The 129,131-nt window shown below is 47.3% G+C and overlaps 3 protein-coding genes across 3 annotated transcripts in view; 2 read left to right on the plus strand and 1 right to left on the minus strand.

Annotated features, from left to right (window-relative positions):
* Nucleotides 1-46,019, plus strand: part of STK36 (serine/threonine kinase 36) — a 96,577-nt gene extending 50,558 nt beyond the window's left edge. The window contains exons 20-27 of the mRNA XM_075285048.1: nt 24,272-24,332; nt 25,374-25,484; nt 40,306-40,380; nt 40,477-40,636; nt 42,687-42,834; nt 42,956-43,118; nt 43,194-43,922; nt 45,832-46,019. Of these exons, the coding sequence (XP_075141149.1) occupies nt 24,272-24,332; nt 25,374-25,484; nt 40,306-40,380; nt 40,477-40,636; nt 42,687-42,834; nt 42,956-43,118; nt 43,194-43,922; nt 45,832-45,966 (1,582 nt within the window). The 3' untranslated portion in view covers nt 45,967-46,019. The remainder of the gene's footprint in view (nt 1-24,271; nt 24,333-25,373; nt 25,485-40,305; nt 40,381-40,476; nt 40,637-42,686; nt 42,835-42,955; nt 43,119-43,193; nt 43,923-45,831) is intronic.
* A 19,821-nt stretch (nt 46,020-65,840) lies between these two features.
* On the plus strand, nt 65,841-110,433 carry SLC5A2 (solute carrier family 5 member 2). The gene is made up of 14 exons (XM_075285050.1): nt 65,841-65,912; nt 73,432-73,536; nt 74,589-74,648; nt 74,914-75,018; nt 76,677-76,782; nt 79,160-79,240; nt 79,547-79,755; nt 79,912-80,047; nt 80,475-80,582; nt 105,850-106,000; nt 106,083-106,251; nt 106,475-106,690; nt 109,617-109,680; nt 110,291-110,433. The coding sequence occupies exons 1-14, from the start codon at nt 65,844-65,846 to the stop codon at nt 110,431-110,433; spliced, it is 1,722 nt and encodes a 573-aa protein (XP_075141151.1). The 5' UTR covers nt 65,841-65,843.
* Nucleotides 110,223-114,536, minus strand: RPUSD4 (RNA pseudouridine synthase D4). Its single transcript, XM_075285051.1, is given in 8 exon segments — nt 110,223-110,715; nt 110,795-110,892; nt 110,972-111,119; nt 111,200-111,293; nt 113,134-113,236; nt 113,239-113,334; nt 113,412-113,550; nt 114,397-114,536. Coding segments are annotated over 8 exon segments (963 nt in total). The 5' UTR covers nt 114,463-114,536; the 3' UTR covers nt 110,223-110,496.
* Between the last annotated feature and the right edge of the window lie 14,595 nt (nt 114,537-129,131).

Consider the following 129,131-nt stretch of genomic DNA (forward strand, 5'->3'; position numbering starts at 1 on the left):
CTTCTGGCTCAGGTGCATCCTGACATATCCGTGTCCCTGGCCTGTAGAGCTTCTGGCTCAGGTGCATCCTGACATATCCGTGTCCCTGGCCTATAGAGCTTCTGGCTCAGGTGCATCATGGCCTATCCATGTCCCTGGCCTATAGAGCTTCTGGCTCAGGTGCATCATGGCCTATCTGTGTCCCTGGCCTATAGAGCTTCTGGCTCAGGTGCATCCTGACATATCCGTGTCCCTGGCCTGTAGAGCTTCTGGCTCAGGTGCATCCTGACATATCCATGTCCCTGGCCTATAGAGCTTCTGGCTCAGGTGCATCATGGCCTATCTGTGTCCCTGACCTGTAGAGCTTTTGGCTCAGGTGCATCATGGCCTATCCGTATCCCTGGCCTGTAGAGCTTCTGGCTCAGGTGCATCCTGACATATCCGTGTCCCTGACCTGTAGAGCTTCTGGCTCAGGTGCATCATGGCCTATCCGTGTCCCTGACCTGTAGAGCTTCTGGCTCAGGTGCATCCTGACATATCCGTGTCCCTGGCCTATAGAGCTTCTGGCTCAGGTGCATCATGGCCTATCCGTGTCCCTGGCCTGTAGAGCTTCTGGCTCAGGTGCATCATGGCCTATCCGTGTCCCTGGCCTGTAGAGCTTCTGGCTCAGGTGCATCCTGACATATCTATGTCCCTGGCCTATAGAGCTTCTGGCTCAAGTGCATCCTGACATATCCGTGTCCCTGACCTGTAGAGCTTCTGGCTCAGGTGCATCATGGCCTATCCGTGTCCCTGACCTGTAGAGTTTCTGGCTCAGGTGCATCATGGCCTATCTGTGTCCCTGGCCTATAGAGCTTCTGGCTCTGGTGCATCCTGACATATCCGTGTCCCTGGCCTGTAGAGCTTCTGGCTCAGGTGCATCCTGACATATCCATGTCCCTGGCCTATAGAGCTTCTGGCTCAGGTGCATCATGGCCTATCTGTGTCCCTGACCTGTAGAGCTTTTGGCTCAGGTGCATCATGGCCTATCCGTGTCCCTGGCCTGTAGAGCTTCTGGCTCAGGTGCATCCTGACATATCCGTGTCCCTGACCTGTAGAGCTTCTGGCTCAGGTGCATCATGGCCTATCCGTGTCCCTGACCTGTAGAGCTTCTGGCTCAGGTGCATCCTGACATATCCGTGTCCCTGGCCTATAGAGCTTCTGGCTCAGGTGCATCATGGCCTATCCGTGTCCCTGGCCTGTAGAGCTTCTGGCTCAGGTGCATCATGGCCTATCCGTGTCCCTGGCCTGTAGAGCTTCTGGCTCAGGTGCATCCTGACATATCTATGTCCCTGGCCTATAGAGCTTCTGGCTCAGGTGCATCATGGCCTATCCGTGTCCCTGGCCTGTAGAGCTTCTGGCTCAGGTGCATCATGGCCTATCCGTGTCCCTGACCTGTAGAGTTTCTGGCTCAGGTGCATCATGGCCTATCTGTGTCCCTGGCCTATAGAGCTTCTGGCTCAGGTGCATCATGGCCTATCTGTGTCCCTGGCCTGTAGAGCTTCTGGCTCAGGTGCATCATGGCCTATCCATGTCCCTGGCCTATAGAGCTTCTGGCTCAGGTGCATCATGGCCTATCTGTGTCCCTGGCCTATAGAGCTTCTGGCTCAGGTGCATCATGGCCTATCCGTGTCCCTGGCCTATAGAGCTTCTGGCTCAGGTGCATCATGGCCTATCCGTGTCCCTGGCCTATAGAGCTTCTGGCTCAGGTGCATCCTGACATATCCGTGTCCCTGGCCTGTAGAGCTTCTGGCTCAGGTGCATCCTGACATATCCATGTCCCTGGCCTATAGAGCTTCTGGCTCAGGTGCATCATGGCCTATCTGTGTCCCTGACCTGTAGAGCTTTTGGCTCAGGTGCATCATGGCATATCCGTGTCCCTGGCCTGTAGAGCTTCTGGCTCAGGTGCATCCTGACATATCCGTGTCCCTGACCTGTAGAGCTTCTGGCTCAGGTGCATCATGGCCTATCCGTGTCCCTGACCTGTAGAGCTTCTGGCTCAGGTGCATCCTGACATATCCGTGTCCCTGGCCTATAGAGCTTCTGGCTCAGGTGCATCATGGCCTATCCGTGTCCCTGGCCTGTAGAGCTTCTGGCTCAGGTGCATCATGGCCTATCCGTGTCCCTGGCCTGTAGAGCTTCTGGCTCAGGTGCATCCTGACATATCTATGTCCCTGGCCTATAGAGCTTCTGGCTCAGGTGCATCCTGACATATCCGTGTCCCTGACCTGTAGAGCTTCTGGCTCAGGTGCATCATGGCCTATCCGTGTCCCTGACCTGTAGAGTTTCTGGCTCAGGTGCATCATGGCCTATCTGTGTCCCTGGCCTATAGAGCTTCTGGCTCAGGTGCATCATGGCCTATCTGTGTCCCTGACCTGTAGAGCTTCTGGCTCAGGTGCATCCTGACATATCCGTGTCCCTGGCCTATAGAGCTTCTGGCTCAGGTGCATCATGGCCTATCTGTGTCCCTGGCCTATAGAGCTTCTGGCTCAGGTGCATCCTGACATATCCGTGTCCCTGGCCTGTAGAGCTTCTGGCTCAGGTGCATCATGGCCTATCTGTGTCCCTGGCCTGTAGAGCTTCTGGCTCAGGTGCATCATGGCCTATCCGTGTCCCTGGCCTGTAGAGCTTCTGGCTCAGGTGCATCATGGCCTATCTGTGTCCCTGACCTGTAGAGCTTCTGGCTCAGGTGCATCATGGCCTATCTGTGTCCCTGACCTGTAGAGCTTCTGGCTCAGGTGCATCATGGCCTATCCGTGTCCCTGGCCTGTAGATCTTCTGGCTCAGGTGCATCCTGACATATCTGTGTCCCTGGCCTATAGAGCTTCTGGCTCAGGTGCATCCTGACATATCCTTGTCCCTGGCCTATACAGCTTCTGGCTCAGGTGCATCATGGCCTATCTGTGTCCCTGGCCTATAGAGCTTCTGGCTCAGGTGCATCATGGCCTATCTGTGTCCCTGGCCTATAGAGCTTCTGGCTCAGGTGCATCCTGACATATCCGTGTCCCTGGCCTATAGAGCTTCTGGCTCAGGTGCATCCTGACATATCCGTGTCCCTGGCCTATACAGCTTCTGGCTCAGGTGCATCCTGACATATCTGTGTCCCTGGCCTATAGAGCTTCTGGCTCAGGTGCATCCTGACATATCCTTGTCCCTGGCCTATACAGCTTCTGGCTCAGGTGCATCCTGACATATCCGTGTCCCTGGCCTGTAGAGCTTCTGGCTCAGGTGCATCCTGACATATCCGTGTCCCTGGCCTGTAGAGCTTCTGGTTCAGGTGCATCCTGACATATCCGTGTCCCTGGCCTATACAGCTTCTGGTTCAGGTGCATCCTGACATATCCGTGTCCCTGGCCTATACAGCTTCTGGCTCAGGTGCATCCTGACATATCCGTGTCCCTGGCCTATACAGCTTCTGGTTCAGGTGCATCCTGACATATCTGTGTCCCTGGCCTATAGAGCTTCTGGCTCAGGTGCATCCTGACATATCCGTGTCCCTGGCCTATACAGCTTCTGGCTCAGGTGCATCCTGACATATCCGTGTCCCTGGCCTATACAGCTTCTGGTTCAGGTGCATCCTGACATATCCGTGTCCCTGGCCTATACAGCTTCTGGCTCAGGTGCATCCTGACATATCCGTGTCCCTGGCCTATACAGCTTCTGGTTCAGGTGCATCCTGACATATCCGTGTCCCTGGCCTGTAGAGCTTCTGGTTCAGGTGCATCCTGACATATCCGTGTCCCTGGCCTATACAGCTTCTGGCTCAGGTGCATCCTGACATATCCGTGTCCCTGGCCTATACAGCTTCTGGTTCAGGTGCATCCTGACATATGTGTCCCTGGCCTATAGAGCTTCTGGCTCAGGTGCATCCTGACATATCCGTGTCCCTGGCCTATACAGCTTCTGGTTCAGGTGCATCCTGACATATGTGTCCCTGGCCTATAGAGCTTCTGGCTCAGGTGCATCCTGACATATCCGTGTCCCTGGCCTGTAGAGCTTCTGGCTCAGGTGCATCATGGCATATCCGTGTCCCTGGCCTATACAGCTTCTGGTTCAGGTGCATCCTGACATATGTGTCCCTGGCCTATAGAGCTTCTGGCTCAGGTGCATCCTGACATATCCGTGTCCCTGGCCTGTAGAGCTTCTGGCTCAGGTGCATCATGGCATATCCGTGTCCCTGGCCTATACAGCTTCTGGTTCAGGTGCATCCTGACATATGTGTCCCTAGCCTATAGAGCTTCTGGCTCAGGTGCATCCTGACATATCCGTGTCCCTGGCCTGTAGAGCTTCTGGCTCAGGTGCATCATGGCCTATCCTATCTGTGTTTTACATATACAAAGAGAAATCCAACACTCATACTTCTACTCATAATATGTGAATAAACAGCCATTTTTATTAGTCCAGAAAAGATGATGTTTTGGTTGTAGAGAGACTTCCATTAGATGTCTGTGTGTGTGTGTCTGTGTCTGTGTGTGTGTGTGTCTGTGTGTGTGTGTGTCTGTGTGTGTGTGTGTCTGTGTGTGTGTGTCTGTGTGTGTTCTAGCAGGAAGACCCGACTTTGCAAAGGTATATTTCATTTTTGTTTGCATGTGTATCTCAGTATGGATAACATTAAATAAGCTGCCATAAGTTGTTACCTGGAGTAAGGCTCTGCTACGTATCTACATATGTACAAAAACAAAAGCATGGCACTATGGAAGGTAGACTATAGGAAAATGCTCATCAAGTGAAAACGCCCATGATCGTGCCCTCCTTGAGAACGTGTTGCTATCTCCAAAACTATGAATGCACAAAAAAACTGGAAACCAGCTTTTGAGATAAGCATACCACTGAAAATGTACAAAAATATAAAATACATTTTTATTACATTAATGTTAATAAACAGACAAACAAATACAGGAAAACCACAAAAAAAACCACAGTATCCCGATGGGCCGGGACTGGCATGAAGAGTATATGGAGTGTACAGAAACTATTTCACAAATGGAAAAGCAGAGGATACAAAATAAACCCAGGGGCCCCTGACGAAGGCTAGCGCCGAAACGCGCGTCGGGTGGCCGGGTTGGCGCCTTCCCCTCATGTCTCTCCTACACTCTCATACACCATGGCTGAGTAACTTTGGATGTGCAACTTTTTCCAGTGCTTATATTGCCAATACAAACTATGGGAGTCTATCCATTTAATCTCCCTGGTGTGTTGCAGCAATTTAATATATAGGATATAATTCTTAGGTGTATACAGCCACATTACTATATAGGATATAATTCTTAGGTGTATATAGCCACATTACTATACGGGATATAATTCTTAGGTGTATATATAGCCACATTACTATACGGGATATAATTCTTAGGTGTATATAGCCACATTACTATATGGGATATAATTGTTAGGTGTATATAGCCACATTACTATACAGGATATAATTCTTAGGTGTATATAGCTACATTACTATATAGGATATAATTCTTAGGTGTATATAGCCACATTACTATATGGGATATAATTCTTAGGTGTATATAGCCACATTACTATATGGGATATAATTCTTAGGTGTATATAGCCACATTACTATACGGGATATAATTCTTAGGTGTATATAGCCACATTACTATACGGGATATAATTCTTAGGTGTATATAGCCACATTACTATACGGGATATAATTCTTAGGTGTATATAGCCACATTACTATACAGGATATAATTCTTAGGTGTATATAGCCACATTACTATATAGGATATAATTCTTAGGTGTATATAGCCACATTACTATATGGGATATAATTCTTAGGTGTATATAGCCACATTACTATACGGGATATAATTCTTAGGTGTATATAGCCACATTACTATACGGGATATAATTCTTAGGTGTATATAGCCACATTACTATACGGGATATAATTCTTAGGTGTATATAGCCACATTACTATACGGGATATAATTCTTAGGTGTATATAGCTACATTACTATATGGGATATAATTCTTAGGTGTATATAGCCACATTACTATACGGGATATAATTCTTAGGTGTATATAGCCACATTACTATATAGGATATAATTCTTAGGTGTATATAGCCACATTACTATATGGGATATAATTCTTAGGTGTATATAGCCACATTACTATATGGGATATAATACTTAGGTGTATATAGCTACATTACTATATGGGATATAATTCTTAGGTGTATATAGCCACATTACTATATGGGATATAATTCTTAGGTGTATATAGCCACATTACTATACGGGATATAATTCTTAGGTGTATATAGCTACATTACTATATGGGATATAATACTTAGGTGTATATAGCTACATTACTATATGGGATATAATTCTTAGGTGTATATAGCCACATTACTATACGGGATATAATTCTTAGGTGTATATAGCCACATTACTATATGGGATATAATTCTTAGGTGTATATATAGCCACATTACTATACGGGATATAATTCTTAGGTGTATATAGCTACATTACTATACGGGATATAATTCTTAGGTGTATATAGCTACATTACTATACGGGATATAATTCTTAGGTGTATATAGCCACATTACTATATGGGATATAATTCTTAGGTGTATATAGCCACATTACTATATGGGATATAATTCTTAGGTGTATATAGCCACATTACTATATGGGATATAATTCTTAGGTGTATATAGCTACATTACTATACGGGATATAATTCTTAGGTGTATATAGCTACATTACTATACGGGATATAATTGTTAGGTGTATATAGCTACATTACTATATGGGATATAATTCTTAGGTGTATATAGCCACATTACTATATGGGATATAATTCTTAGGTGTATATAGCTACATTACTATATAGGATATAATTCTTAGGTGTATATAGCCACATTACTAAATAGGATATAATTCTTAGGTGTATACAGCCACATTACTATATAGGATATAATTCTTAGGTGTATATAGCCACATTACTATACGGGATATAATTCTTAGGTGTATATAGCCACATTACTATACGGGATATAATTCTTAGGTGTATATAGCCACATTACTATGCGGGATATAATTCTTAGGTGTATATAGCCACATTACTATGCGGGATATAATTCTTAGGTGTATATATAGCCACATTACTATATGGGATATAATTCTTAGGTGTATATAGCTACATTACTATACGGGATATAATTCTTAGGTGTATATATAGCCACATTACTATACGGGATATAATTCTTAGGTGTATATAGCCACATTACTATGCGGGATATAATTCTTAGGTGTATATAGCCACATTACTATGCGGGATATAATTCTTAGGTGTATATAGCCACATTACTATATGGGATATAATTCTTAGGTGTATATATAGCCACATTACTATACGGGATATAATTCTTAGGTGTATATAGCCACATTACTATGCGGGATATAATTCTTAGGTGTATATAGCCACATTACTATACGGGATATAATTCTTAGGTGTATATATAGCCACATTACTATATAGGATATAATTCTTAGGTGTATATAGCTACATTACTATACGGGATATAATTCTTAGGTGTATATAGCTACATTACTATACGGGATATAATTCTTAGGTGTATATAGCTACATTACTATACGGGATATAATTCTTAGGTGTATATAGCCACATTACTATATGGGATATAATTCTTAGGTGTATATAGCCACATTACTATACGGGATATAATACTTAGGTGTATATAGCCACATTACTATACGGGATATAATTCTTAGGTGTATATATAGCTACATTACTATACGGGATATAATTCTTAGGTGTATACAGCCACATTACTATATAGGATATAATTCTTAGGTGTATATAGCCACATTACTATATAGGATATAATTCTTAGGTGTATATAGCCACATTACTATACGGGATATAATTCTTAGGTGTATACAGCCACATTACTATACGGGATATAATTCTTAGGTGTATATAGCCACATTACTATACGGGATATAATTCTTAGGTGTATATAGCCACATTACTATATGGGATATAATTCTTAGGTGTATATATAGCCACATTACTATACGGGATATAATTCTTAGGTGTATATAGCTACATTACTATAAAGGATATAATTCTTAGGTGTATATAGCTACATTACTATACAGGATATAATTCTTAGGTGTATATAGCCACATTACTATACGGGATATAATTCTTAGGTGTATATAGCTACATTACTATAAAGGATATAATTCTTAGGTGTATATAGCTACATTACTATACAGGATATAATTCTTAGGTGTATATAGCCACATTACTATACGGGATATAATTCTTAGGTGTATATAGCCACATTACTATACGGGATATAATTCTTAGGTGTATATAGCTACATTACTATATAGGATATAATTCTTAGGTGTATATAGCCACATTACTATACGGGATATAATTCTTAGGTGTATATAGCCACATTACTATATGGGATATAATTCTTAGGTGTATATATAGCCACATTACTATACGGGATATAATTCTTAGGTGTATATAGCTACATTACTATATGGGATATAATTCTTAGGTGTATATAGCTACATTACTATATGGGATATAATTCTTAGGTGTATATAGCCACATTACTATACGGGATATAATTCTTAGGTGTATATAGCCACATTACTATATGGGATATAATTCTTAGGTGTATATATAGCCACATTACTATACGGGATATAATTCTTAGGTGTATATAGCCACATTACTATATGGGATATAATTCTTAGGTGTATATAGCCACATTACTATATGGGATATAATTCTTAGGTGTATATAGCTACATTACTATACGGGATATAATTCTTAGGTGTATATAGCCACATTACTATACGGGATATAATTCTTAGGTGTATATAGCCACATTACTATATGGGATATAATTCTTAGGTGTATATAGCCACATTACTATATGGGATATAATTCTTAGGTGTATATAGCCACATTACTATACGGGATATAATTCTTAGGTGTATATATAGCCACATTACTATATAGGATATAATTCTTAGGTGTATATATAGCCACATTACTATACGGGATATAATTCTTAGGTGTATATAGCTACATTACTATACAGGATATAATTCTTAGGTGTATATAGCCACATTACTATAAAGGATATAATTCTTAGGTGTATATAGCTACATTACTATACAGGATATAATTCTTAGGTGTATATAGCCACATTACTATACGGGATATAATTCTTAGGTGTATATAGCTACATTACTATATAGGATATAATTCTTAGGTGTATATAGCCACATTACTATACGGGATATAATTCTTAGGTGTATATAGCCACATTACTATATGGGATATAATTCTTAGGTGTATATAGCCACATTACTATACGGGATATAATACTTAGGTGTATATAGCCACATTACTATACGGGATATAATTCTTAGGTGTATATATAGCTACATTACTATACGGGATATAATTCTTAGGTGTATACAGCCACATTACTATATAGGATATAATTCTTAGGTGTATATAGCCACATTACTATATAGGATATAATTCTTAGGTGTATATAGCCACATTACTATACGGGATATAATTCTTAGGTGTATACAGCCACATTACTATACGGGATATAATTCTTAGGTGTATATAGCCACATTACTATACGGGATATAATTCTTAGGTGTATATAGCCACATTACTATATGGGATATAATTCTTAGGTGTATATATAGCCACATTACTATACGGGATATAATTCTTAGGTGTATATAGCTACATTACTATAAAGGATATAATTCTTAGGTGTATATAGCTACATTACTATACAGGATATAATTCTTAGGTGTATATAGCCACATTACTATACGGGATATAATTCTTAGGTGTATATAGCTACATTACTATAAAGGATATAATTCTTAGGTGTATATAGCTACATTACTATACAGGATATAATTCTTAGGTGTATATAGCCACATTACTATACGGGATATAATTCTTAGGTGTATATAGCCACATTACTATACGGGATATAATTCTTAGGTGTATATAGCTACATTACTATATAGGATATAATTCTTAGGTGTATATAGCCACATTACTATACGGGATATAATTCTTAGGTGTATATAGCCACATTACTATATGGGATATAATTCTTAGGTGTATATATAGCCACATTACTATACGGGATATAATTCTTAGGTGTATATAGCTACATTACTATATGGGATATAATTCTTAGGTGTATATAGCTACATTACTATATGGGATATAATTCTTAGGTGTATATAGCCACATTACTATACGGGATATAATTCTTAGGTGTATATAGCCACATTACTATATGGGATATAATTCTTAGGTGTATATATAGCCACATTACTATACGGGATATAATTCTTAGGTGTATATAGCCACATTACTATATGGGATATAATTCTTAGGTGTATATAGCCACATTACTATATGGGATATAATTCTTAGGTGTATATAGCTACATTACTATACGGGATATAATTCTTAGGTGTATATAGCCACATTACTATACGGGATATAATTCTTAGGTGTATATAGCCACATTACTATATGGGATATAATTCTTAGGTGTATATAGCCACATTACTATATGGGATATAATTCTTAGGTGTATATAGCCACATTACTATACGGGATATAATTCTTAGGTGTATATATAGCCACATTACTATATAGGATATAATTCTTAGGTGTATATATAGCCACATTACTATACGGGATATAATTCTTAGGTGTATATAGCTACATTACTATACAGGATATAATTCTTAGGTGTATATAGCCACATTACTATAAAGGATATAATTCTTAGGTGTATATAGCTACATTACTATACAGGATATAATTCTTAGGTGTATATAGCCACATTACTATACGGGATATAATTCTTAGGTGTATATAGCTACATTACTATATAGGATATAATTCTTAGGTGTATATAGCCACATTACTATACGGGATATAATTCTTAGGTGTATATAGCCACATTACTATATGGGATATAATTCTTAGGTGTATATAGCTACATTACTATATGGGATATAATTCTTAGGTGTATATAGCTACATTACTATATGGGATATAATTCTTAGGTGTATATAGCCACATTACTATACGGGATATAATTCTTAGGTGTATATAGCCACATTACTATATGGGATATAATTCTTAGGTGTATATAGCTACATTACTATACGGGATATAATTCTTAGGGCTAGTTCACACGTGGGCAAAGGGGAGGTTTTTGACAGCGGAATTCGCTTCAAAAACCTCTCCTTTAACATGGTGGTCTATGTAGACCACTAGCTTTTTTTTTCCTCCTAGCGTTTTCCGCCTGAAGAAGCGACATGACCTTTCTTCAGGCGGAAAACGCCTGAAGAATTGCATAGAAGTGAATGGGAGGCGAAAACCGCGCGGTAAAAAACCGCGCGGTTTTTTGCACACAAAACCGCGCGGTTTTTTGCAAAAAAACGCGCGGTTTTCGCCTGCAGTTTCTATAGCACATATAGGAAAAAAAAACCCTAGCGAAAACCGCTAGCGAAAACCGCGTCAAAAACCTCGTCAAAAACCGCGTGGAATGCAAAAAACAGCGTCAAAAAAACTCCTCGAGGTTTTTTACCTCGCACAAATAAGCTAGGCGGTTTTCACGTGTGAACTGACCCTTAGGTGTATATAGCCACATTACTATACGGGATATAATTCTTAGGTGTATATAGCCACATTACTATATAGGATATAATTCTTAGGTGTATATAGCTACATTACTATACAGGATATAATTCTTAGGTGTATATAGCCACATTACTATACGGGATATAATTCTTAGGTGTATATAGCTACATTACTATACGGGATATAATTCTTAGGTGTATATAGCCACATTACTATACGGGATATAATTCTTAGGTGTATATAGCTACATTACTATACGGGATATAATTCTTAGGTGTATATAGCCACATTACTATATGGGATATAATTCTTAGGTGTATATAGCTACATTACTATACGGGATATAATTCTTAGGTGTATATAGCTACATTACTATACGGGATATAATTGTTAGGTGTATATAGCCACATTACTATATGGGATATAATTCTTAGGTGTATATAGCCACATTACTATATGGGATATAATTCTTAGGTGTATATAGCTACATTACTATATAGGATATAATTCTTAGGTGTATATAGCCACATTACTATATAGGATATAATTCTTAGGTGTATATAGCCACATTACTATATGGGATATAATTCTTAGGTGTATACAGCCACATTACTATATAGGATATAATTCTTAGGTGTATATAGCCACATTACTATACGGGATATAATTCTTAGGTGTATATAGCCACATTACTATGCGGGATATAATTCTTAGGTGTATATAGCCACATTACTATACGGGATATAATTCTTAGGTGTATATATAGCCACATTACTATACGGGATATAATTCTTAGGTGTATATATAGCCACATTACTATATGGGATATAATTCTTAGGTGTATATAGCTACATTACTATACAGGATATAATTCTTAGGTGTATGCAGCCACATTACTATATAGGATATAATTCTTAGGTGTATATAGACACATTACTATAAAGGATATAATTCTTAGGTGTATATAGCCACATTACTATACGGGATATAATTCTTAGGTGTATACAGCCACATTACTATATAGGATATAATTCTTAGGTGTATACAGCCACATTACTATATGGGATATAATTCTTAGGTGTATATAGCCACATTACTATACGGGATATAATTCTTAGGTGTATATAGCCACATTACTATATGGGATATAATACTTAGGTGTATATAGCTACATTACTATACAGGATATAATTCTTAGGTGTATATAGCCACATTACTATACGGGATATAATTCTTAGGTGTATATAGCCACATTACTATATGGGATATAATTCTTAGGTGTATATAGCCACATTACTATACGGGATATAATTCTTAGGTGTATATATAGCCACATTACTATATGGGATATAATTCTTAGGTGTATATAGCCACATTACTATATGGGATATAATTCTTAGGTGTATATATAGCCACATTACTATATGGGATATAATTCTTAGGTGTATATAGCCACATTACTATACGGGATATAATTCTTAGGTGTATATAGCCACATTACTATATGGGATATAATTCTTAGGTGTATATAGCCACATTACTATACGGGATATAATTCTTAGGTGTATATAGCTACATTACTATATGGGATATAATTCTTAGGTGTATATAGCCACATTACTATATGGGATATAATTCTTAGGTGTATATAGCCACATTACTATGCGGGATATAATTCTTAGGTGTATATAGCTACATTACTATACGGGATATAATTCTTAGGTGTATATATAGCCACATTACTATACGGGATATAATTCTTAGGTGTATATATAGCCACATTACTATATAGGATATAATTCTTAGGTGTATATATAGCCACATTACTATACGGGATATAATTCTTAGGTGTATATAGCCACATTACTATACGGGATATAATTCTTAGGTGTATATAGCCACATTACTATACGGGATATAATTCTTAGGTGTATATAGCCACATTACTATACGGGATATAATTCTTAGGTGTATATAGCTACATTACTATATGGGATATAATTCTTAGGTGTATATAGCTACATTACTATACGGGATATAATTCTTAGGTGTATATAGCCACATTACTATATGGGATATAATTCTTAGGTGTATATAGCCACATTACTATACGGGATATAATTCTTAGGTGTATATAGCTACATTACTATACGGGATATAATTCTTAGGTGTATATATAGCCACATTACTATATAGGATATAATTCTTAGGTGTATATAGCTACATTACTATACGGGATATAATTCTTAGGTGTATATAGCTACATTACTATATAGGATATAATTCTTAGGTGTATATAGCTACATTACTATATGGGATATAATTCTTAGGTGTATATAGCCACATTACTATACGGGATATAATTCTTAGGTGTATATAGCCACATTACTATACGGGATATAATTCTTAGGTGTATATAGCTACATTACTATACGGGATATAATTCTTAGGTGTATATATAGCCACATTACTATATAGGATATAATTCTTAGGTGTATATAGCTACATTACTATACGGGATATAATTCTTAGGTGTATATAGCTACATTACTATATAGGATATAATTCTTAGGTGTATATAGCTACATTACTATATGGGATATAATTCTTAGGTGTATATAGCCACATTACTATACGGGATATAATTCTTAGGTGTATATAGCCACATTACTATATGGGATATAATTCTTAGGTGTATATAGCCACATTACTATACGGGATATAATTCTTAGGTGTATATAGCCACATTACTATATGGGATATAATTCTTAGGTGTATATAGCTACATTACTATACGGGATATAATTCTTAGGTGTATATAGCCACATTACTATATGGGATATAATTCTTAGGTGTATATAGCCACATTACTATATAGGATATAATTCTTAGGTGTATATATAGCCACATTACTATACGGGATATAATTCTTAGGTGTATATAGCTACATTACTATACGGGATATAATTCTTAGGTGTATATAGCTACATTACTATACGGGATATAATTCTTAGGTGTATACAGCCACATTACTATACGGGATATAATTCTTAGGTGTATATAGCCACATTACTATACGGGATATAATTCTTAGGTGTATATAGCCACATTACTATATGGGATATAATTCTTAGGTGTATACAGCCACATTACTATATAGGATATAATTCTTAGGTGTATATATAGCCACATTACTATATAGGATATAATTCTTAGGTGTATATAGCCACATTACTATATAGGATATAATTCGTAGGTGTATATAGCTACATTACTATATGGGATATAATTCTTAGGTGTATATAGCCACATTACTATACGGGATATAATTCTTAGGTGTATATAGCTACATTACTATACGGGATATAATTCTTAGGTGTATATAGCTACATTACTATACGGGATATAATTCTTAGGTGTATATAGCCACATTACTATACGGGATATAATTCTTAGGTGTATATAGCCACATTACTATACGGGATATAATTCTTAGGTGTATATAGCCACATTACTATACGGGATATAATTCTTAGGTGTATATAGCCACATTACTATACGGGATATAATTCTTAGGTGTATATAGCCACATTACTATATGGGATATAATTCTTAGGTGTATATAGCCACATTACTATATGGGATATAATTCTTAGGTGTATATAGCTACATTACTATACGGGATATAATTCTTAGGTGTATATAGCCACATTACTATATGGGATATAATTCTTAGGTGTATATAGCCACATTACTATATAGGATATAATTCTTAGGTGTATATATAGCCACATTACTATACGGGATATAATTCTTAGGTGTATATAGCTACATTACTATACGGGATATAATTCTTAGGTGTATACAGCCACATTACTATACGGGATATAATTCTTAGGTGTATATAGCCACATTACTATACGGGATATAATTCTTAGGTGTATATAGCCACATTACTATACGGGATATAATTCTTAGGTGTATATAGCCACATTACTATATGGGATATAATTCTTAGGTGTATACAGCCACATTACTATATAGGATATAATTCTTAGGTGTATATATAGCCACATTACTATATAGGATATAATTCTTAGGTGTATATAGCCACATTACTATATAGGATATAATTCGTAGGTGTATATAGCTACATTACTATACGGGATATAATTCTTAGGTGTATATAGCCACATTACTATATGGGATATAATTCTTAGGTGTATATAGCCACATTACTATATAGGATATAATTCTTAGGTGTATATAGCTACATTACTATACGGGATATAATTCTTAGGTGTATATAGCCACATTACTATACGGGATATAATTCTTAGGTGTATATAGCCACATTACTATACGGGATATAATTCTTAGGTGTATATAGCCACATTACTATATAGGATATAATTCTTAGGTGTATATAGCTACATTACTATACGGGATATAATTCTTAGGTGTATATAGCCACATTACTATACGGGATATAATTCTTAGGTGTATATAGCCACATTACTATATAGGATATAATTCTTAGGTGTATATAGCTACATTACTATATGGGATATAATTCTTAGGTGTATATAGCCACATTACTATATAGGATATAATTCTTAGGTGTATATAGCTACATTACTATACGGGATATAATTCTTAGGTGTATATATAGCCACATTACTATATGGGATATAATTCTTAGGTGTATATAGCTACATTACTATACGGGATATAATTCTTAGGTGTATATAGCTACATTACTATACGGGATATAATTCTTAGGTGTATATATAGCCACATTACTATATGGGATATAATTCTTAGGTGTATATAGCCACATTACTATACGGGATATAATTCTTAGGTGTATATAGCCACATTACTATACGGGATATAATTCTTAGGTGTATATAGCCACATTACTATACGGGATATAATTCTTAGGTGTATATAGCCACATTACTATACGGGATATAATTCTTAGGTGTATATAGCTACATTACTATACGGGATATAATTCTTAGGTGTATATAGCCACATTACTATACGGGATATAATTCTTAGGTGTATATAGCTACATTACTATATGGGATATAATTCTTAGGTGTATATAGCTACATTACTATACGGGATATAATTCTTAGGTGTATATAGCCACATTACTATACGGGATATAATTCTTAGGTGTATATAGCCACATTACTATATGGGATATAATTCTTAGGTGTATATAGCTACATTACTATATGGGATATAATTCTTAGGTGTATATAGCCACATTACTATACGGGATATAATTCTTAGGTGTATATATAGCCACATTACTATACGGGATATAATTCTTAGGTGTATATAGCTACATTACTATATGGGATATAATTCTTAGGTGTATATAGCCACATTACTATATAGGATATAATTCTTAGGTGTATATAGCCACATTACTATATGGGATATAATTCTTAGGTGTATATATCCACATTACTATATGGGATATAATTCTTAGGTGTATATAGCCACATTACTATATGGGATATAATTCTTAGGTGTATATAGCCACATTACTATATGGGATATAATTCTTAGGTGTATATAGCCACATTACTATATGGGATATAATTCTTAGGTGTATATAGCCACATTACTATATGGGATATAATTCTTAGGTGTATATAGCCACATTACTATATGGGATATAATTCTTAGGTGTATATAGCCACATTACTATATGGGATATAATTCTTAGGTGTATATAGCTACATTACTATACGGGATATAATTCTTAGGTGTATATAGCTACATTACTATACGGGATATAATTCTTAGGTGTATATAGCTACATTACAAATCAAATCAAATCAAAAAATGCTTTATTGGCACGTCCGAATAGGTATTTGGCAGTGCCAAAGCTAGTAAAGTGGGTGGGTGGGGGGGGGAGTTGGGTTGGGTGGGTGGTGGGTATGGGGGGGGGGTTCGGTTATAACAGTCCATGGAGTCTCATCTTCCTCTTCGTTGGTGACTGCTATATGGGGAGGTGGGGGTGGGTGGGGGTGGGGGTGGGTTTGGGCGGGTGTTTTGGGATAAATATAACAGTCCATGGAGTCTCATCTTCCTCTTGTTTGGTGACAGCTGGACACGTATTGGGCAGCGATCTCCACAGTGGCCTCTTCTTCTCCCAGTAGGATGTAGAGTTCCCTCTTCTCCCAGTCTGGGATGTGGGCAGAGAGTCTTTGGTAGTAGACGGCCCTCACAGCTGAGTATTTGGTGCAGTGTAGCAGGAAGTGGGTCTCGTCTTCTAGGGCCCCCTGGTCACAGTGCTGGCACAGTCTGTTCTCCCGTGGCTTGTACGTCTGCCTGTATCGCCCCGTCTCTATCTCTAGGTTGTGGGCGCTCAGTCTGTACCGGCTCAGGGTCTGTCTGTGCTTGGGGTGGCGTATTCTCTCCAGGTAGGTGGCCATGGTGTAGTCCCTTTGTAGGGATTGGTACACATTGGTGAGTTTCTTGGAGTTATTTATTTCATTTCTCCATTCTTCAATGTACCGCTCTCTGTTTGCCTCTGTGGTCGCCTTTATTTCGGCCTTGGTTATCATCTGTTGGTGTTTTTGGTTTGGTGGTTGGCTGCTGTTTGGTTGGGGGGTGTCTGGTTTGCTCAGGTGGCTTAGCCATGCTTGGTGGTGGTAGGAGTCGCTCCCCTGGATGTGTGCCTGGAAAGCTAGCGCCCTCTTCTGTATGGTGAGCCATAGGGGGAGTCTGCCTAGCTCTGCCCTGCAGGCTATGTTGGTGGTGTTGCGATGGACATGGAGCAGGTATTTGCAGAACTCCAGGTGGAAGTTCTCTGTTGGGCTGGAATCCCACCTTGACTGGTCTGGGTAGGTGGCTGGGCCCCAAACCTCGCTGCCATAGAGAAGGATCGGGGAGATGACAGCGTCAAATATCTTCAGCCAGACCCTCACCGGTGGTTTGAGGTGGTACAGTTGTCTTCTGATGGCGTAGAAGGTTCTGCAGGCTTTTGCTTTCAGGGTTTCTATTGCTGCTTTGAAGCTTCCTGATTGGCTGAGCTCCAGCCCCAGGTAGGTGTAGCTGTTGGTTTTCTCCAGTGTGGAGCCATTCAGTGTGAATTGTGGGGTGGTGGAGGCTTTATTGTGGCCCTTCTTCTGAAATACCATGACTTTGGTCTTCTTCTGGTTGATGGGTAGGGCCCATGTGGTGCTGAATTTTTCCAGCACTGACAGGCTTTCTTGGAGGTCTTTCTCGGTGGGGGCCAGGAGTAGGAGGTCGTCGGCGTATAGCAGGAACTTCACCTCTCGATTGTTCAGGGTGAGGCCTGGGGTTGGTGAGGCCTCCAGGGCTGTAGCCAGTTCATTGATATAGATGTTGAAGAGCGTTGGGCTCAGGCTACAGCCTTGTCTGACCCCTCGGGCCTGTTGGAAGTATGCTGTCCTTTTCCCATTCACCTTCACACTGCACTGGTTTCCGGTGTAGGAGCTCTTGATGACGTCGTACGTTCTTCCTCCTATTCCACTCTCTAGGAGTTTTAGAAGTAGGCCTGGGTGCCATACTGAATCAAACGCCTTCTTAAAGTCCACGAAGCAGGCGAATATCTTGCCTCTTCTGGTGTTGTGGACGTGCGTCTTGATGAGGCTGTGCAGGGTGTAGATATGGTCTGTGGTGCGGTGGTTTGGCATGAACCCTGCTTGGCTCTTGCTGAGGACCCCGTGTTGTGTGAGGAAGGTGAGGATTCTGTTATTGATGATGCTGTTGAACAGTTTCCCCAGCTATGTGCTGCTGACGCAGATCCCTCTGTAGTTGTTGGGGTCATATTGGTCCCCATTCTTGTAGATGGGGGTTATGAGGCCTTTGTTCCAGTCTTCGGGGAAGTGTCCAGCATTGAGCACGAGGGTGAATAGCTTTGCCAGTGCCGCGTGTATTGCTGGAGGGCTGTATTTGATCATCTCTGGTAGGATGCCGTCAGGGCCACTGGCCTTTTTGCCTTTCAGCAGGGCAATTCTTTCCTGTATATCTTTTATGGTGATTGGTGAGTCCAGAGGGTTCTGGAAGTCTTTGATGACTTTCTCCATGTCCCTCAGTTTGGTGATTATCTGTTGCTGTTCTGGAGTTAGTTCTTCTTCTGGGATGTTTTTGTAGAGACCTCTGAAGTAGTTGAGCCAGATATTGCCATTTTGGATGTGGAGAGAGTTTTTCTTGGGCTTTGTGCCCATGTGGTGCCAGGTCTCCCAGAATGAGCTGTCCTGGAGGGAGTCCTCTAGTTGCTGGATTTTGTGGGAGAGGTCCCTCTGTTTCTTCTCTCTGAGGGTGCCCTTGTATTGCTTGCATAGATTGCTGTAGGCTTCCCTCACCTCCTTGTTGTTGGGGTCCCTGTGTTTTTGGTTGGAGTCTGTTCTTAGGGTATGGCGTAGTGCTCTGCAGTCGCTGTCAAACCATTTGTGGGACTGTTTGTTGGTTTGTCTTATGGGTTTGGTTGGTTTCAGGCCTGCTAGTTCTGCTGTGGTCTGTAGGATGTACTTGAGATCCTTCACAGCTCTGGTGACTCCCTGTTGGTCTGGCTGATAGTTGTTTGTATGGAAGTTTGTGAGCAGTGTCTTGATTTCAGGTCGGTTGGTTGCGTTGGTATATTCTATGGCCTGGTGGTTGGCCCATGTGAAATGTCTTGGTAGGTTGTAGAGGCCGGACTGTTGGGGCTCATGTATGGGTGTTTTGTTCCTGGTTCTCATGTATAGTAGGATCTGGTTGTGGTCTGATAGATGGGAGTCAGGTGCGATTGTGAAGTCTTCAATGTCTGACAGGTCTGCGTCTGTAATGGCATAGTCCACCACGCTGTTGCCCACTTGAGAGTTTAGTGTGAAGCGTCCTCTGGGATCGCCTGTGGTACGTCCGTTTATTATGTACAGTCCTAGGCTTCGGCACATGTTCAGCAGTTGTCTCCCACTCTTGTTGACAATTCTGTCTTGGCTGTTTCTTCTTGTCTGTGTGGGTTCTGGGTGGTGGATCTCACTACCGTGCGTATGTGGGTTGTCGTCAGGAGGCAGGTAGTCTATCTCTGTGCCTGTCCTTGCATTCAGGTCTCCGCATATTAGTACTCTGCCTTTGGGTTGGAAGTGGACAGCTTCCCTTTGTAGGACCTCGTAAGTGTCGGGGTGGTGGTAGGGGGACCCTGGTGGGGGCATATATACTGCACAGAGATAGATGTCCTGCTGGCCGCTGAGGATGGAGCTGCTTATTTTTATCCATATGTGATTAGTTCCACGTTTGGTAGCTTTTACGTGTTCTTTGAGCTCCTCCTTGTACCATATTAGTATGCCTCCTGAGTGGCGGCCATGTTTGGTGGTCTTATTTTTCTGGGCGGGCACTGAGAATTCCTTGTAGCCCATGGGTGTTAGGGACTCGTCATCTGCCCGGGTCCATGTCTCTAGGAGGATTTGAATGTCTATGTTTTTTAGTCTGTCTATGAAGTCTGGATCTTTTGGGTTAGATCTATAGGCTGAGGCGTTCAGCCCTTGTATGTTCCAACTACTGATAGTTAGTGATTTCATCTTCGGTGTGTAAACCTTGTAATGAGCTGTCCTGCAGAGGACGGGCTGGGTTCTTGGTTGGTTGCAGTGTGGCCAGGTATTGGTTTATGTGCATTGCTGTTGTGGCCATTGTAGTGACCGCATGCTCTATTCTCTTTATTGTCTCTATGCCGGTGCTCTGGGTTGCTCTGGTTGGCTTTTTCTTGATAGGTGGCCTCTTTGGGGGGTTCTGTCTTGGATATTGGCGGTTGTCGGGTATTATTTCCATGGTTCTTTGTCTTGTTTGTTGTCTAGGCCCGGGGGCTCTGTTGAGCACTAAGTCTTTGAATTCCTTCGCTAGGAGGCTGACGCCATGTTTATTGAGGTGTTTGTCATCATATAGGTGACGCTTATCTATGGAGGGGTGTTGTGCCAGGGTGATGCCTGGTGTTTGTCTGATTCTGGTCGCCAGCTCTTTGTTGAACCCCATGATGGTAGCTTCAGAGATGTCTTCTGGTGGGAGCAGAGATGACAGGATGATACTACTGTCTGGGAACTGTTGCTTTGCTTTCTCTGCTAGTTGGACCAGTTGGCCCGCTATCTGTTGGGGCTGGTCAGTGAGATCTTCTGTGCCTGTGTGTATGACAATGTGTTTCGGGGTAGTGAAGAAAGGCTTGTAAATGACGGTATTGGCTTTTTCAATGGTTGGGCTGTGGATTTTCTTGACTCTTTGCCATGGGAAGAGCTTTCTTGTATTAATGTACTTGCCATTGGAGTCTATGATCAGGACTATATCTGGGTTTGAGGTTCTCGTTGTTTGGGTTCTCTCTGGCTCTATGTCTGGGGTGATGGGCAGTTCTGGGCTTTCTTGTGATGTGTGAGGCATTTCTGGCTTATTGATACCTTGATCAGAGTCTGTTGTGTTTTCCTCCCGCTTAGATCTTATCTCTTGTGTCTGTAGTTTCAGGCCTGATAACTCTTCCTTTAGATCTGTGATTTCTTGTAGGCACTGCGTCATTTTATCCCACAGCTTGATATTCTCTTGCTGGCAGGCTGCTATCTCTTCTCTCAGATTTGTATTTTCCTGGATAAGTTTGTGAATGGCTTTTGTGTCACCATTTATGCTGGGCAGTTCTCTGGCTGCTTGTGTGTCCTTGACATTACAATTTCTCTCACAGTTGTGTTTATAGATAGTAAAATCTCTCTCCAGCCGGGATACAATCTCTGTGAGGGACTCCAGTGAGAGGTGTGAGGAGTCGGGGGAGGGCTTGCTGGCTTGTGTCTGTGTGCTGGCGGATGAGATTCTTGGGTTGGGGGATGTCACGGGTAATTCACCTGAGTCAGTGGGTGATCCTGTGTCTGTCTCCTTTTTAGTTGTGCCTGATTCTTGATATCTGGAAATTTTTCTATACATTGGAGAAGCTTATCTTCTTTTCCTTGGGTCATTAAAGTCCCATTAGTAAATATGGATGTTGTGAGAATCACTTCGCCGGCCCCTTGTGGGTTTTTTATTCTGATTGTTATTTTGCCTGTATCCGCCTCTTCTGTTGTTGTACTCTTGTAGCAGTCACATATTGCATGCTGCCAGTCTCTTATATAATCGGTGTGCATAATGAGGTTAGTCATTCTTTGGTTTGATGTGTAATCAGCAAACAGGGTCTCAGCATGGGCTTTGAGGAGATCTTTCTTTGCATTTCTTTTTTCCATAGCACTCATGTTATCAGGGTATGTAATCTGTAGAGTGGCCTGCCCCCCGCTGTGTACAGAGACAGTGCACTTAGCGTTACAGTCAATGTCCTCTGTTGCTTCGTTCACACCTTCTGGGATGCCTGACCCCCTGCTGTGCTGGGACCTTGTCCTAGGTTCTATGGAGCTCATACTAGGTTCATCTAAGAATTCCATATTGTAATCTCCCAGGTTCCCAAAATCTGAGGGTGTCCCCGATTTCCTTATTTCTGAGGGATAATCTACTTGCTTATGGGATTAGCCAAGTGATGGCCCTACCTTCTGTGATGTGGGATCCTGGGGTCAGATGTGATGTTCCTGTTGTATACAGCCAGCTAGTCTGTAGGTAGGATTCTTCTCTTGTATTTTAAAATCCTTTTTCTGTTCTTATTTCATTTTTCTCTTGGGATGTTTTTAGTCTCGCTTAGTTATGTCTTCCATGGAGCCGATATTTTCTGGTTTTCGTCTTGCAGGTAGCTCAATTACAAGGTTTTACTTTGAAGGAAGTCAGGAGCTCGTGATGGGAGATGCTTACACTCCAACAGCTGGAGCTATAATATATAGTGCTTGTGTATACATAGAGTGTGTGTGTGTGTGTGTGTGTGTGTGTGTATAGATGTATGTGCTTGTGTATATATAGATGTATGTGCTTGTGTATACATAGAGTGTGTGTGTGTATATATAGATGTATGTGCTTGTGTATACATAGAGTGTGTGTGTGTATATATAGATGTATGTGCTTGTGTATACATAGAGTGTGTGTGTGTATATATAGATGTATGTGCTTGTGTATACATAGAGTGTGTGTGTGTGTATATAGATGTATGTGCTTGTGTATATATAGATGTATGTGCTTGTGTATACATAGAGTGTGTGTGTGTATATATAGATGTATGTGCTTGTGTATACCGTATATAGGGTTAGACATATATTACATGCACAGTCACAGATATCTGAGGAATGTCTCTCTATGACCTCCTCTCTTCTAGAATAATGACACTTGGAGTTTCTTGCCTTTGCTGGCTTTCTCTTTGTGTAGGTGTCCCTGTCTGTGCCCCTGTCTGTGCCCCTGTCTGTGCCCCTGTCTGTGCCCATACATTAATACTTACATATCTGTGTCTGGCTCGTTTGCATCAGGGTATGTCCATGTTTTGGGGACAATAGAGCGTCACCCTGGAGTCCGGTCCGTAGAGACACCAGAGTGGTTGTGGAGTTGGGTGCGCTCTGTAGGGTGACTTACCTCTCCTGCTCTCACACTCCTTATTCTCACCGTGTCTTCTTGCCATTTGCAGGCTATTGGCTTTATCTCCAGTGATTTGTGGCCTTCTGTCATGTGACGTCCGGACTCTCGTGGTGAGTTGCACTAGTAGGAGGTCTCGTGCTCTAGATCTGGAGGTCTCGTGCTCTAGATCTGGAGGTCTCGTGCTCTAGATCTGGAGGTCTCGTGCTCTAGATCTGGAGGTCTCGTGCTCTAGATCTGGAGGTCTCGTGCTCTAGATCTGGAGGTCTCGTGCTCTAGATCTGGAGGTCTCGTGCTCTAGATCTGGAGGTCTCGTGCTCTAGATCTGGAGGTCTCGTGCTCTAGATCTGGAGGTCTCGTGCTCTAGATCTGGAGGTCTCGTGCTCTAGATCTGGAGGTCTCGTGCTCTAGATCTGGAGGTCTCGTGCTCTAGATCTGGAGGTCTCGTGCTCTAGATCTGGAGGTCTCGTGCTCTAGATCTGGAGGTCTCGTGCTCTAGATCTGGAGGTCTCGTCCAGAATTCCTTTTGGCCACTTCCTCAAATGCTTTTAGTAAACAATAAACCAGTTAGTATTCACCAGCCCATCCATGGAAGGCCAATCCCCTTTAGTTTACTGGAGATTAGGATTATCATAGACTTCACGTCACCTTCATACCTGTACTACAGCCGGAACTGTACAACCTGCTACACAGCACGACCTCCTAGTATATACCCGGTGTAGTGATTATACAGCCACAGATCTAGTGGATTATACTCTCTAGTACATAGTGTAATCCCAGATTACAACCTCAGATCTGGTTGGATTATACTCTCCTGTGGCTGTATAATCTGGGATTACACCATGTACTGATCTGGTTGGATTATACTCTCCAGTACATGGTGTAATCCCAGATTATACAGCCACACATCTGGTTGGATTATACTCTCCAGTACATGGTGTAATCCCAGATTATACAGCCACAGATCTGGTTGGATTATACTCTCCAGTACATGGTGTAATCCCAGATTATACAGCCACAGATCTGGTTGGATTATACTCTCCAGTACATGGTGTAATCCCAGATTATACAGCCACAGATCTGGTTGGATTACACAGTGTTCCGGATGTCTTCCTGTATATTGCTGTTACTTCTCTCCTTCTTTCTCTCTCCAGGTTGCTGCCACCATACTTACTGTTTCTCTTCAGGACTGTGGTCTCCCCATAATCCTGTCACCTGACGCTCTCCTGTCTGCCGTGCGAGCGTCTCGATCACCTGCACCTCCGGTACGTTCCCACATCACTGCTGGCGGGGTCTGCTTCATTAAAAGGATTCTACCATTAAAACACATTTTTTTCCCACTGACACGTTGGAGTAGTCTTAAGAAAGGCAATTTGTCCCCTACCTTTAGATGTCTTCTCTGCGCCGCTGTTCCATAGAAATCCCGGTTTTCATTGGTATGCAAATGAGTTCTCTCGCAGCACTGGGGGCGTCCCCAATGCTGCAGGAGAACTCTCCAGCGCCACCTCCATCTTCTTCAGGAACGTCCTCTTCGCGCGTCTTCTGCCGGCGCAGATGGTCAAACTTTTAGGCCTTGGGCAGAGCTAGTTGCACATGCCCACAGGCCACAAGAAAAATGGCCGCTTACACAGTCAGAAGCAAACCCACCTCAGGGCTCGTTCACATCTGCGTCCGGTCTCCGTACTTCAGGTTTCCGTTTCCTGCATAAAACAGAGCAGGAGACGGAAACCTGCAGGAGTCTTTCATTTGAATGGGTGAGAAAGCTGTCCGGCCGTGAGCGGTGAGCGTTTTATTCTTTCCGCCGCGAAATCCGGTTTTTTAATCCGGACACAGAGTTGGACATGCAGTACTTTGTATCCGGATTAGAAAATCCGGTTTTGCGGCGGAGAGCATAAAACGCTCACCACCGCTCACGGACAGACCCGGTCTGTGATTTCTGTCTTCTGGCATGCAGAAGACGGAAACCACAGACCGGAGATCCGAACGCAGGTGTGAACTAGCGTCAGTAAGATAAAGGGTCCATAGAAAGACGCCATAAAATGGAACGATCTAGCACCCAAAGGGCTCGGTGGTGTATGTGAGAAAAACGAGAGATGGCTAAGACAGGCCACTCCTCCTGTATCTCAGCACTTGGTATCCTCCGTATTATTTACCAGTGACTCCTCCTGTATCTCAGCACTTGGTATCCTCCGTATTACTTACCAGTGACTCCTCCTGTATCTCAGCACTTGGTATCCTCCGTATTACTTACCAGTGACTCCTCCTGTATCTCAGTAGTTGGTATCCTCCGTATTACTTACCAGTGACTCCTCCTGTATCTCAGTAGTTGGTATCCTCCGTATTACTTACCAGTGACTCCTCCTGTATCTCAGTAGTTGGTATCCTCTGTATTACTTACCAGTGACTCCTCCTGTATCTCAGTAGTTGGTATCCTCCGTATTACTTACCAGTGACTCCTCCTGTATCTCAGTAGTTGGTATCCTCTGTATTACTTACCAGTGACTCCTCCTGTATCTCAGTAGTTGGTATCCTCCGTATTACTTACCAGTGACTCCTCCTGTATCTCAGTAGTTGGTATCCTCTGTATTACTTACCAGTGACTCCTCCTGTATCTCAGTAGTTGGTATCCTCCGTATTACTTACCAGTGACTCCTCCTGTATCTCAGTAGTTGGTATCCTCCGTATTACTTACCAGTGACTCCTCCTGTATCTCAGTAGTTGGTATCCTCCGTATTACTTACCAGTGACTCCTCCTGTATCTCAGTAGTTGGTACCCTCCGTATTACTTACCAGTGACTCCTCCTGTATCTCAGCACTTGGTACCCTCCGTATTACTTACCAGTGACTCCTCCTGTATCTCAGCACTTGGTATCCTCCGTATTACTTTCCAGTGACTCCTCCTGTATCTCAGCACTTGGTACCCTCCGTATTACTTACCAGTGACTCCTCCTGTATCTCAGTAGTTGGTATCCTCTGTATTACTTACCAGTGACTCCTCCTGTATCTCAGTAGTTGGTATCCTCCGTATTACTTACCAGTGACTCCTCCTGTATCTCAGCACTTGGTATCCTCCGTATTACTTACCAGTGACTCCTCCTGTATCTCAGTAGTTGGTACCCTCCGTATTACTTACCAGTGACTCCTCCTTTATCTCAGTAGTTGGTACGCTCCGTATTACTTACCAGTGACCCCTCCTGTATCTCAGCACTTGGTATCCTCCGTATTACTTACCAGTGACTCCTCCTGTATCTCAGCACTTGGTATCCTCCGTATTACTTACCAGTGACTCCTCCTGTATCTCAGCACTTGGTATCCTCCGTATTACTTACCAGTGACTCCTCCTGTATCTCAGTACTTGGTACGCTCCGTATTACTTACTAGTGACTCCTCCTGTATCTCAGCACTTGGTATCCTCCGTATTACTTACCAGTGACCCCTCCTGTATCTCAGCACTTGGTATCCTCCGTATTACTTACCAGTGACTCCTCCTGTATCTCAGTACTTGGTACCCTCCGTATTACTTACCAGTGACTCCTCCTGTATCTCAGCACTTGGTATCCTACGTATTACTTACCAGTGACCCCTCCTGTATCTCAGTACTTGGTATCCTCCGTATTACTTACCAGTGACTCCTCCTGTATCTCAGCACTTGGTACCCTCCGTATTACTTACCAGTGACTCCTCCTGTATCTCAGTAGTTGGTACCCTCCGTATTACTTACCAGTGACTCCTCCTGTATCTCAGTAGTTGGTACCCTCCGTATTACTTACCAGTGACTCCTCCTGTATCTCAGTACTTGGTATCCTCCGTATTACTTACCAGTGACTCCTCCTGTATCTCAGTAGTTAGTACCCTCCATATTACTTACCAGTGACTCCTCCTGTATCTCAGTAGTTGGTACCCTCCGTATTACTTACCAGTGACTCCTCCTGTATCTCAGTACTTGGTACCCTCCGTATTACTTACCAGTGACTCCTCCTGTATCTCAGTAGTTGGTACCCTCCGTATTACTTACCAGTGACTCCTCCTGTATCTCAGTACTTGGTATCCTCCGTATTACTTACCAGCGACTCCTCCTGTATGTCAGTAGTTGGTATCCTCTGTATTACTTACCAGTGACTCCTCCTGTATCTCAGTAGTTGGTACCCTCCGTATTACTTACCAGTGACTCCTCCTGTATCTCAGTACTTGGTACCCTCCGTATTACTTACTAGTGACTCCTCCTGTATCTCAGCACTTGGTATCCTCCGTATTACTTACCAGTGACTCCTCCTGTATCTCAGTACTTGGTACCCTCCGTATTACTTACCAGTGACTCCTCCTGTATCTCAGTAGTTGGTACCCTCCGTATTACTTACCAGTGACTCCTCCTGTATCTCAGTACTTGGTATCCTCCGTATTACTTACCAGTGACTCCTCCTGTATGTCAGTAGTTGGTATCCTCCGTATTACTTACCAGTGACTCCTCCTGTATCTCAGTACTTGGTATCCTCCGTATTACTTACCAGTGACCCCTCCTGTATCTCAGTAGTTGGTATCCTCCGTAATACTTACCAGTGACTCCTCCTGTATCTCAGTAGTTGGTACCCTCCGTATTACTTACCAGTGACTCCTCCTGTATCTCAGTAGTTGGTACCCTCCGTATTACTTACCAGTGACCCCTCCTGTATCTCAGTAGTTGGTATCCTCCGTATTACTTACCAGTGACTCCTCCTGTATCTCAGTAGTTGGTACCCTCCGTATTACTTACCAGTGACTCCTCCTGTATCTCAGTACTTGGTATCCTCCGTATTACTTACCAGTGACTCCTCCTGTATCTCAGTACTTGGTACCCTCCGTATTACTTACCAGTGACTCCTCCTGTATCTCAGTACTTGGTATCCTCCGTATTACTTACTAGTGACTCCTCCTGTATCTCAGCACTTGGTATCCTCCGTATTACTTACCAGTGACTCCTCCTGTATCTCAGTACTTGGTACCCTCCGTATTACTTACCAGTGACTCCTCCTGTATCTCAGTAGTTGGTACCCTCCGTATTATTTACCAGTGACTCCTCCTGTATCTCAGTAGTTGGTACCCTACGTATTACTTACCAGTGACTCCTCCTGTATCTCAGTAGTTGGTATCCTCCGTATTACTTACCAGTGACTCCTCCTGTATCTCAGTACTTGGTATCCTCTGTATTACTTACCAGTGACTCCTCCTGTATCTCAGTAGTTGGTACCCTCCGTATTACTTACCAGTGACTCCTCCTGTATCTCAGTAGTTGGTACCCTCCGTATTACTTACCAGCGACTCCTTCTGTATCTCTGTAGTTGGTATCCTCCGTATTACATACTAGTGACTCCTCCTGTATCTCAGTAGTTGGTACCCTCCGTATTATTTACCAGTGACTCCTCCTGTATCTCAGTACTTGGTATCCTCTGTATTACTTACCAGTGACTCCTCCTGTATCTCAGTAGTTGGTATCCTCCGTATTACTTACCAGTGACTCCTCCTGTATCTCAGCACTTGGTATCCTCCGTATTACTTACTAGTGACTCCTCCTGTATCTCAGTAGTTGGTATCCTCCGTATTACTTACCAGTGACTCCTCCTGTATCTCAGTACTTGGTATCCTCTGTATTACTTACCAGTGACTCCTCCTGTATCTCAGTACTTGGTACGCTCCGTATTACTTACCAGTGACTCCTCCTGTATGTCAGTAGTTGGTATCCTCCGTATTACTTACTAGTGACTCCTCCTGTATCTCAGTAGTTGGTACCCTCCGTATTACTTACTAGGGACTCCTCCTGTATCTCAGTAGTTGGTACCCTCCGTATTATTTACCAGTGACTCCTCCTGTATCTCAGTAGTTGGTACCCTCCGTATTATTTACCAGTGACTCCTCCTGTATCTCAGTAGTTGGTATCCTCCGTATTACTTACTAGTGACTCCTCCTGTATCTCAGTAGTTGGTATCCTCCGTATTACTTTCCAGTGACTCCTCCTGTATCACAGTACTTGGTATCCTCCGTATTACTTACCAGTGACTCCTCCTGTATCTCAGTAGTTGGTACCCTCCGTATTACTTACCAGTGACTCCTCCTGTATCTCAGTAGTTGGTATCCTCCGTATTACTTACCAGTGACTCCTCCTGTATCTCAGTACTTGGTACCCTCCGTATTACTCACCAGTGACTCCTCCTGTATCTCAGTAGTTGGTACCCTCCGTATTACTTACCAGTGACTCCTCCTGTATCTCAGTACTTGGTACGCTCCGTATTACTTACCAGTGACTCCTCCTGTATCTCAGTAGTTGGTATCCTCCGTATTACTTACCAGTGACTCCTCCTGTATCTCAGTACTTGGTACCCTCCGTATTACTTACCAGTGAATCCTCCTGTATCTCAGTACTTGGTATCCTCTGTATTACTTACCAGTGACTCCTCCTGTATCTCAGTACTTGGTATCCTCCGTATTACTTACCAGTGACTCCTCCTGTATCTCAGTACTTGGTACCCTCCGTATTACTTACCAGTGACTCCTCCTGTATCTCAGTAGTTGGTACCCTCCGTATTACTTACCAGTGACTCCTCCTGTATCTCAGTAGTTGGTACCCTCCGTATTACTTACCAGTGACTCCTCCTGTATCTCAGTAGTTGGTACCCTCCGTATTACTTACTAGTGACTTCTCCTGTATATCAGCACTTGGTACCCTCCGTATTACTTACCAGTGACTCCTCCTGTATGTCAGTAGTTGGTATCCTCCGTATTACTTACTAGTGACTCCTCCTGTATCTCAGTAGTTGGTACCCTCCGTATTACTTACTAGGGACTCCTCCTGTATCTCAGTAGTTGGTACGCTCCGTATTACTTACCAGTGACTCCTCCTGTATCTCAGTACTTGGTACCCTCCGTATTATTTACCAGTGACTCCTCCTGTATCTCAGTACTTGGTACCCTCCGTATTACTTACTAGTGACTCCTCCTGTATCTCAGTAGTTGGTACCCTCCGTATTATTTACCAGTGACTCCTCCTGTATATCAGTAGTTGGTACCCTCCGTATTACTTACCAGTGACTCCTCCTGTATCTCAGTAGTTGGTATCCTCCGTATTACTTACCAGTGACTCCTCCTGTATCTCAGTACTTGGTATCCTCCGTATTACTTACCAGTGACTCCTCCTGTATCTCAGTAGTTGGTACCCTCCGTATTACTTACCAGTGACTCCTCCTGTATCTCAGTAGTTGGTACCCTCCGTATTACTTACCAGTGACTCCTCCTGTATCTCAGTACTTGGTACCCTCCGTATTACTTACTAGTGACTCCTCCTGTATCTCAGTAGTTGGTACCCTCCGTATTATTTACCAGTGACTCCTCCTGTATATCAGTAGTTGGTACCCTCCGTATTACTTACCAGTGACTCCTCCTGTATCTCAGTAGTTGGTACCCTCCGTATTACTTACCAGTGACTCCTCCTGTATCTCAGTAGTTGGTACCCTCCGTATTATTTACCAGTGACTCCTCCTGTATCTCAGCACTTGGTATCCTCCGTATTACTTACCAGTGACTCCTCCTGTATCTCAGTACTTGGTATCCTCCGTATTACTTACCAGTGACTCCTCCTGTATCTCAGTAGTTGGTACCCTCCGTATTACTTACCAGTGACTCCTCCTGTATCTCAGTAGTTGGTACCCTCCGTATTACTTACCAGTGACTCCTCCTGTATCTCAGTAGTTGGTACTCTCCGTATTACTTACCAGCGACTCCTTCTGTATCTCAGTAGTTGGTACCCTCCGTATTACTTACTAGTGACTCCTCCTGTATCTCAGTACTTGGTATCCTCCGTATTACTTACTAGTGACTCCTCCTGTATCTCAGTACTTGGTATCCTCCGTATTACTTACCAGTGACTCCTCCTGTATCTCAGTAGTTGGTACCCTCCGTATTACTTACTAGTGACTTCTCCTGTATCTCAGTAGTTGGTACCCTCCGTATTACTTACCAGTGACTCCTCCTGTATCTCAGTAGTTGGTACCCTCCGTATTACTTACTAGTGACTCCTCCTGTATCTCAGTACTTGGTATCCTCCGTATTACTTACCAGTGACTCCTCCTGTATCTCAGTAGTTGGTACCCTCCGTATTACTTACCAGTGACTCCTCCTGTATCTCAGTAGTTGGTATCCTCCGTATTACTTACCAGTGACTCCTCCTGTATCTCAGTACTTGGTACCCTCCGTATTACTTACCAGTGACTCCTCCTGTATCTCAGTACTTGGTATCCTCTGTATTACTTACCAGTGACTCCTCCTGTATCTCAGTACTTGGTATCCTCCGTATTACTTACCAGTGACTCCTCCTGTATCTCAGTACTTGGTACCCTCCGTATTACTTACCAGTGACTCCTCCTGTATCTCAGTAGTTGGTACCCTCCGTATTACTTACCAGTGACTCCTCCTGTATCTCAGTAGTTGGTACCCTCCGTATTACTTACCAGTGACTCCTCCTGTATCTCAGTAGTTGGTACCCTCCGTATTACTTACTAGTGACTTCTCCTGTATATCAGCACTTGGTACCCTCCGTATTACTTACCAGTGACTCCTCCTGTATGTCAGTAGTTGGTATCCTCCGTATTACTTACTAGTGACTCCTCCTGTATCTCAGTAGTTGGTACCCTCCGTATTACTTACTAGGGACTCCTCCTGTATCTCAGTAGTTGGTACGCTCCGTATTACTTACCAGTGACTCCTCCTGTATCTCAGTACTTGGTACCCTCCGTATTATTTACCAGTGACTCCTCCTGTATATCAGTAGTTGGTACCCTCCGTATTACTTACCAGTGACTCCTCCTGTATCTCAGTAGTTGGTATCCTCCGTATTACTTACCAGTGACTCCTCCTGTATCTCAGTACTTGGTATCCTCTGTATTACTTACCAGTGACTCCTCCTGTATCTCAGTACTTGGTATCCTCCGTATTACTTACCAGTGACTCCTCCTGTATCTCAGTACTTGGTACCCTCCGTATTACTTACCAGTGACTCCTCCTGTATCTCAGTAGTTGGTACCCTCCGTATTACTTACCAGTGACTCCTCCTGTATCTCAGTAGTTGGTATCCTCCGTATTACTTACTAGTGACTCCTCCTGTATCTCAGTACTTTGTATCCTCCGTATTACTTACCAGTGACTCCTCCTGTATCTCAGTAGTTGGTACCCTCCGTATTACTTACCAGTGACTCCTCCTGTATCTCAGTAGTTGGTATCCTCCGTATTACTTACCAGTGACTCCTCCTGTATCTCAGTAGTTGGTACCCTCCGTATTACTTACCAGTGACTCCTCCTGTATCTCAGTAGTTGGTACGCTCCGTATTACTTACCAGTGACTCCTCCTGTATCTCAGTAGTTGGTATCCTCCGTATTACTTACCAGTGACTCCTCCTGTATCTCAGTACTTGGTACGCTCCGTATTACTTACCAGTGACTCCTCCTGTATCTCAGTACTTGGTACGCTCCGTATTACTTACTAGTGACTCCTCCTGTATCTCAGTAGTTGGTACCCTCCGTATTACTTACCAGTGACCCCTCCTGTATCTCAGTACTTGGTATCCTCTGTATTACTTACCAGCGACTCCTCCTGTATGTCAGTAGTTGGTATCCTCCGTATTACTTACCAGTGACTCCTCCTGTATCTCAGTAGTTGGTACCCTCCGTATTACTTACCAGTGACTCCTCCTGTATCTCAGTAGTTGGTATCCTCCGTATTACTTACCAGTGACTCCTCCTGTATCTCAGTACTTGGTATCCTCCGTATTACTTACCAGTGACTCCTCCTGTATCTCAGTACTTGGTATCCTCTGTATTACTTACCAGTGACTCCTCCTGTATCTCAGTACTTGGTATCCTCCGTATTACTTACCAGTGACTCCTCCTGTATCTCAGTAGTTGGTACCCTCCGTATTACTTACCAGTGACCCCTCCTGTATCTCAGTACTTGGTATCCTCTGTATTACTTACCAGCGACTCCTCCTGTATGTCAGTAGTTGGTATCCTCCGTATTACTTACCAGTGACTCCTCCTGTATCTCAGTAGTTGGTACCCTCCGTATTACTTACCAGTGACTCCTCCTGTATCTCAGTAGTTGGTATACTCCGTATTACTTACCAGTGACTCCTCCTGTATCTCAGTACTTGGTACCCTCCGTATTACTTACCAGTGACTCCTCCTGTATCTCAGTACTTGGTATCCTCTGTATTACTTACCAGTGACTCCTCCTGTATCTCAGTACTTGGTACCCTCCGTATTACTTACCAGTGACTCCTCCTGTATCTCAGTACTTGGTATCCTCCGTATTACTTACCAGTGACTCCTCCTGTATCTCAGTAGTTGGTACCCTCCGTATTACTTACCAGTGACTCCTCCTGTATCTCAGTAGTTGGTACCCTCCGTATTACTTACCAGTGACTCCTCCTGTATCTCAGTACTTGGTACCCTCCGTATTACTTACCAGTGACTCCTCCTGTATCTCAGTACTTGGTATCCTCTGTATTACTTACCAGTGACTCCTCCTGTATCTCAGTACTTGGTACCCTCCGTATTACTTACCAGTGACTCCTCCTGTATCTCAGTACTTGGTATCCTCCGTATTACTTACCAGTGACTCCTCCTGTATCTCAGTAGTTGGTACCCTCCGTATTACTTACCAGTGACTCCTCCTGTATCTCAGTAGTTGGTACTCTCCGTATTACTTACCAGCGACTCCTTCTGTATCTCTGTAGTTGGTATCCTCCATATTACTTACCAGTGACTCCTCCTGTATCTCAGTAGTTGGTACCCTCCGTATTACTTACTAGTGACTCCTCCTGTATCTCAGTACTTGGTACCCTCCGTATTACTTACCAGTGACTCCTCCTGTATCTCAGTAGTTGGTACCCTCCGTATTACTTACTAGTGACTCCTCCTGTATCTCAGTACTTGGTATCCTCCGTATTACTTACCAGTGACTCCTCCTGTATCTCAGTAGTTGGTACCCTCCGTATTACTTACCAGTGACTCCTCCTGTATCTCAGTAGTTGGTATCCTCCGTATTACTTACCAGTGACTCCTCCTGTATCTCAGTACTTGGTACCCTCCGTATTACTTACCAGTGACTCCTCCTGTATCTCAGTACTTGGTATCCTCTGTATTACTTACCAGTGACTCCTCCTGTATCTCAGTACTTGGTATCCTCCGTATTACTTACCAGTGACTCCTCCTGTATCTCAGTACTTGGTACCCTCCGTATTACTTACCAGTGACCCCTCCTGTATCTCAGTACTTGGTATCCTCCGTATTACTTACCAGTGACTCCTCCTATATCTCAGTACTTGGTACCCTCCGTATTACTTACCAGTGACTCCTCCTGTATCTCAGTACTTGGTACCCTCCGTATTACTTACCAGTGACTCCTCCTGTATCTCAGTAGTTGGTACCCTCCGTATTACTTACCAGTGACTCCTCCTGTATCTCAGTAGTTGGTACCCTCCGTATTACTTACCAGTGTCTCCTCCTGTATCTCAGTAGTTGGTACCCTCCGTATTACTTACTAGTGACTTCTCCTGTATATCAGCACTTGGTACCCTCCGTATTACTTACCAGTGACTCCTCCTGTATGTCAGTAGTTGGTATCCTCCGTATTACTTACTAGTGACTCCTCCTGTATCTCAGTAGTTGGTACCCTCCGTATTACTTACTAGGGACTCCTCCTGTATCTCAGTAGTTGGTACGCTCCGTATTACTTACCAGTGACTCCTCCTGTATCTCAGTACTTGGTACCCTCCGTATTATTTACCAGTGACTCCTCCTGTATCTCAGTACTTGGTACCCTCCGTATTACTTACTAGTGACTCCTCCTGTATCTCAGTAGTTGGTACCCTCCGTATTATTTACCAGTGACTCCTCCTGTATATCAGTAGTTGGTACCCTCCGTATTACTTACCAGTGACTCCTCCTGTATCTCAGTAGTTGGTATCCTCTGTATTACTTACCAGTGACTCCTCCTGTATCTCAGTACTTGGTATCCTCCGTATTACTTACCAGTGACTCCTCCTGTATCTCAGTACTTGGTACCCTCCGTATTACTTACCAGTGACTCCTCCTGTATCTCAGTAGTTGGTACCCTCCGTATTACTTACCAGTGACTCCTCCTGTATCTCAGTAGTTGGTATCCTCCGTATTACTTACTAGTGACTCCTCCTGTATCTCAGTACTTGGTATCCTCCGTATTACTTACCAGTGACTCCTCCTGTATCTCAGTAGTTGGTACCCTCCGTATTACTTACCAGTGACTCCTCCTTTATCTCAGTAGTTGGTATCCTCCGTATTACTTACCAGTGACTCCTCCTGTATCTCAGTACTTGGTACCCTCCGTATTACTTACCAGTGACTCCTCCTTTATCTCAGTAGTTGGTATCCTCCGTATTACTTACCAGTGACTCCTCCTGTATCTCAGTAGTTGGTACCCTCCGTATTACTTACCAGTGACTCCTCCTGTATCTCAGTACTTGGTACGCTCCGTATTACTTACTAGTGACTCCTCCTGTATCTCAGTAGTTGGTACCCTCCGTATTACTTACCAGTGACTCCTCCTGTATCTCAGTACTTGGTACGCTCCGTATTACTTACTAGTGACTCCTCCTGTATCTCAGTAGTTGGTACCCTCCGTATTACTTACCAGTGACCCCTCCTGTATCTCAGTACTTGGTATCCTCTGTATTACTTACCAGCGACTCCTCCTGTATGTCAGTAGTTGGTATCCTCCGTATTACTTACCAGTGACTCCTCCTGTATCTCAGTAGTTGGTACCCTCCGTATTACTTACCAGTGACTCCTCCTGTATCTCAGTAGTTGGTATCCTCCGTATTACTTACCAGTGACTCCTCCTGTATGTCAGTAGTTGGTACCCTCCGTATTACTTACCAGTGACTCCTCCTGTATCTCAGTAGTTGGTATCCTCCATATTACTTACCAGTGACTCCTCCTGTATCTCAGCACTTGGTATCCTCTGTATTACTTACCAGCGACTCCTCCTGTATGTCAGTAGTTGGTACCCTCCGTATTACTTACCAGTGACTCCTCCTGTATCTCAGTAGTTGGTACCCTCCGTATTACTTACCAGTGACCCCTCCTGTATCTCAGTACTTGGTACCCTCCGTATTATTTACCAGTGACTCCTCCTGTATCTCAGTACTTGGTATCCTCTGTATTACTTACCAGTGACTCCTCCTGTATCTCAGTACTTGGTACCCTCCGTATTACTTACCAGTGACTCCTCCTGTATCTCAGTACTTGGTATCCTCTGTATTACTTACCAGTGACTCCTCCTGTATCTCAGTACTTGGTACCCTCCGTATTACTTACCAGTGACTCCTCCTGTATCTCAGTACTTGGTATCCTCCGTATTACTTACCAGTGACTCCTCCTGTATCTCAGTAGTTGGTACCCTCCGTATTACTTACCAGTGACTCCTCCTGTATCTCAGCACTTGGTATCCTCCGTATTACTTACCAGTGACTCCTCCTGTATCTCAGTAGTTGGTACCCTCCGTATTACTTACCAGTGACTCCTCCTGTATCTCAGTAGTTGGTATCCTCTGTATTACTTACCAGTGACTCCTCCTGTATCTCAGTAGTTGGTACCCTCCGTATTACTTACCAGTGACTCCTCCTGTATCTCAGTAGTTGGTATCCTCCGTATTACTTACCAGTGACTCCTCCTGTATCTCAGTACTTGGTACGCTCCGTATTACTTACCAGTGACCCCTCCTGTATCTCAGTACTTGGTACGCTCCGTATTACTTACTAGTGACTCCTCCTGTATCTCAGTAGTTGGTATCCTCCGTATTACTTACCAGTGACTCCTCCTGTATCTCAGTAGTTGGTATCCTCTGTATTACTTACCAGTGACTCCTCCTGTATCTCAGTAGTTGGTACCCTCTGTATTACTTACCAGTGACTCCTCCTGTATCTCAGTAGTTGGTACCCTCTGTATTACTTACCAGTGACTCCTCCTGTATCTCAGTAGTTGGTATCCTCTGTATTACTTACCAGTGACTCCTCCTGTATCTCAGTAGTTGGTACCCTCCGTATTACTTACCAGTGACTCCTCCTGTATCTCAGTAGTTGGTACCCTCTGTATTACTTACCAGTGACTCCTCCTGTATCTCAGTACTTGGTATCCTCTGTATTACTTACCAGTGACTCCTCCTGTATCTCAGTAGTTGGTACCCTCCGTATTACTTACTAGGGACTCCTCCTGTATCTCAGTAGTTGGTACCCTCCGTATTACTTACCAGTGACTCCTCCTGTATCTCAGTAGTTGGTACCCTCTGTATTACTTACCAGTGACTCCTCCTGTATCTCAGTACTTGGTATCCTCTGTATTACTTACCAGTGACTCCTTCTGTATCTCTGTAGTTGGTATCCTCCGTATTACTTACCAGTGACTCCTCCTGTATCTCAGCACTTGGCATCCTCCGTATTACTTACCAGTGACTCCTCCTGTATCTTAGTAGTTGGTACCCTCCGTATTACTCACTAGTGACTCCTCCTGTATCTCAGTAGTTGGTACCCTCCGTATTACTTACCAGTGACTCCTCCTATATCTCAGTAGTTGGTACCCTCCGTATTACTTACCAGTGACTCCTCCTGTATCTCAGTAGTTGGTACCCTCCGTATTACTTACCAGTGACTCCTCCTGTATCTCAGTAGTTGGTACCCTCCGTATTACTTACTAGTGACTCCTCCTGTATCTCAGTACTTGGTACCCTCCGTATTACTTACCAGTGACTCCTCCTGTATCTCAGTAGTTGGTACCCTCCGTATTACTTACTAGTGACTCCTCCTGTATCTCAGTACTTGGTACCCTCCGTATTACTTACCAGTGACTCCTCCTGTATCTCAGTAGTTGGTATCCTCCGTATTACTTACTAGTGACTCCTCCTGTATCTCAGTAGTTGGTATCCTCCGTATTACTTACCAGTGACTCCTCCTGTATCTCAGTAGTTGGTACCCTCCGTATTACTTACCAGTGACTCCTCCTGTATCTCAGTAGTTGGTATCCTCCGTATTACTTACCAGTGACTCCTCCTGTATCTCAGTAGTTGGTACCCTCCGTATTACTTACTAGTGACTCCTCCTGTATCTCAGTACTTGGTATCCTCTGTATTACTTACCAGTGACTCCTCCTGTATCTCAGTAGTTGGTACCCTCCGTATTACTTACTAGTGACTCCTCCTGTATCTCAGTAGTTGGTACCCTCCGTATTACTTACCAGTGACTCCTCCTGTATCTCAGTAGTTGGTATCCTCCGTATTACATACTAGTGACTCCTCCTGTATCTCTGTAGTTGGTATCCTCCGTATTACATACTAGTGACTCCTCCTGTATCTCAGTAGTTGGTACCCTCCGTATTACTTACCAGTGACTCCTCCTGTATCTCAGTAGTTGGTACCCTCCGTATTACTTACCAGTGACTCCTCCTGTATCTCAGTACTTGGTATCCTCCGTATTACTTACCAGCGACTCCTCCTGTATGTCAGTAGTTGGTATCCTCTGTATTACTTACCAGTGACTCCTCCTGTATCTCAGTAGTTGGTACCCTCCGTATTACTTACCAGTGACTCCTCCTGTATCTCAGTAGTTGGTATCCTCCGTATTATTTACCAGTGACTCCTCCTGTATCTCAGTAGTTGGTATCCTCTGTATTACTTACCAGTGACTCCTCCTGTATCTCAGTAGTTGGTATCCTCCGTATTACTTACCAGTGACTCCTCCTGTATCTCTGTAGTTGGTATCCTCCGTATTACATACTAGTGACTCCTCCTGTATCTCAGTAGTTGGTACCCTCCGTATTACTTACTAGTGACTCCTCCTGTATCTCAGTAGTTGGTACCCTCCGTATTACTTACTAGTGACTCCTCCTGTATCTCAGTACTTGGTACCCTCCGTATTACTTACCAGTGACTCCTCCTGTATCTCAGTAGTTGGTACCCTCCGTATTACTTACTAGTGACTCCTCCTGTATCTCAGTAGTTGGTACCCTCCGTATAACCTGATAGATCCTTTTTTCCAGATGCTCTGTAGCGCCCCTCTGAGCTCAGGATTGTATGACTGGATGTTTCACCTTCTTCTTCAGCAACTGACCCAGGTAACAAGTGTGTGCCCGCTACCTGCAAACTAAACCCCCATTTGCTCCGTGGGATTTAGTAGGAGCCTGTTGGTCTTTCTGCTTTGTTTCTCTCAGGACTCGCACCTTTTTCCAGTTGTTACTGATGAGAGCGCCATCCTGTGGCAGAGTGTGTGTATCCTGCTTCGATTCTCCAGAGTAGAAGTGCCGCTGGAAGGAGACTCTCCCCGAGAAGATGAGTTTCAGAAACCCCAATGGAGACTGCTGTCTGCACGTGGTAAGATGCAGAATACTAAGCAACTCCATGTGTACAGGGCAGGGAGTGTGTGTGTACAGGACACGAGGCAGGGAGAGGTGAATATATACAGGGGAGAGGGGCATGTGTACAGGGTGCTGAGCAGTTAGAGATGTGTGTATACAAGTCCCCGAACAGGGAGACAGGTGTGTGTGTGTATAGGACACGAAGCAGGGAGAGGTGTGCGTACAGTCATGGCCATAAGTTTTGAGAATGATACAATTAGTAATTGTTACAAAGTCTACGGCTTCAGTTTTCCTAATGGCAATTTGCATATACTCCAGAATGTTATAAAGAGGGATCAGCTTAATAGCAATTACTTGCAAAGTCAATATTTGCCTAGAAAATTAACTTTATCCCCCAAAACACATTTCAACATCATTGCAGCCCTGTCTTAAAAGGACCAGCTAACATTGTTTCAGTGATTGCTCCAGTAACACAGGTGTGGGTGTTGATGAGGACAGGGCTGGAGATCAATCTGTCATGATTAAGTAAGAATGACACCACTGGACACTGTAAAAGGAGGCTGGTGCTTGGCATCATTGTTTCTCTTCTGTTAACCATGGTTATCTCTAAAGAAACACGTGCAGTCATCATTGCACTGCACAAAAATGGCCTAACAGGGAAGAGTATCGCAGCTAGAAAGATTGCACCTCAGTCACCAATCTATCGCATCATCAAGAACTTCAAGGAGAGAGGTTCCATTGTTGGCAAAAAGGCTCCAGGGCGCCCAAGAAAGACCAGCAAGCGCCAGGACCGTCTCTTAAAAGTGTTTCAGCTGTGGGATCGGGCTACCAGCAGTGCAGAGCTTGCTCAGGAATGGCAGCAGGCAGGTGTGAGTGCATCTGCACGCACTGTGAGACTGCGGAGACTCTTGGAGGAAGGCCTGGTCTCAAGGAGGGCAGCAAAGAAGCCACTTCTCTCCAGAAAAAACATCAGGGACAGACTGATATTCTGCAGAAGGTCCAGGGAGTGGACTGCTGAGGACTGGGGGAAAGTCATTTTCTCTGATGAATCCCCTTTTCGATTGTTTGGGACATCTGGAAAACAGCTTATTGGGAGAAGATGAGGTGAGCGCTACCACCAGTCTTGTCTCATGCCAACTGTAAAGCATCCTGAAACCATTCATGTGTGGGGTGGCTTCTCAGCCAAGGGAATCGGCTCTCTCACAGTCTTGCCTAAAAACACAGCCATGAATAAAGAATGGGACCAGAATGTCCTCCAAGATCAACTTCTCCCAACCGTCCAAGAGCAATGCCTTCTCCAGCATGATGGAGCACCTTGCCATAAAGCAAAGGGGAGAACTAAATGGCTCAGGGAACAAAACAGAGAGATTTTGGGTCCATGGCCTGGAAACTCCCCAGATCTTAATCCCATTGAGAACTTGTGGTCAATCATCAAGAGACGGGGGGACAAACAAGAACCTACAAATTCTGACAAAATGCAAGCATTGATTGTGCAAGAATGGACGGCTATCAGTCAGGATTTGGTGCAGAAGGTGATTGAGAGCTGCCAGGGAGAATTGCAGAGGTCCTGAAGAAGAAGAAGGGTCAACACTGCAAATATTACACCGCTGCAGTAACTCCTTCTAACTGTCACTATAAGCTTTTATTACTCAGAATATGATTGCAATTCTATTTCTGTATGTGATAAAAACATCTGACAAACCCACAGAAACCAGAGGGAGCAGATCATGTGACAAGAGGAGATTTGTGGCATTCTCAGAACTTTTGGCCATGACTGTATACAGGATGCCAGGCAGGGAGAGGGGTATGTGCATGTGTTCAGGACATTGGTTAGGGAGAGATGTGTGTATGTTTGTGTATAGGCCCCTGGGCAGGGGGAGGGGTTTATGTGTATGGAGGGTGCCAGGCAGGGAGATGGTTTATGTGTGTATACCTACTTGTACAGGGCATTGGGCAGGAAGAGGTGTTTGTGTATGTCAGGCATACAGAGAGGGGGATTGTGTACAGGGTGTGCGGTATTGTCCTGGCACTTGGTGTCCATCTCCTTACACATTTTTTTTTTGCAGGACTTGTGACATTTCTGCATTTGACCCTCCTCACTGCAGTTCAGGATCCAAACCATTTTCTTGGTCTTATTGGCACCCCTGGAAGTCTTGTTATGGCCGCTTTAACCCGACTTGTGCATCCTGGATTCCTGGATCATGTGACTGATGTGTAAGTTGCATTTGGTTAGTGCCATGTGTGTCTAACGGCTACATTCTGCGTATCACGGCATACACTACACGCTGGTTTGGCCCCCATACAATCACTAACCTGTCGCCCATTTCTTTGACAGCTGCCAGGCTTCTGGTTGGGACATTCTTCTGACTCTTTTGGACATTGTCAACCTTGTGTCTCAGCTCTTGTGCATTCCACTGTCAATGGATATCTCCATGGATATGTTAAATGAGATTTTGGGCACAATGAGACAAGAAGAAGTGGTGGCATCTCTCCTGCAGGTAGCCTAGAGTTAGTGATCGCCCGTCCCGTCTGCTCCCCTGCTATGGCCCACACGGCTTTGTCTTGTCTTTCAGGTGTGTTCTCTGCTCCCTGAAGATCAGGTGGAGACTCCACTCTGTCTTCTGAGTCGACTTGTCCTCATGAAGAAGGAGTTTTTGTCACAGTTTTCTTCTAAAGCTTCATCTTCAGAGCCTGTGGTGTCATGGTTGAGAAGAATGGTGTGGTCTGGCCCAGACTGTGTAGTCACTGAGCTCTTGACTCTGTTCAGTCACTTAATCCGAGCGTCCCCCACAAATGCCTCACTGGTGCAGAGAATTGTAGGAGACTGGGACACACTATTGTGCCAATGCTTTCAGGTTCCCGATGCCGAGATGAGATCAGCAGCCTGTTCTTTGGCTGGAAACCTCTCACGTCTTGGAGAATCGTTTTCAGCCTCTGTGGCAAAGAACCTTGTATCTTGTCTGTCCGACCCAGATAACAGAGTGCGCAGATCTGCAGCATTTGCTGTGGGAAATTGTGTTTTCCATAAATCCTGTACTGAAGATGGAGCCTTCTGGGTCTCCGCTGCCACATCTCAATTACTAATGTTATTGCGGGACCCCCAAGCCAAGACTCGAGTCCATGCAGCCACGGCCCTTGGGAACCTGGGAGCACTGTCCACTGATGAAGCAAATCTTCCTGGCCTTCTGGTGAAGGTGTCGCAGTCACTGCTTCATGCGGCATGTACAGATCAGGAGGAGCCTGTGCGCCTGGCATCAGTCATTGCTCTGCGCAGTCTCACTGGCATCACTAACGTCTGCCAGGTACATCCACATGTTAAGGGAATGCCGCTTTAGAAAATTACAGATTTTTTTTTTTTATATATTAAATGGGGTTTTTTTTAAAAAAAATGTCTGTTAGAGCTATAAGTACACCCATATACCTTTAGCCATGTATGGAGTGATTTCTAGGGGTCTCTGGGAGCTGCTGGTATCTCCTGCATTTGTTTACATCCTTCAGCTTCCTGCTATGTCACATCCTCACCCTTCCCCCGTCTCTTTAGCTATCCCGCTCTTTCCTACTTACTCAGCTCAACCCTCGACCCATATTATCTACTTTCCTTCCTGTGAGACGGCTCCTCGTCCTGTACGGATTCAGTTTTCTCCTCCAGCAATGATCCACCTCTATTGCGCATGTGTGGACGCCCAGTAGAGGTGAATTATCGGCAGCAATGCGCACCCTGCAGAATCATTACAGAGGGAGGAGTCGTCGTCTTACCAGCAGAAGCCTGGAGGCTAAGTATAATGGTGTGGATGGGGCGGGGGGGGGGGGGGAATCGTCTCCAGATAATCAGAAAATGTCCCTGAGGCAGTCACATGATATATGGGGAACTATACATTTTGGATTAATAATGTTTAGAAAGTAAGAGGGGTAGGGGGTTCAGATTAGTGTAGGGATTTCTGGTTACCCCGGACAACCCCTTAAGGTTTTTATTTTATTTCCATGTCAATATCTTTATTTTAAAAAAAAGAAAAATTCCAAACTGCAGTTTTCACTCTGGCTATCAGAGCTCCCTACATAGTTTGGCTTCTATAGTAGATAATTGTGAGCATGCTTTGTGACCTGTAGAGAGATCACTGTCCAGAGAGGGGGAGGTGCTAGAAGAGGTTAATGAGCATGCTTTGTGACCTGTAGAGAGATCACTGTCCAGAGAGGGGGAGGTGCTAGAAGAGGTTAATGAGCATGCTTTGTGACCTGTAGAGAGATCACTGTCCAGAGAGGGGGAGGTGCTAGAAGAGGTTAATGAGCATGCTTTGTGACCTGTAGAGAGATCACTGTCCAGAGAGGGGGAGGTGCTAGAAGAGGTTAATGAGCATGCTTTGTGACCTGTAGAGAGATCACTGTCCAGAGAGGGGGAGGTGCTAGAAGAGGTTAATGAGCATGCTTTGTGACCTGTAGAGAGATCACTGTCCAGAGAGGGGGAGGTGCTAGAAGAGGTTAATGAGCATGCTTTGTGACCTGTAGAGAGATCACTGTCCAGAGAGGGGGAGGTGCTAGAAGAGGTTAATGAGCATGCTTTGTGACCTGTAGAGAGATCACTGTCCAGAGAGGGGGAGGTGCTAGAAGAGGTTAATGAGCATGCTTTGTGACTTGTACAGAAGTCAGTAGGTGATTACTGTTCTGCCCTCGTGATCTCTCTACATGTCACACAGCATGCTCACTATCTTCTTCCATAGAAGACAATAGGTGATCACAGCTCTCCTCTATACAGTGAACTCTCCACACCGCATGGCTCTCCTATAGACCTCAGGGAATATTTCCAGACTATGGTATCTATGATCTGTGTGGCTGCTGTAAAATAGATTTCTAAATGCTGTTGAGCAAATCAGGCAAGATGGCTGCGCCCATGGAAATAATACAGAAAATAATCAGAAAGTGAAAGCAGATGAGAGCGAAGTGCTGGCTGTCATGGAGGTGATCCATTCCCTTGAAGTAGTTCAGCATGCTGGAGCCGTCTTCCTTCCCCGCATGCTGCATTCACTGTCAGGATTGGTATCAAAGATGATGGGGTGCCTATGTGCCAGTAGCGTGTATTTTAGTGGGGGAAGGGAGGATAATCTGGGACAACCAAGGGTCCAGAATGGAAAGTCTATCTTTTGTGTGCTCAGCCTTGTGGCTAATTCTTGGTATTTTCTTAGAGATCTGTATTCTCTTCTTTCTCTCTTCCTGCAGACATTGCATGCTCTCAATGCTGCTGAGAAACTGTCGGCCTCTCTGAGTGTTGAGAATCCGTCCAGCTATAGAGCACCCTCCCTGGCTCACCACTGTCAGAGACTTTTCCAACAGCTCGCAACGGACAGCCCTTGACCTCGCAGATGCTGCAGCCTTCCCTTATAGACATTCATGGATATGTAAGAGGGATCATGGAAAGGGCCACCTCTACCTCCGCTTGGTTCCCCTCCAACACCTGGGGGGAGTGGACATGATATGTAGAGATGAGCGAACACTATTCGAAACAGCCGTTCTAAATAGCACGCTCCCATAGAAATGAATGGACGTAGCCGGCACGCGGGGGGTTAAGCAGCCAGCCGCCGGCAAAGTCTGTGTGCCAGCTACGTCCATTCTTTTCTATGGGAGCGTGCTATACAAAATGGCTGTTTCAAATAGTGTTCACTCATCTCTAATGATAAGTTGTTCGTGTTGGAGCCTTTGGATGACTTCATTACATTGTCTTGTCCACTGATGTAACTATACAATAAATGTGGTGTAATGGTCGGGGTTACGTCGTGTTACTGTGTACGTGTGTCCTGCTCAGCCATGGCGGCCACCAGAAGTTTGAGACTGCGCCATACTTGTTTGGATGTGGTTGAGCTGCTATACCAGTAACAGCCATAGAGCAGAGAAGTGCTGTTTCTGGTAGAATGTAGCCATGTTCTTCTCCTACTATTTCGATAGGTCCTGACTATGAGAGAGTAAGCAGTGGACCTCCTCTAGGGGGCTGGAGATCAGAGATGTATTTGCTGCAGACGTACAGTCGTCTGAGTGATCCCGTCCGCTCACGGTGACCTTTGCTTCCGCTTTGCTCTCTTTTATCTTTGATGATCTTGTGATTAGGATGAATAATGTACAGAATGGAATCGGTGCCAACGATGTGGGTCTAGAGCCATAGCTTATCATAGGAGCCTCACCCAATCTTTACCCTTCCTCCGCACCTCTGTGTCACCCTGGATGTTCCCCACTAATGGTACCATGTTTGTTTCTAGGGACATTGGTGTGAAGTCATCCTCCGACAACACTAATTCCATAGTTTCACAGTAATCTTTAGGGTTATGGGCACATTCTGGCTGCGCTGCTGTAAGTTTGTGACTCTTCAGCTACAATTATTTATTATGCAACCTAAAAGTAAAAAACGAGAATCCTCTGACCCTGCTGAGATGCTTCTTATGTGCAGAGTCCTGGGTCTACACCTCAAGCTGCTCATTGGGATCCATGTCCAGGAAAAAGATTCTCCTCTGAGCTGCTTACAACTAAAGGGCCACAACCCTTCCCTTCTGGCATGACGAAAATGATTTTGAGGCGGATTCAGCCAAAAACTCTGTGTGCACTGACCCTAAGAGACATTCCTGACAAGCAAGACTTAGACACGGCTGCCCATCCTACAGGGGGCGCTATGAAGAGCTGGTGTCCAGTACTTGTTCTTGGATGAGGACAATTCCTGCCTGGCCCTCCTGTGTACAGTGGGATTAGTTAGTGAACACCACTGGTATCGGAGACATAAATGGCCCCAGAGCGGCCAGCCAAGGGCCCTTCACACCATCACCTTCTTCAGGACACATTCCTGTGGCTTGCCAACTTGCCGTTACTTCCGGCCTCCCATTTGCCAGCTTGGCATGCTCTGTCTGGGCACTATGGGAGGATTCTGCTGCTCATGGATCTGTTGAAGACTTGACTTTGATATTGAAGCTGGCGTGCAGTGGTTGGGGGACTCATGATGGCCTCATCACATCTTTCAGCTATTAAGTAAGCTATTAGTGGTCATCACAATGGTCAAACTAATCCCAAACTCTGCCCAGAAGTTAATGTTTACAGATGTTTCACCAGGAGGCCCTTTTAAAAGAAGGTGAATGTAAAGTGAGAAGAGCCCCGCAGCAGCTGCAGCATGTCGCCCAACGCCTCCCCCGCTATCAGTAACCCTGCCGATATCTCTGTGATTGTCGGATACTTTGTGGTGGTTGTTGGTGTCGGTTTGTGGGTAAGTGCTGGAGGACTTGGCACCGACATGGAGGGTCCCGGTCCCTTCTAAGGCCTCGCTAGTCCCTGCTTATATGTTACTTTGCCTGCTTGGTCATGTTGTTGTTCCAGGATTTTTCAGCACAATTTCGATGTTTTCTGAAGATTTTCTTTTTAGTCTGCGTGTCACGGAGCAAAGGTATACGTCTTCCTCCGGATGGTCTTTTGAATCAACAGGGACGCAAGAGGTCGGGAGACAACAGCAATTTATTGTAATCCACAAAGTTAGTAGCCGGCGGCGGTCACATCAACCGTAATAACAATAAGTCCACAGAAGTCACAATCCAATGATAGCTTTGGTTCCTTGGTCCTGTAACTAAATTCTGGCTCTCTGCAGAGCTGTGCACAGGCCGGCTAACACATACTAACTGCTAGCTACAACTATATACTAAACTGTTACTTCCTATACCTGGGGGTGGGAAGGGCTGAGTCACAGATCCTTCCCCCCTCACCTATGCCAAGGAGAGCAGACTCCCTGTCTCTTTTGAACAATGCACAGTCCAACATCTTCTTGGAGACACTGATCAGATTATCTCCACCCATTGTCCTCACTAGTTAGAGGTATTTGCATACAATGTGCTAACACACTAGACCCTAATCAGCCAACTACACATTGATGTTTACAACAGGTTAGAGAATACATTCCACATGAAATATATATTACACATGGCCTATAGTATAGACTCTAACCATCCCGTGACACTGCGAATGACAATAAATCTCCAATTTTCATATAAAATGTAATATAATGCAAAATAGTACAGAAGAAAGAAATGGTTAGAAAACACCGAGGATCTGATAGTCTGCTGTATATGTGATGTACAGGCTGTGGTATGGTATATAGGGGACACTCTACTATAGGGGCACGGCCTGTGTATGATGTACAGGGTGTGGTATGGTATAGAGGGACACTCTGCTATAGGGGCACGGCCTGTGTATGATGTACAGGGTGTGGTATGGTATAGAGGGACACTCTACTATAGGGGCACAGCCTGTGTATGATGTACAGGGTGTGGTATGGTATAGAGGGACACTCTACTATAGGGGCACGGCCTGTGTATGATGTACAGGGTGTGGTATGGTATATAGGGACACTCTGCTATAGGGGCATGGCCTGTGTATGTGATGTACAGGCTGTGGTATGGTATATAGGGGACACTCTACTATAGGGGCGCGGCCTGTGTATGATGTACAGGCTGTAGTATGGTATAGAGGGACACTCTACTATAGGGGCACGGCCTGTGTGTGATGTACAGGGTGTGGTATGGTATATAGGGACACTCTGCTATAGGGGCACGGCCTGTGTATGATGTACAGGGTGTGGTATGGTATATAGGGACACTCTGCTATAGGGGCACGGCCTGTGTATGATGTGCAGGCTGTGGTATGGTATAGAGGGACACTCTACTATAGGGGCACGGCCTGTGTGTGATGTACAGGGTGTGGTATGGTATAGAGGGACACTCTGCTATAGGGGCATGGCCTGTGTATGATGTGCAGGCTGTGGTATGGTATATAGGGGACACTCTACTATAGGGGCACGGCCTGTGTATGATGTACAGGGTGTGGTATGGTATAGAGGGACACTCTGCTATAGGGGCATGGCCTGTGTATGATGTGCAGGCTGTGGTATGGTATATAGGGGACACTCTACTATAGGGGCACGGCCTGTGTATGATGTACAGGCTGTGGTATGGTATATAGGGGACACTCTACTATAGGGGCACGGCCTGTGTGTGATGTACAGGGTGTGGTATGGTATATAGGGACACTCTGCTATAGGGGCACGGCCTGTGTATGATGTACAGGGTGTGGTATGGTATAGAGGGACACTCTACTATAGGGGCACAGCCTGTGTATGATGTACAGGCTGTGGTATGGTATATAGGGACACTCTACTATAGGGGCACGGCCTGTGTATGATGTACAGGGTGTGGTATGGTATAGAGGGACACTCTACTATAGGGGCACAGCCTGTGTATGATGTACAGGCTGTGGTATGGTATATAGGGACACTCTACTATAGGGGCACGGCCTGTGTATGATGTACAGGGTGTGGTATGGTATATAGGGACACTCTACTATAGGGACACGGCCTGTGTATGATGTACAGGGTGTGGTATGGTATATAGGGACACTCTGCTATAGGGGCACGGCCTGTGTATGATGTACAGGGTGTGGTATGGTATAGAGGGACACTCTGCTATAGGGGCACGGCCTGTGTATGTGATGTACAGGCTGTGGTATGGTATATAGGGACACTCTACTATAGGGGCACGGCCTGTGTATGATGTACAGGGTGTGGTATGGTATATAGGGACATTACTATAGGGGCACGGCCTGTGTATGATGTACAGGCTGTGGTATGGTATATAGGGACACTCTGCTATAGGGGCACGGCCTGTGTATGAGGTACAGGGTGTGGTATGGTATATAGGGACACTCTGCTATAGGGACACGGCCTGTGTATGATGTACAGGGTGTGGTATGGTATAGAGAGACACTCTGCTATAGGGGCACGGCCTGTGTATGTGATGTACAGGGTGTGGTATGGTATAGAGGGACACTCTACTATAGGGGCACGGCCTGTGTATGAGGTACAGGGTGTGGTATGGTATAGAGGGACACTCTACTATAGGGGCACAGCCTGTATATGTGATGTACAGGGTGTGGTATGGTATATAGGGACACTCTGCTATAGGGGCACGGCCTGTGTGTGATGTACAGGGTGTGGTATGGTATAGAGGGACACTCTACTATAGGGGCACAGCCTGTGTATGATGTACAGGGTGTGGTATGGTATATAGGGACACTCTACTATAGGGACACGGCCTGTGTATGATGTACAGGGTGTGGTATGGTATATAGGGACACTCTGCTATAGGGGCACGGCCTGTGTATGATGTACAGGGTGTGGTATGGTATAGAGGGACACTCTGCTATAGGGGCACGGCCTGTGTATGTGATGTACAGGCTGTGGTATGGTATATAGGGACACTCTACTATAGGGGCACGGCCTGTGTATGATGTACAGGCTGTGGTATGGTATATAGGGACACTCTACTATAGGGGCACGGCCTGTGTATGATGTACAGGGTGTGGTATGGTATATAGGGACACTCTGCTATAGGGGCACGGCCTGTGTATGATGTACAGGCTGTGGTATGGTATATAGGGACACTCTGCTATAGGGGCACGGCCTGTGTATGATGTACAGGGTGTGGTATGGTATAGAGGGACACTCTGCTATAGGGGCACGGCCTGTGTATGATGTACAGGCTGTGGTATGGTATATAGGGACACTCTACTATAGGGGCACGGCCTGTGTATGATGTACAGGGTGTGGTATGGTATAGAGGGACACTCTGCTATAGGGTGTCACGGAGCAAAGGTATACGTCTTCCTCCGGATGGTCTTTTGAATCAACACGGACGCAAGAGGTCGGGAGACAACAGCAATTTATTGTAATCCACAAAGTTAGTAGCCGGCGGCGGTCACATCAACCGTAATAACAATAAGTCCACAGAAGTCACAATCCAATGATAGCTTTGGCTCCTTGGTCCTGTAACTAAATCCTGGCTCTCTGCAGAGCTGTGCACAGGCCGGCTAACACATACTCTGCTATAGGGGCATGGCCTGTGTATGAGGTACAGGGTGTGGTATGGTATAGATGGACACTCTGCTATAGGGACACGGCCTGTGTATGATGTACAGGGTGTGGTATGGTATAGAGGGACACTCAGCTATAGGGGCACGGCCTGTGTATGATGTGCAGGCTGTGGTATGGTATAGAGAGACACTCTACTATAGGGGCACGGCCTGTATATGATGTGCAGGCTGTGGTATGGTATATAGGGACACTACTATAGGGGCACGGCCTGTGTATGATGTACAGGGTGTGGTATGGTATAGAGGGACACTCTGCTATAGGGGCACGGCCTGTGTATGTGATGTACAGGGTGTGGTATGGTATAGAGGGACACTCTGCTATAAGGGCACGGCCTGTGTATGATGTACAGGGTGTGGTATGGTATAGAGGGACACTCTGCTATAGGGGCACGGCCTGTGTATGATGTACAGGGTGTGGTATGGTATATAGGGACACTGCTATAGGGGCACGGCCTGTGTATGAGGTACAGGGTGTGGTATGGTATATAGGGACACTCTACTATAGGGGCACGGCCTGTATATGATGTACAGGGTGTGGTATGGTATATAGGGACACTGCTATAGGGGCACAGCCTGTGTATGAGGTGCAGGGTGAGGTATGGTATATAGGGACACTCTACTATAGGGGCACGGCCTGTATATGATGTACAGGGTGTGGTATGGTATATAGGGACACTGCTATAGGGGCACGGCCTGTGTATGATGTGCAGGCTGTGGTATGGTATATAGGGACACTATACTATAGGGACACGGCCTGTGTATGAGGTACAGGGTGTGGTATGGTATATAGGGACACTACTATAGGGGCACGGCCTGTATATGATGTACAGGGTGTGGTATGGTATAGAGGGACACTCTGCTATAGGGGCACGGCCTGTGTATGATGTACAGGCTGTGGTATGGTATATAGGGACACTCTACTATAGGGGCACGGCCTGTATATGATGTGCAGGCTGTGGTATGGTATATAGGGACACTACTATAGGGGCACGGCCTGTGTATGATGTACAGGGTGTGGTATGGTATAGAGGGACACTCTGCTATAGGGGCACGGCCTGTGTATGTGATGTACAGGGTGTGGTATGGTATAGAGGGACACTCTACTATAGGGGCACGGCCTGTGTATGATGTACAGGGTGTGGTATGGTATATAGGGACACTGCTATAGGGGCACGGCCTGTGTATGAGGTACAGGGTGTGGTATGGTATATAGGGACACTCTACTATAGGGGCACGGCCTGTATATGATGTACAGGGTGTGGTATGGTATATAGGGACACTGCTATAGGGGCACAGCCTGTGTATGAGGTGCAGGGTGAGGTATGGTATATAGGGACACTCTACTATAGGGGCACGGCCTGTATATGATGTACAGGGTGTGGTATGGTATATAGGGACACTGCTATAGGGGCACGGCCTGTGTATGATGTGCAGGCTGTGGTATGGTATATAGGGACACTATACTATAGGGACACGGCCTGTGTATGAGGTACAGGGTGTGGTATGGTATATAGGGACACTACTATAGGGGCACGGCCTGTATATGATGTACAGGGTGTGGTATGGTATAGAGGGACACTCTGCTATAGGGGCACGGCCTGTGTATGATGTACAGGCTGTGGTATGGTATATAGGGACACTCTACTATAGGGGCACGGCCTGTGTATGAGGTACAGGGTGTGGTATGGTATAGAGGGACACTCTGCTATAGGGGCACGGCCTGTGTATGATGTACAGGGTGTGGTATGGTATAGAGGGACACTCTGCTATAGGGGCACGGCCTGTGTATGATGTACAGGGTGTGGTATGGTATAGAGGGACACTCTGCTATAAGGGCACGGCCTGTGTATGAGGTACAGGTTGTGGTATGGTATATAGGGACACTGCTATAGGGGCATGGCCTGTGTATGAGGTACAGGGTGTGGTATGGTATATAGGGACACTCTACTATAGGGGCACGGCCTGTGTATGAGGTACAGGGTGTGGTATGGTATAGAGGGACACTCTACTATAGGGGCACGGCCTGTGTATGATGTACAGGGTGTGGTATGGTATAGAGGGACACTCTGCTATAGGGGCACGGCCTGTGTATGATGTGCAGGCTGTGGTATGGTATAGAGGGACACTCTACTATAGGGGCACGGCCTGTGTATGATGTACAGGCTGTGGTATGGTATAGAGGGACACTCTGCTATAGGGGCACGGCCTGTGTATGATGTACAGGGTGTGGTATGGTATAGAGGGACACTCTGCTATAGGGACACGGCCTGTGTATGATGTACAGGGTGTGGTATGGTATAGAGGGACACTCTACTATAGGGGCACGGCCTGTATATGATGTACAGGGTGTGGTATGGTATAGAGGGACACTCTGCTATAGGGGCACGGCCTGTGTATGAGGTACAGGGTGTGGTATGGTATAGAGGGACACTCTACTATGGGGGCACGGCCTGTGTATGATGTACAGGGTGTGGTATGGTATAGAGGGACACTCAGCTATAGGGCACGGCCTGTGTATGATGTGCAGGCTGTGGTATGGTATAGAGAGACACTCTGCTATAGGGGCACGGCCTGTGTATGATGTACAGGGTGTGGTATGGTATAGAGGGACACTCTGCTATAGGGGCACGGCCTGTGTATGATGTGTAGGCTGTGGTATGGTATATAGGGACACTCTACTATAGGGGCACGGCCTGTGTATGTGATGTACAGGGTGTGGTATGGTATAGAGGGACACTCTACTATAGGGGCACGGCCTGTGTATGATGTACAGGGTGTGGTATGGTATAGAGGGACACTCTACTATAGGGGCACGGCCTGTGTATGATGTGCAGGCTGTGGTATGGTATAGAGGGACACTCTACTATAGGGGCACGGCCTGTGTATGAGGTACAGGGTGTGGTATGGTATAGAGGGACACTCTGCTATAGGGACACGGCCTGTGTATGAGGTACAGGGTGTGGTATGGTATAGAGGGACACTCAGCTATAGGGGCACGGCCTGTGTATGATGTGCAGGCTGTGGTATGGTATAGAGAGACACTCTACTATAGGGGCACGGCCTGTGTATGATGTACAGGGTGTGGTATGGTATATAGGGACACTCTACTATAGGGGCACGGCCTGTGTATGATGTACAGGGTGTGGTATGGTATAGAGGGACACTCTGCTATAGGGGCACGGCCTGTGTATGTGATGTACAGGGTGTGGTATGGTATAGAGGGACACTCTACTATAGGGGCACGGCCTGTGTATGATGTACAGGGTGTGGTATGGTATAGAGGGACACTCTACTATAGGGGCGCGGCCTGTGTATGATGTACAGGGTGTGGTATGGTATAGAGGGACACTCTACTATAGGGGCACAGCCTGTGTATGATGTACAGGGTGTGGTATGGTATATAGGGACACTCTACTATAGGGACACGGCCTGTGTATGATGTACAGGGTGTGGTATGGTATAGAGGGACACTCTACTATAGGGGCACGGCCTGTGTATGAGGTACAGGGTGTGGTATGGTATAGAGGGACACTCTGCTATAGGGGCACGGCCTGTGTATGATGTACAGGGTGTGGTATGGTATAGAGGGACACTCTGCTATAGGGGCACGGCCTGTGTATGAGGTACAGGGTGTGGTATGGTATAGAGGGACACTCTGCTATAAGGGCACGGCCTGTGTATGATGTACAGGGTGTGGTATGGTATATAGGGACACTCTGCTATAGGGGCACGGCCTGTGTATGAGGTACAGGGTGTGGTATGGTATATAGGGACACTACTATAGGGGCACGGCCTGTATATGATGTACAGGGTGTGGTATGGTATAGAGGGACACTCTGCTATAGGGGCACGGCCTGTGAATGATGTACAGGCTGTGGTATGGTATAGAGGGACACTCTACTATAGGGACACGGCCTGTATATGATGTACAGGGTGTGGTATGGTATAGAGGGACACTCTGCTATAAGGGCACGGCCTGTGTATGAGGTACAGGGTGTGGTATGGTATAGAGGGGCACTCTACTATAGGGGCACGGCCTGTGTATGATGTACAGGGTGTGGTATGGTATAGAGGGACACTCTGCTATAGGGGCACAGCCTGTGTATGAGGTACAGGGTGTGGTATGGTATATAGGGACACTCTACTATAGGGGCACGGCCTGTATATGATGTACAGGGTGTGGTATGGTATAGAGGGACACTCTGCTATAGGGGCACGGCCTGTGTATGATGTACAGGGTGTGGTATGGTATAGAGGGACACTCTACTATAGGGACACGGCCTGTATATGATGTACAGGGTGTGGTATGGTATAGAGGGACACTCTGCTATAGGGGCACGGCCTGTGTATGAGGTACAGGGTGTGGTATGGTATAGAGGGACACTCTACTATAGGGGCACGGCCTGTGTATGATGTACAGGGTGTGGTATGGTATAGAGAGGCACTCTACTATAGGGGCACGGCCTGTGTATGATGTACAGGGTGTGGTATGGTATAGAGGGACACTCTGCTATAGGGGCACGGCCTGTGTATGATGTGCAGGCTGTGGTATGGTATATAGGGACACTCTACTATAGGGGCACGGCCTGTGTATGATGTACAGGGTGTGGTATGGTATAGAGGGACACTCTGCTATAGGGGCACGGCCTGTGTATGATGTACAGGGTGTGGTATGGTATAGAGGGACACTCTACTATAGGGGCACGGCCTGTGTATGATGTACAGGGTGTGGTATGGTATATAGGGACACTCTACTATAGGGGCACGGCCTGTGTATGAGGTACAGGGTGTGGTATGGTATAGAGGGACACTCTACTATAGGGGCACGGCCTGTGTATGATGTACAGGCTGTGGTATGGTATAGAGGGACACTCTACTATAGGGGCACGGCCTGTGTATGTGATGTACAGGGTGTGGTATGGTATAGAGGGACACTCTACTATAGGGGCACGGCCTGTGTATGATGTACAGGGTGTGGTATGGTATAGAGGGACACTCTACTATAGGGGCACGGCCTGTGTATGATGTGCAGGCTGTGGTATGGTATAGAGGGACACTCTACTATAGGGGCACGGCCTGTGTATGAGGTACAGGGTGTGGTATGGTATAGAGGGACACTCTGCTATAGGGACACGGCCTGTGTATGAGGTACAGGGTGTGGTATGGTATAGAGGGACACTCAGCTATAGGGGCACGGCCTGTGTATGATGTGCAGGCTGTGGTATGGTATAGAGAGACACTCTACTATAGGGGCACGGCCTGTGTATGATGTACAGGGTGTGGTATGGTATATAGGGACACTCTACTATAGGGGCACGGCCTGTGTATGATGTACAGGGTGTGGTATGGTATAGAGGGACACTCTGCTATAGGGGCACGGCCTGTGTATGTGATGTACAGGGTGTGGTATGGTATAGAGGGACACTCTACTATAGGGGCACGGCCTGTGTATGATGTACAGGGTGTGGTATGGTATAGAGGGACACTCTACTATAGGGGCGCGGCCTGTGTATGATGTACAGGGTGTGGTATGGTATAGAGGGACACTCTACTATAGGGACACGGCCTGTGTATGATGTACAGGGTGTGGTATGGTATAGAGGGACACTCTACTATAGGGGCACGGCCTGTGTATGAGGTACAGGGTGTGGTATGGTATAGAGGGACACTCTGCTATAGGGGCACGGCCTGTGTATGATGTACAGGGTGTGGTATGGTATAGAGGGACACTCTGCTATAGGGGCACGGCCTGTGTATGAGGTACAGGGTGTGGTATGGTATAGAGGGACACTCTGCTATAAGGGCACGGCCTGTGTATGATGTACAGGGTGTGGTATGGTATATAGGGACACTCTGCTATAGGGGCACGGCCTGTGTATGAGGTACAGGGTGTGGTATGGTATATAGGGACACTCTACTATAGGGGCACGGCCTGTATATGATGTACAGGGTGTGGTATGGTATAGAGGGACACTCTGCTATAGGGGCACGGCCTGTGAATGATGTACAGGCTGTGGTATGGTATAGAGGGACACTCTACTATAGGGACACGGCCTGTATATGATGTACAGGGTGTGGTATGGTATAGAGGGACACTCTGCTATAAGGGCACGGCCTGTGTATGAGGTACAGGGTGTGGTATGGTATAGAGGGGCACTCTACTATAGGGGCACGGCCTGTGTATGATGTACAGGGTGTGGTATGGTATAGAGGGACACTCTGCTATAGGGGCACAGCCTGTGTATGAGGTACAGGGTGTGGTATGGTATATAGGGACACTCTACTATAGGGGCACGGCCTGTATATGATGTACAGGGTGTGGTATGGTATAGAGGGACACTCTGCTATAGGGGCACGGCCTGTGTATGATGTACAGGGTGTGGTATGGTATAGAGGGACACTCTACTATAGGGACACGGCCTGTATATGATGTACAGGGTGTGGTATGGTATAGAGGGATGTAACGGAGCAAAGGTATACGTCTTCCTCCGGATGGTCTTTTGAATCAACACGGACGCAAGAGGTCGGGAGACAACAGCAATTTATTGTAATCCACAAAGTTAGTAGCCGGCGGCGGTCACATCAACCGTAATAACAATAAGTCCACAGAAGTCACAATCCAATGATAACTTTGGTTCCTTGGTCCTGTAACTAAGTCCTGGCTCTCTGCAGAGCTGTGCACAGGCCGGCTAACACATACTAACTGCTAGCTATATACTATATACTAAACTGTTACACCTATACCTGGGGGTGGGAAGGGCTGAGCCACAGATCCTTCCCCCCTCACCTATGCCAAGGAGAGCAGACTCCCTGTCTACTATGGACAATGCACCATCCAACATCTTCTTGGAGACACTGATCAGATTATCTCCACCCATTGTCCTCACTAGTTAGAGGTATTTGCATACAATGTGCTAACACACTAGACCCCAATCAGCCAACTACACATTGATGTTTACAACAGGTTAGAGAATACATTCCACATGAAATATATATTACACATTGCCTATAGTATAGACTCTAACCATCCCGTGACAAGGGACACTCTGCTATAGGGGCACGGCCTGTGTATGAGGTACAGGGTGTGGTATGGTATAGAGGGACACTCTACTATAGGGGCACGGCCTGTGTATGATGTACAGGGTGTGGTATGGTATAGAGAGGCACTCTACTATAGGGGCACGGCCTGTGTATGATGTACAGGGTGTGGTATGGTATAGAGGGACACTCTGCTATAGGGGCACGGCCTGTGTATGATGTGCAGGCTGTGGTATGGTATATAGGGACACTCTACTATAGGGGCACGGCCTGTGTATGATGTACAGGGTGTGGTATGGTATAGAGGGACACTCTGCTATAGGGGCACGGCCTGTGTATGATGTACAGGGTGTGGTATGGTATAGAGGGACACTCTACTATAGGGGCACGGCCTGTGTATGATGTACAGGGTGTGGTATGGTATATAGGGACACTCTACTATAGGGGCACGGCCTGTGTATGAGGTACAGGGTGTGGTATGGTATAGAGGGACACTCTGCTATAGGGGCACGGCCTGTGTATGATGTACAGGGTGTGGTATGGTATATAGGGACACTCTACTATAGGGGCACGGCCTGTGTATGAGGTACAGGGTGTGGTATGGTATAGAAGGACACTTTGCTATAGGGGCACGGCCTGTGTATGAGGTACAGGGTGTGGTATGGTATATAGGGACACTCTGCTATAGGGGCACGGCCTGTGTATGATGTACAGGGTGTGGTATGGTATATAGGGACACTCTGCTATAGAGGCACGGCCTGTGTATGATGTACAGGGTGTGGTATGGTATAGAGGGACACTCTGCTATAGGGGCACGGCCTGTGTATGATGTACAGGGTGTGGTATGGTATATAGGGACACTCTGCTATAGGGGCACGGCCTGTGTATGATGTACAGGGTGTGGTATGGTATATAGGGACACTCTGCTATAGAGGCACGGCCTGTGTATGATGTACAGGGTGTGGTATGGTATAGAGGGACACTCTGCTATAGGGGCACGGCCTGTGTATGAGGTACAGGGTGTGGTATGGTATAGAGGGACACTCTACTATAGGGGCACAGCCTTTATATGTGATGTACAGGGTGTGGTATGGTATATAGGGACACTCTGCTATAGGGACACGGCCTGTGTATGATGTGCAGGCTGTGGTATGGTATATAGGGACACTATACTATAGGGGCACGGCCTGTGTATGATGTACAGGGTGTGGTATGGTATATAGGGACACTCTACTATAGGGACATGGCCTGTGTATGATGTACAGGGTGTGGTATGGTATAGAGGGACACTCTACTATAGGGGCACGGCCTGTGTATGAGGTACAGGGTGTGGTATGGTATAGAGGGACACTCTACTATAGGGGCACGGCCTGTGTATGAGGTACAGGGTGTGGTATGGTATAGAAGGACACTTTGCTATAGGGGCACGGCCTGTGTATGAGGTACAGGGTGTGGTATGGTATAGAGGGACACTCTGCTATAGGGGCATGGCCTGTGTATGAGGTACAGGGTGTGGTATGGTATAGAGGGACACTCTGCTATAGGGGCACGGCCTTTGTATGAGGTACAGGGTGTGGTATGGTATAGAGGGACACTCTGCTATAGGGGCACGGCCTGTGTATGAGGTACAGGGTGTGGTATGGTATAGAGGGACACTCTACTATAGGGGCACAGCCTGTATATGTGATGTACAGGGTGTGGTATGGTATAGAGGGACACTCTGCTATAGGGGCACGGCCTGTGTATGAGGTACAGGGTGTGGTATGGTATAGAGGGACACTCTACTATAGGGGCACAGCCTGTATATGTGATGTACAGGTTGTGGTATGGTATATAGGGACACTCTGCTACAGGGACACGGCCTGTGTATGATGTGCAGGCTGTGGTATGGTATATAGGGACACTATACTATAGGGGCACGGCCTGTGTATGATGTACAGGGTGTGGTATGGTATAGAGGGACACTCTGCTATAGGGACACGGCCTGTGTATGATGTACAGCGTGTGGTATGGTATATAGGGACACTCAGCTATAGGGGCACGGCCTGTGTATGATGTACAGCGTGTGGTATGGTATAGAGGGACACTCTGCTATAGGGGCACGGCCTGTGTATGATGTACAGGGTGTGGTATGGTATAGAGGGACACTCTGCTATAGGGACACGGCCTGTGTATGATGTACAGGGTGTGGTATGGTATATAGGGACACTCTGCTATAGGGGCACGGCCTGTGTATGAGGTACAGGGTGTGGTATGGTATAGAGGGACACTCTACTATAGGGGCACGGCCTGTGTATGATGTACAGCGTGTGGTATGGTATAGAGGGACACTCTGCTATAGGGGCACGGCCTGTGTATGATGTACAGGGTGTGGTATGGTATAGAGGGACACTCTACTATAGGGGCACAGCCTGTATATGTGATGTACAGGGTGTGGTATGGTATATAGGGACACTCTGCTATAGGGACACGGCCTGTGTATGATGTGCAGGCTGTGGTATGGTATAGAGGGACACTCTGCTATAGGGGCACGGCCTGTGTATGATGTACATGGTGTGGTATGGTATAGAGGGTTACTCTGCAGGGTCTTCCGCTATAGGGGACACGCTCTGTTGGTCTCCTGACTAATGAACTACTTTACATCTTACAGGAATGTGTCCAGCTCTTGTACATTTCGCTGATTAGGAATTTGTGATTCATTTGGATGCACATGACAAGTCCTAGGAGCGCCTCGCCCCATGTTACTCTGTAAGGACATTGGCGGGAATGGTATTTCCTCCACTATTCTAGATCCCCGGAGATCCAGGCAGAGTCACAAAATCCCGTATTAACCATTCAGTTATTTACTATCTATTAACTATTATCACATTTATCTTCTTTCAGAGGTTGTGCCAACCTGGAGGGGTGTAATGTACAATACCAAGTGTCAGAAGGAGGGGTGTAATGTACAATATATAGTGTCAGAAGGAGGGGTGTAATGTACAATACCAAGTGTCAGAAGGAGGGGTGTAATGTACAATATATAGTGTCAGAAGGAGGGGTGTAATGTACAATATATAGTGTCAGATGGAGGGGTGTAATGTATAATGTATAGTGTCAGATGGAGGGTGTAATGTACAATGTATAGTGTCAGATGGAGGGGTGTAATGTACAATATATAGCGTCAGATGGAGGGGTGTAATGTACAATATATAGTGTCAGATGGAGGGGTGTAATGTACAATATATAGTATCAGATGGAGGGGTGTAATGTATAATGTATAGTGTCAGATGGAGGGGTGTAATGTACAATATATAGCGTCAGATGGAGGGTGTAATGTACAATATATAGCGTCAGATGGAGGGTGTAATGTACAATATATAGTGTCAGATGGAGGGTGTAATGTACAATATATAGTGTCAGATGGAGGGTGTAATGTACAATGTATAGCGTCAGATGGAGGGGTGTAATGTACAATATATAGTGTCAGATGGAGGGTGTAATGTACAATATATAGCGTCAGATGGAGGGTGTACTGTACAATATATAGCGTCAGATGGAGGGGTGTAATGTACAATGTATAGCGTCAGATGGAGGGGTGTAATGTACAATGTATAGCGTCAGATGGAGGGGTGTAATGTACAATATATAGTGTCAGATGGAGGGGTGTAATGTACAATGTATAGCGTCAGATGGAGGGGTGTAATGTACAATGTATAGCGTCAGATGGAGGGGTGTAATGTACAATGTATAGTGTCAGATGGAGGGGTGTAATGTACAATATATAGTGTCAGATGGAGGGGTGTAATGTACAATGTATAGTGTCAGATGGAGGGGTGTAATGTACAATGTATAGCGTCAGATGGAGGGGTGTAATGTACAATATATAGTGTCAGATGGAGGGGTGTAATGTACAATATATAGTGTCAGATGGAGGGTGTAATGTACAATATATAGTGTCAGATGGAGGGGTGTAATGTACAATATATAGTGTCAGATGGAGGGGTGTAATGTACAATATATAGTGTCAGATGGAGGGGTGTAATGTACAATATATAGTGTCAGATGGAGGGGTGTAATGTATATATATATAGTGTCAGATGGAGGGGTGTAATGTACAATATATAGTGTCAGATGGAGGGTGTAATGTACAATATATAGTGTCAGATGGAGGGGTGTAATGTACAATGTATAGTGTCAGATGGAGGGGTGTAATGTACAATATATAGTGTCAGATGGAGGGTGTAATGTACATTATATAGTGTCAGATGGAGGGGTGTAATGTACAATATATAGCGTCAGATGGAGGGTGTAATGTACAATATATAGCGTCAGATGGAGGGTGTAATGTACAATATATAGCGTCAGATGGAGGGTGTAATGTACAATATATAGTGTCAGATGGAGGGGTGTAATGTACAATATATAGCGTCAGATGGAGGGTGTAATGTACAATGTATAGCGTCAGATGGAGGGTGTAATGTACAATGTATAATGTCAGATGGAGGGGTGTAATGTACAATGTATAGCGTCAGATGGAGGGTGTAATGTACAATGTATAGCGTCAGATGGAGGGGTGTAATGTACAATGTATAGCGTCAGATGGAGGGGTGTAATGTACAATGTATAGCGTCAGATGGAGGGGTGTAATGTACAATGTATAGCGTCAGATGGAGGGGTGTAATGTACAATATATAGTGTCAGATGGAGGGTGTAATGTACAATATATAGTGTCAGATGGAGGGGTGTAATGTACAATATATAGTGTCAGATGGAGGGTGTAATGTACAATATATAGCGTCAGATGGAGGGTGTAATGGACATTATATAGCGTCAGATGGAGGGTGTAATGTACAATATATAGTGTCAGATGGAGGGGTGTAATGTACAATATATAGTGTCAGATGGAGGGGTGTAATGTACAATATATAGTGTCAGATGGAGGGGTGTAATGTACAATATATAGTGTCAGATGGAGGGGTGTAATGTACAATATATAGTGTCAGATGGAGGGGTGTAATGTACAATATATAGTGTCAGATGGAGGGGTGTAATGTACAATATATAGCGTCAGATGGAGGGTGTAATGTACAATATATAGCGTCAGATGGAGGGTGTACTGTACAATATATAGTGTCAGATGGAGGGGTGTAATGTACAATATATAGTGTCAGATGGAGGGGTGTAATGTACAATGTATAGCGTCAGATGGAGGGGTGTAATGTACAATGTATAGCGTCAGATGGAGGGGTGTAATGTACAATGTATAGCGTCAGATGGAGGGGTGTAATGTACAATGTATAGCGTCAGATGGAGGGTGTAATGTACAATGTATAGCGTCAGATGGAGGGGTGTAATGTACAATGTATAGCGTCAGATGGAGGGGTGTAATGTACAATGTATAGCGTCAGATGGGGGGGTGTAATGTACAATGTATAGCGTCAGATGGAGGGGTGTAATGTACAATGTATAGCGTCAGATGGAGGGGTGTAATGTACAATGTATAGCGTCAGATGGAGGGGTGTAATGTACAATGTATAGTGTCAGATGGAGGGTGTAATGTACAATATATAGCGTCAGATGGAGGGTGTAATGGACATTATATAGCGTCAGATGGAGGGTGTAATGTACAATATATAGTGTCAGATGGAGGGGTGTAATGTACAATATATAGTGTCAGATGGAGGGGTGTAATGTACAATATATAGTGTCAGATGGAGGGGTGTAATGTACAATGTATAGCGTCAGATGGAGGGGTGTAATGTACAATGTATAGCGTCAGATGGAGGGGTGTAATGTACAATATATAGTGTCAGATGGAGGGGTGTAATGTACAATGTATAGTGTCAGATGGAGGGTGTAATGTACAATATATAGTGTCAGATGGAGTGTGTAATGTACAATATATAGTGTCAGATGGAGGGGTGTAATGTACAATATATAGTGTCAGATGGAGGGGTGTAATGTACAATATATAGTGTCAGATGGAGGGGTGTAATGTATAATATATAGTGTCAGATGGAGGGGTGTAATGTACAATGTATAGTGTCAGATGGAGGGTGTAATGTACAATATATAGTGTCAGATGGAGGGGTGTAATGTACAATATATAGTGTCAGATGGAGGGGTGTAATGTACAATATATAGTGTCAGATGGAGGGGTGTAATGTACAATGTATAGTGTCAGATGGAGGGGTGTAATGTACAATGTATAGTGTCAGATGGAGGGTGTAATGTACAATATATAGTGTCAGATGGAGGGTGTAATGTACAATATATAGTGTCAGATGGAGGGTGTAATGTACAATGTATAGTGTCAGATGGAGGGGTGTAATGTACAATGTATAGCGTCAGATGGAGGGTGTAATGTACAATGTATAGTGTCAGATGGAGGGGTGTAATGTACAATGTATAGCGTCAGATGGAGGGTGTAATGTACAATGTATAGCGTCAGATGGAGGGTGTAATGTACAATATATAGTGTCAGATGGAGGGGTGTAATGTACAATATATAGCGTCAGATGGAGGGGTGTAATGTACAATATATAGCGTCAGATGGAGGGGTGTAATGTACAATATATAGCGTCAGATGGAGGGGTGTAATGTACAATATATAGTGTCAGATGGAGGGGTGTAATGTATAATATATAGTGTCAGATGGAGGGGTGTAATGTACAATGTATAGTGTCAGATGGAGGGTGTAATGTACAATATATAGTGTCAGATGGAGGGGTGTAATGTACAATATATAGTGTCAGATGGAGGGGTGTAATGTACAATATATAGTGTCAGATGGAGGGGTGTAATGTACAATATATAGTGTCAGATGGAGGGGTGTAATGTACAATATATAGTGTCAGATGGAGGGTGTAATGTACAATATATAGTGTCAGATGGAGGGTGTAATGGACAATGCCACTCCTGGACTCTGGCCTGCTTGCAATGTGTTTTGTGCACTGACCGATGACCCTGATAGATTATGACATGATATAGGGATTTTCCGCTCACCATTTGCCACCGGATAATTTAAATCCACAAACAACGAGGTTTATGGAAAAGTCTCCCAGGAGTAACTCAGCGATTCTAAAGGCATTCGGCTACCATCTCCGTCACTGCTATGTTACAGGGTCCTCCATGCTGGGATTCTGGGTTTGTCCCGATAGCTCCACATGTGAAGTTTGTTTGTTCCTCTGGTCCTACAGAACCGTCTTCATGTAAGTTACAATTTATTCTAGCTGAATGGTAATCTTGTTTTATCCTTTCAGTCCATGCGACGTGCAAACCGAGGAACTGTGGGTGGTTACTTTCTGGCGGGGAGAAGCATGTCATGGTTCCCTGTAAGTTACCTGTATACTATCTCCAACCAAATAAAACCGCAGTGAGGACTGAAACAGTGAGCGAGTCCTAATCCGAATAATAACCAGAAAATGAAAATTCTCAAAGGCTGCAAAGTGTTATCTGATAAAGTACGACTCGTATATAGCTGAGAGATCAATTCTGGATGAGGGAACACCTTAGAATAATATATTATCCTGCTTACACTACTGTATATACAATCTGCTCTATAACCTGTAGATAGGACACTATATACAATCTGCTCTATAACCTGTAGATAGGACACTATATACAATCTGCTGCTCTATAACCTGTAGATAGGACACTATATACAATCTGCTCTATAACCTGTAGATAGGACACTATATACAATCTGCTCTATAACCTGTAGATAGGACACTATATACAATCTGCTCCTCTATAACCTGTAGATAGGACACTATATACAATCTGCTCTATAACCTGTAGATAGGACACTATATACAATCTGCTCCTCTATAATCTGTAGATAGGACACTATATACAATCTGCTGCTCTATAACCTGTAGATAGGACACTATATACAATCTGCTCTATATAACCTGTAGATAGGACACTATATACAATCTGCTCCTCTATATCCTGTAGATAGGACACTATATACAATCTGCTCCTCTATAACCTGTAGATAGGACACTATATACAATCTGCTCTATAACCTGTAGATAGGACACTATATACAATCTGCTCCTCTATAACCTGTAGATAGGACACTATATACAATCTGCCCCTCTATAACCTGTAGATAGGACACTATATACAATCTGCTCCTCTATAACCTGTAGATAGGACACTATATACAATCTGCTCTATAACCTGTAGATAGGACACTATATACAATCTGCTCTATAACCTGTAGATAGGACACTATATACAATCTGCTCTATAACCTGTAGATAGGACACTATATACAATCTGCTCTATAACCTGTAGATAGGACACTATATACAATCTGCTCCTCTATATCCTGTAGATAGGACACTATATACAATCTGCTCCTCTATATCCTGTAGATAGGACACTATATACAATCTGCTGTATAACCTGTAGATAGGACACTATATACAATCTGCTGTATAACCTGTAGATAGGACACTATATACAATCTGCTCTATAACCTGTAGATAGGACACTATATACAATCTGCTCCTCTATAACCTGTAGATAGGACACTATATACAATCTGCTCCTCTATAACCTGTAGATAGGACACTATATACAATCTGCTCCTCTATAACCTGTAGATAGGACACTATATACAATCTGCTCTATAACCTGTAGATAGGACACTATATACAATCTGCTCTATAACCTGTAGATAGGACACTATATACAATCTGGTCCTCTATAATCTGTAGATAGGACACTATATACAATCTGCTCCTCTATAACCTGTAGATAGGACACTATATACAATCTGCTCTATAACCTGTAGATAGGACACTATATACAATCTGCTCTATAACCTGTAGATAGGACACTATATACAATCTGCTCTATAACCTGTAGATAGGACACTATATACAATCTGGTCCTCTATAATCTGTAGATAGGACACTATATACAATCTGCCCCTCTATAACCTGTAGATAGGACACTATATACAATCTGCTCCTCTATAACCTGTAGATAGGACACTATATACAATCTGCTCCTCTATAACCTGTAGATAGGACACTATATACAATCTGCTCCTCTATAACCTGTAGATAGGACACTATATACAATCTGCTCCTCTATAACCTGTAGATAGGACACTATATACAATCTACTCCTCTATAACCTGTAGATAGGACACTATATACAATCTGCTCCTCTATACCCTGTAGATAGGACACTATATACAATCTGCTGTATAACCTGTAGATAGGACACTATATACAATCTGCTCCTCTATAACCTGTAGATAGGACACTATATACAATCTGCTCTATATCCTGTAGATAGGACACTATATACAATCTGCTCTATAACCTGTAGATAGGACACTATATACAATCTGCTGTATAACCTGTAGATAGGACACTATATACAATCTGCTCCTCTATAACCTGTAGATAGGACACTATATACAATCTGCTCCTCTATAACCTGTAGATAGGACACTATATACAATCTGCTCTATATCCTGTAGATAGGACACTATATACAATCTGCTCTATAACCTGTATATAGGACACTATATACAATCTGCTCCTCTATAACCTGTAGATAGGACACTATATACAATCTGCTCCTCTATAACCTGTAGATAGGACACTATATACAATCTGCTCCTTTATAACCTGTAGATAGGCCACTATATACAATCTGCTCCTCTATAACCTGTAGATAGGACACTATATACAATCTGCTCCTCTATAACCTGTAGATAGGACACTATATACAATCTGCTCCTCTATAACCTGTAGATAGGACACTATATACAATCTGGTCCTCTATAATCTGTAGATAGGACACTATATACAATCTGCCCCTCTATAACCTGTAGATAGGACACTATATACAATCTGCTCCTCTATAACCTGTAGATAGGACACTATATACAATCTGCTCCTCTATAACCTGTAGATAGGACACTATATACAATCTGCTCTATAACCTGTAGATAGGACACTATATACAATCTGCTCCTCTATAACCTGTAGATAGGACACTATATACAATCTACTCCTCTATAACCTGTAGATAGGACACTATATACAATCTGCTCCTCTATACCCTGTAGATAGGACACTATATACAATCTGCTGTATAACCTGTAGATAGGACACTATATACAATCTGCTCTATAACCTGTAGATAGGACACTATATACAATCTGCTCCTCTATAACCTGTAGATAGGACACTATATACAATCTGCTCCTCTATAACCTGTAGATAGGACACTATATACAATCTGCTCTATATCCTGTAGATAGGACACTATATACAATCTGCTCTATAACCTGTAGATAGGACACTATATACAATCTGCTGTATAACCTGTAGATAGGACACTATATACAATCTGCTCCTCTATAACCTGTAGATAGGACACTATATACAATCTGCTCCTCTATAACCTGTAGATAGGACACTATATACAATCTGCTCTATATCCTGTAGATAGGACACTATATACAATCTGCTCTATAACCTGTAGATAGGACACTATATACAATCTGCTCCTCTATAACCTGTAGATAGGACACTATATACAATCTGCTCCTCTATAACCTGTAGATAGGACACTATATACAATCTGCTCCTTTATAACCTGTAGATAGGCCACTATATACAATCTGCTCCTCTATAACCTGTAGATAGGACACTATATACAATCTGCTCCTCTATAACCTGTAGATAGGACACTATATACAATCTGCTCCTCTATAACCTGTAGATAGGACACTATATACAATCTGCTCTTCTATAACCTGTAGATAGGACACTATATACAATCTGCTCCTCTATAACCTGTAGATAGGACACTATATACAATCTGCTCCTCTATAACCTGTAGATAGGACACTATATACAATCTGCTCCTCTATAACCTGTAGATAGGACACTATATACAATCTGCTCTATAACCTGTAGATAGGACACTATATACAATCTGCTCCTCTATAACCTGTAGATAGGACACTATATACAATCTGCCCCTCTATAACCTGTAGATAGGACACTATATACAATCTGCTCCTCTATAACCTGTAGATAGGACACTATATACAATCTGCTCTATAACCTGTAGATAGGACACTATATACAATCTGCTCCTCTATAACCTGTAGATAGGACACTATATACAATCTGCTCCTGTATAACCTGTAGATAGGACACTATATACAATCTGCTCTATAACCTGTAGATAGGACACTATATACAATCTGCTCCTCTATAACCTGTAGATAGGACACTATATACAATCTGCTCCTCTATAACCTGTAGATAGGACACTATATACAATCTGCTCTATAACCTGTAGATAGGACACTATATACAATCTACTCTATAACCTGTAGATAGGACACTATATACAATCTGCTCTATAACCTGTAGATAGGACACTATATACAATCTGCCCCTCTATAACCTGTAGATAGGACACTATATACAATCTGCTCTATAACCTGTAGATAGGACACTATATACAATCTGCTCTATAACCTGTAGATAGGACACTATATACAATCTGCTCTATAACCTGTAGATAGGACACTATATACAATCTGCTCCTCTATAACCTGTAGATAGGACACTATATACAATCTGCTCCTTTATAACCTGTAGATAGGACACTATATACAATCTGCTCCTCTATAACCTGTAGATAGGCCACTATATACAATCTGCTCCTCTATAACCTGTAGATAGGACACTATATACAATCTGCTCCTCTATAACCTGTAGATAGGACACTATATACAATCTGCTCCTCTATAACCTGTAGATAGGACACTATATACAATCTGCTCCTCTATAACCTGTAGATAGGACACTATATACAATCTGCTCTATAACCTGTAGATAGGACACTATATACAATCTGCTCCTCTATAACCTGTAGATAGGACACTATATACAATCTGCTCTATAACCTGTAGATAGGACACTATATACAATCTGCTCTATAACCTGTAGATAGGACACTATATACAATCTGGTCCTCTATAATCTGTAGATAGGACACTATATACAATCTGCTCCTCTATAACCTGTAGATAGGACACTATATACAATGTGCTGTATAACCTGTAGATAGGACACTATATACAATCTGCTCCTCTATAACCTGTAGATAGGACACAATATACAATCTGCTCCTCTATAACCTGTAGATAGGACACTATATACAATCTGCTGTATAACCTGTAGATAGGACACTATATACAATCTGCTCCTCTATAACCTGTAGATAGGACACTATATACAATCTGCTCCTCTATAACCTGTAGATAGGACACTATATACAATCTGCCCTCTATATCCTGTAGATAGGACACTATATACAATCTGCTCCTCTATAACCTGTAGATAGGACACTATATACAATCTGCTCTATAACCTGTAGATAGGACACTATATACAATCTGCTCCTCTATAACCTGTAGATAGGACACTATATACAATCTGCTCCTCTATAACCTGTAGATAGGACACTATATACAATCTGCTCCTCTATAACCTGTAGATAGGACACTATATACAATCTGCTCTATAACCTGTAGATAGGACACTATATACAATCTGCTCCTCTATAACCTGTAGATAGGACACTATATACAATCTGCTCCTCTATAACCTATAGATAGGACACTATATACAATCTGCTCCTCTATAACCTGTAGATAGGACACTATATACAATCTGCTCTATAACCTGTAGATAGGACACTATATACAATCTGCTCCTATATAACCTGTAGATAGGACACTATATACAATCTGCTCCTCTATAACCTGTAGATAGGACACTATATACAATCTGCTCCTCTATAACCTGTAGATAGGACACTATATACAATCTGCTCCTCTATAACCTGTAGATAGGACACTATATACAATCTGCTCCTCTATAACCTGTAGATAGGACACTATATACAATCTGCTCCTCTATAACCTGTAGATAGGACACTATATACAATCTGCTGTATAACCTGTAGATAGGACACTATATACAATCTGCTGTATAACCTGTAGATAGGACACTATATACAATCTGCTCTATATCCTGTAGATAGGACACTATATACAATCTGCTCCTCTATAACCTGTAGATAGGACACTATATACAATCTGCTCCTCTATAACCTGTAGATAGGACACTATATACAATCTGCTGTATAACCTGTAGATAGGACACTATATACAATCTGCTCTATATCCTGTAGATAGGACACTATATACAATCTGCTCCTCTATAACCTGTAGATAGGACACTATATACAATCTGCTCCTCTATAACCTGTAGATAGGACACTATATACAATCTGCTCCTCTATAACCTGTAGATAGGACACTATATACAATCTGCTCTATAACCTGTAGATAGGACACTATATACAATCTGCTCCTCTATAACCTGTAGATAGGACACTATATACAATCTGCTCTATAACCTGTAGATAGGACACTATATACAATCTGGTCCTCTATAACCTGTAGATAGGACACTATATACAATCTGCTCCTCTATAACCTGTAGATAGGACACTATATACAATCTGCTCCTCTATATCCTGTAGATAGGACACTATATACAATCTGCTCCTCTATAATCTGTAGATAGGACACTATATACAATCTGCTCCTCTATAACCTGTAGATATGACACTATATACAATCTGCCCCTCTATAACCTGTAGATAGGACACTATATACAATCTGCTCCTCTATAACCTGTAGATAGGACACTATATACAATCTGCTCTCTATAACCTGTAGATAGGACACTATATACAATCTGCTCCTCTATAACCTGTAGATATGACACTATATACAATCTGCCCCTCTATAACCTGTAGATAGGACACTATATACAATCTGCCCTTCTATAACCTGTAGATAGGACACTATATACAATCTGCTCTATAACCTGTAGATAGGACACTATATACAATCTGCTCCTCTATAACCTGTAGATAGGACACTATATACAATCTTCTCCTCTATAACCTGTAGATAGGACACTATATACAATCTGCTCCTCTATAACCTGTAGATAGGACACTATATACAATCTGCTCTATAACCTGTAGATAGGACACTATATACAATCTGCTCCTCTATAACCTGTAGATAGGACACTATATACAATCTGCCCCTCTATAACCTGTAGATAGGACACTATATACAATCTGCTCCTCTATAACCTGTAGATAGGACACTATATACAATCTGCTCCTCTATAACCTGTAGATAGGACACTATATACAATCTGCTCTATAACCTGTAGATAGGACACTATATACAATCTGCTCTATAACCTGTAGATAGGACACTATATACAATCTGCTCCTGTATAACCTATAGATAGGACACTATATACAATCTGATCCTCTATAACCTGTAGATAGGACACTATATACAATCTGCTCTATAACCTGTAGATAGGACACTATATACAATCTGCTCTATAACCTGTAGATAGGACACTATATACAATCTGCTCTATAACCTGTAGATAGGACACTATATACAATCTGCTCCCCTATAACCTGTAGATAGGACACTATATACAATCTGCTCTATAACCTGTAGATAGGACACTATATACAATCTGCTCTATAACCTGTAGATAGGACACTATATACAATCTGCTCTATATAACCTGTAGATAGGACACTATATACAATCTGCTCCTCTATAACCTGTAGAGAAGATAATTGTGTATTATTGGTGTGTAAGAAGAGTTGTCATGGGGCCCTCTGTGGAATCGAGTAGAGCTTGTACAGACGCCATATACGCTGATGGTAAGTTCTTGTCTCTTGCAGGTTGGAGCCTCCCTTTTTGCCAGTAACATTGGCAGTGGTCACTTTGTAGGACTGGCTGGCACTGGGGCTGCGTCCGGTTTAGCAGTTGCTGGATTTGAATGGAACGTAAGGCTTGTTCTAATGTGACTTTGTTAGATGTAAAATCTATTCAGAGAAAAAAGTGAGGAAGTGGCCATATTGTTCTTAGATGGGTGTCAATGTGGTGGAATGCCTTTGGCACCTTCTTCATCTCTTAGACAATGGCCCAGCTTAGAGTAGAACATGGATTCCACCAGAACTGCAGCGTTTCAGCTCAGCTCTCTGGCAATGTCCAAAGCTTATTCTACCCCCGATTCTCATCCCCGGTCTGACCTAACCTGCTCCACTGCATGACATGTACAGACTTGGTGAAGGTGCGGAAAGGACAGGTCACATAAAGCAACAATATGTGTATTAGCGTGGTGTATAAAAGAAGATAATCCTTTAATAATCCCACAAAGGGGAATTGGTGTGATACAGCATCATGGATAGTCCAGTAGTATATAGCGAGAGAGAACATATATACACGCTCATGGCAGATACAGAGATACTCCGAGTCACAGTAACTGAAGGAAAGAAACGAAAGACAAACTGCAGGATCATTTAGTTCTCTGTGCAAAGTGATATTGATAATGCAGCCGACTGTGGTTGGAGGACACTAGGGGGGGGGGTCACAGCATATAGACATAACAGGCAGAAACGGCTTTTTGCAGAGACTGGGGACATATGCAGTTATCATATGGGCTGTGACTTGTTCAGGGGACACCTGATAGGCAGCCAGTACCAGAATAAGCTTATCTATATATTTACATATGTGACTGGTGGATTTAGGTACTAATCACACATATAGGTGATTTCTTTACAAATTTAGCCTCCTTTGCATTAAATTCACTTTCTGTCCCCTGTCACAGCGTCTGAGTGTGAGTTTGGGTGCAATACAAGCAGAAGCTGTGGGGAGGGAGTAGGGGCGCAATACATGAGTGGAACACAATCTACGTGATGTCTTTTTTCTCACCACCCAAAAGAGAAGGAGGCTGAAATGTCTCCATGCATCGCTCCCAGACTGCTTTTTTTGGATATCATAGGTAGAATGCCAGGACCCTTACCCCGTGGCTCACACTTGCTGTTCTTCCTTTCAGGCTCTCTTTGTGGTTTTGCTTATGGGATGGATTTTTGTTCCTGTTTACATGACAGCTGAGGTGAGACTAGCACAAGGTCTGACCAGGAACCAGAGAGGAAAAGACGAGGTCCATGGGCGTAATATGTCTCTTGTGGTAAAGGGAGGGGATTCCTATTCCCTTCCTCTGTAAAGTCCTATCCCGTAATTGGGACCAGATGGAGGGATCAGAACCCTTCCGGGCATTTTCCTACCACTCACTTGGCCTATTCTGATGGATGAAACTCTTCATACACTGAACAATATGAGATGATTTTACAAACTCTGCATATTCTCTATGGCTGTAGGTGTTGACCATGCCTGAGTATCTGAAGAAACGTTTTGGAGGGCAAAGGATCCAGCTCTACCTATCTGTGCTGTCCCTGGCCATGTATATATTCACGAAAATCTCAGTGAGTTTTATCTGATTGTGACACTGCGTCCATGTTCTATCAGGAAGATATGGGCTCCATACACTTCTGGGTACTAAAGATACAAGATACAAATGTGCTTTATTAGCATTACCAAAGAATAAAACATTTGGTGTTGCCAAAGCAAAAAGGGGGGTTGGGGGTGGTGGAGGGGGTGGGTATGGGATTCGTGGGTTGGGGGTTTGAGTGTCCTTAGGGTCTCGTCATTCTTGTTTGGGGCGTGTTGGTAACGGTGCGTATGGGGTAGACAGGTGATGGGGGGGCTTAGTGGTCTTTTGGGTGGTGGGTGGGGGGTTTAGTAGTCCATGGGGGGTGGGAGTTTGATAGTCCGTGAGTCTCATCTTCCTCTTAGTTGGTGACCGCTATATCGGGAGGTGGGGGAGGGGTGGGGCGGGTGTATTGGGATAAATATAACAGTCCGTGGAGTCTCATCTTCCTCTTAGTTGGTGACCGCTATATGGGGAGGTGGGGGTGGGGTGGGGCGGGTGTATTGGGATAAATATAACAGTCCGTGGAGTCTCATCTTCCTCTGGTTTGGTGACAGCTGGACACGTATTGGGCAGCGATCTCCACAGTGGCCTCTTCTTCTCCCAGTAGGATGTAGAGTTTCCTCTTCTCCCAGTCTGGGATGTGGGCAGAGAGTCTTTGGTAGTAGCCGGCCCTCACAGCTGAGTATTTGGTGCAGTGTAGCAGGAAGTGGGTCTGGTCTTCTAGGGCCCCCTGGTCACAGTGCTGGCACAGTCTGTTCTCCCGTGGCTTGTACGTCTGCCTGTATCGCCCCGTCTCTATCTCTAGGTTGTGGGCGCTCAGTCTGTACCGGCTCAGGGTCTGTCTGTGCTTGGGGTGGCGTATTCTCTCCAGGTAGGTGGCCATGGTGTAGTCCCTTTGTAGGGATTGGTACACATTGGTGAGTTTCTTGGAGTTATTTATTTCGTTTCTCCATTCTTCAATGTACCGCTCTCTGTTTGCCTCTGTGGTCGCCTTTATTTCAGCCTTGGTTATCATCTGTCGGTGTTTTTGGTTTGGTGGTTGGCTGCTGTTTGGTTGGGGGGTGTCTGGTTTGCTCAGGTGGCTTAGCCATGCTTGGTGGTGGTAGGAGTCGCTCCCCTGGATGTGTGCCTGGAAAGCTAGCGCCCTCTTCTGTATGGTGAGCCATAGGGGGAGTCTGCCTAGCTCTGCCCTGCAGGCTATGTTGGGGGTGTTGCGATGGACATGGAGCAGGTATTTGCAGAATTCCAGGTGGAAGGTCTTTGTTGGGCTAGAGTCCCATTTTGGCACGTCTGGGTAGGTGGCTGGGCCCCAAACCTCACTGCCATAGAGAAGGATCGGGGAGATGACTGCGTCAAATATCTTCAGCCAGACCCTCACCGGTGGTTTGAGGTGGTACAGTTGTCTTCTGATGGCGTAGAAGGTTCTGCAGGCTGTACTAAATGTGCACGACAGCAACTAGAACCAGCCAGAAACTGGTTGTACTTCTAATTCACTGGTGGGACCTAAACTGGAGAAATCAACTCTGATGAGCTTGGTGTCGTCAGTGACTGGTCGATTGGACACCCACTTGACTGCAGTGGGACATCTTATATTGGGACATCATCCTTAGTGTGGTGCCCTCTGATCTTCTGTCTCTGTTGCCTCATCAGGTCGATATGTTCTCTGGAGCAGTGTTCATACAAGTGGCATTGGGCTGGAATATTTACCTCTCCGTTATAGCCCTCCTGGTCATCACCACAATCTACACAGTGACTGGTATAGTATTGCCCTAGTAAACACCCAAGGAATGGCTAACCCTTGTCCTGCCAGTTTTCATTGTCTCACTCTGCACCTATGGCACCTATTCACACTCCACCATATACCGATACTTGTTAGTTCACAACTGTGAATTTTCCTTTTACTCCTCTTTTCAAGCATTGGTCATTATTTGCTGACTTTAAATGTCTACAGGTCTCTAGCAGTAAATGTATTCATCATGAGACATAGTCAGGTGGTGCATGATATAACATACAGATCTGCAAGAATCAGGGTCAAATGGCAGGGCAGCCAAGGAAGCACCTGGTCCTGGTACCTGAGAGGATCAAAAAATCCCTCAGACACATAAGACGAGGTAACTGGCACATGGTAGATAAGAGGTGCAGACCTCCAGCTGTACTGGCAGGGGAACGGTGCCTACGCGATTACATGATGGTCACGTTGTTCCTATCCTAATGAAATATGTGTGTGGCCATGGCTTACATACAACTGGTATACTCTGGCTATCAATGAGTAGCAGAGCAGTCAGGGACGTGACTCTTCACTGGCACAATGTGATGAGTTCTGCATGACATAATGGATCTCTGCAGGTGGTATAGCACCTCCTCCTCTGTGACATCATAGATCTCTGTAGGTAGTATAGCACCTCCTCCTCTGTGACATCATAGATCTCTGTAGGTAGTGTAGCACCTCCTCCTCTGTGACAGCATAGATCTCTGTAGGTAGTGTAGCACCTCCCCCTCTGTGACATCATAGATCTCTGTAGGTAGTGTAGCACCTCCTCCTCCATGACGCCATAGATCTCTATAGGTAGTGTAGCACCTCCTCCTCTGTGACATCATAGATCTCTGTAGGTAGTGTAGCACCTCCTCCTCTGTGACATCATAGATCTCTGTAGGTAGTGTAGCACCTCCTCCTCTGTGACATCATAGATCTCTGTAGGTAGTGTAGCACCTCCTCCTCTGTGACATCATAGATCTCTGTAGGTAGTGTAGCACCTCCTCCTCCATGACGCCATAGATCTCTATAGGTAGTGTAGCACCTCCTCCTCTGTGACATCATAGATCTCTGTAGGTAGTGTAGCACCTCCTCCTCTGTGACATCATAGATCTCTGTAGGTAGTGTAGCACCTCCTCCTCTGTGACATCATAGATCTCTGTAGGTAGTGTAGCACCTCCCCCTCTGTGACATCATAGATCTCTATAGGTAGTGTAGCACCTCCTCCTCCATGACGCCATAGATCTCTATAGGTAGTGTAGCACCTCCTCCTCTGTGACATCATAGATCTCTGTAGGTAGTGTAGCACCTCCTCCTCTGTGACATCATAGATCTCTGTAGGTAGTGTAGCACCTCCTCCTCCGTGACATCATAGATCTCTGTAGGTAGTGTAGCACCTCCTCCTCTGTGACATCATAGATCTCTGTAGGTAGTGTAGCACCTCCTCCTCCGTGACATCATAGATCTCTGTAGGTAGTGTAGCACCTCCTCCTCCGTGACATCATAGATCTCTGTAGGTAGTGTAGCACCTCCTCCTCCGTGACATCATAGATCTCTGTAGGTAGTGTAGCACCTCCTCCTCTGTGACATCATAGATCTCTGTAGGTAGTGTAGCACCTCCTCCTCCGTGACGTCATAGATCTCTGTAGGTAGTGTAGCACCTCCTCCTCCGTGACATCATAGATCTCTATAGGTAGTGTAGCACCTCCTCCTCTGTGACATCATAGATCTCTGTAGGTAGTGTAGCACCTCCTCCTCCATGACGCCATAGATCTCTATAGGTAGTGTAGCACCTCCTCCTCCGTGACATCATAGATCTCTATAGGTAGTGTAGCACCTCCTCCTCTGTGACATCATAGATCTCTGTAGGTAGTGTAGCACCTCCTCCTCCATGACGCCATAGATCTCTATAGGTAGTGTAGCACCTCCTCCTCCATGACGTCATAGATCTCTGTAGGTAGTGTAGCACCTCCTCCTCCATGACGTCATAGATCTCTGTAGGTAGTGTAGCACCTCCTCCTCCGTGACATCATAGATCTCTGTAGGTAGTGTAGCACCTCCTCCTCCGTGACATCATAGATCTCTATAGGTAGTGTAGCACCTCCTCCTCCATGACGCCATAGATCTCTATAGGTAGTGTAGCACCTCCTCCTCCATGACGTCATAGATCTCTGTAGGTAGTGTAGCACCTCCTCCTCCATGACGCCATAGATCTCTATAGGTAGTGTAGCACCTCCTCCTCCATGACGTCATAGATCTCTGTAGGTAGTGTAGCACCTCCCCCTCTCTGTAGGTGGCCCAGTCCCTTCTCCTTTATGATATAACCTAGGCAGGAGAGTCTCGCTCATCTCTAAGCTCCTCTCGCTCTCCATTTCTCTAGGTGGTCTTGCTGCACTGATGTACACAGATACAGTTCAGACATTTGTAATCATTGGTGGAGCGTGTGTCCTTGCTGGATATGGTGAGTCCTCCTATTTCAATGGTCCATTTGGTGTTCTCCATGTCTCCAGAGTGTTGACTATGAGTCATATGAGGAGGTTTTTTACTTCTCCGTTCATGGAGGTTTTTGGCAGTGTCCATGGATCCAATACAACTCCGGGCAGAGTCCTCATTTGGTTTTCAGGCTGCTTTGGTGATCTGTGTAGGTCCTGCTTGGATGGAGACCTGGTACACTCTGTGACCTCACGCCTTTTTCTCAGTTTTTGTGACTTTGCTTAGCTCATGTCTTGTGACCCAGGTTCCCATCTGCTTGTTGTTGCCCATGCAGCTTTCCAGGCAGTTGGGGGCTATGGTGCCCTTATGGAGAAATACATGACCGCCATTCCAGGAAATCTGAGCAATGTATCTGCTGTATGTGCATCCCCCCGGTCTGATGCCCTCCACCTGCTACGTGATCCCTACTCTGGGGACTTGCCCTGGCCAGCTTTAATAGTGGGACTGACCATTGTTTCTACATGGTACTGGTGCAGTGACCAGGTGAGCACTCCATTGTCTTCTATGTATTATTAGATGTAATCCATACGCCCTGGCATCTTGATATTAGGGTTCAGCCATGGCTTACCATTGAGTGTCCGCCATATTATATAGACCAGGATTATGCTCCAGATGACCAGTGTCGCCCTCTTCTTGTAGGTGATTGTTCAGCGCTGTCTGGCTGCCCGTTCTTTAACACATGTAAAGTTGGGTTGTGTATTATGTGGCTACTTGAAGATTCTTCCCATGTTTCTCATGGTCATGCCTGGGATGATCAGCAGAGTCTTGTTTCCAGGTAAGACATATATATTACATGGGAAACACAACTTGGCCATCTTATTCCCAGACGGCAGAAGACGTCCCATTTTTACCACAGAGGCACAGGTTAATGTGTGATAGATAATTAGAGATGAGCGAGTAGTGTGGGGATCAGCCGATCCGAACAGCACGCTCCATAGAAATGATCAGCCGATCCGAACAGCACGAAATGAATGGATGCACCTGGTACTTCCGCTTTGACGGCGGCCGGCCGCTTAACCCCCCGCGTGCCGGCTACATCCATTCATTTCTATGCGAGCGTGCTGTTCGGATCGGCTGATCCCCACACTACTCGCTCATCTCTATGATATATGGTCTTTGCACTTGTAGCCACCACTAGGGGCCCAGGGGGACCTATATACTGTATATTTCCATCCATTACACAACATGTCTGTCTGTTTCAGATGATGTTGCCTGCGTTGTACCATCCGACTGTCAGAGGATCTGTGGTGCAGAGATCGGGTGTTCAAACATTGCCTATCCAAAGCTGGTTGTGGAGCTGATGCCGCAGGGTGTGTAATATTGGGGTGCACCAGAATTCTGGGTCTCCAGGTGTCAATCCCACGTACAAGACCAGATTCACATGAAGGGATATGTGCACCCAGTTTCCTGGGATAAAAAAAAAATGCAAATCTTCTACTTCCTTTTTGCCACTTTCCAGAAAATCAGGTGGGGCTTAGAGTGCAGCGCAATGGTAGGTCCCCTTTAATAAATGAGGTACATCTGTAACCCTACGGCAGCTAGGAGCTGGTAGAGATATCATTTACACCACTTCTATAATACATGTGCTGGGAGACTCGGATGGGCCAGTCTGGAATAAATCTCCTGCACTCTCTTACATTTCTGATGTCTGACTGGCCAGGTCACCCTTTCAGTGCCAAATCACTGCAGTCACAGCACCAGGAGTGGTCCCTGATTCTTCCCATATACCTTATAGTGTCCAGGAAGATTTTATGCAGTTATTTTTGCGACATCCACACATTTATTCCCCACAGCAGCGGTTTGTGTGTTGTATAATGTCCACATAGTGATGTTTTCTTTTTGCAGTTGAGTGCCAGGTTATATGTGACTGTCCCTTTACTATAGACCGGCTTCAGCAACTGCAAGATGGCAGCTGGGCAAACCCAATTTATATTGTCTTACAAAGTAATGACATCACGTGAGAGAACGTCACACCTACACACCTGTGTGACAACATGAATCTGGACCAGCCCAGCTACCAAACGCCGATCCTCCTGAGCCGTGTCATTCATGGAAGCCCTAGAGAAAAGATCGGCAAGCTAAAGAGATGGCAGCTTGGCACATACTAAAGGAACGTTGTCTGCCAGCTTTCATGCTGAAGTGCAAACCCTGTGCTTTTAGGTTTAGTTTTATATGGCCAGTGGCGTAAGTAGGAATGGCGGGGCCCCACGGCAAACTTTTGACATGGGCTCCCCCCCAACTGACGCTGAAGACCTCGACCAACTGACCCTTCCCCCACCGCGCGCATTTCTGCGCACACTATAATACCCCTTATTGGCCCCAGTACTCAGTATTATGTCCCCATACTGTCCCCAGTATACAGTATTATGTCCCCATACTGTCCCCAGTATACAGTATTATGTCCCCATACTGTCCCCAGTATACAGTATTATGTCCCCATACTGTCCCCAGTATACAGTATTATGTCCCCATACTGGTCCCAGTACACAGTATTATGTCCCCATACTGGCCCCAGTATACAGTATTATGTCCCCATACTGTCCCCAGTATACAGTATTATATCCCCATACTGGTCCCAGTACACAGTATTATGTCCCCATACTGGTCCCAGTACACAGTATTATGTCCCCATACTGGCCCCAGTATACAGTATTATGTCCCCATACTGGCCCCAGTATACAGTATTATGTCCCCATACTGGTCCCAGTACACAGTATTATGTCCCCATACTGGCCCCAGTATACAGTATTATGTCCCCATACTGGCCCCAGTATACAGTATTATGTCCCCATACTGGCCCCAGTATACAGTATTATGTCCCCATACTGGCCCCAGTATACAGTATTATGTCCCCATACTGTTCCCAGTATACAGTATTATGTCCCCATACTGGTCCCAGTACACAGTATTATGTCCCCATTCTGGCCCCAGTATACAGTATTATGTCCCCATACTGGTCCCAGTACACAGTATTATGTCCCCATACTGGCCCCAGTATACAGTATTATGTCCCCATACTGGCCCCAGTATACAGTATTATGTCCCCATACTGTTCCCAGTATACAGTATTATGTCCCCATACTGGTCCCAGTACACAGTATTATGTCCCCATACTGGCCCCAGTATACAGTATTATGTCCCCATACTGGCCCCAGTATACAGTATTATGTCCCCATACTGGCCCCAGTATACAGTATTATGTCCCCATACTGGCCCCAGTATACAGTATTATGTCCCCATACTGGCCCCAGTATACAGTATTATGTCCCCATACTGGCCCCAGTATACAGTATTATGTCCCCATACTGTTCCCAGTATACAGTATTATGTCCCCATACTGGTCCCAGTACACAGTATTATGTCCCCATACTGGCCCCAGTATACAGTATTATGTCCCCATACTGGCCCCAGTATACAGTATTATGTCCCCATACTGGCCCCAGTATACAGTATTATGTCCCCATACTGGCCCCAGTATACAGTATTATGTCCCCATACTGGCCCCAGTATACAGTATTATGTCCCCATACTGGCCCCAGTATACAGTATTATGTCCCCATACTGGCCCCAGTATACAGTATTATGTCCCCATACTGGCCCCAGTATACAGTATTATGTCCCCATACTGGCCCCAGTATACAGTATTATGTCCCCATACTGTTCCCAGTATACAGTATTATGTCCCCATACTGGTCCCAGTACACAGTATTATATCCCCATACTGGCCCCAGTATACAGTATTATGTCCCCATACTGGCCCCAGTATACAGTATTATGTCCCCATACTGGCCCCAGTATACAGTATTATGTCCCCATACTGGCCCCAGTATACAGTATTATGTCCCCATACTGTTCCCAGTATACAGTATTATGTCCCCATACTGGTCCCAGTACACAGTATTATGTCCCCATACTGGCCCCAGTATACAGTATTATGTCCCCATACTGGCCCCAGTATACAGTATTATGTCCCCATACTGGCCCCAGTATACAGTATTATGTCCCCATACTGGCCCCAGTATACAGTATTATGTCCCCATACTGGCCCCAGTATACAGTATTATGTCCCCATACTGGTCCCAGTATACAGTATTATGTCCCCATACTGGCCCCAGTATACAGTATTATGTCCCCATACTGGCCCCAGTATACAGTATTATGTCCCCATACTGGTCCCAGTACACAGTATTATGTCCCCATACTGGCCCCAGTATACAGTATTATGTCCCCATACTGGCCCCAGTACACAGTATTATGTCCCCATACTGGTCCCAGTACACAGTATTATGTCCCCATACTGGCCCCAGTATACAGTATTATGTCCCCATACTGGTCCCAGTACACAGTATTATATCCCCATACTGGCCCCAGTATACAGTATTATATCCCCATACTGGTCCCAGTACACAGTATTATGTCCCCATACTGGCCCCAGTACACAGTATTATGTCCCCATACTGGCCCCAGTATACAGTATTATGTCCCCATACTGGCCCCAGTACACAGTATTATGTCCCCATACTGGTCCCAGTACACAGTATTATGTCCCCATACTGGTCCCAGTACACAGTATTATGTCCCCATACTGGCCCCAGTATACAGTATTATGTCCCCATACTGGCCCCAGTACACAGTATTATGTCCCCATACTGGTCCCAGTACACAGTATTATGTCCCCATACTGGCCCCAGTATACAGTATTATGTCCCCATACTGGCCCCAGTATACAGTATTATGTCCCCATACTGGTCCCAGTACACAGTATTATATCCCCATACTGGCCCCAGTACACAGTATTATATCCCCATACTGGCCCCAGTATACAGTATTATATCCCCATACTGGTCCCAGTACACAGTATTATGTCCCCATACTGGCCCCAGTACACAGTATTATGTCCCCATACTGGCCCCAGTATACAGTATTATGTCCCCATACTGGCCCCAGTACACAGTATTATGTCCCCATACTGGTCCCAGTACACAGTATTATGTCCCCATACTGGTCCCAGTATACAGTATTATGTCCCCATACTGGCCCCAGTATACAGTATTATGTCCCCATACTGGTCCCAGTACACAGTATTATGTCCCCATACTGGCCCCAGTATACAGTATTATGTCCCCATACTGTTCCCAGTATACAGTATTATGTCCCCATACTGGTCCCAGTACACAGTATTATGTCCCCATACTGGCCCCAGTATACAGTATTATGTCCCCATACTGGCCCCAGTATACAGTATTATGTCCCCATACTGGCCCCAGTATACAGTATTATGTCCCCATACTGGCCCCAGTATACAGTATTATGTCCCCATACTGGCCCCAGTATACAGTATTATGTCCCCATACTGGCCCCAGTATACAGTATTATGTCCCCATACTGGCCCCAGTATACAGTATTATGTCCCCATACTGGTCCCAGTACACAGTATTATGTCCCCATACTGGCCCCAGTATACAGTATTATGTCCCCATACTGGCCCCAGTACACAGTATTATGTCCCCATACTGGTCCCAGTACACAGTATTATGTCCCCATACTGGCCCCAGTATACAGTATTATGTCCCCATACTGGCCCCAGTATACAGTATTATGTCCCCATACTGGTCCCAGTACACAGTATTATATCCCCATACTGGCCCCAGTATACAGTATTATGTCCCCATACTGGTCCCAGTACACAGTATTATATCCCCATACTGGCCCCAGTACACAGTATTATGTCCCCATACTGGTCCCAGTACACAGTATTATATCCCCATACTGGCCCCAGTACACAGTATTATATCCCCATACTGGTCCCAGTACACAGTATTATATCCCCATACTGGCCCCAGTACACAGTATTATGTCCCCATACTGGCCCCAGTACACAGTTTTATGTCCCCATACTGGTCCCAGTACACAGTATTATATCCCCATACTGGCCCCAGTACACAGTATTATGTCCCCATACTGTCCCCAGTATACAGTATTATGTCCCCATACTGGCCCCAGTATACAGTATTATGTCCCCATACTGTTCCCAGTACACAGTATTATATCCCCATACTGGTCCCAGTACACAGTATTATGTCCCCATACTGGCCCCAGTATACAGTATTATGTCCCCATACTGGCCCCAGTATACAGTATTATGTCCCCATACTGGTCCCAGTACACAGTATTATGTCCCCATACTGGCCCCAGTATACAGTATTATGTCCCCATACTGGCCCCAGTATACAGTATTATGTCCCCATACTGGTCCCAGTACACAGTATTATGTCCCCATACTGGTCCCAGTACACAGTATTATGTCCCCATACTGGCCCCAGTATACAGTATTATGTCCCCATACTGGTCCCAGTATACAGTATTATGTCCCCATACTGTTCCCAGTACACAGTATTATGTCCCCATACTGGTCCCAGTACACAGTATTATATCCCCATACTGGTCCCAGTATACAGTATTATGTCCCCATACTGGTCCCAGTATACAGAATTATGTCCCCATACTGTTCCCAGTACACAGTATTATGTCCCCATACTGGTCCCAGTACACAGTATTATATCCCCATACTGGCCCCAGTACACAGTATTATGTCCCCATACTGGTCCCAGTACACAGTATTATATCCCCATACTGGTCCCAGTACACAGTATTATATCCCCATACTGGCCCCAGTATACAGTATTATGTCCCCATACTGGTCCCAGTACACAGTATTATATCCCCATACTAGCCCCAGTACACAGTATTATGTCCCCATACTGGCCCCAGTACACAGTATTATATCCCCATACTGGTCCCAGTACACAGTATTATATCCCCATACTGGCCCCAGTACACAGTATTATATCCCCATACTGGCCCCAGTATACAGTATTATGTCCCCATACTGGCCCCAGTATACAGTATTATATCCCCATACTGGCCCCAGTATACAGTATTATGTCCCCATACTGTTCCCAGTACACAGTATTATATCCCCATACTGTTCCCAGTATACAGTATTATGTCCCCATACTGGCCCCAGTATACAGTATTATATCCCCATACTGGCCCCAGTATACAGTATTATGTCCCCATACTGTTCCCAGTACACAGTATTATCATACCTCCCAACCGTCCCGATTTCTGCGGGACAGTCACGATTTGGGAAGACGTGTCCTGCGGTCCCGGTTGGAGGGGGGTATGTCCCAATTTCAACTCAGATCTGCGTCCAGAGGACGCAGATCTGAGTTGAACACATATATGCGGCTGAAGCAAGGAGCTGACACAGGTCAGCTCCTCACTTCAGCCGCATATGTGTCAGCGAGAGAGGCGTGCAGAGAGCTGCAAGGGAGCGGAGGAGAAGGTAAGTGTAATGTGGAGGTGGAACGTGAAACTGGGGGCAGATGAAGGAGAGGACGGCATGACACTGGGGGCAGAGATGTGGGGACATGAATCTGGGGGCAGAGATGGGGGGACATGAATCTGGGGGCAGAGATGGGGGGGACATGAATCTGGGGGCCGAGATGGAGAGGACATGAATCTGGGGGCAGAGATGGGGGGGACATGAATCTGGGGCAGAGATGAGGAACCTGAATCTGGGGGCAGAGATGGGGGGGACATGAATCTTGGGGCAGAGATGGAGAGGAAATGAATCTGGGGGCAGAGATGGGGGACATGAATCTGTGGGCAGAGATGGGAGGACATGAATCTGGGGCAGAGATGGAGGGGACATGAATCTGGGGGCAGAGATGGGGGGGACATGAATCTGGGGCAGAGATGAGGAACCTGAATCTGGGGGCAGAGATGGAGGGACATGAATCTTGGGGCAGAGATGGAGAGGAAATGAATCTGGGGACAGAGATGGAGGGGACATGAATCTGGGGGCAGACATGGGGGACATGAATCTGGGGGCAGAGATGGAGAGACATGAATCTGGGGGCAGAGATGGGGGGCATGAATCTGGGGGCAGAGATGGGGGACATGAATCTGGGGGCAGAGATGGAGGGACATGAATCTGGGGGCAGAGATGGGGGGACATGAATCTGGGGGCAGAGATGGGGGACATGAATCTGGGGGCAGAGATGGAGGGACATGAATCTGGGGGCAGAGATGGGGGGACATGAATCTGGGGGCAGAGATGGGGGACATGAATCTGGGGGCAGAGATGGAGGGGACATGAATCTGGGGGCAGAGATGGAGGGACATGAATCTGGGGACTGAGATGGGGGGACATGAATCTGAGGGCAGAGATGGGGGAACATGAATCTGGGGGCAGAGATGGAGGGACATGAATCTGGGGGCAGAGATGGAGAGGACATGAATCTGGGGGCTGAGATGGGGGACATGAATCTGGGGGCAGAGATGGAGGGGACATGAATCTGGGGGCAGATGAAGGGTGTATATGAAACTGGGGGAGAGATAGAGGGGGGACATATAATTTACGGGTGACTGTAGAAGGATTATACTGTGTGTGGGCACATGAAAAATTAACGAGTGGGAGGAGTCAACACAAAAGTGGGCGTGGCTAAATTTGCTGCGGCGCGCGTAGCACATTTTGTCCCTCTGTCGGTTTCTTCAAAAGTTGGAAGGTATGGTATTATGTCCCCAAACTGGCCCCTGCACACAGTATTATGTCCCATAGTGGCCCCTGCACACAGTATTATGTCCCATAGTGGCCCCTGCACACAGTATTATGTCCCCATACTTGCCCCTGAACACAGTATTATCCCCCATAGTGGCCCCTGCACACAGTATTATGTCTCATAGTGACCCCTGCACACAGTATTATGTCCCATAGTGGCCCCTGCACACAGCATTATGTCCCATACTGGCCCCTGCACACAGCATTATGTCCCATACTGGCCCCTGAACACAGTATTATCCCCCATAGTGGCCCCTGCACACAGTATTATGTCCCATAGTGGCCCCTGCACACAGTATTATGTCCCATAGTGGACCCTGCACACAGTATTATGTCCCATAGTGGCCCCTGCACACAGTATTATGTCCCATACTGGCCCCTGCACACAGTATTATACCCCATAGTGGCCCCTGCACACAGTATTATGTCCCATAGTGACCCCTGCACACAGTATTATGTCCCATACTGGCCCCTGAACACAGTATTATGTCCCATAGTGGCCCCTGCACACAGTATTATGTCCCATAGTGGCCCCTGCACACAGTATTATGTCCCATAGTGGCCCCTGCACACAGCATTATGTCCCATACTGGCCCCTGAACACAGTATTATCCCCCATAGTGGCCCCTGCACACAGTATTATGTCCCATAGTGGTCCCTGCACACAGCATTATGTCCCATAGTGGCCCCTGCACACAGTATTATGTCCCATAGTGGACCCTGCACACAGTATTATGTCCCCATAGTGGCCCCTGAACACAGTATTATGTCCCATAGTGGCCCCTGCACACAGTATTATGTCCCATACTGGCCCCTGCACACAGTATTATACCCCATAGTGGCCCCTGCACACAGTATTATGTCCCATAGTGACCCCTGCACACAGTATTATGTCCCATACTGGCCCTTGAACACAGTATTATCCCCCATAGTGGCCCCTGCACACAGTATTATGTCCCATAGTGGCCCCTGCACACAGCATTATGTCCCATACTGGCCCCTGAACACAGTATTATCCCCCATAGTGGCCCCTGCACACAGTATTATGTCCCATAGTGGCCCCTGCACACAGTATTATGTCCCATAGTGGACCCTGCACACAGTATTATGTCCCATACTGGCCCCTGCACACAGTATTATGTCCCATAGTGGCCCCTGCACACAGTATTATGTCCCATACTGGCCCCTGAACACAGTATTATCCCCCATAGTGGCCCCTGCACACAGTATTATCCCCCATAGTGGCCCCTGCACACAGTATTATGTCCCATAGTGACCCCTGCACACAGTATTATGTCCCATACTGGCCCCTGAACACAGTATTATCCCCCATAGTGGCCCCTGCACACAGTATTATGTCCCATATTGGCCCCTGCACACAGTATTATGTCCCATAGTGTCCCCTGCACACAGCATTATGTCCCATACTGGCCCCTGAACACAGTATTATCCCCCATAGTGGCCCCTGCACACAGTATTATGTCCCATAGTGGCCCCTGCACACAGTATTATGTCCCATAGTGGCCCCTGCACACAGTATTATGTCCCATAGTGGCCCCTGCACACAGTATTATACCCCATAGTGGCCCCTGCACACAGTATTATGTCCCATAGTGACCCCTGCACACAGTATTATGTCCCATACTGGCCCCTGAACACAGCATTATCCCCCATAGTGGCCCCTGCACACAGTATTATGTCCCATAGTGGCCCCTGCACACAGTATTATGTCCCATAGTGGCCCCTGCACACAGTATTATGTCCTATAGTGGCCCCTGCACACAGTATTATGTCCCATAGTGGCCCCTGCACACAGTATTATGTCCCATAGTGGCCCCTGCACACAGTATTATGTCCCATACTGGCCCCTGCACACAGTATTATGTCCCCATAGTGGCCCCTGAACACAGTATTATCCCCCATAGTGGCCCCTGCACACAGTATTATGTCCCATAGTGGCCCCTGCACACAGTATTATGTCCCATACTGGCCCCTGCACACAGTATTATGTCCCATAGTGGCCCCTGAACACAGTATTATGCCCCATAGTGGCCCCTGCACACAGTATTATGTCCCATAGTGGCCCCTGCACACAGTATTATGTCCCATACTGGCCCCTGCACACAGTATTATGTCCCATAGTGGCCCCTGCACACAGTATTATGTCCCATACTGGCCCCTGCACACAGTATTATGTCCCATAGTGGCCCCTGAACACAGTATTATCCCCCATAGTGGCCCCTGCACACAGTATTATCCCCCATAGTGGCCCCTGCACACAGTATTATGTCCCATAGTGACCCCTGCACACAGTATTATGTCCCATACTGGCCCCTGAACACAGTATTATCCCCCATAGTGGCCCCTGCACACAGTATTATGTCCCATAGTGACCCCTGCACACAGTATTATGTCCCATACTGGCCCCTGCACACAGTATTATGTCCCATAGTGGCCCCTGCACACAGTATTATGTCCCATAGTGGCCCCTGCACACAGTATTATACCCCATAGTGGCCCCTGCACACAGTATTATGTCCCATAGTGACCCCTGCACACAGTATTATGTCCCATACTGGCCCCTGAACACAGTATTATCCCCCATAGTGGCCCCTGCACACAGTATTATGTCCCATAGTGGCCCCTGCACACAGTATTATGTCCCATAGTGGCCCCTGCACACAGTATTATGTCCCATAGTGGCCCCTGCACACAGTATTATGTCCCATAGTGACCCCTGCACACAGTATTATGTCCCATACTGGCCCCTGAACACAGTATTATCCCCCATAGTGGCCCCTGCACACAGTATTATGTCCCATAGTGGCCCCTGCACACAGTATTATGTCCCATACTGGCCCCTGCACACAGTATTATGTCCCCATAGTGGCCCCTGAACACAGTATTATCCCCCATAGTGGCCCCTGCACACAGTATTATGTCCCATAGTGGCCCCTGCACACAGTATTATGTCCCATACTGGCCTCTGCACACAGTATTATGTCCCATAGTGGCCCCTGAACACAGTATTATGCACCATAGTGGCCCCTGCACACAGTATTATGTCCCATAGTGGCCCCTGCACACAGTATTATGTCCCATACTGGCCCCTGCACACAGTATTATGTCCCATAGTGGCCCCTGCACACAGTATTATGTCCCATACTGGCCCCTGCACACAGTATTATGTCCCATAGTGGCCCCTGCACACAGTATTATGCCCCATAGTGGCCCCTGCACACAGTATTATGTCCCCATAGTGGCCCCTGCACACAGTATTATGTCCCATAGTGGCCCCTGCACACAGTATTATGTCCCATAGTGGCCCCTGCACACAGTATTATGTCCCATAGTGGCCCCTGCACACAGTATTATCCCCCATAGTGGCCCCTGCACACAGTATTATGTCCCATAGTGGCCCCTGCATACAGTATTATGTCCCATAGTGGCCCCTGCACACAGTATTATGTCCCATACTGGCCCCTGCACACAGTATTATGTCCCATAGTGACCCCTGCACACAGTATTATGTCCCATAGTGGCCCCTGCATACAGTATTATGTCCCATAGTGGCCCCTGCACACAGTATTATGTCCCATAGTGGCCCCTGCACACAGTATTATGTCCCATAGTGGCCCCTGCACACAGTATTATGTCCTATAGTGGCCCCTGCACACAGTATTATGTCCCATAGTGGCCCCTGCACACAGTATTATGTCCCATACTGGCCCCTGCACACAGTATTATGTCCCCACACTGGCCCCTGCACACAGTATTATGTCCCATAGTGTCCCCTGCACACAGTATTATCCCCCATAGTGGCCCCTGCATACAGTATTATGTCCCATAGTGGCCCCTGCACACAGTATTATGTCCCATAGTGGCCCCTGCACACAGTATTATGTCCCATACTGGCCCCTGAACACAGTATTATCCCCCATAGTGGCCCCTGCACACAGTATTATGTCCCATAGTGGCCCCTGCACACAGTATTATGTCCCATAGTGGCCCCTGCACACAGTATTATGTCCTATAGTGGCCCCTGCACACAGTATTATGTCCCATAGTGGCCCCTGCACACAGTATTATGTCCCATAGTGGCCCCTGCACACAGTATTATGTCCCATACTGGCCCCTGCACACAGTATTATGTCCCCATAGTGGCCCCTGAACACAGTATTATCCCCCATAGTGGCCCCTGCACACAGTATTATGTCCCATAGTGGCCCCTGCACACAGTATTATGTCCCATACTGGCCCCTGCACACAGTATTATGTCCCATAGTGGCCCCTGAACACAGTATTATGCCCCATAGTGGCCCCTGCACACAGTATTATATCCCATAGTGGCCCCTGCACACAGTATTATGTCCCATACTGGCCCCTGCACACAGTATTATGTCCCATAGTGGCCCCTGCACACAGTATTATGTCCCATACTGGCCCCTGCACACAGTATTATGTCCCATAGTGGCCCCTGCACACAGTATTATGCCCCATAGTGGCCCCTGCACACAGTATTATGTCCCCATAGTGGCCCCTGCACACAGTATTATGTCCCATAGTGGCCCCTGCACACAGTATTATGTCCCATAGTGGCCCCTGCACACAGTATTATGTCCCATAGTGGCCCCTGCACACAGTATTATCCCCCATAGTGGCCCCTGCACACAGTATTATGTCCCATAGTGGCCCCTGCATACAGTATTATGTCCCATAGTGGCCCCTGCACACAGTATTATGTCCCATACTGGCCCCTGCACACAGTATTATGTCCCATAGTGACCCCTGCACACAGTATTATGTCCCATAGTGGCCCCTGCATACAGTATTATGTCCCATAGTGGCCCCTGCACACAGTATTATGTCCCATAGTGGCCCCTGCACACAGTATTATGTCCCATAGTGGCCCCTGCACACAGTATTATGTCCTATAGTGGCCCCTGCACACAGTATTATATCCCATAGTGGCCCCTGCACACAGTATTATGTCCCCACACTGGCCCCTGCACACAGTATTATGTCCCATAGTGTCCCCTGCACACAGTATTATCCCCCATAGTGGCCCCTGCATACAGTATTATGTCCCATAGTGGCCACTGCACACAGTATTATGTCCCATAGTGGCCCCTGCACACAGTATTATGTCCCATACTGGCCCCTGCACACAGTATTATGTCCCCACACTGGCCCCTGCACACAGTATTATGTCCCATAGTGTCCCCTGCACACAGTATTATGTCCCATAGTGGCCCCTGCACACAGTATTATATCCCATAGTGACCCCTGCACACAGTATTATGTCCCATAGTGGCCCCTGCACACAGTAATATACCCCATAGTGGCCCCTGCACACAGTATTATCCCCCATAGTGGCCCCTGCACACAGTATTATCCCCCATAGTGGCCCCTGCACACAGTATTATCCCCCATAGTGGCCCCTGCACACAGTATTATCCCCCGTAGTGGCCTCTGCACACAGTATTATGTCCCACACTTGCCCCTGCACACAGTATTATCCCCCATAGTGGCCCCTGCACACAGTATTATCCCCCATAGTGTCCCCTGCACACAGTATTATCCCCCATAGTGGCCCCTGCACACAGTATTATGTCCCATAGTGGCCCCTGCACACAGTATTATGTCCCACACTTGCCCCTGCACACAGTATTATACCCCATAGTGACCCTTGCACACAGTATTACGTCCCATAGTGGCCCCTGCACACAGTATTATCCCCCATAGTGGCCCCTGCACACAGTATTATGTCCCATAGTGGCCCCTGCACACAGTATTATGTCCCATAGTGGCCCCTGCACACAGTATTATCCCCCATACTGGCCCCTGCACACAGTATTATCCTCCATAGTGGCCCCTGCACACAGTATTATGTCCCATAGTGTCCCCTGCACACAGTATTATCCCCCATAGTGGCCCCTGCACACAGTATTATACCCCATAGTGACCCCTGCACACAGTATTATGCCCCATAGTGGCTCCTGCACACAGTATTATGTCCCATAGCGGCCCCTGCACACAGTATTATGTCCCATAGTGACCCCTGCACACAGTATTATCCCCCATAGTGGCCCCTGCACACAGTATTATACCCCATAGTGACCCCTGCACACAGTATTATGTCCCATAGTTGCCCCTGCACACAGTATTATCCCCCATAGTGGCCCCTGCACACAGTATTATGTCCCATACTGGCCCCTGCACACAGTATTATACCCCATAGTGACCCCTGCACACAGTATTATCCCCCATAGTGGCCCCTGCACACAGTATTATGTCCCATAGTGGCCCCTGCACACAGTATTATACCCCATAGTGACCCCTGCACACAGTATTATGTCCCATAGTGGCCCCTGCACACAGTATTATCCCCCATAGTGGCCCCTGCACACAGTATTATGTCCCATAGTGGCCCCTGCACACAGTATTATACCCCATAGTGGCCCCTGCACACAGTATTATGTCCCATAGTGGCCCCTGCACACAGTATTATACCCCATAGTGGCCCCTGCACACAGTATTATACCCCATAGTGACCCCTGCACACAGTATTATGTCCCATAGTTGCCCCTGCACACAGTATTATACCCCATAGTGGCCCCTGCACACAGTATTATGTCCCATAGTGGCCCCTGCACACAGTATTATCCCCCATAGTGGCCCCTGCACACAGTATTATACCCCATAGTGACCCCTGCACACAGTATTATGTCCCATAGTGGCCCCTGCACACAGTATTATGTCCCATAGTGGACCCTGCACACAGTATTATGTCCCATAGTGGCCCCTGCACACAGTATTATGTCCCATAGTGGCCCCTGCACACAGTATTATGTCCCCATAGTGGCCCTTGCACACAGTATTATGTCCCATAGTGGCCCCTGCACACAGTATTATGTCCCATACTGGCCCCAGTACACAGTATTATGTCCCATACTGGCCCCTGCACATAGTATTATGTCCCCATAGTGGCCCCTGCACACAGTATTATATCCCATAGTGACCCCTGCACACAGTATTATGTCCCATAGTGGCCCCTGCATACAGTATTATGTCCCATAGTGGCCCCTGCACACAGTATTATGTCCCATAGTGGCCCCTGCACACAGTATTATGTCCCATACTGGCCCCTGCACACAGTATTATCCCCCATAGTGGCCCCTGCACACAGTATTATGTCCCATAGTGGCCCCTGCACACAGTATTATGTCCCACACTGGCCCCTGCACACAGTATTATACCCCATAGTGACCCCTGCACACAGTATTACGTCCCATAGTGGCCCCTGCACACAGTATTATCCCCCATAGTGGCCCCTGCACACAGTATTATGTCCCATAGTGGCCCCTGCACACAGTATTATCCCCCATAGTGGCCCCTGCACACAGTATTATGTCCCATAGTGGCCCCTGCACACAGTATTATCCCCCATACTGGCCCCTGCACACAGTATTATCCTCCATAGTGGCCCCTGCACACAGTATTATGTCCCATAGTGTCCCCTGCACACAGTATTATGTCCCATAGTGGACCCTGCACACAGTATTATGTCCCATAGCGGCCCCTGCACACAGTATTATGTCCCATAGTGACCCCTGCACACAGTATTATCCTCCATAGTGGCCCCTGCACACAGTATTATGTCCCATAGTGTCCCCTGCACACAGTATTATGTCCCATAGCGGCCCCTGCACACATTATTATCCCCCATAGTGGCCCCTGCACACAGTATTATGTCCCATAGTGGCCCCTGCACACAGTATTATGTCCCATACTGGCCCCAGTACACAGTATTATGTCCCATACTGGCCCCTGCACACAGTATTATGTCCCCATAGTGGCCCCTGCACACAGTATTATATCCCATAGTGACCCCTGCACACAGTATTATGTCCCATAGTGGCCCCTGCATACAGTATTATGTCCCATAGTGGCCCCTGCACACAGTATTATGTCCCATAGTGGCCCCTGCACACAGTATTATGTCCCATACTGGCCCCTGCACACAGTATTATCCCCCATAGTGGCCCCTGCACACAGTATTATGTCCCATAGTGGCCCCTGCACACAGTATTATGTCCCATACTGGCCCCTACACACAGTATTATACCCCATAGTGACCCCTGCACACAGTATTACGTCCCATAGTGGCTCCTGCACACAGTATTATCCCCCATAGTGGCCCCTGCACACAGTATTATGTCCCATAGTGGCCCCTGCACACAGTATTATGTCCCATAGTGGCCCCTGCACACAGTATTATCCCCCATACTGGCCCCTGCACACAGTATTATCCTCCATAGTGGCCCCTGCACACAGTATTATGTCCCATAGTGTCCCCTGCACACAGTATTATGTCCCATAGCGGCCCCTGCACACAGTATTATGTCCCATTGTGACCCCTGCACACAGTATTATGTCCCATAGTGGACCCTGCACACAGTATTATGTCCCATAGCGGCCCCTGCACACAGTATTATGTCCCATAGTGACCCCTGCACACAGTATTATCCTCCATAGTGGCCCCTGCACACAGTATTATGTCCCATAGTGTCCCCTGCACACAGTATTATGTCACATAGCGGCCCCTGCACACATTATTATCCCCCATAGTGGCCCCTGCACACAGTGTTATGTCCCATAGTGGCCCCTGCACACAGTATTATGTCCCATAGTGTCCCCTGCACACAGTATTATGTCCCATAGTGTCCCCTGCACACAGTATTATGTCCCATACTGGCCCCTGCACACAGTATTATCCCCCATAGTGGCCCCTGCACACAGTATTATGTCCCATAGTGGCCCCTGCACACAGTATTATGTCCCACACTGGCCCCTGCACACAGTATTATACCCCATAGTGACCCCTGCACACAGTATTACGTCCCATAGTGGCCCCTGCACACAGTATTATCCCCCATAGTGGCCCCTGCACACAGTATTATGTCCCATAGTGGCCCCTGCACACAGTATTATCCCCCATAGTGGCCCCTGCACACAGTATTATGTCCCATAGTGGCCCCTGCACACAGTATTATCCCCCATACTGGCCCCTGCACACAGTATTATCCCCCATAGTGGCCCCTGCACACAGTATTATGTCCCATAGTGGCCCCTGCACACAGTATTATGTCCCACACTGGCCCCTGCACACAGTATTATACCCCATAGTGACCCCTGCACACAGTATTACGTCCCATAGTGGCCCCTGCACACAGTATTATCCCCCATAGTGGCCCCTGCACACAGTATTATCCCCCATAGTGGCCCCTGCACACAGTATTATGTCCCATAGTGGCCCCTGCACACAGTATTATCCCCCATACTGGCCCCTGCACACAGTATTATCCTCCATAGTGGCCCCTGCACACAGTATTATCCTCCATAGTGGCCCCTGCACACAGTATTATGTCCCATAGTGTCCCCTGCACACAGTATTATGTCCCATAGCGGCCCCTGCACACATTATTATCCCCCATAGTGGCCCCTGCACACAGTATTATGTCACATAGTGGCCCCTGCACACAGTATTATGTCCCATAGTGTCCCCTGCACACAGTATTATCCCCCATAGTGGCCCCTGCACACAGTATTATGTCCCATAGTGGCCCCTGCACACAGTATTATGTCCCATAGTGGCCCTTGCACACAGTATTATGTCCCATACTGGCCCCTGCACACAGTATTATGTCCCCACACTGGCCCCTGCACACAGTATTATGTCCCATAGTGTCCCCTGCACACAGTATTATCCCCCATAGTGGCCCCTGCACACAGTATTATCCCCCATAGTGGCCCCTGCACACAGTATTATGTCCTATAGTGGACCCTGCACACAGTATTATGTCCCATAGTGGACCCTGCACACAGTATTATGTCCCATAGTGGCCCCTGCACACAGTATTATCCCCCATAGTGGCCCCTGCACACAGTATTATGTCCCATAGTGACCCCTGCACACAGTATTATGTCCCATAGTGGCCCCTGCACACAGTATTATGTCCCATAGTGGCCCCTGCACACAGTATTATACCCCATAGTGACCCCTGTACACAGTATTATGTCCCATAGTGGCCCCTGCACACAGTATTATGTCCCATAGTGACCCCTGCACACAGTATTATGTCCCATAGTGGCCCCTGCACACAGTATTATGTCCCATAGTGGCCCCTGCACACAGTATTATCCCCCATAGTGGCCCCTGCACACAGTATTATGTCCCATAGTGGCCCCTGCACACAGTATTATGTCCCATAGTGACCCCTGCACACAGTATTATGTCCCATAGTGGACCCTGCACACAGTATTATGTCCCATAGTGGACCCTGCACACAGTATTATGTCCCTTAGTGGACCCTGCACACAGTATTATGTCCCATACTGGCCCCTGCACACAGTATTATGTCCCCATAGTGGCCCCTGCACACAGTATTATGTCCCATAGTGGACCCTGCACACAGTATTATGTCCCATAGTGACCCCTGCACACAACATTATGTCCCATAGTGGCCCCTGCACACAGTATTATGTCCCCATAGTGGCCCCTGCACACAGTATTATCCCCCATAGTGGCCCTTGCACACAGTATTATGTCCCATAGTGGCCCCTGCACACAGTATTATGTCCCATACTGGCCCCTGCACACAGTATTATGTCCCCATAGTGGCCCCTGCACACAGTATTATGTCCCCATAGTGGCCCCTGCACACAGTATTATATCCCATAGTGACCCCTGCACACAGTATTATGTCCCATAGTGGCCCCTGCACACAGTAATATACCCCATAGTGGCCCCTGCCCACAGTATTATCCCCCATAGTGGCCCCTGCACACAGTATTATCCCCCATAGTGGCCCCTGCACACAGTATTATCCCCCGTAATGGCCCCTGCACACAGTATTATGTCCCATAGTGGCCCCTGCACACAGTATTATGTCCCATAGTGTCCCCTGCACACAGTATTATCCCCCATAGTGGCCCCTGCACACAGTATTATGTCCCATAGTGGCCCCTGCACACAGTATTATGTCCCACACTGGCCCCTGCACACAGTATTATACCCCATAGTGACCCCTGCACACAGTATTACGTCCCATAGTGGCCCCTGCACACAGTATTATCCCCCATAGTGGCCCCTGCACACAGTATTATGTCCCATAGTGGCCCCTGCACACAGTATTATGTCCCATAGTGGCCCCTGCACACAGTATTATCCCCCATACTGGCCCCTGCACACAGTATTATCCTCCATAGTGGCCCCTGCACACAGTATTATGTCCCATAGTGTCCCCTGCACACAGTATTATCCCCCATAGTGGCCCCTGCACACAGTATTATACCCCATAGTGACCCCTGCACACAGTATTATGTCCCATAGCGGCCCCTGCACACAGTATTATGTCCCATAGTGACCCCTGCACACAGTATTATCCCCCATAGTGGCCCCTGCACACAGTATTATCCCCCATAGTGGCCCCTGCACACAGTATTATGTCCCATACTGGCCCCTGCACACAGTATTATACCCCATAGTGACCCCTGCACACAGTATTATCCCCCATAGTGGCCCCTGCACACAGTATTATGTCCCATAGTGGCCCCTGCACACAGTATTATACCCCATAGTGACCCCTGCACACAGTATTATGTCCCATAGTGGCCCCTGCACACAGTATTATCCCCCATAGTGGCCCCTGCACACAGTATTATACCCCATAGTGGCCCCTGCACACAGTATTATCCCCCATAGTGGCCCCTGCACACAGTATTATCCCCCATAGTGGCCCCTGCACACAGTATTATACCCCATAGTGACCCCTGCACACAGTATTATGTCCCATAGTTGCCCCTGCACACAGTATTATGTCCCATAGTTGCCCCTGCACACAGTATTATCCCCATAGTGGCCCCTGCACACAGTATTATCCCCCATAGTGGCCCCTGCACACAGTATTATGTCCCATAGTTGCCCCTGCACACAGTATTATCCCCCATAGTGGCCCCTGCACACAGTATTATGTCCCATAGTGGTCCCTGCACACAGTATTATCCCCCATAGTGACCCCTGCACACAGTATTATGTCCCATAGTGTCCCCTGCACACAGTATTATCCCCATAGTGGTCCCTGCACACAGTATTATCCCCCATAGTGGCCCCTGCACACAGTATTATCCCCCATAGTGGCCCCTGCACACAGTATTATGCCCCATAGTGGCCCCTGCACACAGTATTATCCCCCATAGTGGACCCTGCACACAGTATTATCCCCCATAGTGGCCCCTGCACACAGTATTATGTCCCATAGTGGCCCCTGCACACAGTATTATCCCCCATAGTGGACACACATGAACAATTATTATACTCTATATATCTTTTCAGACCCCAGAGTATAATAATCGGAGACCCAGAGGGATACAAACATAACAAACTACTGTTGCTTACCGATCTCCCGACTCCCCTGCATTCTCCGTCAATGTCGGCCATCTTCCGGGACATCATGTGACCGGGACCATGCGTCGTGGGTCATATGACGTCACACAAGTAGGCTGAAGCCTGCCCCGAGCCTGGAGAGGTAAGTAACACAGTTTTTATGTTATCTTACCTCTCCCGGGCCTCCGATGGTTATATTCGGGGGTCCAAAAAGACCCCCCGAGTATAATAGTGCTTTTGGGGCCCACGCTGTCACTTACCGCCCCTGCCCCCTTACGGACCCTGCCAGGATGGGTAAGTATATAGGGCCCGTTACATAACGGGCTAAAAAAAAAAAATACAGGGGTAGCGGCTGTCACTGGGCCCCTAATGTCCCGGGCCCTGTGGCAGCTGCCTCCGCTGCTTCCCCGGTAATTACACCCCTGTATATGGCATTTTTTTTATTTTTTTTTTATGCTGAGTACCAACAGATTAGACCAGAGACCAAAGTTGGCCACACTGTTAGTATATATAGAAATAAGTGTAAAAAAGTGACATCAAATTTTATGGCGGTGTGTATCCACTATATTCACCTTATACGCCTTGAGAGAAAGTCCTAATAGTGTCATACACTATGTATTATAGATATATATAGTCCTTGGAGCCCTGACAGTGTCATACACTATGTATTATACATATATATAGTCCTAGGAGCCCTGACAGTGTCATACACTATGTATTATACATATATATAGTTCTAGGAGCCCTGACAGTGTCATACACTATGTATTATAGATATATATAGTCCTAGGAGCCCTGACAGTGTCATACACTATGTATTATAGATATATATAGTCCTAGGAGTCCTGACAGTGTCATACACTATGTATTATAGATATATATATAGTCCTAGGAGTCCTGACAGTGTCATACACTATGTATTATAGATATATATATAGTCCTAGGAGCCCTGACAGTGTCATACACTATGTATTATAGATATATATAGTCCTAGGAGCCCTGACAGTGTCATACACTATGTATTATAGATATATATATAGTCCTAGGAGTCCTGACAGTGTCATACACTATGTATTATATATATATATATATATATATATATATATATATATATATAGTCCTAGGAGTCCTGACAGTGTCATACACTATGTATTATAGATATATATAGTCCTAGGAGCCCTGACAGTGTCATACACTAGGTATTATAGATACATATAGTCCTAGGAGTCCTGACAGTGTCATACACTATGTATTATAGATATATATAGTCCTAGGAGTCCTGACAGTGTCATACACTATGTATTATAGATATATATATAGTCCTAGGAGCCCTGACAGTGTCATACACTATGTATTATAGATATATATAGTCCTAGGAGCCCTGACAGTGTCATACACTATGTATTATAGCTATATATATATAGTCCTAGGAGTCCTGACAGCGTCATACACTATGTATTATAGATATATAGTCCTAGGAGCCCTGACAGTGCCATACACTATGTATTATAGATATATATAGTCCTAGGAGCCCTGACAGTGTCATACACTATGTATTATAGATATATATATAGTCCTAGGAGCCCTGACAGTGTCATACACTATGTATTATAGCTATATATATAGTCCTAGGAGTCCTGACAGCGTCATACACTATGTATTATAGATATATATAGTCCTAGGAGCCCTGACAGTGTCATACACTATGTGTTATAGATATATGTAGTCCGGGGACTCACAATGAGACATTATACTCTTATAAAGAAATCCTTTTTGAGCCTTTTTGTCTGAAGCATGCCTCCACACAGACAAGGAAGACTGGTTTACACTAAGGAGACACTATTACACCTTAGAAGCATGCTGCAGGACAAGCTGGACAAGCTACAGGACAAGCATGCTCTTACCATCCCCCACGAACTAATAAGGAGACTTAGAAAACGCAGAAAACGCGGAAAACGAGCCGGCATACTGAGACGCGAAGGAAGAAAACGCAAAAAGCATGTGATCCCGTCCATCATTATGGGGAATGTGAGATCAATTGTGAATAAGATGGATGAGCTGACAGCACTGACCAGACATCAACAGGAGTTTCGTGAGTGCAGTATGATGCTGTTTACAGAGACTTGGCTTACTGAAATCACTCCGGACATACTTGCCTCCGTGGAGGGCTTCAAACTTCTTCGGGCGGACAGAACACTGGAGAGCGGTAAGCGAATAGGCGGAGGGATTGCAATATTTGTCAATGAGAGATGGTGTAATCCAGGACATATTGTGGTTAAGAAACAATTGTGTGGAAAGGATATTGAACTGCTAGCCGTGAGCATGAGACCTTTTTACCTGCCAAGGGAACTATCACATGTTATTGTACTGTTGAGGGAGAACCCCCGCCAGAATACGGGTCACTTACAGTGGTCAGTCACCTGCTCCAAATCAATCATGCATGTGCGCGCTGACAAAGATAATCACTGACATTGATGCAGTTTCAATCTCAGTCCATGCAATGAGCGTGATGCCTGTTCACACAGAACTGAGGTTTATTGAGGAAGTTACAGTTTTTATACAGGAATGCAAGAAAGATAAGAAAAAGGCAGGCTGTAAGCATATACGTCTTGTATCCGAATACACTGGCGATCAGTCATTGGCTGTTAAATTTCAACATCTCTTAGCTTTCGAGTTCCCAGGAAATGATACTGTCTTTCTTGTAAACCACATGACGATCATGTGCGTCAGCATCTGGGTGCGGTACTGGATACAGGCGCCATCTTAATGTATAAACGTTGCACAAAGAAAAATATAATTTCTTAAGCAGTATAAAGCATGTATAAAAATAAGAATAGACATGGTCTACCTTCACAGTACTAGCTGCCTATGTCCCCCCCTCTGCTAAAGCTGACGCTGCCTGTGAAGTCCTCCATGCTGTTGTGAGTGAGCTGCAATCATCTCACCCCCATGCTCTGCTCCTAGTGTCTGGAGACTTCAACCATGTCTCAGCATCCACTCTACTAGGCTTCACACAGTATGTAACCTGCCATACAAGAGACAACAAGACGCTGGACTTGCTCTTTGCCAATGTAAGGGATGCATATAACTCATCTGCCCTACCACCCCTAGGCAGATCAGATCACAACCTGGTACATCTGCGACCCACATACATTCCACTGGTGCGCAGAGAACCGGCAGTTACCCGTACCGTGAAGATTTGGTCAGAGGGAAGTGTCGAGTCTCTAAGGGACTGCTTTGATATAACTTTATGGGAAGTGTTTCTAGACTCATTTCCAGAGGACATTGAGGGACTCACACATTGCATAACGGACTACATTAATTTCTGTGTGGACAGCACGGTACCAACTAGAAAGGTGAGGTGTTTCTCCAATAACAAACCATGGATTAACTCTGAGATTAAAACTCTCCTCAAGCAAAAAAAGAGAATTTTTAGGTCTGGGGACAAAGATGGCCTGGGGGCGGTGCAGAAACAGCTAAGACAATTGATCAGAGAAGGGAAAGCCAACTACAGGCGGAAGAAGGAACTACAGATGGGGGAGGGTAGAATCTCTGAGGTGTGGGACAGCCTTAAGGCAATTTCAGGACACAAGGAAAAGACAGGGCACCGAACAGTAGGGGACAGGAAGTGGCTTAACGAGATTAATCTAAACTTCAATAGATTCGACTCCAAGCAAATGCTCCCTCCACCAGCATGTCAGCCAACCGCCCTCCCCTCACACACCAAGACCCAACCCCCACCGAACTGCGGTCAACTGCAATCTGACTATCTGATCCTGCAGGAGTCTCAGGTGTGTAAGGAAATGAAGAATATTAAAGCAGACAAAGCGGGGGGACCTGATGATATAAGCGCAAGAGTTCTTACAATGTGCAGTGACCAGCTGTGTGGTATTATAACGCACATGTACAATATGAGCCTGAAGCTGGGAGTGGTACCTCAACTGTGGAAAACATCTTGCGTGGTACCAGTCCCAAAGAAACCCAACCCGATGGGCTACAATGACTACCGACCTGTAGCACTGACATCCCACCTGATGAAGGTCCTAGAGAGACTGGTCCTGACACACCTACGCCCCCTAGTGAGCTCCGCTCTGGACCCCCTCCAGTTTGCCTACCGGCCAGGCATTGGGGTAGATGACGCCATCATCCACCTTCTTCACAGAGCTCTCTCTCACCTGGAGAAACCCGGGAACACTGTGAGAATAATGTTCTTTGATTTCTCCAGTGCGTTCAACACCATTCAGCCAGGGCTACTGAGGGAGAAGCTGAACCTTGGTGGTGTGGACCATCACCTGTCCAACTGGATCCTAGACTACCTGACAAACCGCCCTCAGTATTTGAGAGCCCAGGACTGTGTGTCTGACACTGTGATCTGCACTACGGGGGCACCACAAGGTACAGTTCTTGCCCCATTCCTCTTCACACTGTACACTGCTGACTTTAGGCACAACTCATCCAGCTGTTACTTACAGAAGTACTCCGATGACTCTGCTATAGTCGGCCTTATCACTGATGGCGATGATAGGGAATACAGAGACTTAAACCGGGATTTTGTTGAATGGTGCCAGCAGAACCAGCTCAGGATTAATGCTGGGAAGACCAAGGAGATGGTGGTGGACTTTAGTAAACGGAGAGGTGCTCCGACCCCGGTGGAGATCCAAGGAACATGTATCGAGATAGTCAGGACCTATAAGTACCTGGGCGTGCTCCTCAATAATAAACTAGACTGGGCTGATCACCTGGAGGCGCTGCACAGAAAGGGCCACAGCAGACTCTACCTGCTCAGGAGGCTGAGGGCCTTCGGAGTCCAGGGGACACTTCTTAGGGCCTTCTTCAACTCTGTGGTTGCCTCAGCCATCTTTTTCGGTGTGGCCTGCTGGGGGAGCAGTATATCAACCAGGGACAGAAATAGACTTGACAGGCTGATCAGGAGGGCCAGCTCTGTCCTGGGGAGGCCCCTGGACCCAGTACAGGTGGTGGGTGACAGAAGGATACGGTCTGTGGTGACCTCCATGCGGGAGAACAAATCCCACCCCATGTATGGGACCCTGATGGGACTTGGCAGCACTGTAAGCGACCGTCTGCTTCACCCCAAGTCTGAGAAGGAGCGCTATCGCAGGTCCTTCCTTCCAACCGCGAGCAGGCTGTATAATCTACATCAGACCAAACGAAGAGCTCTCCGCACAGAGAACTAATGATTATGAGGATGACCACGAGGTCTTCCTCTTTCTCTTCTGTTTTTCCTTAGCTGCCATGGACTCCTAGTATATCTTCTCTTCTCAGCTTATCTGTGTCTACGTCTGTAACATATTACTCTGTATTATCCTGTATCTGTATTACTATGCTGCTGTAACACGCTGAAATTTCCCCAAGGTGGGACTATTAAAGGATTATCTTATCTTATCTTACATGATGGCAGAAGACATGAACAGTCACAATAACAGTCTGGTTTCCCTCCACCTTCTGCTTGCTGTCTCTCAGCTCTCTCCTTAATACCTTGCAGGTCTCCGTGGTCTGATGCTTGCAGTCATGTTGGCTGCCCTCATGAGCAGTCTCGCCTCCATCTTCAATAGCAGTGGGACTCTGTTCACAATGGACGTCTGGAGGAAGCTGAGGCCACAGGCTACAGAAAAGGAGCTGCTCCTGGTGGGAAGGTAGAAGACCCCTCCTGAGAGTGACTGCGGTTACTGCTGAGCGTCACATCTGCTTTATCTGCTGTATCCGCTTCTCTCGCAGGGTGTGGACGGTTTGCCTTGTGGCTTTCAGCATTGCCTGGATTCCCGTTGTCCAGGCTGCACAAGGAGGACAGTTATTCGATTATATGCAGTCTGTGGCGAGTTTCCTGGCCCCGCCAATTGCAGCCGTCTTCTTCCTGGCACTGTTTGTGAAGAGGGTCAATGAACCGGTAAGATCGCGTCTACCTATACACACAAGAGTTTTTCGTAACCCTAAATCTCCTATACACCCCCTCTATATGACCACAACTGTCACCCCTATATATCACATGCACATTCTTTACTTGCACACACTATAGCTCTACACTGTGTGAGTATATAGTCTGCCTTTCAATATGGCGCTTCCTTTGCTTAGGAGATTTCATAGTTTGACTTCCTATTTTCTGTTTTTAGGGGGCGTTCTGGGGTCTGATCGGGGGACTCCTTCTGGGTCTTTGCCGTATGATACCAGAATTTGTGTTTGGTTCTGGCAGCTGCTCCTCCCCCAGCGTGTGTCCGGCCTTGATTTGTGGGGTGCATTACCTCTACTTCGCCATAATCCTTTTCTTTTGCTCGGCGCTCATTATTTTGGGTGTGTCTTATTGCACCCCTCCGATTCCTGAATCCCAGGTGAGCAAATCTCTGCAGCTGTCAGTGGTTCAGTCCATCTCCGTGCAGGTGTCTGCTGGGAGTATTGATGGTGTCTTACTGATCCTTCCATTTTATACTCAAGTTTATTCTGTCACATTCTGCATGAAAAAAATGGCGACGGCTCCTTTGGTCAGCAGAATGATGTGACATTAGGGAGCGCAGCTTGTAGGGTCAGGCTCTCTATAGGCGACTATAGGCTCGTGGCGTGATGTAGAATAGTGTAAGGGCCATCTCTAGTCACATGATAGGAGGATAAGACAACCCTTTACTAGTCTCACCATGGGGAGATTCAGTGAGTTACAGCAGCAGATAATACAGTAATCTACAGGACAGAAGACAGACCAGCTCCGAGCAGATAGAAGATCCCAGGAGTCACTAAGAAGAGAAGACTCTGGATCACAGAACTATCACATCTAGTGTTGAGCGAATAGTGTTCGGATCCTAGATTTGAATACCTCCGCTCCCATAGGAATGCATTGAAGCCGGCCAGCGGCTCTTAACCCCTTCGCAATCCCGTCGCTCCCGTGCATTCCTATAGGAACAGAGGAATTCAAATCTAGGATTCAAATACTATTCGCTCAACACTAATCACATCATATCTGCTCATATAACCAGCCATGATGTCCTTATTGTGGTCGGGTTATCTTCTCATACATGTAGTGTCCTCCTGATAACCAGCCATGATGTCCTTATTGGGGTCGGGTTATCTTCTCCTACATGTAGTGTCCTCCTGATAACCAGCCATGATGTCCTTATTGTGGTCAGGTTATCTTCTCATACATGTAGTGTCCTCTCCTGATAACCAGCCATGATGTCCTTATTGTGGTCGGGTTATCTTCTCATACATGTAGTGTCCTCCTGATAACCAGCCATGATGTCCTTATTGTGGTCAGGTTATCTTCTCATACATGTAGTGTCCCCTCCTGATAACCAGTCATGATGTCCTTATTGTGGTCAGGTTATCTTCTCATACATGTAGTGTCCTCCTGATAACCAGCCATGATGTCCTTATTGTGGTCAGGTTATCTTCTCATACATGTAGTGTCCCCTCCTGATAACCAGCCATGATGTCCTTATTGTGGTCAGGTTATCTTCTCATACATGTAGTGTCCTCCTGATAACCAGCCATGATGTCCTTATTGTGGTCGGGTTATCTTCTCCTACATGTAGTGTCCTCCTGATAACCAGCCATGATGTCCTTATTGTGGTCGGGTTATCTTCTCATACATGTAGTGTCCTCCTGATAACCAGCCATGATGTCCTTATTGTGGTCGGGTTGTCTTCTCCTACATGTAGTGTCCTCCTGATAACCAGCCATGATGTCCTTATTGTGGTCAGGTTATCTTCTCCTACATGTAGTGTCCTCCTGATAACCAGCCATGATGTCCTTATTGTGGTGGGGTTATCTTCTCCTACATGTAGTGTCCTCCTGATAACCAGCCATGCTGTCCTTATTGTGGTCGGGTTATCTTCTCATACATGTAGTGTCCTCCTGATAACCAGCCATGATGTCCTTATTGTGGTCAGGTTATCTTCTCATACATGTAGTGTCCTCCTGATAACCAGCCATGATGTCCTTATTGTGGTGGGGTTATCTTCTCATACATGTAGTGTCCCCTCCTGATAACCAGCCATGCTGTCCTTATTGTGGTCGGGTTATCTTCTCATACATGTAGTGTCCTCCTGATAACCAGCCATGATGTCCTTATTGTGGTCAGGTTATCTTCTCATTCATGTAGTGTCCCCTCCTGATAACCAGCCATGATGTCCTTATTGTGGTCAGGTTATCTTCTCATACATGTAGTGTCCTCTCCTGATAACCAGCCATGATGTCCTTATTGTGGTCAGGTTATCTTCTCATTCATGTAGTGTCCTCCTGATAACCAGCCATGATGTCCTTATTGTGGTCAGGTTATCTTCTCATACATGTAGTGTCTTCTCCTGATAACCAGCCATGATGTCCTTATTGTGGTCAGGTTATCTTCTCATTCATGTAGTGACCTCCTGATAACCAGCCATGATGTCCTTATTGTGGTCAGGTTATCTTCTCATACATGTAGTGTCTTCTCCTGATAACCAGCCATGATGTCCTTATTGTGGTCAGGTTATCTTCTCATACATGTAGTGTCCTCCTGATAACCAGCCATGATGTCCTTATTGTGGTCAGGTTATCTTCTCATACATGTAGTGTCCTCCTGATAACCAGCCATGATGTCCTTATTGTGGTCAGGTTATCTTCTCATACATGTAGTGTCCTCCTGATAACCAGCCATGATGTCCTTATTGTGGTCAGGTTATCTTCTCATACATGTAGTGTCCTCCTGATAACCAGCCATGATGTCCTTATTGTGGTCAGGTTATCTTCTCATTCATGTAGTGACCTCCTGATAACCAGCCATGATGTCCTTATTGTGGTCAGGTTATCTTCTCATACATGTAGTGTCTTCTCCTGATAACCAGCCATGATGTCCTTATTGTGGTCAGGTTATCTTCTCATACATGTAGTGTCCTCCTGATAACCAGCCATGATGTCCTCATTGTTCTCATGTAGTAACTCTGTCTGACAAACTGTCTAAACTAAGGACATCATGGCTGAGTTACTGACATTTGCATTCATGGTCACACCTCAGATGGTGAAAGGAAACCTTAGAGGTTAGGCCTGCAATATTAGTAAAAACTGAATACCCCAAGAATCGGCCATCACAACAGATCAGCTTTTCTACTACAGCGTTGAACGAGTAATGTTTCCATGCTAGAAGTCACACTGCTCGCTCACCGTGGAGTTTTTAGGTTACACCTTGCCCCACCTTGAAGTCTATAGGGCAGCACCTAAAGCCACCCCTAGGCACTGTATGGTGATTGAGAAGAACCCACCCTGACCTCCCCATTTCCTTCCTTTTCACAGCTCCATCGCTTGGTGTTCAGTCTCCGGCACAGTCAGGAGCCGCGCAGGGAGATGATGACTTCAGGTACGAGAGCATGCTGCATCTTGTCTGCCAGTCACTGGTGCTGGGCCTGTGTCGTAGCTCCTCTGGAGACCATCGTGTATTAGGACATCCGATCTCTCTAGTCCCCCCACCTCCCAGAACTTTCATTATGACAGTGGGCGGCAGCGGGGATCGCTCTTGTGCTTAGTGTAAAGGGTGAGGACTTGGGGACAGGAGGTGGGCAGTGAAAGAGTCACGTAAACTATATATAGGGGGCCCTACTAAAGAGGCAAAATAACGCCACATTAACCCCCCCGTCCCCCAGGGGTACACCTTCTGGTCACATGTCTTTGTCTGAGACGTGTTTAGCGCGGACCCTTACTACTCTATTGGCTGGAAGGAGCGATGCCAACGGATGGTTTTGATGTAGAAGTTTATGAAAAAAAACAAAAAACATTCCCCAATATGAAGTACGTGGCTGCCCTGCCATCGCTTCTCTTATGGAGAAGCCCCCCTCCCCCTTATCCTGGGGTCACAACACCCCCTCCCCTCCCCCAGTCACTCAGTGTCTGACAACAGGCGTTATAAACTTTATTCTAATCTGGTATCTTCCAGAGACAGAACGAGAACATGATACATTTTCTTTCCACAGAGCACAACGAGTCCGACCCTCAAGACAAGCTGCCATCTGCACCCCCCGACATCACAGAGGACCCCAAATATGCCCGACTGGTCAACATCAACGCCCTGGCCATGATGAGCTGCGCCATCTTCCTCTGGGCCTATTATGCATGAAGTTTATCACATGAAATAAAATCTTCCCATCATCCTCTGGGTCCCTTCTTCAACCCCCAATGTCTACGTGGTATCCCCCAAATACTCCTGCAGAGTGGGGGGCTGAAGCTGCAGTTTACGGAGAGTTTTCAAGAAGTGTTTAGGGGGAGGGCAGTGCAGGACAATGGGTTCCTCCCCAATTGTGGGGGGCAGTGTGATCTGTGCAGCATGGAGGTGAAGTAAGAGAGAGCGTGTCTGTGGGGGCGTCAGAGCGAGGGCGCGGAGCAGGGGCGGCAGCAGCTTCTGGAAGAAGGTAATGGGGCATTAGTGCAATCACATGACCATGGACGGAACCAGGCACAGAATCTGCCCCAATAGTTACCTGCGGAGCCAGCCGGCCCCAGTGCGAATACTTGTGGTCCCCCAAGATCGGGCAGTTCAGCGCAAAGGCGAGATGAGCCCGTAACTGGTGCTTGACTCCTAGATAGGGGGGCCGTGAAAAGAGAGAGCGCTACATTAGCCAGCTCACAGTATACAGCGCCCCTCCCCCACAACCTACCTGTCAGGGGCTGCAGCTCCAGCAGTGACGCTCCAGACGACCTCCCCAGTGTTCTGTATTGTGTCACCGCCTCATGCGCAGAACCACTGACACGACACCGATGCAGCGAACCGTCCGTAAAGACCCGCACCCTGGGGCACAGAGACATCTGAAGATAGGACAGAAGAGGCGTGAGACATTCAGGACACCGAGCACAGACGTCACACAGGACCAACGCTGAGAGCGCACCTTATAATGTCTCTGCGGGCCGGCCGTCTCCTTCTCTATGATGGGAATATCCACAATCCCCTCCGGGGGCGCCGGGACACCCACACAGACCGCCCTGCAACACAAGAGAGGAGGAGCTAGCCCAAGTCTGATCAGGGGGCGGGGCTGTGACAACCTCTTAGACATGATATATACAGGCTGGTTGTCAGTAGTAATAGATGAATAGCTGGACTGTAGTATAAGGGGGCGGAGCTCATGTCTGATCACATGTCATTATACCAGTGATGTCAGCACCAGGGGGCGGAGCTGTGACAACCTCTCATGTCTGATCACATGTCATTATACCAGTGATGTCAGCACCAGGGGGCGGAGCTGTGACAACCTCTCATGTCTGATCACATGTCAGTATATCAGTGATGTCAGCACCAGGGGGCGGAGCTGTGACAACCTCTCATGTCTGATCACATGTCATTATACCAGTGATGTCAGCACTAGGGGCGGAGCTGTGACAACCTCTCATGTCTGATCACATGTCATTATACCAGTGATGTCAGCACTAGGGGCGGAGCTGTGACAACCTCTCATGTCTGATCACATGTCATTATACCAGTGATGTCAGCACCAGGGGGCGGAGCTGTGACAACCTCTCATGTCTGATCACATGTCATTATACCAGTGATGTCAGCACTAGGGGCGGAGCTGTGACAACCTCTCATGTCTGATCACATGTCATTATACCAGTGATGTCAGCACCAGGGGGCGGAGCTGTGACAACCTCTCATGTCTGATCACATGTCAGTATATCAGTGATGTCAGCACCAGGGGGCGGAGCTGTGACAACCTCTCATGTCTGATCACATGTCATTATACTAGTGATGTCAGCACTAGGGGCGGAGCTGTGACAACCTCTCATGTCTGATCACATGTCATTATACCAGTGATGTCAGCACCAGGGGGCGGAGCTGTGACAACCTCTCATGTCTGATCACATGTCATTATACCAGTGATGTCAGCACCAGGGGGCGGAGCTAAGACAACCTCTCATGTCTGATCACATGTCATTATACTAGTGATGTCAGCACCAGGGGGCGGAGCTGTGACAACCTCTCATGTCTGATCACATGTCATTATACTAGTGATGTCAGCACCAGGGGGGCGGAGCTGTGACAACCTCTCATGTCTGATCACATGTCATTATACTAGTGATGTCAGCACTAGAGGGCGGAGCTGTGACAACCTCTCATGTCTGATCACATGTCATTATACCAGTGATGTCAGCACCAGGGGGCGGAGCTGTGACAACCTCTCATGTCTGATCACATGTCCATTATACTAGTGATGTCAGCACCAGGGGGCGGAGCTAAGACAACCTCTCATGTCTGATCACATGTCATTATACCAGTGATGTCAGCACCAGGGGGCGGAGCTGTGACAACCTCTCATGTCTGATCACATGTCAGTATATCAGTGATGTCAGCACCAGGGGCGGAGCTGTGACAACCTCTCATGTCTGATCACATGTCATTATACTAGTGATGTCAGCACCAGGGGGCGGAGCTGTGACAATCTCTCATGTCTGATCACATGTCAGTATATCAGTGATGTAAGCACCAGGGGGCGGAGCTGTGACAACCTCTCATGTCCTGATCACATGTCATTATACCCAGTGATGTCAGCACCAGGGGGGCGGATCTCACGTCTGATCACATGTCATTATACCAGTGATGTCAGCACCAGGGGGCGGAGCTGTGACAACCTCTCATGTCTGATCACATGTCATTATACCAGTGATGTCAGCACCAGGGGGCGGAGCTGTGACAACCTCTCATGTCTGATCACATGTCATTATACCAGTGATGTCAGCACCAGGAGGGCGGAGCTGTGACAACCCTCTCATGTCTGATCACATGTCATTATACCAGTGATGTCAGCACCAGGGGGCGGGGCCTTCTCACCAGTACACTCTGTGCACCCTGTGTTCCCTCATTAGCCTCTGTACACGTTCTGCAGCCTCTGCGTTCCGGGCCAGTATTAGGGCTCCTGTTGTGTCCTTGTCCAGCGATGGCAGATGTGCAGAGGCTCCGCCCCTCTTCCAAACAACTTCTGTGCCAGGGCTGGGAGCAGCGAGCTGACACTATGGACCATGGAGGGGCCACCTGTGGGCGACAGAGCAGATAGCAGCAGGCTGGGGTGCGGGCATGTGCCTTGGGGGCCACACTTCTAAAATCCTCACCATGAGTAGCGAGTCCGGCAGGTTTATTTATCAGCACAAGCTCCAGGTCCTGACGAACAACCCGACCTCTTAGCTCCCCATAATACGGCAATGAGGGGGCGCAGCCTGAAGAAACATGGAAGATGTGATATGGCAAGATCTAGGGCCCCCCCCCGGACAGCAGGAATACCCCCCATGTAGCAAGATCTAGGGCCCCCCCCCGGACAGCAGGAATACCCCCCTTGTAGCAAGATCTAGGGCCCCCCGGACAGCAGGAATACCCCCCATGTAGCAAGATCTAGGGCCCCCCGGACAGCAGGAATACCCCCCATGTAGCAAGAGCTAGGGGCCCCCCGGACAGCAGGAATACCCCCATGTAGCAAGAGCACGGACAGCAGGAATACCCCCCTTGTAGCAAGATCTAGGGCCCCCCGGACAGCAGGAATACCCCCCATGTAGCAAGATCTAGGGCCCCCCCCCGGACAGCAGGAATACCCCCCATGTAGCAAGATCTAGGGCCCCCCCCGGACAGCAGGAATACCCCCCATGTAGCAAGATCTAGGGCCCCCCCCGGACAGCAGGAATACCCCCCTTGTAGCAAGATCTAGGGCCCCCCGGACAGCAGGAATACCCCCCATGTAGCAAGATCTAGGGCCCCCCGGACAGCAGGAATACCCCCCATGTAGCAAGAGCTAGGGCCCCCCGGACAGCAGGAATACCCCCCATGTAGCAAGATCTAGGGCCCCCCGGACAGCAGGAATACCCCCATATAAGAAGAAAAGGCCACTGTGGAAATCGCTGTCTAATACATGTCCAGCTGTAACCAAATGAGGGGGAGATGAGACTCCACGGACTGTTATACCCCCCCGTTCTAAACAAGAACGACGAGACCCCCAGGACTACTGTCCGTGCCAATAAAGCTTATTTTGACTTTGTAAGATCTACGGCAGCCCGCGATATAACTCCGATGCCCCCCATACTCCCCTCTCACCTTCAGCCCGGCCGCACGTGTCTCCGCCCTGATCCGCTCCGCCAGCGCCCGAGCCCCCCGCACAGCACCGGCCGCCGCCATCTTTACAACATAGGAAAAATCACGTGCTCTATAAACCTCAAGAGCTAAACGAAGGACGCCGCCATGTTTCTTGAGGGCACGCCCATCCCTGTAAACCTTGTCACGCATGCGTGCTATATTCACTGACAGCAGCCACACCCATTCACTCTGACCTCGCCCCCTTCTGACCGGTGGCCACGCCTCTACTAGTTGCGCTGCGACTACTGACAAACCTATTGTGTAATCTGCGCGGATCATACCCTAGCACAGGGGTGCTCATACCCTAGCACAGGGGTGCTCATACCCTACCACAGGGGTGCTCATACCCTAGCACAGGGGTGCTCATACCCTACCACAGGGGTGCTCATACCCTACCACAGGGGTGCTCATACCCTACCACAGGGGTGCTCATACCCTAGCACAGGGGTGATCATACCCTACCACAGGGGTGCTCATGCCCTAGCACAGGGGTGCTCATACCCTACCACAGGGGTGCTCATACCCTAGCACAGGGGTGCTCATACCCTACCACAGGGGTGCTCATGCCCTAGCACAGGGGTGCTCATACCCTACCACAGGGGTGCTCATACCCTACCACAGGGGTGCTCATGCCCTACCACAGGGGTGATCATACCCTAGCACAGGGGTGCTCATACCCTAGCACAGGGGGCTCATACCCTAGCACAGGGGTGCTCATACCCTACCACAGGGGTGCTCATGCCCTAGCACAGGGGTGCTCATACCCTACCACAGGGGTGCTCATACCCTACCACAGGGGTGCTCATACCCTAGCACAGGGGTGCTCATACCCTACCACAGGGGTGCTCATACCCTAGCACAGGGGTGCTCATACCCTAGCACAGGAGTGCTCATGCCCTAGCACAGGGGTGCTCATACCCTACCACAGGGGTGCTCATACCCTACCACAGGGGTGCTCATACCCTACCACAGGGGTGCTCATACCCTAGCACAGGGGTGCTCATGCCCTAGCACAGGGGTGCTCATACCCTAGCACAGGGGTGCTCATACCCTACCACAGGGGTGCTCATACCCTACCACAGGGGTGCTCATACCCTACCACAGGGGTGCTCATGCCCTAGCACAGGGGTGCTCATACCCTAGCACAGGGATGCTCATGCCCTAGCACAGGGGTGCTCATACCCTAGCACAGGGGTGCTCATACCCTAGCACAGGGATGCTCATGCCCTAGCACAGGGATGCTCATGCCCTAGCACAGGGGTGCTCATACCCTAGCACAGGGATGCTCATGCCCTAGCACAGGAGCGATCATGCCCTAGCACAGGGGTGCTCATACCCTAGCACAGGGGTGCTCATACCCTAGCACAGGGGGCTCATACCCTACTACAGGGGTGCTCATACCCTAGCACACCTAGCACAGGTGTGCTCATACCATAGCACAGGAGTGCTCATGCCCTAGCACAGGGGTGCTCATACCCTACCACAGGAGTGCTCATACCCTAGCACAGGGGTGCTCATACCCTAGCACACCTAGCACAGGAGTGCTCATACCCTAGCACAGGGGTGCTCATGCCCTAGCACAGGGGTGCTCATACCCTACCACAGGGGTGCTCACACCCTACCACAGGGGTGCTCATACCCTACCACAGGGGTGCTCATACCCTAGCACAGGGATGCTCATGCCCTAGCACAGGGGTGCTCATACCCTAGCACAGGGGTGCTCATACCCTAGCATAGGGGGCTCATACCCTACCACAGGGGTGCTCATACCCTAGCACACCTAGCACAGGAGTGCTCATACCCTAGCACAGGTGTGCTCATACCATAGCACAGGAGTGCTCATGCCCTAGCACAGGGGTGCTCATACCCTACCACAGGGGTGCTCATACCCTACCACAGGGGTGCTCATACCCTACCACAGGGGTGCTCATACCCTAGCACAGGGATGCTCATGCCCTAGCACAGGTATGTTCATGCCCTAGCACAGGGGTGCTCATACCCTAGCACAGGGGGCTCATACCCTACCACAGGGGTGCTCATACCCTACCACAGGGGTGATCATACCCTAGCACAGGGATGCTCATGCCCTAGCACAGGGGTGCTCATGCCCTACCACAGGGGTGCTCATGCCCTAGCACAGGGGTGCTCATACTCTAGCACAGGGGTGCTCATACCCTAGCACAGGGGTGATCATGCCCTAGCACAGGGGTGCTCATGCCCTAGCACAGGGGTGATCATGCCCTAGCACAGGGGTGCTCATACCCTACCACAGGGGTGCTCATACCCTACCACAGTGGTGCTCATACCCTACCACAGGGGTGCTCATACCCTAGCACAGGGATGCTCATGCCCTAGCACAGGGGTGATCATACCCTAGCACAGGGGTGCTCATACCCTAGCACAGGGGTGCTCATACCCTAGCACAGGGGGCTCATACCCTACCACAGGGGTGCTCATACCCTAGCACACCTAGCACAGGAGTGCTCATACCCTAGCACAGGTGTGCTCATACCATAGCACAGGAGTGCTCCTGCCCTAGCACAGGGGTGCTCATACCCTACCACAGGGGTGCTCATACCCTACCACAGGGGTGCTCATACCCTACCACAGGGGTGCTCATACCCTAGCACAGGGATGCTCATGCCCTAGCACAGGGATGCTCATGCCCTAGCACAGGGGTGCTCATACCCTAGCACAGGGGGCTCATACCCTACCACAGGGGTGCTCATACCCTACCACAGGGGTGATCATACCCTAGCACAGGGATGCTCATGCCCTAGCACAGAGGTGCTCATGCCCTACCACAGGGGTGCTCATGCCCTAGCACAGGGGTGCTCATACCCTACCACAGGGGTGCTCATACCCTACCACAGGGGTGCTCATACCCTACCACAGGGGTGATCATGCCCTAGCACAGGGGTGCTCATGCCCTAGCACAGGGGTGATCATGCCCTAGCACAGGGGTGCTCATACCCTACCACAGGGGTGCTCATACCCTACCACAGTGGTGCTCATACCCTACTACAGGGGTGATCATACCCTAGCACAGGGATGCTCATGCCCTAGCACAGGGGTGATCATACCCTAGCACAGGGGTGCTCATACCCTAGCACAGGAATGCTCATACCCTAGCAAAGGGGGCTCATACCCTACCACAGGGGTGCTCATATCCTAGCACAGGGGTGCTCATGCCCTAGCACAGGGGTGCTCATACCCTAGCACAGGGGTGCTCATGCCCTAGCACAGGGGTGCTCATACCCTAGCACAGGGGTGCTCATACCCTAGCACAGGGGTGCTCATACCCTACCACAGGGGTGCTCATACCCTAGCACAGGGGTGCTCATGCCCTAGCAAAGGGGGCTCATACCCTAGCACAGGGATTCTCATGCCCTAGCACAGGGGTGATCATACCCTAGCACAGGGGTGCTCATACCCTAGCACAGGGGGCTCATACCCTACCACAGGGGTGCTCATACCCTAGCACAGGGGTGCTCATGCCCTAGCACAGGGGTGCTCATACCCTAGCACAGGGGTGCTCATGCCCTAGCACAGGGGTGCTCATGCCCTACCACAGGGGTGCTCATACCCTAGCACAGAGGTGCTCATGCCCTAGCACAGGGGTGTTCATACCCTACCACAGGGGTGATCATACCCTAGCACAGGGATGCTCATGCCCTAGCACAGGGGTGATCATACCCTAGCACAGGGGTGCTCATACCCTAGCACAGGGGGCTCATACCCTACCACAGGGGTGCTCATACCCTAGCACAGGGGTGCTCATGCCCTAGCACAGGGGTGCTCATACCCTAGCACAGGGGTGCTCATACCCTACCACAGGGGTGCTCATACCCTACCACAGGGGTGCTCATGCCCTAGCACAGGGGGCTCATACCCTAGCACAGGGGTGCTCATACCCTAGCACAGGGATTCTCATGCCCTAGCACAGGGGTGATCATACCCTAGCACAGGGGTGCTCATACCCTAGCACAGGGGTGCTCATACCCTACCACAGGGGTGCTCATACCCTACCACAGGGGTGCTCATGCCCTAGCACAGGGGGCTCATACCCTACCACAGGGGTGATCATACCCTAGCACAGGGATGCTCATGCCCTAGCACAGGGGTGATCATACCCTAGCACAGGGGTGCTCATACCCTAGCACAGGGGTGCTCATACCCTAGCAAAGGGGGCTCATACCCTACCACAGGGGTGCTCATACCCTAGCACAGGGGTGCTCATGCCCTAGCACAGGGGTGCTCATACCCTAGCACAGGGGTGCTCATGCCCTAGCACAGGGGTGCTCATACCCTAGCACAGGGGTGCTCATACCCTAGCACAGGGGTGCTCATACCCTACCACAGGGGTGCTCATACCCTAGCACAGGGGTGCTCATGCCCTAGCAAAGGGGGCTCATACCCTAGCACAGGGATTCTCATGCCCTAGCACAGGGGTGATCATACCCTAGCACAGGGGTGCTCATACCCTAGCACAGGGGGCTCATACCCTACCACAGGGGTGCTCATACCCTAGCACAGGGGTGCTCATGCCCTAGCACAGGGGTGCTCATACCCTAGCACAGGGGTGCTCATGCCCTAGCACAGGGGTGCTCATGCCCTACCACAGGGGTGCTCATACCCTAGCACAGAGGTGCTCATGCCCTAGCACAGGGGTGTTCATACCCTACCACAGGGGTGATCATACCCTAGCACAGGGATGCTCATGCCCTAGCACAGGGGTGATCATACCCTAGCACAGGGGTGCTCATACCCTAGCACAGGGGGCTCATACCCTACCACAGGGGTGCTCATACCCTAGCACAGGGGTGCTCATGCCCTAGCACAGGGGTGCTCATACCCTAGCACAGGGGTGCTCATACCCTACCACAGGGGTGCTCATACCCTACCACAGGGGTGCTCATGCCCTAGCACAGGGGGCTCATACCCTAGCACAGGGGTGCTCATACCCTAGCACAGGGATTCTCATGCCCTAGCACAGGGGTGATCATACCCTAGCACAGGGGTGCTCATACCCTAGCACAGGGGGCTCATACCCTACCACAGGGGTGCTCATACCCTAGCACAGGGGTGCTCATGCCCTAGCACAGGGGTGCTCATACCCTAGCACAGGGGTGCTCATGCCCTAGCACAGGGGTGCTCATGCCCTACCACAGGGGTGCTCATACCCTAGCACAGAGGTGCTCATGCCCTAGCACAGGGGTGTTCATACCCTACCACAGGGGTGATCATACCCTAGCACAGGGATGCTCATGCCCTAGCACAGGGGTGATCATACCCTAGCACAGGGGTGCTCATACCCTAGCACAGGGGGCTCATACCCTACCACAGGGGTGCTCATACCCTAGCACAGGGGTGATCATGCCCTAGCACAGGGGTGCTCATACCCTAGCACAGAGGTGCTCATGCCCTAGCACAGGGGTGCTCATGCCCTACCACAGGGGTGCTCATACCCTAGCACAGGGGTGCTCATGCCCTAGCACAGGGGTGCTCATGCCCTAGCACAGGAGTGCTCATGCCCTAGCACAGGGGTGCTCATGCCCTAGCACAGGGGTGCTCATGCCCTACCACAGGGGTGATCATGCCCTAGCACAGGGGTGCTCATGCCCTAGCTCAGGGGTGCTCATACCCTAGCACAGGGGTGCTCATGCCCTAGCACAGAGGTGATCACGCCCTAGCACAGCGGAGCTCACGCCCTAGCACAGGGGTGCTCATGCCCTAGCACAGGGGTGATCATACTCTAGCACAGGGGTGCTCATACCCTAGCACAGGGGTGCTCATGCCCTAGCACAGGGGTGCTCATACCCTACCACAGGGGTGATCATGCCCTAGCACAGGGGTGCTCATGCCCTACCACAGGGGTGATCATGCCCTAGCACAGGGGTGCTCATGCCCTAGCTCAGGGGTGCTCATGCCCTACCACAGGGGTGCTCATACCCTAGCACAGGGGTGCTCATGCCCTAGCACAGGGGTGATCATGCCCTAGCACAGGGGTGCTCATGCCCTAGCACAGGGGTGATCATGCCCTAGCACAGGGGTGCTCATACCCTAGCACAGGGGTGCTCATACCCTAGCACAGGGGTGCTCATGCCCTAGCACAGGGGTGCTCATACCCTAGCACAGAGGTGCTCATGCCCTAGCACAGGGGTGCTCATGCCCTACCACAGGGGTGCTCATACCCTAGCACAGGGGTGCTCATACCCTAGCACAGGGGTGCTCATGCCCTAGCACAGGAGTGCTCATGCCCTAGCACAGGGGTGCTCATGCCCTACCACAGGGGTGATCATGCCCTAGCACAGGGGTGCTCATGCCCTAGCACAGGGGTGCTCATGCCCTAGCTCAGGGGTGCTCATACCCTAGCACAGGGGTGCTTATGCCCTAGCACAGGGGTGATCACGCCCTAGCACAGCGGAGCTCACGCCTTAGCACAGGGGTGCTCATGCCCTAGCACAAGGGTGCTCATGCCCTAGCTCAGGGGTGCTCATACCCTAGCACAGGGGTGATCATGCCCTAGCACAGGGGTGCTCATACCCTACCACAGGGGTGATCATGCCCTAGCACAGGGGTGCTCATGCCCTAGCACAGGGGTGCTCATGCCCTAGCTCAGGGGTGCTCATACCCTAGCACAGGGGTGATCATGCCCTAGCACAGGGGTGCTCATACCCTACCACAGGGGTGATCATGCCCTAGCACAGGGGTGCTCATGCCCTAGCACAGGGGTGCTCATGCCCTAGCACAGGGGTGCTCATGCCCTAGCACAGGGGTGATCATACCCTAGCACAGGGGTGCTCATACCCTAGCACAGGGGTGCTCATGCCCTAGCACAGGGGTGCTCATGCCCTAGCACAGGAGTGCTCATACCCTACCACAGGGGTGCTCATACCCTACCACAGGGGTGCTCATACCCTAGCACAGGGGTGCTCATACCCTACCACAGGGGTGCTCATACCCTACCACAGTGGTGCTCATACCCTACCACAGGGGTGCTCATACCCTAGCACAGGGATGCTCATGCCCTAGCACAGGGGTGATCATACCCTAGCACAGGGGTGCTCATACCCTAGCACAGGGGTGCTCATACCCTAGCACAGGGGGCTCATACCCTACCACAGGGGTGCTCATACCCTAGCACACCTAGCACAGGAGTGCTCATACCCTAGCACAGGTGTGCTCATACCATAGCACAGGAGTGCTCATGCCCTAGCACAGGGGTGCTCATACCCTACCACAGGGGTGCTCATACCCTACCACAGGGGTGCTCATACCCTACCACAGGGGTGCTCATACCCTAGCACAGGGATGCTCATGCCCTAGCACAGGGATGCTCATGCCCTAGCACAGGGGTGCTCATACCCTAGCACAGGGGGCTCATACCCTACCACAGGGGTGCTCATACCCTACCACAGGGGTGATCATACCCTAGCACAGGGATGCTCATGCCCTAGCACAGGGGTGCTCATGCCCTACCACAGGGGTGCTCATGCCCTAGCACAGAGGTGCTCACACTCTAGCACAGGGGTGCTCATACCCTAGCACAGGGGTGCTCATGCCCTAGCACAGGGGTGCTCATACCCTAGCACAGGGGTGCTCATACCCTACCACAGGGGTGCTCATACCCTACCACAGGGGTGCTCATACCCTACCACAGGGGTGATCATGTCCTAGCACAGGGGTGCTCATGCCCTAGCACAGGGGTGATCATGCCCTAGCACAGGGGTGCTCATACCCTACCACAGGGGTGCTCATACCCTACCACAGTGGTGCTCATACCCTACCACAGGGGTGATCATACCCTAGCACAGGGATGCTCATGCCCTAGCACAGGGGTGATCATACCCTAGCACAGGGGTGCTCATACCCTAGCACAGGGGTGCTCATACCCTAGCAAAGGGGGCTCATACCCTACCACAGGGGTGCTCATACCCTAGCACAGGGGTGCTCATGCCCTAGCACAGGGGTGCTCATACCCTAGCACAGGGGTGCTCATGCCCTAGCACAGGGGTGCTCATACCCTAGCACAGGGGTGCTCATACCCTAGCACAGGGGTGCTCATACCCTACCACAGGGGTGCTCATACCCTAGCACAGGGGTGCTCATGCCCTAGCAAAGGGGGCTCATACCCTAGCACAGGGATTCTCATGCCCTAGCACAGGGGTGATCATACCCTAGCACAGGGGTGCTCATACCCTAGCACAGGGGGCTCATACCCTACCACAGGGGTGCTCATACCCTAGCACAGGGGTGCTCATACCCTAGCACAGGGGTGCTCATACCCTAGCACAGGGGGCTCATACCCTAGCACAGGGGTGCTCATACCCTACCACAGGGGTGCTCATGCCCTAGCACAGGGGTGCTCATACCCTACCACAGGGGTGCTCATACCCTACCACAGGGGTGCTCATACCCTAGCACAGGGGTGCTCATACCCTACCACAGGGGTGCTCATACCCTAGCACAGGGGTGCTCATACCCTAGCACAGGAGTGCTCATGCCCTAGCACAGGGGTGCTCATACCCTACCACAGGGGTGCTCATACCCTACCACAGGGGTGCTCATACCCTACCACAGGGGTGCTCATACCCTAGCACAGGGGTGCTCATGCCCTAGCACAGGGGTGCTCATACCCTAGCACAGGGGTGCTCATACCCTACCACAGGGGTGCTCATACCCTACCACAGGGGTGCTCATACCCTACCACAGGGGTGCTCATGCCCTAGCACAGGGGTGCTCATACCCTAGCACAGGGATGCTCATGCCCTAGCACAGGGGTGCTCATACCCTAGCACAGGGGTGCTCATACCCTAGCACAGGGATGCTCATGCCCTAGCACAGGGATGCTCATGCCCTAGCACAGGGGTGCTCATACCCTAGCACAGGGATGCTCATGCCCTAGCACAGGAGTGATCATGCCCTAGCACAGGGGTGCTCATACCCTAGCACAGGGGTGCTCATACCCTAGCACAGGGGGCTCATACCCTACTACAGGGGTGCTCATACCCTAGCACACCTAGCACAGGAGTGCTCATACCCTAGCACAGGTGTGCTCATACCATAGCACAGGAGTGCTCATGCCCTAGCACAGGGGTGCTCATACCCTACCACAGGAGTGCTCATACCCTAGCACAGGGGTGCTCATACCCTAGCACACCTAGCACAGGAGTGCTCATACCCTAGCACAGGGGTGCTCATGCCCTAGCACAGGGGTGCTCATACCCTACCACAGGGGTGCTCACACCCTACCACAGGGGTGCTCATACCCTACCACAGGGGTGCTCATACCCTAGCACAGGGATGCTCATGCCCTAGCACAGGGGTGCTCATACCCTAGCACAGGGGTGCTCATACCCTAGCATAGGGGGCTCATACCCTACCACAGGGGTGCTCATACCCTAGCACACCTAGCACAGGAGTGCTCATACCCTAGCACAGGTGTGCTCATACCATAGCACAGGAGTGATCATGCCCTAGCACAGGGGTGCTCATACCCTACCACAGGGGTGCTCATACCCTACCACAGGGGTGCTCATACCCTACCACAGGGGTGCTCATACCCTAGCACAGGGATGCTCATGCCCTAGCACAGGTATGTTCATGCCCTAGCACAGGGGTGCTCATACCCTAGCACAGGGGGCTCATACCCTACCACAGGGGTGCTCATACCCTACCACAGGGGTGATCATACCCTAGCACAGGGATGCTCATGCCCTAGCACAGGGGTGCTCATGCCCTACCACAGGGGTGCTCATGCCCTAGCACAGGGGTGCTCATACTCTAGCACAGGGGTGCTCATACCCTAGCACAGGGGTGATCATGCCCTAGCACAGGGGTGCTCATGCCCTAGCACAGGGGTGATCATGCCCTAGCACAGGGGTGCTCATACCCTACCACAGGGGTGCTCATACCCTACCACAGTGGTGCTCATACCCTACCACAGGGGTGCTCATACCCTAGCACAGGGATGCTCATGCCCTAGCACAGGGGTGATCATACCCTAGCACAGGGGTGCTCATACCCTAGCACAGGGGTGCTCATACCCTAGCACAGGGGGCTCATACCCTACCACAGGGGTGCTCATACCCTAGCACACCTAGCACAGGAGTGCTCATACCCTAGCACAGGTGTGCTCATACCATAGCACAGGAGTTCTCCTGCCCTAGCACAGGGGTGCTCATACCCTACCACAGGGGTGCTCATACCCTACCACAGGGGTGCTCATACCCTACCACAGGGGTGCTCATACCCTAGCACAGGGATGCTCATGCCCTAGCACAGGGATGCTCATGCCCTAGCACAGGGGTGCTCATACCCTAGCACAGGGGGCTCATACCCTACCACAGGGGTGCTCATACCCTACCACAGGGGTGATCATACCCTAGCACAGGGATGCTCATGCCCTAGCACAGAGGTGCTCATGCCCTACCACAGGGGTGCTCATGCCCTAGCACAGAGGTGCTCATACTCTAGCACAGGGGTGCTCATACCCTAGCACAGGGGTGCTCATGCCCTAGCACAGGGGTGCTCATACCCTAGCACAGGGGTGCTCATACCCTACCACAGGGGTGCTCATACCCTACCACAGGGGTGCTCATACCCTACCACAGGGGTGATCATGCCCTAGCACAGGGGTGCTCATGCCCTAGCACAGGGGTGATCATGCCCTAGCACAGGGGTGCTCATACCCTACCACAGGGGTGCTCATACCCTACCACAGTGGTGCTCATACCCTACTACAGGGGTGATCATACCCTAGCACAGGGATGCTCATGCCCTAGCACAGGGGTGATCATACCCTAGCACAGGGGTGCTCATACCCTAGCACAGGGGTGCTCATACCCTAGCAAAGGGGGCTCATACCCTACCACAGGGGTGCTCATACCCTAGCACAGGGGTGCTCATGCCCTAGCACAGGGGTGCTCATACCCTAGCACAGGGGTGCTCATGCCCTAGCACAGGGGTGCTCATACCCTAGCACAGGGGTGCTCATACCCTAGCACAGGGGTGCTCATACCCTACCACAGGGGTGCTCATACCCTAGCACAGGGGTGCTCATGCCCTAGCAAAGGGGGCTCATACCCTAGCACAGGGATTCTCATGCCCTAGCACAGGGGTGATCATACCCTAGCACAGGGGTGCTCATACCCTAGCACAGGGGGCTCATACCCTACCACAGGGGTGCTCATACCCTAGCACAGGGGTGCTCATGCCCTAGCACAGGGGTGCTCATACCCTAGCACAGGGGTGCTCATGCCCTAGCACAGGGGTGCTCATGCCCTACCACAGGGGTGCTCATACCCTAGCACAGAGGTGCTCATGCCCTAGCACAGGGGTGTTCATACCCTACCACAGGGGTGATCATACCCTAGCACAGGGATGCTCATGCCCTAGCACAGGGGTGATCATACCCTAGCACAGGGGTGCTCATACCCTAGCACAGGGGGCTCATACCCTACCACAGGGGTGCTCATACCCTAGCACAGGGGTGCTCATGCCCTAGCACAGGGGTGCTCATACCCTAGCACAGGGGTGCTCATACCCTACCACAGGGGTGCTCATACCCTACCACAGGGGTGCTCATGCCCTAGCACAGGGGGCTCATACCCTAGCACAGGGGTGCTCATACCCTAGCACAGGGATTCTCATGCCCTAGCACAGGGGTGATCATACCCTAGCACAGGGGTGCTCATACCCTAGCACAGGGGTGCTCATACCCTACCACAGGGGTGCTCATACCCTACCACAGGGGTGCTCATGCCCTAGCACAGGGGGCTCATACCCTACCACAGGGGTGATCATACCCTAGCACAGGGATGCTCATGCCCTAGCACAGGGGTGATCATACCCTAGCACAGGGGTGCTCATACCCTAGCACAGGGGTGCTCATACCCTAGCAAAGGGGGCTCATACCCTACCACAGGGGTGCTCATACCCTAGCACAGGGGTGCTCATGCCCTAGCACAGGGGTGCTCATACCCTAGCACAGGGGTGCTCATGCCCTAGCACAGGGGTGCTCATACCCTAGCACAGGGGTGCTCATACCCTAGCACAGGGGTGCTCATACCCTACCACAGGGGTGCTCATACCCTAGCACAGGGGTGCTCATGCCCTAGCAAAGGGGGCTCATACCCTAGCACAGGGATTCTCATGCCCTAGCACAGGGGTGATCATACCCTAGCACAGGGGTGCTCATACCCTAGCACAGGGGGCTCATACCCTACCACAGGGGTGCTCATACCCTAGCACAGGGGTGCTCATGCCCTAGCACAGGGGTGCTCATACCCTAGCACAGGGGTGCTCATGCCCTAGCACAGGGGTGCTCATGCCCTACCACAGGGGTGCTCATACCCTAGCACAGAGGTGCTCATGCCCTAGCACAGGGGTGTTCATACCCTACCACAGGGGTGATCATACCCTAGCACAGGGATGCTCATGCCCTAGCACAGGGGTGATCATACCCTAGCACAGGGGTGCTCACCTACCCTAGCACAGGGGGCTCATACCCTACCACAGGGGTGCTCATACCCTAGCACAGGGGTGCTCATGCCCTAGCACAGGGGTGCTCATACCCTAGCACAGGGGTGCTCATACCCTACCACAGGGGTGCTCATACCCTGCCACAGGGGTGCTCATGCCCTAGCACAGGGGGCTCATACCCTAGCACAGGGGTGCTCATACCCTAGCACAGGGATTCTCATGCCCTAGCACAGGGGTGATCATACCCTAGCACAGGGGTGCTCATACCCTAGCACAGGGGGCTCATACCCTACCACAGGGGTGCTCATACCCTAGCACAGGGGTGCTCATGCCCTAGCACAGGGGTGCTCATACCCTAGCACAGGGGTGATCATACCCTAGCACAGGGATGCTCATGCCCTAGCACAGGGGTGATCATACCCTAGCACAGGGGTGCTCATACCCTAGCACAGGGGGCTCATACCCTACCACAGGGGTGCTCATACCCTAGCACAGGGGTGCTCATACCCTAGCACAGAGGTGCTCATGCCCTAGCACAGGGGTGCTCGTGCCCTACCACAGGGGTGCTCATACCCTAGCACAGGGGTGCTCATGCCCTAGCACAGGGGTGCTCATGCCCTAGCACAGGAGTGCTCATGCCCTAGCACAGGGGTGCTCATGCCCTAGCACAGGGGTGCTCATGCCCTACCACAGGGGTGATCATGCCCTAGCACAGGGGTGCTCATGCCCTAGCTCAGGGGTGCTCATACCCTAGTACAGGGGTGCTCATGCCCTAGCACAGGGGTGATCACGCCCTAGCACAGCGGAGCTCACGCCCTAGCACAGGGGTGCTCATGCCCTAGCACAGGGGTGATCATACTCTAGCACAGGGGTGCTCATACCCTAGCACAGGGGTGCTCATGCCCTAGCACAGGGGTGCTCATACCCTACCACAGGGGTGATCATGCCCTAGCACAGGGGTGCTCATGCCCTACCACAGGGGTGATCATGCCCTAGCACAGGGGTGCTCATGCCCTAGCTCAGGGGTGCTCATGCCCTACCACAGGGGTGCTCATACCCTAGCACAGGGGTGCTCATGCCCTAGCACAGGGGTGATCATGCCCTAGCACAGGGGTGCTCATGCCCTAGCACAGGGGTGATCATGCCCTAGCACAGGGGTGCTCATGCCCTACCACAGGGGTGCTCATACCCTAGCACAGAGGTGCTCATGCCCTAGCACAGGGGTGTTCATACCCTACCACAGGGGTGATCATACCCTAGCACAGGGATGCTCATGCCCTAGCACAGGGGTGATCATACCCTAGCACAGGGGTGCTCATACCCTAGCACAGGGGGCTCTTACCCTACCACAGGGGTGCTCATACCCTAGCACAGGGGTGCTCATGCCCTAGCACAGGGGTGCTCATACCCTAGCACAGGGGTGCTCATACCCTAGCACAGGGGTGCTCATACCCTACCACAGGGGTGCTCATACCCTAGCACAGGGGTGCTCATGCCCTAGCAAAGGGGGCTCATACCCTAGCACAGGGATTCTCATGCCCTAGCACAGGGGTGATCATACCCTAGCACAGGGGTGCTCATACCCTAGCACAGGGGGCTCATACCCTACCACAGGGGTGCTCATACCCTAGCACAGGGGTGCTCATACCCTAGCACAGGGGGCTCATACCCTAGCACAGGGGTGCTCATACCCTACCACAGGGGTGCTCATGCCCTAGCACAGGGGTGCTCATACCCTACCACAGGGGTGCTCATACCCTACCACAGGGGTGCTCATACCCTAGCACAGGGGTGCTCATACCCTACCACAGGGGTGCTCATACCCTAGCACAGGGGTGCTCATACCCTAGCACAGGAGTGCTCATGCCCTAGCACAGGGGTGCTCATACCCTACCACAGGGGTGCTCATACCCTACCACAGGGGTGCTCATACCCTACCACAGGGGTGCTCATACCCTAGCACAGGGGTGCTCATGCCCTAGCACAGGGGTGCTCATACCCTAGCACAGGGGTGCTCATACCCTACCACAGGGGTGCTCATACCCTACCACAGGGGTGCTCATACCCTACCACAGGGGTGCTCATGCCCTAGCACAGGGGTGCTCATACCCTAGCACAGGGATGCTCATGCCCTAGCACAGGGGTGCTCATACCCTAGCACAGGGGTGCTCATACCCTAGCACAGGGATGCTCATGCCCTAGCACAGGGATGCTCATGCCCTAGA

The sequence above is a fragment of the Leptodactylus fuscus genome, chromosome 8 (assembly GCF_031893055.1).
Source record: "Leptodactylus fuscus isolate aLepFus1 chromosome 8, aLepFus1.hap2, whole genome shotgun sequence".
NCBI classification, from domain to species: domain Eukaryota; kingdom Metazoa; phylum Chordata; class Amphibia; order Anura; family Leptodactylidae; genus Leptodactylus; species Leptodactylus fuscus.

What these genes read in the sequence shown, in the direction of transcription:
- SLC5A2 (XM_075285050.1), top strand. Translation starts at nt 65,844, where the DNA reads ATGCGACGTGCAAACCGAGGAACTGTGGGTGGTTACTTTCTGGCGGGG. An exon ending in CTGTTTACATGACAGCTGAG is followed by an intron (nt 74,649 to 74,913) that starts GTGAGACTAGCA and finishes CTATGGCTGTAG; the next exon opens with GTGTTGACCATGCCTGAGTA. An exon ending in GTGTGTCCTTGCTGGATATG is followed by an intron (nt 79,241 to 79,546) that starts GTGAGTCCTCCT and finishes TTGCCCATGCAG; the next exon opens with CTTTCCAGGCAGTTGGGGGC.